Source organism: Ixodes scapularis, unplaced genomic scaffold (assembly GCF_016920785.2).
Source record: "Ixodes scapularis isolate PalLabHiFi unplaced genomic scaffold, ASM1692078v2 PGA_scaffold4__175_contigs__length_147842914, whole genome shotgun sequence".
NCBI classification, from domain to species: Eukaryota; Metazoa; Arthropoda; class Arachnida; order Ixodida; family Ixodidae; genus Ixodes; species Ixodes scapularis.
The window spans coordinates 123,539,933-123,660,540 of NW_024609879.1; the positions used below are offsets into that span (position 1 = coordinate 123,539,933).

Below are 120,608 nucleotides of genomic sequence, written 5' to 3' on the forward strand. Positions count from 1 at the left end.
GCAGGTTTGTGTCTGTCTCTCCTTTTTGCCCCCTCGACGAGCGGTCGTTGGCAAAAATATAAGCGCCTTCTTTTTTTTTCGTAAAAAAAAACCGTCAGCAAAACAAAAAAAACAAAAAAAAGGACAGGCCAGAAGGTTTTGAGGTGGGGTCCCCTCCACAATCACAACGCCGACAACCAGGCGAAGTCTAGGGAGCCTTCATATGCGCTTTGCTAGAGTGATGCCACCCTTTGTAATACCGCTCTCCCACAAACCAGCAGCCATTTTGGTTCTGGGCATCCGTGGGGCTAATAACTCTCCCGGAAACAAGCACCTTATCTCACAAGTTCGGAGCAGGGAAGTCAAGAAGCCGCTCGCTCTCCACAGCATGCGCGCTCGATGAAGAAAGCGCGAAACAAAACGAAAATAAAAGAAACGGGACAACAAAACTAAAACCAGAGGGAACAAGCTAAACAAAGAAAATGACAAGTGCAGGGTGCGTCGCCCGGCCCAGCCCAATAACCCCCCCCCCCCCCCCCCCCACACACACACACACACACACACACACACACTGACACACACATCTGGAGCCGTCAGCGCCGCTGCGAAAGAACTTCGAGGATGGCTGAGAGCCGGAGGCAGTGGCGGTGGCCGCGGCCGCAGGGGCCGACGCCGCTTTCCGTGACCTCGGTGACTCGGTGAATGGCCGTGACTCGGTGAATGACTGTGACTCAGTGAAGGGCCGTGAAGTCGAACCGGTCGAACGACTTCATGAACGGGATCAGTTCACGGACGTGTGGGGAACGACTTGCTGAACTCGATGAGCTCGTGATGGGACGGTGAGCGACTTCGTGAATTCAGAGTTGGCGGTGATGGGATGGGGAATGCTTCATGAACTCTGTCGGATTCGTGATGTGACGGTGAGCGACTTTGTGAATTCAGAGCTGGCGGTGATGGGATGGGGAATGCTTCATGAACTCTATAGGATTCGTGATGTGACGGTGAAGTACTTCGTGAACTTGACGGATTCGTGAAGTGACGGTGAATGACTTTGTGAGTTCAGAGATGGTGGTGACGTGATGGGGATGAGTTTGTTGTCCGTGACTTTTGGACGTCGGTGTACTTTGTGATGTGAAGGGCCGTGAATATTAGACATCGGTGTACTCTGTGATGTGAAGGGCTGTGACGTTTGGACGTCGGTGTACTTTGTGATGTGAAAGGCCGTGACTTTTAGACGTCGGTGTACTCTGTGATGTGAAAGGCTGTGACTCTTGGACGTCGATGTACTTTGTGATGTGAAGGGCTGTGACTTTTGGATGTTGCTGTAATTAGTGATGTGATGGTGAGTGAGTGGGTTCGGAAATGCCGACCTATGTTTTCTATACAGGACGGCATCACACTCCTATGGGAAGTGCACGTCCCAGACGGTTCGAAAGACCCAGAAAGATGGGCAACGATCGCCGACAACTTGCTGCTTTGCGACAAGCAAGCGTTTTCCAGCGAAGGTTCGTTCGGTATATACGGTGTGAAAAGGACAGTACACGAGACCGCTCTAGCCGAGGCGACGCCAGCGGGCACGACCGGTAAACAACTTGCTTGGCATTCTCATATATTAACAAATCTAAAGAGTTACTCGGGCCCAAAACACTCGTTGTTTTTTTTTTTTTTTCTGAAGTTACAGTATTTTGTGCGGGAAATAAACATTTTTACTCTATCTTGGCGGCGTTACAAGCGCAAGATGCTCGGGTTTTTACGTCACGTCAGATAAACGCTACATCTAAACTCCCTCGAGTAGCGTGCGATAACGAAAGTGCTAAATTTAGCGGTAACGTGCTCTAAGATTTCACACGTTATTCTAAGTCTTTTTTGCCGCATACAGCCTCAGAGAGGCAGTGGGGCTTAGCATGCCCACGTTTCTTTCTTCATCATTCGTGCGTCGGCATCTTATTAGCTAAGGCCACAATCTCCTTTGCTTCGGGTAATAGCAGAATGTCCGAGAATCGACCAAGTCTGCTTTTTTAAGCTTCCAGTGACCAGAGTGCCCATGAGAGCTCATTGTTATCACAACAATACTTTTTTTTCATAAAGAGTGCAGGAGCTCGCCGTCTGCACATCTTAAAAGCACTGCAAGCAGCTATGGTTTGTCTGTTCACATGTTAAATAGGATGTTCCGAGTGAACCTTCAGCTGTAGAAGGGGCAGGAAACATCGGCGCCCGCACATAAAAAGCTTAATCTTTCACCAAATGTGCACACATCAAGTCAGTTTTACTGTGTGAAATGTCAGGGAGTATGGTTTTCTTCCTGTAAAACATGAGTAAAAAAAAAAAAAGAAAGAAAAGCTTTCTAAAGTCAAGGCTCTGCGCGTTCGCAGACGACCGAGTTAACGACGCTAGAGAAAGCCTGGATTACGGAACGTTCCCAACTACTCGATCTCGGTCCCGCAGTTTATGGACCGCGTTTGCAACAGGAGCCATGAGGAGGTGCCGAAAACGTGTTGAGCGTCTGCAAGCGTCTCCGCCTGGATGGATAGATCTTAACGGTTATACCCTTCGTAACGGGCGGAAGAATACGCCACCTAGCCTAAGCCTAAAAAAGACTCCCCGCCTGTTTTCCTCCTCGCCACGCGAAAGTGCGGCACATGAGCACCAGAATCAATTTCCGCAAGATGCTTCCGCCATTAAATTGCAAAACGCTCCCCAGAATCTGCGCTGGACACTTTCATTAATACAGGTTCTCTAAGCGATGCTATTTCCTTGTGGCGCCATCTCCCGATAGCCGCAGTGAGCAGAGTGCGTGCCTCTACCGGACTCCACGACACGGGCATTTTGCTTGCGCGTTTCTTCAGCTGCGGTCGCAGTTCTATACGAACATTTATGCGTCATAGTAAACATACCCACCAACAAACTGTTTGCGTTCATTTTTTTACAGGACAGAACTCCGCCCTGATATTCCGCACGCTAAAATTGACCTGCTTAGTGCGCTTTTGGTAAAAGTTCGAGCTTTTTATGTGGAAACGCTGACTTTTCCGGTTCGTTTTACAGCAGATACAGTAGCAACCTTCTCAGTCTAAAAATCTGTCATCTCTTTCTCCTTCGAATGATAGAGACAGTTGTCAATCGTTTTATTCAAAAAGGAACGTCGAGGACACGAAAGAGATGGGTAAGGTTAATATGGTGCACGATCGCATTCCAGACCTGCGTTTGTCGTTTCTTTTAAGCAGTCTCGGGTACAAATATGGGATAAACGTTTCAATTCCGTTGACAGATCTGGAGCTAGTAGTTACCGAGACAAGAAGAGGCATGTCGATCCTGAAGAGATCACCTCCAACCACGTTAATGTCTTGGGGATTGATGGAGTTGTGCAGGTGTTGAATCTGTGATTAAAACATCGGCAGGAGAAGATAAATAGAGCGCTTCTATAAACTCAGTAACAATATCACCTGTTTGTTGTACGCCTCTGTGCCTTCGAAGGTTGGAGCTCCCTTGCACGCATTCTTTATTTTTTTCATCTGGAAGAGTGCGCACGATTAGTAAGAAAACAAATTAGGGCACAAGAAAAATACATATTCAAATGAAACGAAAGATACACGAGCTGGTGTTTCTTCACATATGAACTGAACACCCAAGACTGTTCCAAAAAAAAAAAAAAAAAAGCGGGCGCGGTAACAACGGTTTATATATATATATTCCATTGTCAAATGTAGTGTTCCATATCTCCATTCTTCGGTCTTACCCTTCCGTAATTATTTACACAAATTTGACTTCTTATGTCCTTATATCAGCTTTTTTTTCCCACCTGCCTCCCCTAAAGAGTTTACAGTATGATCACATTTTGTTGCAGTTTTCTTGGTGATGTATTACAGACTTGTGCCTATCTCAAACACTCTACTCAAGGTACTGTATTTCAAATACGTTTTGAAGTATCTTGGTATCTTGTAAATACTTTTGATCGAGAGTGTTTTATACTGTATTATAATTACAATTCTTAGTATCTTGTACTCATTGTCTCAAATACATTCTTGACATTCCGCCATTTTCTGAGTTTTTCGGTATGAAGTGGCGTAGGCGTGACTCGAGCGAACGTGAGCATTCTTTCGAGCAACCAAATCCTGTTTCTAGCTCCGATAAGCTACGGTGACTTAGACTGAGCTCGCGAAAACATCGCTTTTGTGCAATTGGGACTCATATTTCATCCCAAAGCTCGTAGAATGAAGGTTTCCCCTTCGCCTTCCCAAAGGTGGGTACTTCGCAAAGGTTAAAGGGGCGAGTACTAGAAAGGCGGGACGGGAGAGGAGGGCAATGGAGGGCGAAGGGAGAAAGAGCGAACAGTAGGAGCATTACAGAGGCGAGGAGGAATATCTCCCCTACTCTCTAAAACCTGTACTGCACGCAGCTCGTGACCATGGAGTATAATGTGGGCCGCAGTGATGTCACTATAGCTAAAGAGACCTCTTTTTTTCTTTTTTGTCCCAAAAAATGTTTTCTAACATGCATCAAGGATATTCTATTCCTTATAGTTCGAGTGCATAAAATAGCCCTGGAATGTTTTTTTTTTTTTTTTTTTTGCTTTCTGTCTTGTGCCGTTACGTGCTAATAAAGCATTCGGGTAAGCCAGATTTGCACAACTGTTTGTGACAAACTGTTGTGCAAATCTGACGTCGATACAAATTGCGCAATGCGGAAGTATCTTCAAAAGTAATTTAATTACATTTCTATGTATTTGTATTCTACTCAAGATACTTTACAGTGAAAGTAACTCGAGTAGTATTTTAAATATCTCATGAAGCAGGTATTTATTACCTGAGCTTAAATCTTTTTATCGAGTATTCTGTCCAACACTGTGTATATCTGATAACCTAACCATTGACATCAATGTGCACAGCTAACTGACAAATTAAAACGCGCAAGCAAAGTGGCAGATTCTGCTGATTTCGCTTAGAGATGAATATGAATGCCACTCACGCTATTGGATAATGATTGGCTCACAGACGCCAAGTCGACTGTCTCGTAAACGGTGTAGAGAGAATAAATCAGGGCCAGCCACAGTTCCTGGCGTGCGAGTCCACCGGTGCAAATGGTGAAGATGGCGATGCAGACGACTAGGATCTGGCAGGCGCACGACGTCACAATGGAACGGTTCCAGACGTCGTTCAACGTTGTCTTCAGGTTCCCGATGACGCAGAGCCGCACTCGTACTGTCTCGACTTCTTTTGCGGTTTGGTCCATCGAGCCAGTTGGTCGAAGAGATACGCAGACCTCGATGACCTTACACTGGGTCTTTACGTACTTTTCGAGGACGAGGGAGCATACCTTAAGAGACACAAAATGGAGGCTGTCGTACGTGAAGAACAAGATGCCGGCAAAGACAGCGCCAACTCGGTACAGGACGTACTGTTCACTCCCAAGTTCTTGACCTCCGAGGACGTCGATCAGCTGGAAATGCGTGCCAGCCAAGTATATTGCCAGATAGGCTACGAACAGAAGCATCCTTCTCACGTCGGCCCACATAAAGGTCTTGGAAACACAGCACTTGCAAGAGAGAATGTCGATGGTTCCTTCAAACGATTCTGCCTCCCGAAAGAAGTCAAGAATGCTGCGGGATCCGCTTATCATTGAAACATAGTTAACAAGTGACTTGAGCACTACGACGATGTGCATAAGGACATGAAGCGATTGAGTGAAGAGGTGATCGCTTCCATCGATCATCAGCACGTACCGCGTGATTAGGTTGAACTCGTACCATACAAAGAAGATGAAGCAGGCTGCAGAATAGAAGGTGTACCAGCTTTGCCAGGTTACTTTGACTGTGTCCAGTGGATTAGTGAGCAGGCCGGGCAAAAACAGGCATCCACAAACTCGACAAAACCTTGCCTGGAGCTGGAAACTACGCAACATAATGCTTTGCCGCGACCTTTCTTGCTTGCATGTTTGTATTTTCTTTAAGTCTTGAACGCGGCCGGCAAATTGTCGTTTCCAGTTGCCATGGGACTTGCTGGAGTTTGGGACGTGGCCTGTACGCATCATCGCGTAGCTATCGTTACTGCATAAAGAAACAATATTATCGGGAAAATGTATTATTTGTTTTGGCATCCATCATCGATGCACTCAAAATAATGTTTAGGCGAGGGTTGCATTGGACAGCATGTTGGGCGCTGTTCTAATCCCATAAGGTCAAAATCTGCCAAACAATTTTGTTTGTTTGAAAAAAATGTATTTCACATATTAAAGACACCCAGAGACAACCCTCAGTTGTAGCATAAAATTACAACAACGTTTTTTTTTTTATTATTCTTTGCAAAGCGCTTACGTGCGATAAAGAAGAATTTATAGATACTTCTATAGAGGCAAGCTAAGATTGCCTGTAACGCAAGAAATGCTGCACGCAGACAATCACAAATACCTTCGGACCACCTGATTCATTGCTCATTCATCTTGTTGGGTGAAGCTTTAATCTTTTCGGCTTCCCTGCATTACCGGTATGCTCGAAACGGCTACGCCTTACATTCATTAGCATGAAGGCGATAGCACAAGTGCTTACAGGGGGCCCGCAGTAAGCTGCGTGCTACAACAGCTAGAAGAACGCCGGTACACAAGTTGATAAAGACAACAGTGATTACAAAAAGAAAAGGAAAAAGAAGCTTACCTGCAGAGTTAATATAATCTGCCAGAAACACTTCTTTTGGTGTCTTCGTTGCTAAACCCTGGCATATCCATCAAACGCGCACTGTACCGAAGAACTCACGACATGTTCCGAACGGACTTGAATAATGGAGTTTCCGCGACGTCGGTTTCTGCTGCCACGTCCCATAAATGTCGAGCAACAGGAGCTGGACGACAGATGGTATCAATGGCGACAGACTACCATTATTGAGAACGATCGCTCACCAAACAGAGAAATTGCGGGGTATTTGGTACGTGAAATATTTATCGCGGAGGCGGACACATTCAGGCAAACATGGAAACATTGGCGCAGCCGCATCGACCTGCGCGCACCGTGTGCCCGAAGCTGGGTCGCAAAAAGACGAAACTCTCCCCCTAAATTACTGAAGAGCACGTACGTGTTTTTGCCGCCGCGCCCAGGGCCCGACCCTGGCTATTATTACGCGGCATTGGCCAACACTCCAGTACGATTTGGGAACCGCGTTTTGGGCCACGCCCGCAATTGCTGAGCCTCGTCCCCAGCACTAATTGTAACTCTGTCCGCGTGGATACAACGCCGGCGCTGCAACTTGTTTACTCTCTAACGTGCCTATGGTAACAGCCTTAACGGGGCATGTGTGTCCCATTAGATGCGGAATGAAGTAACAAAACAGCGACGCGCTTGCCGGGACACGTTCGATTCGGAATAAAATTATCGTTTAAGTATGAGGGCTCAAAATGGCCAATAAAGGGAACAATGCGTTCTCGAGAGGGTTTGGTAGTTGTGGGCGGGGGAGAGGGGGGTGGGTGGAATCTGTTTGTAGTTCTGTTTATTTGGAGGCTTGTGCTGGGGCCACGACCAGATTGGTAAGCAGGCGGGGTCTCTATTACTTAGGAAAAAAAACCAAAAAAACAAGAGGAACTCGTTTCTTCGGTACCGGCAATAATAATAATAATAATATGAGTACTAATATTATTATTGATCGATTATGATGGGGGAGGCAAGGGAAAAAGCTGAATGCACAGCTTCACAAGCCCTTGCGACCCTACAATGGTTGGAAGCAAGCGGAGAAAGAACTCATAAGAACAACATACACAAAGGCTAGCAAAAAATAAGCATATGCCTGAAAAAAACGTGGAAACCTAAAACAAAATCGCTAACAATGCGAAACTCATGCACCGGATTAGAACCTCAAGTTCTTTAATGTTAGAACGTCAAGCTCCACACTATTTGTTCATAGAATATTTAATAAACGTGGTAACATAAAATTTAAAATTTTAAAGAAAAAATTTATCGCTGAGTCACCATCCGACATTTCTGTGTTACAGATAAGATGGTGAATTTAACCGAATCAATGCTAAGCTTAAAAAAGTTAGGTTTCTTAGTTTTCGTTCTTTTTTTTTACTTTTAAAACTAATACAGAGTCAGTAATGATATAAGCTATAAATATTAATTATATGATAGTTCTTAAATAAGTCACCATGGAAGTTATGTGGTACGTTACACATCCCTTTTAATAGCTTTGTAGAGACACAAGAATTGGCCGACCGACTGGTACGATAAAAACTTCATTTTTAGAATCGCCCATGGTCTCGCAGTCGGTGCTTGTAGCTCGAGCGCGGCTTGCCCGAACTCTTGCTCTGGAATGGTTGTCCCGGCATATAAATCATGAAATGCAATGCCCCCCCCCCCCCCCCCCCCCTTAGAAAACAAAATACTGATGGGAGCACGTTCAGGGAGTGTATATAATGTCTGGGCATGTGGTAGCAGAAAACGTACGCGGGAGCTTCGTGGCTGTGTCCAGGCTTCGCGTGAAGAAGCAAAGTCATGTGAGGATACAAAAATAGCAGCGTTGTCATGAGATTGGGCATGTGCTTTATGTGACGATTCTTGATAGGCTGGTTTCGAGCGGTCAATGGATACAGTTTCTTGTCGGCCATTAATATCAATCGTGAAAAGTTTATCGCCACGAGTTATGACTCAACATCGGTCATCGTAAGGCTGCTGAAGCGGCCTTCGCACAGCATCGCGACGAAGAAAAACGTGTGTGCATGAATGTAGATCTGTTGAGACATAGACGGCTGGCCGTTGTTGGGGGCGGGTAGGGGTAGTTCGGATGCTGCGCATGAGCAGCTTCAATTTTGTCGCGTAGCTCGTAGGATCCGGTGGTGGATCTTCTGGTCCGTTTGAAAAAACTTCTCCTGGAAGTCGTAAGGTCGTGCTGTAGAGCATTTCCTCAGGGCTGCGATCGATGTCAGTCTTCAAGGCTGTGCGGAGCCCTAGAAGCACAATAGGGAGTGCGGAATCCCAGTTCGGTCCCGTATCTTGGGCCCGAAGTGCGGTTTTGAGTGAGCGGTGAAATCGTTCTACCAGTTCATTGGCTGCAGGGTGATATGCTGTTGTACGAATGCGCAAAGTTCCTAAGATGGTCATGAGTTCGCGGAAAAGAGCAGACTCGAACTGGCGACCGCGGTCTATTGCAAAGTATGAAGGCACGCCGAATCCGGACATCCAGCCGTTGATGAAAGCTTAGGCGATCGTTTCTGCACGGATGTACGTCCTGGATTGGAATGGCTTCGACCCAACGTGTAAATCGGTCAATGCAGGTGAGCAAGTAAGTATAACCATTCGATGGTAGCAGCGGTCCAACTAAACCTATATGGATCTATTCAAATCGGAGGTCGGGAGGGGTATAGGAAGAGGAAGGCGAAACTGTGTGTCGACTTATCTTTGAGCGTTGGCACTGGAGGCATGCTATGGTTCACGCCCTGACGTCGCGGTTCATGCTAAATCTAGAAGATAAAAGTCGTCGTGTTGCGCGTATTCTAGGGTGTGACAAGCAGTGGATGAAATTGAAAATTTGTTTCCGGGAACTGGATGGAACGAAAGGGCGGGGAGTGCCTGCCGACATCTCACAAACAACTGTCTCACCTTGTGTTCCTGAATGAATTTGCTCGAAGATGAGGAGATGTAATACGAAGTTTGCTGAGCTCTTGATCATCTGTCTAGGGTTATGCCAAGGCTTGGTAATCAACAGATGGTGGTAGCAAGACTTGCGAAGCCAGGACGATGCGAGAGAGAGCGTCTGGTTCATTGTCGTCTACGCCGCTCACGTGACGAATATCAGTGGTAAATTCGGATATGAAAGCCATATGACGAATCTCGCGAGGGGAGTGGTTGTCATTCGCTGATGATAAAGTAAATGTAAGGTGTGTGTGATCTGTGAGTACGTGGAATTCGCGGCCTTCGATGTAATGACGACATTGTTTTGGGCCAGGTAGATCGCCAGCAATTCTCGGCCAAATGTGCTGTACTTCGTTTCGGACGGTGTGAGCTTCTTTGAGAAAAATGCTAGGGGTTGCCATTTGCTCTTGACATATTGCTGCGACACAGCTCCTGCGGCTTCATTCGACGCGTTAACCATGACGCTAATTGGGGCGTCGGTGTGGAGTTCTTTGTGTTGCCCTGCAGAGTGTCAGTTAAAGGACGAAGGGTGTGAGCACATTTTGGAATAAATCGCCGGTAGAAATTAATTTGACCGAGCAATTCTCGAATTTTGCGAATGTTCGACGGCGAAGGAAAATTGGCGATAGCTTCCACCTTCGTAAGCAAAGGAGAAATTGGTTGACTGTCAACGTGATGCATGAGGAAGTCTAGCTCGCCGACGCCGAAAAAACACTTGCTTTTGTTAATGACGATGCCGTTGTTGAAAAGTCTATCGAAGAGGATGCGAAGATGTTGCTCGTGTTGTTGTTCATTGGCGCTGAATATCAAAATGTCATCAAGGTAAGCGAAGCAATATGTGAGGCCGCGAACCGCCGTGTCGATAAATCATTGGAATGTTTGGGCAGCGTTTCTCAAGCCAACTGGCATGCCAAGGTGTTCGAACAGACCGAATCGGGTTGCCATAGCTGTTTTGGGAATATTTGCGGTGCCACTGGAACCTGATGGTACGCTTTCACGAGGTCCGCTTTTGAAAACATATTGGACCCTTGCAGTGATGCAGTAAAATTCTCAATGCGTAGCGGAGGATACCTTTCAGGAGCGGTCGCATTATTAAGAGCTCGGTAATCTCCACATGGACGCCGTTCAACAAGTTCTTTTTTGGGGACCATGAGTAGTGGAGACGCCCATGGTCTGTTGGAGGGCCGAATAGTACCGAGCTCTAACATATGTGCAAATTCGTCTTTTGCAACCTTATGTTGTACTGGAGGCAAGCGTCTAGGACGAGCATATATTGGCGATCCCGTGGTTACGATGTGGTGTTCAACGTCATGTTTCACCGGCGTGTCAAAGTCGTTTAACGATGTTAGTTGCGTGTAGTCTTTTAGAAGCGTTTCATACCTCGAGGGTGGAAGGAAATTAATAGCGGCTTCGATATGCGGTTTTTGGCATATGATTGCATTAACGGTTAGATTGGTGGTATTATCCAGGAGACGTTTGATGTACGTCTCCACGAGCAGATCGAAACGCCAAAGAAATTCTGCACCTAACATTGGGTATGAAACGTCTGCAACTAGAAATATTCAACGGAATGTTTTTCGAAGGCCGATGTCCAGCGCCAGGGATTGTTCTCCGTAAGTCGCAATCAATGATTTATTAGCAGTTTGGGAAATGTAAGGGGTTTTCTTCCTGCGTTTTGAGAGGTCAAATGATACTGGTAGAACACTCACCTCAGCCCCTGTGTCGATAAGGAAACGTAATCCTGTATTACGTTCGACGATGAAAAACAGGCCACTGGGTTGTAGGTTGCCACCACTGGATGTGACTAGTGATGTACAAGTTCGTTTCCCGACGCCCAGCAAGGTTGGTGACATCGCCGAGCGTCGCCACCGAAAGTCCTTGTGATACCAGCACAAACCTTCGCTGTTCTGGTGTGGACGCCTAGGAGTCGAAGAGTATTGTGGCCGGTAAGTTGAGCAGCTCCGGTGGGGGGCAGGAAGTCGGGAAACGAGAGCTGCTACTTGCGCTGTAAGCTCGGATATCTACCACAGGAGATGCCGGGTAGTCGCTGACTGCGTGTTGTGGTCTCGTCATCGCAGTCGTGTCTGCAGGCATCCTGTCAATCTAACCTACGATGGGAAGTGCGACTTCCATGATTCTGTCGGCTAGCTGAGCCAGATCGTCTCATGCATGGGGTGGAAAGGAGTACCATGCGCACGTTTGATGGTAGCCGTTGAAGAAAAAGCTCTCGCAGCAGGGAGGCAGTGGCGGCGTACACAGGGGGGGGGGGGCGAAGGGGCCGCGCCCCCCTGAAAGTTCCGAGGGGGAGGGAGTCGGCGAGGTTACTGACTCTCGGGTTTATCACTATCAAACTTCGGGAAGTTGTAAAAAAAAAGGAAATAAAAAAGGAAGGGAATGCAATATGCCATTTATGACATAGTAAAAATAATAAAAAATGTGTAGTTTTAACATCTTTTATCTAATATGACTGGAAAATAATCAACTGACAAATATCTTTCTTTACTTCTACTTTTATTGATTCGCGAGTGCCCCATGACCCTCTCGCGGAGCCGCCAGGGCTGGTTTATCGTCGCCACGGAGCGGCCCCCATGTCCCCTCTCTTAATTGTTCCTCGAGGACCCCGCTCTGGGTGCGTACCATCATGAGCTGTGCCTCGCTCGAGCGCAGCGGGGCCCTCGATGTTTTGTAGCCTTTGTTTATTTTGAGATGAAGCGTTGGTACTGCTGTTGCACCCCGACGAGGGGTTTTTCCTTGAAGCGGTGTCCGGCTGACGGTCGACAGTTAGGGCGAAGGTTTTTAAAAGTTTTCGGGGGTCTATGCACGTGTCCTTTCTTAATTGGATATTGTATTGTATGTGTTTGTTTTGTACCGCGTGGCTCCCATTGGTCTAAAAAGAGCGATATCTGATTGGCTCTTCAGATGGCGGGAAAAGTCTTAGAAAAGTGAATATAGGCGCCTAAATGCGCGGGATTTGCGGTTCAAGATTCGAGTACGGAAGTTGTCATCGGCAGTTTGAGAACCGCGCGAGATAGGGGCGCGAGTGTGCGACCTGCTGCCTTAGGACGGGAGCCGACTGCAATATGTGAGCGTGTAAACCATATTACATCGTCCTTTTGTTGCGTTGTGTGACTTCCTTGACTTTCTTTTGTGAGTGGATTTCGGAAACCTTAGAAATCGACACCAACGAACAAATCACGTGAGATTTTTGTTGGTTAGATCAGGTTAAGATAGGGAGTACTTTATGGTGGAGCAGCTTTCCAGTGCTTATCGTCTATCCTATCAAGATGTTCCGCGTTTCTACTCATGCATCATTGTTTTATCAGCCCCGATGACTGGAGGCTTTGTGCATTCGAGTCGTGCTTCATAAAATATTTCTTTTTATGATTCTTGTTTTCTGCTTACTCTGGTGCCTTCTTTTGACGTGACTTGTAAATAAAAAAAGTAAAATGCAAATGCCTTCCGGGTGGGGAATTTCCGGGGCATCATTTTTATGTATCATAATCATACCAAAACCAATATGACAACTTTATTTTAATTACTTAATAGAAGAATGCATAGTTATTAGAAAAAAAATGAACACGCTTTTATTTTCTCTTGGACTTTCTTTTCTTTTTATCTTGTCCCCCTTTACTCTCGTTGGTCCGGCCCCCCGCGAAATGAAATCCTGCGTACGCCACTGAGGGAGGTATCAAAAGTTGGCAAATCTATCCCCCATCAACTGCTGCAGTTGTCGAAAAAGCTGGGAGGGCGTTCGCTCCCCGAGCTCTTTGGATGTTATTAGTTGCTGGAGCCGTCTTTGCTCCGATGCGGATGTTCGTTTGATTAGTTCCGAACGAAGCTTGTCAAGAGGCTGTTTGTCTGGAGGCGACAGGATTAAATCTCGAATTTCCATGGCCACCTCGGGAGGAAGAGACGCCACGACGTGATGGAATTTCGTAGCTTGGCTGGTGATCCGAGCGGTGACGAACTGCGATTCCACTTGCGTGAACCATACCAGAGGATCCGCTGGCCAAAATTTCGGAAGTCGAAACGTGACGGCAGCGACATTTGTGGTAGCGGTGTGCTCGAGAGCCATAGCGGCGTATCACGTCCAGGTCACCAATTGTAGAGACACGAGAATTGGCCGACCGACTGGCACGATCAAAGCTGCATTTATAGAATCGCCCGTGGTCTTGCAGTCGGTGCTCGTAGCTCGAGCGCGGCGAGCCCGTGCTCCTGCGCCAGCCTGGTTGTCTAGGCATATGAATCATAAAATGCACGCTACAGCTTACTTTTGTACCAGGAACAGAATCTCAATATTAGTCATTGTTTAAGTAGTCTAAACCAGGTCTCAAATACTGTAATTAGAGTAATTTAAATTGTTTGCTAGTAATTAGTAATGCAATTTAATACTTTTTCGTTTATGCAATTTAGTAATGTAGTGAAATATTCTAGAGCGGTAAGTTTATTTAAATATAAAAATTACTTGTTCATATCATTTCAGGCAGTTTTCGCGCACATGCAACCCCAAAAGACAAAGCTTCTATTTTTTTTTAATTACAGTGTCGGGTAAAGAGTGAAAAAAAGAGACAAAATCAAAATGCATGGTCATGGTCATGGCGGAACATAATTTGAAGATGAGAAACCTTTTCATAGAAGTGTAAAATAGCTCGAGCGGGTGGACTCGGACGTACATTGGTATTTTTAAACAAAAAGCAGCACAGGAATCAAGTCTAATAAAAAAAAAAAGAAATCGACTTTTTTTTTTCTGCTGAGATTATTATGGTAGGGTGGCTCGTGGCAAGGCTCTGTTGTGTCAGCTTGTGGCATGAGTCTTGTGTCTTTTACAAGCCAGAGATAAAAGCGCCCGTGTGCAGAGTGTTCTTTATCCCAAGCCCACACGTTTTTTCCATGCCAGGGTTTTAATGCCAAAGCATTAACTGTCCCATGGAGCGAACCGGCGTTATCAGCTTTTGAAGCCGCGCCAAACGGCACCTAAATTCCCCTGTCTTATGGAGGAAAGCCTATTGTTTGTAGCGGCGATTTGATGGATACTTTCCCTTTGACTCGCGTCCGGCATAGTTCCAAGGAACGCCACTCCACACTCCATAGCGCTGCGGTCCCCGCCGAGAGGAGCGGAAACAGCCGAGGCGCCGAGAGGATCAGAAGTGATCGCGGCGCGAAGAACGACATTCATGCTTTCGCATTCACAACTCATAACAAGTGCATAGGTGTCCTCGTGCCTCTTTAAAAAAAAAAAAACAAAAAAAAAAACGTTTTTTTGAGGAAACAAGCTGCTTGCCCCTTTGTAAACACAAGTGGCGAACTTGTCAAAAAATACGCATGCATTAACTGACCCAATAAAACTAGCGAGTTCATATGTGACTGTGTAGTAAGGGTGCCATAAAATCGAGGGGATTTAGCAAAGCTGGGCACAATAGCCGTGGAGCGGCTTGTACCCTCGGATACAACGCGTGCTCTGCTACGAACAAACTCTGCATGCTCTTCATTGGTCAGGACGTACCGCTCAAGAAAGGATAGATTAGTTGCAGGATTGTGCTGCTAAAAGGACCCTTACATTTTTAGTCGCAAGAGAAGGATTGAGGTGCAACAGGTGCAACAGAGAATTCTGGTGGCATGCACGTCACTGTTGATACTGTAAATAAAATTATTGGTAGAAAGGAACTATTCTTTCTTTTTTATGGCGAGTAAAAAGTAATTTGAAAGTAATGTCTTTTTTCCAAACTACTTTTAATGGTAAAAATTCCGTTTTCGCCATGGTAATTTATAATGTATTTTAGTTACATTTTAGCCGTTTTAGGCGAATTAGTAATAAAATGTCATTGAAAATAAAAGTAATTTGACCAGCTCTGCCCCATACAAGATTATAATTGTCTTTAACGCCCCCCTTTCGTTTTTGTAATTTAGTCACTAACACGCCCAGCTATCGACTCAATGGCGGTGTTCTCCTACTCCCTTTAACATTTTTTTCTTTCTGTTTACTGTAAGAAAGGTTCAGAACGTGGCAGGAAATAATGGCTGAAGTGGGCACCCCAAACAGCACCTATTCGCATTGTGGAAAAGAAAACCACAAGCATGAGCACTGGAGCAGATTATTATAGCAGATGTACAAATCTATTGCCCCGCCCTAGACTTCAGTTCCGTTCTCGAGCAGTAATTCTCGAGCTTCGCATAAACTCTCCCCGGTCTGAGTGTTATCAGCGGAGAGTTCAGACTTGTGCCTATGTCAAATACTCTACTCAAAATACTGTATTTCAAATACATTTTAAAGTATCTTGGTATCTTGCAAATACTTTTGATCGATTGTATTTGATACTCTATTTTAATTACATTTCTGAGTATCTTGTACTCATTATATCAAATACACTTTTTACATTCCGCCATTTTTCGAGTTTTTCGGTATCAAATAGCGTGGGCGTGGCACGAGAGAACGTGAACATTCTTTCGAGCAACCAAATCCGGTCGCTATCTCCGATTTGCTACGGTGACTGATTGAGCTCGTAGAAAAACATCGCTTTTTTGCCGATTGTGACTCATATTTCAGCCCAAAGTTTGTACAATGAAGGTTTTCCCCTCGCTTCCCCGAATACGCCTTTTGTTTCCTACAGTTTCCCCCACCGAAAAGTCCTGAAACAAAAGGGGTGGTTTCACGGCCATACTGTGAGTGTCAAGAAAATAACAAATGAAAGAAAATGAGAAGTGAACAAAAAAAAATACATTTTTGTTTTGCTTGTTGTATATTTAACCCCGCTACGGCAAAACGTCGAGGTATTCTTTTGTTTACTTTTCCTTTCGTAGTCAGTCCTTCACTATTTGCTCTCGCTAACACTGTCTGTAAGCGAACATTGATAAGCAAAGAACAGGACAGGAAACGAACTAAAAGCTGAGTGACCTCTCAAAATTCCAACAAAGCGTCCCCCAACGTTGAATGCCTTTCTGAACGCAACCTACTTGAAGAAGGTGCGACTACTGCCGTGGCTATTATGTGGGTTCTCTTCGTTATCCAGTCTTTCATATCCGTATCCCAAGTTCGTTTATAGTGAACTTCCCGTATAGGGAATATGAATTGTAGTTGGTCCAAGTTACGCCGCAGGACGTGATGTTCAACGATGTCACTATAGCTGGAATGACCTCCTTATTTCTAACCCAAAAATGTTTTGTATCATGTATCACTGATATTGCCACGCGCGGTGCCAAGCGAGCGCGAGCCCGAACGGTTACCGCTCTTGGTTCTCGCTCGGGTTCAATTCAAGGGAACGGACTCCGGGTTTGTATCCAGGGTGTGGACTCCTCTTTTGTTTATTATTTCAACTTGGCCGTCACGTAAGTTCAAAAACCTTGTCGTGTGATCGAGTTACGAATGTTCTACGCGCCGCCGAATGTTCAACGCCCAGTGTTCCAGAAACTTACGCGGGTACAAAAGGTGCTCCACGTGGCGAGCCATGGTCAGTCTCGTTCCAGTGCTCGATTCTTCTGTTTGGACGACATCGACGCCTACGACGCTAGCCTTTTTCTATCTTGTTTTGGGCACAAGTTCGCCCCATTAAACGTTTTGTTTCTTCAGTTATTCGCCACCTCGTCATCTGTCACTCGTGACAATATCCTGCTCCTTAATATGACTGCATGAAATAGCCCTAAGATGCTTTTTTTTTTTTTCGTTTTTGTGTTGTTACGTGCTAATAAACCATTCTGGGTAAACCAGATTTGAGCAACTGTATAATTGTTGTTATCACTGACGTCGACAGAAATCACGCGATGCTGAAGTATCTTCGAGAGTAACTGAATTACATTTCTAAGTATTTGTACTCTACTCAAGATACTTTACAGTGAAAGTAACTTGAGTAGTATTTTAAATACTTTATGAACCAGGTATTTAGTAACTTAAGTGCTTTTACAGAGCATTCTGTTCAACACTAGCGGAGATGAACTCTAGAAACCCCAAAGCCCTTCTGGAGTTTTAAAAATAAACATACACGGCGTAAAAAAATAGTTACCTTAGTGACAGAGTTTTCTATCGGGGTGGTTAACTTTCTGGATGGTTTGCAGGAACCAAGCGTGTCTGATTCTACTATTCTGCAGTGAATACAAAGCAAAATATTTTTAGTATGGTCCACACTGCGACAGCTCCAACGGAACGAAAACAAAAAGAAACTTCCAGTGCAACTGCCACCAGAGCCCCGTGAAGTTATTCCGTTTTGGTCGTCCATGTTTGCAGGAACTTTGTTGGCTCGTTCTGAGGAAGGATGGCGAGAGAAAGACAAAGCGCTCGAGGAACTATCCTCTCTTCCGGAGGTAGCCCCGCGCACGCGACACGCGCAAGCGTGTAACCCATTATTCAGAGCCTCATCCTGGGGCTGTTAACCCTATTTCTAATTGGACAGCTCGGGCAAACAGCAGGAAAACGCGGTGCTCTCAAGGGCGAAGGCAGGAACGGATGTTGTTAGGTTGTTTTGTTTTTCTTCCTGGTAACGCACTTTCTGCGGGTCACGCATTGCATAAACACGCAGTCCAGGCCTGCGTGTACACCGCGCCTATACCCTCGCACTTTCCCCCGGAAGCGAGTTCCCGTGTCGCTTCCGGTTTTGCTTCCGGCCTACCCGAACGGAAGGATCTCTCGTACAAATGGCGGGGGAAAACAAAAAAAGCTTGAGCTATACAACGCGCCGCTTTAGATTGCGTTTAAAGGGTATGCGTTGGGGTGAAGCGGTTCGTTCAGGAGAAAGCCACATACTGCTGATCCGATACGTCGTCGTATCTTTAACACCGGGTAAGGCGAAATAAAGAAAACAAAAACAGATAGGGCGCTTTCTTACTGTGTCCTTCAAAATAAACAAAAGCCGCGGCCGCAATGCAAGTTCATTTTACAAAAGGCACTCTGTAGATACGGCATGATGAGTGTTTCTTCCCTGTATGGCTGTCCTTTCGCTTTGCTCAGATAACGTCCTGTTACGTCACGTGACGTCAGAATTCTCCCGCCGAATTTAGCGAAGAAGCGCTTCGCGGTGACGTTGAGAGTGTCACGTAGTGTTTAGTGACGTAACGATTCTCCCGAAGTCAGTGTCGCACGGAACTGTGATGCCCGCTACGTTTAGTGGGTCACACCGTACACACACCAGGAGAATCTGCGTATCTGTAAAAATTCATTTTTGTAAACAAATTTATAAAAAAAAAAATAGTGAAAGTCGAAACTGCTCCAGACAATATATATATGGTGTGTGCGTGAGTGCACCAGCACGTTTGGGTGTGCACGTGGGCTTGCGTACGGCCACGCGCTAGTTCAAGACTAGTATTCGCGTCATCTTACATTCTTTGATAAAGCAATGTTAGAATTCCCCCCCCCCCCCCCCCCCTACCCCGGCCCGAGACAGAACTTTAAGATTCCAATTACACTGCTCATACATACGTACATACAAAGGGTACGCGTCCCCTGCAAACAGGATGACAAAACTATCTACAGACAGGCTTGAAGCGATGTCCGAACGATAACCCGACTCATGCAGAAATGTAAGCGAGCTGGACAATAATAACGATAATAATCCCTCGAGAAGGGGAACAAGAAGTTACAAAGGAGAAATGTAGATTTGTGTTTGTCCTTTGTCCCCCTTGTTTCTTTTCTCCAGGGACTAATATTGTTGTGTTCGAAGGATATTTTAATTCTTACTTGTGCGATGTCATTTCTAATCGAGCAGGAAAAACGAGAGTCATGTTTTAATAACGCCTAAAAAAATACCCCGGGTGTTTCAGCAAATACTGGCAAAACCTCCTAAAATTAGTGTATTCCAGGTAAAAAGATAATTTTCTCGGGACCGCAATACTCGTGGTGGCGGACGTCAGAAGATGCGCGATACTCACTAATTAGTCCACTGATTCATTAAAGTGACTAATTAACTTTTTAATAATTAAAATAGACATATGGTTCCGATTGGAAACTTGCTGAGCAATGTAGAAAACCGCTTAACCAGTAATTTTCAGAGAGACTTCGAGCTCGCAATAACCGTTGTAGTGCGCTATAAGTTGCCACCCGTGGAGCAGTGACTATATGAGTTTCGGGACGATACTCATATAGTCACTTCCAGACGATACCCATTTAGGGCTAGCGAATAATTTGCCTATACGAATGGCGCGTTCAAATGTGTGGTCACGTGCCTGGTCGAACGGGAACCGGTATCGAAACGGGTACCAGTATGTTGAAAGTAGTGAAAGCGCACTATAAAGACGAATACGAAGACTACTTTCAACATGCATAACCAACTCGCCTGCATCGCCACATGGGTACCCGTATCCCATAATCACGTTTGATCCAAACGGATCGACAGTTTTGCCATCCATTTGATTCAAATGGGTCGACCAGTTTCCCACCCGTTTGAATTTCAAATGAGTTTTTTTCTTCAGTAGGGTCTTATTAAAAGAGACGGTAAAATCGCGCGGGCGCCTTATCGCAACCGCTAGCCTTGTACCTGCTCCACCAGTGTTAATTTTAGCGCACTACTACGATTCTCACGCGCTCGAAGTCTTTCTGAAAATTACTGACACGGTATTTTTCGGTGACGCTCAGCAAGTTCCTAATCGGTACCATGTCTATTTTCACAAATTGAAAAGTATTTTATTTTTAATTATTAACGAATTAATCAGTAAGCATTGCGCATTTTCTGGTGTCCGCCATCACGAATAATTTGTTCTCGAGAAAATTATGGTTTTAGATCGAATACACGAAGTTTAATTATTTTTCTCGTTCTTCGCTGAAACACCCAGTATATGCCGGGCCAATTCTTCCCTAAGACGAAACTGAAAACCGCTTTTGCGTATGTTTTTAGTTTACAAATTTTTACTTCTAAAGTACAAAAGGCGGATTTTCGGATTTGGGGCGATCGCCACCGATCGAGTATTTAGGGAGCTTCGCGAGACTCATCAGATACCTTTCGCACAACGAAGAAACTTTTTAAGTGAATTTTTAATCTGCACTAAAGGCGGAAATGGGCGCAACATTTGTGTTGACTTTTTTTAAATCCAGAAACTAACCTTTTTGATGATAATTCATTATATTTAGATGATGACCACTTTTGCAATATTCAATTTTATGACAATTTATATATCAAATGAAAGCTTAAAAAAAACTTATTCAGGAAGCACAATATCACTGTAAACCAAATGTCATCTTAGCAAAAAAAAAAAGCTTTTGAATACGAGATGAAACTATAAAAATTTTAATTCCAACACCTTGAAAAGGTCAATTTTAAATATTTTTATTTTGGCACGAAAAAACCTCGGAATGATCTAAAGCATAAACATATTAGATTTAACACATGGTTCGGATATATGAATCCGTACGTTGAAAAAACTATAAATTTAAAATTCCATTTTGGTATGCAATGCTTGGTAGTGAACTCGTTTGTTTCAACCAGACTGTTAATCATTTGTTAGCGCTAAATACGTGTGTTGATTGGCTTTAATTTGACATATAATTAAAAATGTTTTGTATAACATATTCAATTTCTAAAGCACCACGTCGACCTATTTACTTGTAAAATCTAAGGAAGTGCACAAAAAGAAAACATTTTTTCTAAATTGTGTGAGGAAAATTAACAGTTTATAAATCTTACCCTCTGAAAGTCTTATCCGGGATAGTGTGACGTACACCATGGACAAAAACATATTATTACTGATCCGGCGAGAGGCCTAGCGGGAAATTTCACCTTTTTCCAACTACTGCTTCGTCTAGGACGCTAAGCCTGATAAGAAGCCTGGCTCATTTAACATTTCAATCTTCGTTTATTTTTTTTTTTACCACCACAAAAGATGTATTACCACAAAAGGATGCGACGTTATGGGCGACGCATTGCCTAGATTCATTTTGTTTGCCCAATGATTGTCATTTTACCCAAAACAAAGCTTTTCTTACTGAAACAAAGCATTATTTTCCTTAAAATGCACATGCAAGGAAAAAAAAATTATTTTAACAGCCTGGATAGACAAAAATATGTCAATAAACAAATTAAAAAAAAAAAAGAAAACATTTAAAGCCATATTTACGGCGCGGGACGATTTTTGTCAATGAGGAGGACTCTTGCTAGTGGGCTGCGCATGGAGGGGAAGTAAGCCACTCGGATTGGCTTTGCTGCTGGGCTGAAAAAAAACATCGCGAAAAATAGAACATTCGCTTATGCCAATTATGAATGAAAGCTCAAAACTAGGACGGGTTTCTTAATGGTAAGTTAAACAAATAGCTAAGCATCGAAAGTAATGTTGTAATTCACGTCAACGGCGCTTTTTGGTCACATAAATCATTCTGTGAACCTCTGTTGCCAGATATTTCATGTGATTGTACGCACTTTAACACAGTATACGCAATTTTTTTTATTTATAAAAAAAAGGAAACAGTCGAATACAATGGTAATTGTTTGGTATCCTGGTATCCTACTCAGTGTTAGGTAAAGTACATCTAAAAGGTACTTCATGTAAAGTACGAAGTAAATTATACGTGATGTACTTCAAGTAAAGTAGTAAGTACACTGGGTGCAATGTACTTGAAGTAAAGCACAATAAATACAATGTACTTTCAAAGTAAGGTACAAATATTTTAACACACTCGTTCATGATGCCCTTTGATTCCCTTTTTTAACTGGTATGCATTGCCCACGGGTAATCATGGGCGCATAACTTATTTTCAAAAACAGCGGCAATTTCCTAGTGCGATTTCCGCTCAATTTCGTAGTGCGCTGAGTTCTTCACTCTAAAAAAAAGGGAGTAGTACTTCCTCCCTTAAAGGAGGAACTGGCATGTCCCTTATATTGCTCTATAAAGGGAGGAAAGTTCCTCCTACAAAACGGGGAGGAAATTCGTTCCCCTAAGAAGGGAGGAAAATTGCCACCTTTTTTTCTCTCAATGGAGGAAACTTCCTCCCCTCGTGTAAGTGATATAGCTTTCAACAGATGGCGCTCAAAACGGGGGAAAAAAAAAAAGTCGGAGAGGCGTTTTTTTTTCTTCTTTTTTTAGGTTTCGCCGACGTGCGAACGCTGCATAGTTGAGATGCACATACATCACTGAACATACAGAATATACGGAACACACGCAGATCAACCACGCACACAACAGCAACAACGCAGCAACACCGGGCCCCCTCGTCTCTCTACGTACGCCAAGTTCCCACTAGCTCTATATATGGCAGTCTTATTTTTGAATCCGACTTTTTCGGTGACTGCTATCATTTGGCACATAAACACGAAAAGGTGGAGTAAATATTACTCTTACTTAATACATTATTTGAATTGTCTTGTGGAATAGCCCCCATCTCTTAATTAAACACCCCGAGCAAAGCAAATGTAGATCATTAGGCTAATTAACTAAAATTAAATAATTTTCTTCTGAACAAGTTCGATGAATTATCTTGACAATGCAGTGCTGAAATGCTGTGCTAAACATTGCAATCAAGCTATTGCTTGATTGCGGTGTTTAGTGCCAGTGTAATTATTTTCAGTTTTGGTGGGGTAATTAATCATTTAATTGTTGCACAAGTTCAAGGGATTTTCAAACAAACAATATTACTGATTTTAACAAGACTTCTTGAAACAGCAGAGAAGATATCTTGGTTCATGCTTTGTCGCCGGTGTTACAGAAATTTAGAATTGTTTTAATTTACTAATCTGGAGCGTTTTTCCTATAAAAAGTAAGTGCCGGGCGTGATAAAGGCCCACGAACCATGACTTTGGTATCCTCAGCAGACAACTAAAATAAGACTGTCTTTGGTGATATAATGCAACCGCTTGAAAACATCACATTGCCCGAGTCAGAAAGTTAAAAAGCCCGTGTTGAGAGTTTTAATAGATCGTTTAGTCACTCCCGCAACTCCATACGCGATCCGTTATGGCTTCCGCGATATATACCGTAGCGGAGCCGCGTTTTCGTTTCTAGTAGAACGTTTGCAGCCCGGTGCAGAATATAGCGTTCCGAGAGCTAATGCAACGGAATTCTTTCGGACACTAAAACTAAAATAGAGGTTCGTAAAGCAATTGTTAGTAATCTCCTATTCATGTCTCTATCTAAATAGTATTTAAATTTATTATCGAGTGCTTGTGTTCATGTTTGCTTTCTTTATAAGTACGTCCAGTACGTTTGCGACGAGTTTGAGATCCAGGTTGTTGACGCCGGGTTAGCTGCGCTCGTTTCGCGACACAAAAGGAATCGCGTGGTAATAGAATAAGCCAGCCGAATTAAAAAAAATAAAAATAAAAATAAAACGTAAAAAACTTTTTTTTTTTTTTTAGTGCGAGTTTTGACATGTAGCAGGAGATGGGGGCGAAGCGCAAGCTAAAAAGAAGCAGCGGTGAACCGTTGGCTCTGTCGAATCAAGCGTTTCTTCTAGCCCGCGGATCTGCCCTCCGCCCGCACTTTGCCCCGCAAAGAGAATGGAATGTCTGTACTACCCTTTCTTATAAATGGACTCTTCCCGAATGCATAGTTGACCTTGCTTTCCGGATCCGTTGCCTCGTCCCTTCCCCGAATCGTCATTGCAGTGTCGTTTCTTGTGTGGGGATATGGTTTTTGAAAAACGCGTGTTCCCGCAAGCCGGTCGTTTTTCCGATGTGGACGGACTGCAGCGTGTGTCGGACGGAGTCGCTCGCCGCAACGCAGTGCTCGTTCCTATCGACTGGATATGCTGTTCTGTTTTATACAGAACTGAAATATACGCCTCACGGATTACCTTTCGCCGTATGGTACGTACGCTTTATTTCAAGAGTATACGTTTCCCGCGGAGGAACAAGGGCAATTTCCTCCCTTCCGTTGGCGACAGGAAGGAACATCGTTCTTTTCCTCCCTTTCTCCTCCCTTTTTTTTTAGAGTGTTAGGTTTTTTGCTGGTGGTAGTAGTAGCGGTTACTCTTTTCACCCCGTAAGCTGACAATGCGATGTACGTTCTCACCGGACAAACTAGTTGCCTCTCTCCCATCACGTGACCCAATCTCTGTGCGTGGGGTATAGGCGGTGGCGTGGTCACGTGCTGAAGGACAGACATACTACTGGTCCAACGTACACGTAGCTTCCATCGGATCGTCGGCATAGGGGTAGTCCGCGTTTTTTTCGCGATGGATCTCGAGCTGAAGCGTAGACGTCTCGACCGCATCAAGCAGCCATGGTCTTTGCCCGTACGTGGACACGCCTGGAAGACCAGCTTTCCGCCTGGAGGCTTTCCGAGCGGAAAGCTCCGAGGCCATCGATAGGCCTGCGGACAGAGGTGCCGGCGGGTCGCAGCTCTCGCTCGAGCCGTATGGGTACAAACGAAAGGGAAGATTTTCTTATACTTGTTGTTTCTCGAAATTCAAATTAGTTTGTTAAAAAATGAAGTGCGAAAGAAAACATTCATAAGTAACTCTTCGAGCCCATAAGAAGCTTCCCAAAGAGCGCAAACACCACGTGACCTTAGTGGCCCGTCACGTGACTGCTAGTAGCCACTTTACCACGGGCTCTCGCGGGTGCCAACTATAAATTCGTTTCGCGTCGTTCATATAGCTCTAAAAGCTTTCCCGTAATAAGTATATTTTATGACATCCTTTGTCCACCCAGTCTATTAAATAAAAAAAATATTTGTATATGTTTTTTTAAGGGAAAAGGGGAAGTAGTTATCCCCTCTAATCCGCCCCTGCTTTCATTGCATGCGAGGCTGTTGTGAACGGAGGATAGGGTTCATATATCTTTTCTCAAGAGCGTTCCCGATTAATTCATTGTTATCTTTGCGCATTTTGCACTTAAGATCGCTTTTATTTTTCACGAGGGCAAATAATGACCCCTGAGACTATTTCGGTTAACATGTAAAAAGTGATCAGCATTGCTACATCGTCTCAAGAGCGGAGTGGGGAAGCAGAGACAAAATACCACATAATGCAAGTTAACAAAAATAAGAAAGTAACATTTATACATTAGTAATCCGCCACGATGCAAAGGTAAAAGCACAAAAATTAGAAATAAGTTTAAAAGTAAACATACGCTTTCAAAAAACAACTCTTAGGTTGTAGCTTTCACAATGTCACTAAACGCTTTCAATACAACGAAGGGTGAATATGACATTTAAAGACATCTTTCTTGCATTTGTATGAATCGATTTTTTTATTAATATATCTCATATGAGATATATTAACTAATCTCTAGAATATATCTGGTATGGTTGCGAAAAAATAATCTCTAAAAGTTTGAGATGGAAGTATGTCAGCATATGAACTCAGTTGTATCTAGCGCAGGTGAGACTTTCAATTCGGTTATTTCAGCCAGAAAAACGCGTAATAAAAAAATTGTGTCACAAAAAAAGCAAGATGCCCAGTTAAAAAAAAAAACCTGTAAAAAAGATCACTCTAAATATAAAAAAAAGGAGTAAGTAAAAAATGGCATTAACCACAAATTCACGTCACCACGGAATGCCGGGTGTCCTATTCCGTGCCGAGGGAAAAAAAAAAAACTATACAATTAACAGTACCGCATATGTGTTCCAAGTCCTCCCATCGCAAACGCCTTACTCACCGGGTTTTTTTGTTCGTTTTTTTTGTAACAAGGCCCACAACAAAGATACGTTTCACATGTAGGCACCCATTTGCTCCGACAACCGGCAGAGATCCGAAAGCAATCCCAATCCAGATTTTGTGCCACTTCCGGCAGCGCCGCTATCAAACTTCGACCGATGCCGCTTCCGACCACCCCCCTCGTATTTATAAATGGCGGTCAACCGAGCCGACCAATCGGCGGCTTCTTTTTTTGCAGCTGCGAGGAGGAGCCCCTTCCGGAAGTGATGTTGTTGATTGTTTACTTCCGGAGCTTCGCAGGTCACTGGAAGTCTCTCTTTCTCTCTCCTCCCCCTCTCTCTCTCTAGTCCGTTCTCTGGCTTCCCCTGAAGTCGACAACGGACGAGCGTACAATTTTTTTCCCGGTCCGATGCGGGCTTGTTCGCTGGATAGCTCTCGCAGAACTGTTCCGTTTTAAAGTCGCTTATTGCGACGTCGTGCCCAACCTGGACTGCGGCGCGCCCTGTGGTCGGTATGTCCGGCTGGAGGACACGGCGGTGGTCCAGATGGATTCCAGCGACACCTATCGGCAGGAAGGTTGGTGCGCCATCATTGCCCTCATTAAGCTGAAGTCACGGTGATCAGCCTAAGACAGTGTCTCTAGACGGTCTTTCTCTATGATTTATTAGAAGTGTGATGGCGGCTTTAACGTACACAACACGGTAAATTAAAAAAAAAAAGGAAACGAGAAATGTAATTGCAATTAAGTGGCGTCGTTCCAAGACGGTGTCCGGCTCACCACAAAACGACCCCGCGTTCATGTTTGACGCGATGCACTGTGCGAAATCTTTTTTTTTTTCTGCTTTTTTTTCGCGCAAACTTCATTTTTGTTTTTGTATTTTGCTTCAGAAAGGTATATACTGGAGGGCATTCGAATATATCAGTTAGCTTAGTTCGGCGACGGTACGCGTTCCACCACAATCATTGTGTTAATGGCGATCCTTGTGACCTCGCGCAGACATGGGCATTGGTTGCGTTTACGGCTATTGAAACGACTACAATCACAAGGTTGCCGGGACAACTTGTTCCCCGTGTGGAACGTGGCAAGCGCTACAGAGTTTTACCATGGATCGTTCCGATCATTCCGATAACTATAGCCGATACTCAACCGCCGACTTTGCGTCTGCATCGATCATAACGTTAACGGAGGTATCGCAGCGATGTACTAAATCTCTTTAACACAAGAGGTAGCTTCCTGAAGCAGTGGTGAGTTACCACTGTTCCGCTGTTCCGGTCCTTGCTGTCTTTTTGGTCGCCGTGAACGCAATCAACGCAAATATGTGAACAGCCCTTATTACTGAGAGGAAAACCGAAAAGAAAGCGGCTACGATTTGTTCGCGCTAAGAGTGCAGCGCAGTGCACCTTACTGGGGCACCGGTGGGACATAGGATTAGGGACACGCAGCCGTTCAGAGTCTTGATTCGCCCGCTCTAAGGGAAGGAGTGAGATTCCACTAGCATACAATGGGCATCCCAAGAAAACTGGAGGCAACTGTTAAAGGGCAATGACGAAACGGTTAAAGTGCAGGCGAGTTTCCGCTTTTAAATGAGGCGTTGTCTGTTCCTTTTTCTTCCAATTTCACGAGTTTCCGTTTGTCAAACCACAGTCTTAGGTTTCAGTCAGGTTAAAAAACGATTCGGAGTTTCTTTTTCTTTTTTTTTTTTGCTGCATAAATTAAACGCGTTTTTGGAATACCCACGCTTTACTATTCACGCTATTTACTACCCCTTAATTCAGATTAGCTAAGCAAACAGCAATGAAGGCTATACCGAAACCGGCATTCATTTTTTTCTCGCAATATCCAGTGGGGTGACATCGCATACGTTATAGAACTTGCAAGTCGAGCAGACAGCCTAAAATAAAAGTTAAAAAAAAAAAATATTCCGAGAGGTTTCTCATTGTTCGCTTTGCTGGTGTGAGCTTCCTCAGCATTCATTTCACACCGCCAAACTTCTTGTAACTAGTCAGGGATAACCACGTTGTTATGCCCCCCCTATTTACGACATGGGTGGATGCTAACAACTGTACCCTTTATAGCGGGCGGTAGCTTGCGCCCCCAAGCCTAAAAACGAAAATCCATGTTTTCAGTGTTGCCATTAGAGCCTCTCAGCTTCTCAGACCAAACCATAAAATTACATAACTTCGGAAAAAATATATATATATATATTGTGACTTGTAATTTAGGCTACTAGTTCAGGTGTGTCTATTAATGTGATTAACTCATTTAGAGCAAAATCAGTGACTCAACATTTCGCCGGGAGCTCTGGATTCGGGGATCGTCTATTTATTGTCATAACTCAATCTACTGATTCTAAGCATCCTAAAAAACCCGAAATCATACTTAAAGGGGGAGGGGGGGGGGGGGGGTGCGACGATCTTAAGATTGAAATAATTCGTATCTCGCCATTCTTACGTTTTTTATCGTGTCATGGAGGATAGAGAAAACATCTCATTGGTTAAAAAATGTCGCGATTCCGCTGTATAATCGCAAACCAAAAGTCGAGCTTTGTCCCCCACCTGCAGCCGCGAGTGGCAGCCGAAGGAACTATGGCAGAAGCTTACGTGACCTCGCTCGGCTTTAAGCTACAGCAGTGGTTCTCAAATAAGGGCCCGCGGACCCTTTGGGGTCCACGAAGCTCTGCCTCGTCAGTCAAGGCCGGCAATTAAAGTTTTATTTTTTTCATAGTGACATAAAACGTTCCAATTTTCGGGTGAGTTTTCTCGTGACAAAGAGGTCTACTTCACACTAGCCCTTAGTTTTATTCGTTCATTAACTAATTATGATAATTAGCATAAACATTTCCTTCCCCTCACTGGAATCGGGGTCTTCCATGATATCCGCCGATCCACAAGGGGTCCGCGAAACATCAACGGTTGAAAACCACTGAGCTACAGCATAACGCCCGCTAATATACGCAGAGAGGGGAAGAAGAAGCGTCCTCCGAGACAGCACACGGGAGGCTACACGGCACCCCAAATTACGTCACTAGGAGTGGGACCAGGTGCGACCCCGAAGACTGGGAGTGAGTTGAGGGGTGCCAGAAATGCCAATATTTATCATTTTCTTTTACACGACAGCTAGGACACACAGGCGAAATCGGTTTTCAGTTCTTTACCTCAGTGTCGGAGGGAACTTCCACAAATTTTTGACAGCAGTCCGGAAATCGTAACACCCATCCTTTAAGAGCAGCCGATTTTCTTATTAAAAGTCCAATCAAAGATCCCGAAGCGCCCCTCTTTCTGCGCAGTGGCGCAGAACACCAGGGGGCACCACCGGTCGGGAGGGCAGCAGGGGAGGGCATGCGACAGCCAATCACGTGTGGCGGCTTCTCGGCGGACTGATTTTTTGAAGACGCGCATATTCGAAGATTCAGTGATTGACTGTCACGTGCCCTCTGGCTTCCCGCCTGGTGACATCCACTGGTGTTCTGCGCCACAGCGCAGAAAGGGGAGCGTGGCACGATCTTTGATTGGATTTTTAGGAAAATCGGCCGCCCTTAAATGTAATTTTGGTTGTTTTTAGGATGCTGAGCGCCCATAGATTGAGTTATGGCGGGAAATAAACGATTGCGGAATCCACTTATGTATAAAGACACCGGCAAAGATATCAAGGCACGTCGTAGTCCTTCTCAATGGATGGTAAAAACAACCTGGTCTAGGAGACCGTAGGCTGCGGAGGAGATATGACGGTAAACATTGAACGCACAAGGACAAGGTTTGAAGAAAGATTCTGTCCTTGACGATGTCCCTTGTCAGACACCAGGCAAGCCCAGCGTGTTTACACCAATTTCCTAAACGGTGTCTCAGTTAGTGTTTCCGTCCTTCTCCTCCCTGGACGCCGAGATGGTACACACTGGGGCAGCTTGGGTGTCCTTTCTTGCACGGGACTGTTACCTCATAAGGACAGTAGAATAATCTACCTTTATGCACAAACGTCATTGGTAGGGTGATGACAGCTCGACTGAATTCTTATTCAAAAAGGTGCGATTTAGTAGCTGCAACACCTGTCAGATAAGCCCGCCATTTTTCGGGCAGGTACTTTGGGCATACCATATTGGACGCGAGAGCGATGTCAGCGTTCCGCGTGAACTCTGCTCAGCTCGTTGCAGAAACGAGTGCTCAGTCAACGTTAAAGGCTCAAATCCAATCATACGCTTCGTGCACAAGAAATGGCGACAGCTAATTTTTTTTTTTTTTTATTTAAAAAGAGTTTTACACTTTCAATGTGTCTACAATGCTTCTACGCGCGTCTCTCGTAACGAATACGTGCCGTTTTGTGGTACGCGAAATTAAATACCACTGTACCATTCGTTGCTGAATAATTACTTTACTCCGGCAAACGCTATTGGTACTCGATGAATGAAACAGATATACCGCTTCTGTGGGACAAACCAACAGGAAAAAAACATAAATGCAAGTCTAACCCCACTTTAAAACAAGCCTGCATTTACACAGACGACATCCTTCCGGTCTACAAAAGGCACCGGTGATATCCGAACTCACGATCTCCTGTTTATTAGACAGGCGATTTAACCAACTAAGCCACGGCGCCGGAACGGTCAGGTGATATGAAGCACACAATCAAAAACTGCAGCCAAGGACCACTTTTTTAACAAAAGGCTGAAAGTTGCGGTCTGCAAAAAGGCACCGGTGAGATTCGAACTCACGATCTCCTGTTTACTAGACAGGCGCTTTAACCAACTAAGCCACGGCGCCGGAGCGTTCAGAACTATGAATCACACCATCAAAAACTGCAGCTAAGAACCGGTTTTTGAACAAAAGGCTGAAAGTTGCGGTTTGCAAAAAGGCACCAGTGAGATACAAACTCACGATCTCCTGTTTATTAGACAGGCGCTTGCACCAACTAAGCCACGGCGCCGGAACGGCCAGGTGATATGAAGCACACCATCAAAAAAAGTGGAAGCCGCTTACAATTCCCTGTAACGCCGAATTAGAGCACAGCTCTTGAGGAGGAGGAGGGAAGGGCACTGGGGGGGGGGGGGGGTTTAAGTTAACCAGGGGGGGTCACGTGACCCCCACTGCCGATGATGTCATCACTGACGTCACTGATGACGTCATCAGTGACGATGACGATGCGGGTACCGATGACGTCATTAGTGACGTCACTGATGACTTCACCAGTGATGATGACGATCACGATGCGAATGTCGGTGACGTCATCAGTGACGTCGCTGATGACGTCAGCAGTGATGATGACGATGCGGATGCCGTTGACGACATCAGTGACGTCACTGATGACGTCATCAGTGATGATGACGATGACGATGCGGATGCCGGTGACGTCATCAGTGATGATGACGATGTGGATGCCGGTGACGTCATCAGTGACGATGACGTCATCGGGGGTCACGCGACATCGGCGGGGGTCACGTGACCTCGAGGAGGGGGTCACGTGACCTCAGGGAAGTCACGTGACTTCGGGGGGTCACGTGACCCCGGTGGGGGGCTCGCGCGGTGCATTATGGGACATTTCCCATGATGCACCGCGCGGTTACGCCGACGGCGACGGCGACGCCGACGCCGCTCAAGCCGGAAACGGGCCCCTAAGAGCTGCGCTCTAAAACTGCAGCTAAGAACCGGTTTTTGAACAAAAGGCTGAAAGTTGCGGTCTGCAAAAAGGTACCGGTGAGATTCGAACTCACGATCTCCTGTTTACTAGACAGGCGCTTTAACCAACTAAGCCACGGCGCCGGAACGGCAGGTTGAAATGAAGCTCACAATCAAAAACTGGTGCGAAGAACCGGTTTTTGAAGAAAAGGCTGAAAGTTGCGGTCTGCAAAAAGGCACCGGTGAGATTCGAACTCACGATCTCCTGTTTACTAGACAGGCGCTTTAACCAACTAAGCCACGGCGCCTTTTTTTTTTTTTTTTTTTTTTTTTTTTCTTTATTGCTTGATTTTGACAGGGACAATGCAATAACATACACTCAAAATAAGAGGTTAAAAAAACATCAGCTCACCTGGCCGACGCAAAAATGTTAAAATTCTTTGAGGTTAGCAAGCCCCTCAAGAAGTGGCAACCATTCAGGCCAAGGTTGTTGGGCCTTATACACTTCTTTCATAAAGCACATTTGCTCTGCAAAATACTTGTGCACAGGTCGCAGATCGACGTCTGCATGGCGCACGGCCATGCGACACCGCCACAAACTGTGAAGGCCCAGTAGCATGACCATGTCTAGAGGTACGCCCTCTTCCCCTTTAACGGGTAAAAAACGAATTCCATGCGGCGTAAGAGGCAGGTCCTTTTTGAGCGTTCTTTGCAGTACGTCCCAGAAAAACACTGCATCCCAGCAGTCTATAAAAACATGTTCGATTGTTTCCTGCTTTTTGCATAATATGCAGTTATCGGTCCATGCAATAGGCACTCCCTTCTCCACTAGCCATGCTTTGACAGGTAAGGTTTGGCTATGCAACTTGAAAAAAAACGTTTTGGTTGAGGCGGGAATGACCATTCTTTTGACACGTTTTAACACGTCCTGCCCTGGGCCTTCACTGAAAAACATACGATACAAAGGAGTGGGAAAAATTAAATCAATAATGTCTTTTGTCAACCGTTTCCGCGAGACACCGCACAAGTATTCCAAAGAAAAGCGCGTTGTTAAAAACTGATAAGCACCAACGACTTCTTTTAGATAACCGCGTACAGAACCACTGACGTCTATGCCGGACGACACAATGAACTCAGGAAGAGCGCTGCGCAGCCTCGCTTGAATTACCGTGCATAAAAAAGGATCTTTCTGGTCTCGAAGAAATAAAAATCTATTAACCAATTGCCTTACAAACAAATTGGAAAGCCCCAGACCGCCAACACTGACCCTTCGGAAAAGATTCGTTCGGCTCGTCCTCTCCCATACCGAGCTCCAAATGAAGACGGCAAACACACGATGAATGTGGTGAACGTTAATACGTGAACAATGCAACACCTGCAATACGTACCAAATCTTCGCAGCAAGAAATGTGTTACACACAGATGCACGCGCGAAAATTGATAAACCCTGGCCTCCCCACTTGTTCGCTTTCGCGCGCAAAGCCTCAGTCTCATCGCGCCAGTATTCGTCAGTGTTGCGATAGTGATTCAATGGTACCCCAAGGTACCGGGACGGCGAATCCGCCCACGTAATGCGTTCATAAACAGTCGGCGTGGAAGGCCAATCGCCGTGCCAAAGACCCACACACTTTTCAAAGTTAACAGAACTGCACGTATGGTCGCAAAACGTTTCTGTCAACTCTACGGCTTTCTTTACACTGTTTTTGTCGCTACAAAAAATTGCCACGTCATCCGCATATGACAAGATGCGGACTTCAACAGTTTGTAACTTAAAACCTCGAATACAACTACTATGAATAACGCTTAAACAAAACGGTTCGAGAAAAATACAAAAAAGCAAGGGCGAAATCGGACAGCCTTGTCTCACGGAAGAAAGGAGAGGAACGCGTTCAGTCACACATTTGTTCACCACAAGTCGAGTGGCGCAATTTTTGTAAGCCATACGTATACCATCACACAAAACTGCCCCTACATTTACATGATCTAAAATAGCAAAAAGGACTTGATGGGACACCCGGTCAAAGGCCTTTTCCAGGTCGACTTGTAACATTGCCACTCTTTTTTCCATAGTGTCGCAACATTCCAAAATACTTCGTGCAACGTGCACGTTCGTTACAATACTCCTTCCCTTTATACCACACGTCTGGTGCGGGCCGACGATAATGCTAATGACACTTTGTAATCGTTCCGCTAACACTTTCATGAAAATCTTGTAGTCTACATTGGTCAGTGTGATAGGGCGGTAAGAACCAACGGAACGGAGTTTCAAGCGGTCTTCAGTTTTGGGAATAAAAATTGTGTGTGTGCACAAAAACGACGGGGGCAAAACATTAAGAGTATACGCTTCGGTAAACACACAGTGCATAAACGGGGCAAGCTGATCTTTGAAAGCTTTGTAAAATTCTGCTCCTAAACCATCGGGGCCGGGTGACTTTCCCGGTTTTAAGTTGTCGATGGCTTTTTCTACTTCCCACAACATTATAGGTTGTTCTAACTTTTCTTTTAGTTCGTCTGCCAGCTTCGGCATTAACGGCAAATAAGAACTCCGAAACCCGCTCTTTTTAGGCTCACGATAGCTGAACAATTCTTTATAGTACTCAACAAACGCGCGTTGTATGTTCACGTTATCGCTCGTCAGAACCCCCTGATAAGAAATTTCCGTGATTTCATTTTGACTCGCATACTTTCTTTCCGCGCCTATCGCCCTTTTCGTGGGTAGCTCCCCAAGCGATAACCGGTTCCATCGCGCTCGCAGCATAGCCCCCTTGTATTCTTCAGTATCGAGAATTTCGAGGCGCTTTTTGATACTGATAATTTCATCGGAAAAAGAACCTGGCGATAGGCATTCCTCCAGCATCAACCTTTGAAGCAGGCTGTTTAACTCGCGCGTTTCTTTCTTTTCGTTATGCTTCAATAAGCTGGAGCGCTCGATGGAAGTCAATTTTATTTCCTGTTTAAACAATTCCCATTTTACTCCAAATCGTTGCCCTTTTGCGCTCGCTGTATCTTTAAGAATTTTCCGGACTGCTTGTACAAAAAGCTCGTCTTCAAGGAGTTTGGAATTAAATTTCCACAAGTCCCACGTGAACTTTTTAGGCGTGTCTTTGGAGGAACAAGTTAAAAAAGAAACAAGGCAATGATCACTGAACGACACGTGATCAACGGCGTATTGCTTGCACGCTCTTACAAGGTCGAGTGAGACATACGCTCTATCCAAGCGTGCATGACTTGCACCTTGGAAATGCGTGTACTTTAAACCTCTACCGCGGGACGCGCAGTGGGCAATGTCTTCTAAATCGCACCGCTGAAGCATGTCGCAGAAAAACACGGTGCTCGCGTCCCGATACCTCACGCTATTTGACCTATCCTGCGGCGCGCACACACAATTAAAATCGCCCAATAATATAATTAATCGATCAGTTTGAACGTACTTTTCAATAAACTCGAAAAAAAATAAACGTTCCTCCGTCTTAATAGGGGCATAGATGCACACCACACGAAATTTGTAGTTGGAAATAATAAAATCGCACAAGACAAAGCGCCCCGAATCACAACTAACGACTTGTTCGACGGTCCCGATAGATTTCTTTAGAAATAAAAGACAACCCCCCGACGTCCCCCTAGCGTGGCTGACGCACACGTCATACCTCGCTTCAAAAAGCCGTACCATGTTCTCCGTCTGGGCCTCGCCTTCCATTTTTGTCTCTTGAACCGCGACTATATCCAGGTCATTCTCGATAAACAAGCGGTTTACCTGGTATTGGCGACGCCTGGCACAAAAGCCGCGCACGTTTAACGTGCCTACCCGTAAAGATCGCTCAAGGTTCATGAACGGTTGAAAGGGAGGCTAGACGGAGAACAAGGTAGGCTCGCAAAAAAAAAAAAGGCGCTCGCGCAAGAAAAAGCCAATGGAAACAAAAATACGGTTGACACTTGCACTGACGTTTAGGCCCGAAAAGACTCACAGGGAGTCCTTCCTGCGACGATCGTCCGGCGGGACACGCGGCTTCGACACGACACGACACTTCTTGATTCCTGGCACAGGCAACCCGCTGGCGGCCATTCCGGCGAGTGCAGCTGGTGCTGGCGCAGGGTCCCTCGGTCGCTTGAGAGTGGAGTCCATGTCTGTGTCCTGGCACTCTTCCACTCCGGCATCGCTCTTTTGACCACCGGGATGGCCGGGCTTCGTTGCCGATGGACCGCATCCGGAAATTGTTGGCTCACGGGGCAGGCGCTCCTTAGTGTCGTCGCTGGGCGTGACTTGCGCTTCGGATTTCTCCTCGGGGTTGCGCACGAAGGACGCTGCGTCAGGGTTGCCGTCGTCGTTGGGCGGGGGCGTACCACTAGGCTCCGTCGATGGCAGGGTGACGGGCGATGACCCTCCGACGGCTTCCTCTGCCTCCGCGTCGTCCATGACGTAGTCGGTGTTGTCCTCCGACTTGCGGTCACGGGCGATAGACGCGTAGGTTTTGACGCAGTCTTCTGCTGCGTGGCCGTACCGGTGGCAGTCCGTACAGCGAGGGACGCGGCAATCTCGCCGGATGTGGCCCGTACGCCTGCACCTAAGGCACAGTGGGGCCCGTCCTGGCACAACGACGAGGACCTTGCAGCCTTCTAGGCGAATTTCGTGGGGGAGGCTGTCGACGGTACAACCGTCCTTGAGAGTCAGGCGTACCGTTCGGGTGTTTGACTCGACCGCCTCGAAACCCTTTTCCCTGAAGAGGTCTCGCGTTACGTCAGTCACTTTGCCGTACCGTTCCATCTCCTTTTTTACGTGACAGCTCGGCACGTCATAGGGCACCCAGTGCAGCTTGAGCCTGACTTCCACGTCGGCAGGGTCCATTACGAGGCACCGCCCCCCTTTTACGGTTAGTTCTTTAGCGTCCACTAACCTCTGCTTTGCTGCAAGCGAAGCCAGCCGTAGCATCCAGACATGGTTCATCTGGTGCGGTCCCGCCGACACCAGATCTTTCAGCACTTGCAGCCGCAGCAGTTCGTCGCGGAAGTCTTGAATCCGGTATGGCCGGCCCTTTACGTCACAGTGCAGAATCACACAGTTCATGGCGATGTATCCATTCGGCAGGGGAGGCAAAATAATTTTGTACTCGTCAGGGTTTCCAGTGGCAGAATTAGCAGAAGTACCACGGCCAGACGCGGCCGCTGTCACCGCTCCTACGGAGCTCATGATACACACGTCCGTTCGCTTCGGCTGCCGGAAGTGGAATCCGGTGGTACAGATGAGCACCTATCTTTCCTTATTTCTTGCACGAATCGGTTCTGTGAGAGTCGTTTCGCCCTTTTAATTTTAAAATAAACAAAAATCAGCAACTACGTGCTCAAATTAAAAAAAAGAGAAGACTTTCAAGACCAGCATTTAAGTCCGCGACAAAGACGACCAGATTACTTTCGTTTCGTAATTCGGCTGCATACAGAGGAAACAACTTTTCATTGAAGCATGAAAAAGTGCTTGCGTTACAGTAACCTACTAACTTTGTTAAACTTCTTTTTTGACAAATGGGAGCCAGTACGAAAGCTTCCCGCTCAAAAAATTGCTATAAAAAAAAGAAAAAAAAAAAAACGTTCAGCCTTTCCACTCTCGTGAAGAAGGTAAACCAGCGGAGCTGCGCTCGATACGCTGTGTGCTTCTTCTCCGTCGCCGTCTGTTTTTTGCGCGGTTTCCTACGATGAACTCCCACCAACGCGCCCAACTATCCAGTCTTCTATTACAGCTGGGCAGCTACCGCCATCTAAGAGCAACGGCGGAAACCGTAGTGGTTGTGTGCTTGCCGCCGTCGCTTATAGATGGCGGTGTCTGTCCAGGTAGGTTTGTGTCGTCATACCGGACACGATCCTGGGAAACCTAGCCCTCAACAGCTCCGCTGTAATAGATTATCGTCTGCAACTAACAATGTACGCTGAATCTGTGAGACGAGCCAGCATGGGGTGTATGCGTTGCCGCCTCGAAAAGGAGCATTCACTCCAGTATACGCTCTCAGGGGTATGGTCCCGGACCCGCCATTGCTGTAGGCAGCCACGAGTGCGATCAAAAGCATGGCCGTGGTCAGGTTTCCACGATTTGATAATCGCTCGCCGCGTCGTCTTAAAAGGCGATTAATTCTGCATTCACCGACAAAAAAATAAAAGTTCCGTCAGAGCCAGAGGTACGCTACTCCTTATAAGCCATGAAATTTCTTATAATGTATTAGTTTTTTTTAGTAAGCTTATAATTATTTATTACATTTATTAAAAATTGATCATAAAAGTAACCTTATTACTTTTTGAAGCAATGAAGTTACTTGTAACTGTTACTACTTTTCCCGTCCCTTCTTATATTTGGCGCCCTTTGTACAATTTTCCTTCCAAGAAATCCTTTCACCAGGACTTGGAAAGTAGGATGTGGCTTACCGAAATCGGTGGATTAAAAAAATTAGTAACTTACAATCCGATGATTCTAATCCAACAATGGACAGCGCACAAAAAAACCCGCCATCAAACCTGCAGAAAATATGGTAACTTTGAAAATCTGAAGTAACCGAAAAGAGTAACGGTCACTTTCTTTTCAAGTAATGCGTCCTCTTACTTTTTCTTTTTCTGGAGTCATAGAGTATACTTTATTTTTATACTTTTTAATTGAGAGCAATTGGAATTCCAGTCAAATAATTTTTTTTCGAGCAACATGTACAAAACTGCGCTATACTGCCAATGTTGACGGTGTCGGGTTAAGAGTGCGTCAGACTCCGAACGTCCAGAGTGTTCTTTAAAAGTCGCGAACTCACCGTTCGTACCTGATGATCAATAGCCAAGATCACAAGACGGGACGTCACGACGAGACGAGGCAAAATCCTGTACGTGACGTCACGTAGGAGAGGCGCGAGAGTGCTTACCCGAAATATCCCCCCGCGCTAGTATAGGAAGTATTCACTGGCGGCCATAGCTGTGTGCGCGACTGCTCGGCGCGTGCTGATGGCGAGCTTCCAGAGTTATTTTGCAACGTGCATCGCACACCGTCAAGATTGCCGGTCTTAGCAAACCTATTCATGTGAACTTGTTCCGAGCATGCGCTCTAAACAGCACCCACAAATATGGCGTCCAGTGAATACTCTTTATAAAGGGGTCACAGAAAGAAACCTTGCACCTTGCTCCTTTAAGAGCACCAGAAGGTCGCGCTTTTAATAGGCAATGAGTTGTTTTTGCCGCTCCTCAATATACGAGAAAGCATCAAGGAGCACGCGCGACGTGCGGGCGCTCTGAAACCTTATGCCCACACACACACACACACGCACACACATAAAACAAAAAGAACACAGAATCCCAAAAACTCGCACGCTCTCAGCACGAGCGAAATAGGAATAAGAAACGTCCGATTACGCAAGCGAAGTTTTATCACATTCCGAACCGCCCTTTCTGCTTATTCCGGGTTTGAACAGGAAGCTGCGGGCTTCCGTTTAGCCTCCTTTGCTTTCCTTTTCTTTTCTTCGATGACTATCTAAGCAAACAGGCAGATAAAAAAACAAAAAGAAAAAAAACCAGTAAAGTACAATAAAACAGAACGATAATACAACTCAGCAACAGGTGAACCACGATTGTTTCGTAATAAGAGCGATGCATAATTCGTGGCGCGCGGGAAATTCTATAAATACTCGATCTGGCACGATATGCAAACACGCCTATTAAAGAAAACAAAAAACAAAAAAAGAAAACATTAAAGAAAGACGGATGGGAACTTCGAGCAGAAAATAAAAAAAAAAGAAATAAAAAAAAGGTATTTCTGTGGACACAAGTGAGGTGAATAGACTGCCAGTTAGAATTATATGCCAGTAGAAACCGCTTTGTGGAAAATGCCGACGAACTGGAACACTAGAAACACACACACACGCACAAAAAAAAATCTTGGCGCGAAGGTTTATGTTGTATATAGTAACTGAGAGCTTAAGAAACAGAAGTCACGGCTTATAATAATCATGCTTCTGCTTCGTGATTGGTTGACCGTAATTAGCATATGTCGCTATTTTCTTCTCTTTTTTTTTTTTGTTACGAAGTGATAACAGTATGCTCTCGACATTTTCTTAAGCGCACCCTTGCACATTGCACATTACATATAGACAAATTACTTGTAATGGATTACGTTTTGGAGTAATAATCTGATATCACTTAATAGGATGTAATCTCGAGAGTAATTTGATTACTTTTGACAGTACTAAAATTAGTTTTAACCGTTAGAATTACATTTCCCTTCCTAATGGCGTCTTTGTGCAAGCTTCCTACCGAAGAGTCTTCGAACCAAGAAAGGAAGATTTGTTTACCCAAATTGATGGATTAAGAAGAGAAGTAGTTCATAATTCGCTTATTCTAATCCGATAATTTACAGTACAAAGGACCCGTTTTGAAACCGGCAGAAAGAAAGCTGTCGCTTTTAAAATCTGAAGTGGTCGAAGAAGTAACGGTTATTTTATTCGAGTAACGGCCAGTTAATTTTAAACTCGAGTAATCAAATAATCTAATTTAATACTTTTTTAACCGAGAGTAATTGGAATTGATTACCTATTTCGAGTAATGTAAACGAACCTCGATGTTGGTTATTATAACCATGCATATATCCAATGGTGCACCAGCTTGTTCTTGAGAGGGGGGGGGGGGGGGGGGGGTGCAAACCAGACCCAGGGCCGCGGGTGCGGTGCCCTTGATATCCCTTGGGTGCCGCCGGCTAGTGCTTGCCCTGCCCAGTGGCGACTGTTTCAGGGGGCGGGGGGGGGGGGCGGGAGGGGGGGGGCAAAACACATGCCTTGCCCCCCCACTTTGAGAACTGGGGGGGGGGGCAAGGACCCCCTTTGCCCCCCCCCCCCCCCCCCGGTTGGTACGCCCATGCATATATCCTACAGTGTTCCGCATCCCCACACTGCTGACTAGAGTTGATACACAGCCATTTGACCTAAAAATTTCACATGAAAAAATGAGCCAGAAAAATGTTCAGCGAGTTTGAAGGATGGCTAATTGTATATTCTATGCAAATAGCGTCACTGCTTGTTTCAAAACTTAATTTTGTATTTCCCCTACGTAATTACTTTGCCATATTGCTCAGCGTCGTTTAAGGAATCATTTTGAACTAAATTACTGCTTTGAAAAACGGCACAGCAGCAGTTATAGAGCTGGGGTGCTCCCGGAAACGTTTGTTTAAAAGTAATCGGTCTGCAACACGTTCTTTATAAAAATAACAAACCGATGCAAGATATTACTTACCAAGAAAATAAAGGATATTATTTTACTTACTAAGTTACGCCAAACCTAATTTTATGCGATGCCGATTGCCAAAGAAAGGCTGCTAATTGATTGGCCATCTCGCCATCGTCGCATAGGCCTTCGGATTATGGGCCACGTGAGTGACTATAAACGGCGCGTATTTATAACCCGATGTGACTTAAAACGGGTACACCGGTTTGTACTGCTAAGAGAGGCGGCTGTCCTGAATTAGCTCAAACAAAGGCCTTCTGCAAGCAGCCCGAACAACCGCGAGATTGCGGAACGGGGCTGAACGGAATGAGGAAGAATTTGCAGCAATGTCTTACGTAAGAAAAAAACATAAGGATAAAAAAAAAAAAAAAAGAGCACGCGTGTGGGGGTTTTATTTTGTCTGGTCTTGTTTTAGAGGCACGATTTTTGTTTTTGTTTTAATTTTCGAATTTGTCAAACCTTTGCGCATTTTTTTCTGCGTGTACAGATATGAGTATGGTGCCTGGATCGCGTCTCGGACTGGTGAGTTTAGCATCCCGCCCATACATCACAAGTGAACCCGAAGTTGCAGTAAATGACGTCACACACACCGAAGTGTCACGCTGTCGGATATCGCGATCCTGGCGGTTGGTCGTAGAAATGCTGGCGAAAAGCAAAAAGCGAACGCGAGTGTCGCTGTCGTCGCGGCGTCCAAACTTCTGGCTTCTGAAGTTTTCGTGGACTGTCACACTGGAGAGTGACCCGCGGCAAAGCAGGCGTCTGTCACATCCACCACATCTGCTGGGACACCGCCAGAATCGCGACCTGCGACAGAATGACACTTCTATGACGTCACAAGGCGGAAATCGAGAGTCTACTTTCTTTTTGAGGAGGTAAACACAGCAGTCGGACACGCGTTCCAGACACTATGCCAAGAAGTTGGGACTGTAGAGCTATTATAATGTACGCTGGAGTATAAGAGGCTATGGCTAGAGGTTCAACTGGCGCTATATAGTGTGCGGTTGCAAATTGAAGCAGACAGCAACCAGCAGACGGCAATCACGTTTTCCAATTTCAATATGAGAAAAAGTGAGCGAATTTTTGCTTCTTATAATCAAGAATGCGCTTGATTATAAAAAGAAATAGCACGAATAACTCGTACATGCTGGATAGCTTGGAACGTTTCCCAGCCACGTAGACGAAATAATTGATCAGTATTTTAGAGCGCAGCTCTTAGGGGCCCGTTTCCGGCTTGAGCGGCGTCGCCGTCGGCGTCGCCGTCGGCGTCGGCGTAACCGCGCGGTGCATCATGGGAAATGTCCCATAATGCACCGCGCGAGCCCCCCACCGGGGTCACGTGACCTCGTGGGGGGCACGTGACCCCCCCCAAGATCACGTGACCCCGGTGCATCATGGGAAATGTCCCATAATGCACCGCGCGAGCCCCCCCCCGAGGTCACGTGACCCCGGTGCATCATGGGAAATGTCCCATAATGCACCGCGCGAGCCCCCCACCGGGGTCACGTGACCTCGTGGGGGGCACGTGACCCCCCCTGAGGTCACGTGACCCCCCGGTCACGTGACTCCCCTTAGGTCACGTGACCCCCGCCGATGTCGCGTGACCCCCCAATGACGTCATCGTGACTGATGACGTCACCGACATCCACATTGTCATCGTCATCATCACTGATGACGTCACCGGCATCCACATCGTCATCATCATTGATGACGTCACCGGCATCCACATCGCCATCGTCATCATCACTGATGACGTCACAGGCATCCGCATCGTCATCGTCATCATCACTGATGACGTTACCGACATCCGCATCGTCATCGTTATCATCACTGATGACGTCATCAGTGACGTCACTGATGTCGTCACCGGCATCCACATTGTCATCGTCACTGATGACGTCACCGGCATCCGCATCGTCATCGTCATCATCACTGATGACGTCACCGGCATCCGCATCGTCATCGTCATCATCGCTGATGACGTTCCGACATCCGCATCGTCATCGTAATCATCACTGATGACGTCATCAGCGACGTCATCAGCGACGTCTCTGATGACGTCACCGACATTCGCATCGTCATCGTCATCATCACTGGTGAAGTCTTCAGTGACGTCACTAATGACGTCATCGGTACCCGCATCGTCATCGTCACTGATGACGTCAGTGATGACATCATCGGCATTGGGGGTCACGTGACCCCCAAGGTCACGTGACCCCCAAGGTCACGTGACCCCCCCTGGTTAGTTTAACCCCCCCCCCCCCAGTGCCCTTCCCTCCTCCTCCTCAAGAGCTGCGCTCTAATTCGGCGTTACAGGGAGTTGTAAGCAGCTTTCACTTTTTCCCCCCAAATTTACGGCATTAAAAACAGTGCTAAAACAGCTTCAGACATGCATTTATGTGCACTGTGGGACACTGTTAGAGCGGACTCGGCGTCGGCGCTTTGCAGAATGGGGGATATACGTACCAAGCCAACGAAGGACAGCAGGAAAACTGAGAAAGACGACAATGACGCAGTTACCCTGGATCAATAACTGCCTGTTCATCCAGACATAATAGAGTGGGGATACAATCAGACTTGTATCTATCTTGTGTCTATCTGTATTTCAAATAGTTTTGGTAGTATTTTGGTAACTTGTAACTACATTCATTCGAGAGTGTTCGCTACGCTAACTTAATTACAATTCTCAGTATCTTGTACTTCTGCAGTCTTGGAAAAACCTTTTCACGGGAATGATCTACGGAACTGGGGATCGTCAGAGTTCAGGGCAAAGCTGAACCGATTACACAATTTGAACCAAGTGACCGAACACGAAACAGGAAACAGGGTAGAAGCAAAACATAGTCTCCAAAGGCCAACAAAAGTCCAAATGAATAGCCCCAAGTACGCCAGCCTCTATCTGTCCTGTTATTCTCTTGTCTCCTTTTTTTTTTTTTCAAGCTGTTTTTGATTGCTACGTTAAGCTTGGAGAGCAAAGTGCTGTTGACGTCATCCCGATTTTACACTCAGACCCCACCTTTTGTCTGGAGCTGGAGTGGTTCCGTCAGCGCAGGATTATGAAGCCAACGCTAGGTACCATCACAATAAACCATTTTCGAAAATCGCTATACTTCGTTTCAGCTTCGGTCCGAGCGCGGCCGATGTTATAAGCCGAATGGCCAATCAAACAGCGCAAAAAGCGCAGCGTCATGGCGGGCTCTCTGCGCTTGATAGGACTAGCCGGCGGAGGAGCACGCACAGAGAGGCGGCGAATACCGGCTGGTCCTATCAACTGCAGAGAGCACGCCATGACGTTGTTCCTCTTTCGCTATCTGATTGGCCCTTCGGCTCATAACATCGGCCGTGCTCGGACGGAAGCTCCAGTATGAAAACGCGCCGGCTTTCATGTGAGCACAGGCACTCCCTCGGCCAAAGATTCTTGGCTTTATTGAGCTACAGTGGCCTCTATTGTGCTTTTTCAAAGCTCCTTGTGGCTTGACTTTTGCTTAGAAGCTCGTTCAGAAGTGTTTCTTTCATCCCCTTCCCAATGCGGGCATTGTTTCGGATTCTGATTCTGGAATGTTGACCATCTTTACCAGAGTGCGTCAGGAATGGTTCGAACTTCTGGTAAAGAGGGCAGGGCCCTCTTTACCAAAAGCTTCGACAACCCGGAGCTTCGACAACACGGATGCCTCCGTCATGCTATTGAGGAATTCACCACTGCGGCCCAGGATCAGGCATACTATCTCGCCACACAGAACTCGCTCTGAACCTGCGACGACATGAATGGTCGACCCTACATTCCCCGGGCTTGGCAAATCATGCGCACCCTCCTCGGACAAAACAAGCCTCGTAAAACGTTAAGGAAGCTTCAGATGGCGGTGAATTCACCGTCCAACGCGATGTCAAAGCAGATTCGGGACAACTTTTATCATCTAGCTGTTCGCAACATTCAAAATCTCTGTTACACCACGCATCCAACCTGGCGAAGAACCGGACGGCGGCATAAACTCTGCATTTTGCCTGCAAGAACTTACAACAGCCCTCCGCAAACTCAAGCGGAACACGGTACCGGGTCTCTACCGCGTTACCCCCTATGGGATGCTCCATAACCTGTCAAACATGGAGCTGCATTGCTCGCCTTAATAAATGGAGCGTGGGAAACAGGCTCCAGGTTGGAAGGAAGGCCACTCATCACCCTCCCTAAGCCAGGTGAACCCGCCGCCACGGTTCGTCCCATATCCATGGCGTCCTGCCTTAGAAAACTGATGGACAAGATGGCCCTCCAACGTTTCGAGTGGCACCTAGAGCACCGCGGACACTTCGCCCCAACTATGGTAGGTGTTTCCGCCAGCATGTGAAAAAAAAGACGCTGCTCGCCGCATTCGCACGTATGTCTACGACTACAAAAGCGCGGCTCAAGTACGTACAATCGTCGGGGTGGAGATCCACAAGGCCTTTGGCAACGTAGATCATGTTGCTGTCCTCCAGAACCTAGACGAGACTCAGCCAGGTTGCCGCCTCTTCAACTACGTTAAGAATTTCCTCACGCACCGAAAGTTATGTATCATCGACCCAGACCCTGGGGAGTCCATTGCTGCGGCGACAGAATCCCCAGGGTTCCACACTGTTACCCAATATCTTTAATCTTACCCTGAAAAATCTTCCAGCTAGCCCAGGTATCCGCCATCCCAAACCTCAATCACTCCATCTATACGGATGATATCACCTTTAGGTGCTGCATATAGGTTCCCTGGGGAGAGTAAGAGGATCGACACTCTGAAGAAGGGTGTCGACGTAGTTCGCGCCCACGCCCAGACCATCGGCTTCGCTTGCTCGCCCTACAAGAGAGAACACAATGTAGTTTCGAACGACCCGCGCAAAAACTTTCTAGGCCTATAGAAGCCTTATCAACCTTCAGAGTAACTGCTCCCCCATTCCTCGACGCCCCCACATCAAGGTCCTGAGCTTCATCTTTCAACAGGACGGCCGTAGTACGGTGTGGACTTCTCATATCATCAAACAGATCGAGCAAGTGCACCATACGATACGGCGCATCACCCGATAACGCCAAGGCCTCAAGGAACATGAACTACGCAAGGTAATCGAGACCACGCATCTTCTCCTTGCGCGTTATGCATGCACTCCCTCACCAAAACCTCACAACCACGCAACTCCCGCGCCTAGAGGCGGCTCTTCGCAAGTTCATCTGCACCGCAGTCGGAGTTCCTACACCCCCAATTTTAAAATAGAAGAGACGGCCCTTTTCAACTCCCTTGACGAGCAGATAAAAAAACACAACCGCGCCCAGCTTCACCGATTCACAACCTCTGCACATGGCAGAGCCATCCTCCGTCTGCTATGGCACTCTACAGACTATCTGCCCTCCCCATTTCCCCGACTGCACCCCGTTGGGACGGCATCCTTCGTCTCGTCGTTCACCCCATACCCTGCAACATGGATCGAAGTAAACCTTAGGTTACGCCAAAAAAAAAGCTAAATAAATTTAAAAAAATTAATCATCGAGTTGTGCATAGCAAAGACGGTGGCATACTGGCTGTATTCATGAAACTAAGAAATCTGTGTACTGTTGCCTTAAGACAGGCAAAACATTCATACTTTAGTAACTTACTTCAAGGTCAACAAAGGTCGGAAGTTGTATGTAAAAAACGGAACTCTCTATTTCAACATAGGTGCATGAGGAGATAATTACCAATCTAAAAATTGAAAGGACTGATGTAACTGGGGGGGGGGGGGGGGGGGAGCATTAGCTGAAAAATTTAATGACCATTTTGTTAAACCTCAACGAAGTGTGTCCTCAATGAGTTCTTCCAAAAATGTGCTCAGCGTTTCTAACAGCTTGTTTCTTTTCCCAAACGATGACGAAGAAGTACTCGTTGCGAGACGAAGGACAGAGTGGACCATCTCCATGAACCGACGCATAACACCTACTAAACTGACGCTCAGGTCATCGACGACAAGGCCGCGACGGCGACGGTCGGACCCTCCATCAGCCCCACGAGGCTTCACTCCGGGGTTCCTTCAGTAGCGGAGGCGGAGACAAAAGCCATCCTAGACGCCAATCACCTTCCACCAACACACAACGGCAGCCATTACTGTGCGGACGGAGAGTCAGGAAGCTCTCCGGAGCATCGAAGTGCAAGCACTGAAGACAGCCATTCACACTTCCCTCCAAGAATACATGCGGACTCATCCGCAATTTACAGTTCATCCAGAGTGCATCCCCGGCCTCCAAGGCATTCAGGGAAACGAGCGAGCACACGCTCTGGCCCGCGACAGCGAACCTCCGAAACCCTCCGACACCCTGGCCGGCACCATACCATCCCCGCGAAGACCGCTCCCAGCATCACAAGGAGAAAACTGCACACATGGCCAGCTTCAGATTCCAGCGCTGCAAGCTTCCCTCCCCTTCCTGATCCCACTTTATGCAGGAGGTCTCTATTATACAGGAAGCACAAACCTTCTCTCTTCCTTCGGAGCACTATATGCACTTCATCCAGCGCCAATCTGGTCGCCCCACCTATAGTGACTGCGGATGCCATCCCTCCAAAGAGAACAGATACTGGTAGTATTCCAGAGCCTGTCTCTTTCTTCCTTTCTTAGTTCACTGTTCCTGGGCGAGCTGGACCGCTCCCCCAAAAGATCTCCAAGCCACCTTCCTCGTCGCCTACATTGAAAAACTACCTTCCTCCTCGGACGCCAAACCCACTGACTCCACGAGGTAAGAGGATAGCGCATCCTCATCCTCTGATGAAGGTTAAAAACGGCTCGAACTTGAATTGTTTACTAAAGTTTATTCTCTTCTTTCTCTTTCTCTCTCTCATCCTCGCACAGAAACTACAGTGCACAAAAGCGGATACGGGCACAGCTCTGCGACGGAAACCGGGTCATTTCGATAGGTCGGTGTCACTCGTCGAGAACGACGTTGAAAGCAGAGCGCGCCATGTTGAAAAATATAGTTCATCAGTCCCTGACGTCAGTGACGTCAAAGAATGAGTGAGAGCGGTCGACTGGCGGAGTGAATCCAAGGTTGCCAACTGTGATTTGGCTGCCTTCATCAAGCCCTCGGCATTAGGCTCTGGCCTAGGTAATCTGTACTAGTAAGCGTACTTCCCATACAGTGGCGCTGCCGTCGGAGGCCGATGCCGTCACGACATTCCATTGAAGCTTCGTAACCAACAGCCAGGTTGTTTTTGGCTATCGTTTAACTCAGCCTAAAATATGCTTCCGGGCGTTCCACCGAAATTTTGATGTTTGTGAGGATCTACTGCTACCTCCGTCATGTTAAAGAAAAACAATGAGTTCCAGACTTTGGTTTTCGTACTCCTTTAAGCTCTCAATGGCTCCTGCGCAAGTCATCTACTCGCACAGGAGCTGCGGTGGCGTCAGGACGACGTCGAGCTCTGATTGGCTTTGATGGAAAGAATAGCGAGTAGACGTCAATGCTAGATACCTTGAGGCCTACCCACTATTTCTTGTCAATCATTCAATAAGAGCTCGGCGTTCTGACATCGTAGTAACCCCTGTGCAAGAGGCAGATGAACGCTATACGCCGCATATTGAACCGCTGCCTGCTCCGACCTCTTTGACGCCATCGACGTCTCGACCACGTCTTCCCGCGGCAGTGTTTCTCAATCTCCCTCCGGAGTAAACGTTTGGCATTTCGCCCTTCAAAACCTACCGACGTCCAGTGTTCTTTGCATGTGTTTTCAGGGTTCAATCGTGTGTCCCTCACTTGTAAGCGGCAACTGCGGCAACATACCGTCACGTTTTTGTTTCGTTTATTTCCGCCAGAAGATACTTCGATAAAGCGTTCATGTTGGACGGTTTCGGAATAACTGCCGGACGACATTCACCAGTGCAATTAAGCGATAACAGCTTCACGAAAGGTATTTTCAGTCCCCCGTGTTAATCGGATTGATCTTCGCTCACTGGCATGATCAAGCAGACGATACTGGGATCGAGATGATCGCGGCGCTTTTAGCCGGCGCATGAAGGGAATGTGAGTTTTCAATTTAAGGGTCTTGTGTAAAAACGTTGGCACCAATTGCGAGCCCGAACGTTTTGTATTGGCGAGGAGATCGAACTATAGAGGGCGCAGTTTCTTTATCATAATCATCACCAGAAGCATTTTTGTGTGGCAAACACCTCCGACGCAAGCACTCGCCTAGCGTACGATAATCGTTTTCGCGCTTGCTGCATATTTGTTTTCGTTTTTCTAGCGGTACGTTGCGCATTTGCTGTGGACCGCAGTGCTCGAATCATGTGCTTTTGAACAGCGCGGAGGACTGCATCACGTATACGCCACGATGCCGACATTGTCCGCCGTCGGCTCTGGTGCAGCTATGCACTCAATGACGTGATCGCAGTTGAGCACGTCCTCTACTTCAACGAGACACCACTTGCTTTCGCCGACGTCAGCCATGATTATCGCAAGAGGCAGGGTAACTTAAAAGTGAAGGGCGCGTTTTTCGAATCATTCCGAAAAACACAAAAGCCGGTGCCGGCCTCGTGCAATCGAGCGCGCGCGGCCGACACGACGCAGCTGGCCAGGCACGCCCACGCGTGACCACACATGCGCTCGTTTTGCCTTCCAAGAGAACTTTGATGGCATTGAACGCAAGACGGGACTAAATTACTTATTATATATAGTTCCGTTCAGGAGAAAAAAAACTAGTGTTACATATCTTGCGTCGTCGGGTCTTCCACGGCAGTGAATGCACTAATGACTGCGATCGGAGGGTTTGTTTGCCACACAGCGCTAGTTCTCAAGGTGTCCGCTAGGGAGCGCCACTCCTGGATCGTTTCCCCAATAGCTCTGTGCTCAGGTAAGATGACATTTCTTAGAATCTAAGGTTGGCTGCTACACCGGATGTTTATGCCAGTCCAGCCGTGGTCTATGCAATATGTTTCGTCTATAGGAGACGCATCGTGGCGCTACTTTCTTGTCGCACGATTCCATTAAGAGTCAATTAAAACTTGTTGTTGGCCTAGTTGGTTCATGATGCAGTATAGAGGTTTTTTTGCGCGACACAGGGGACAATTACAAGCGAGTAGACACGGACAAGCGCAAACTTTCAACTACTTTATTCGTGCGCAATCGACCACGAACATCCAGAAAGAGCATGCGGAGCACGCTACACAGACGAAAAAAAAAAACGAAAATAGATAGTAAAGTCACCCACCAAGACACATTCCACGATGGTCATTATCGAACCAGCAACCCGGATAAAAACTGCACTTCACTTTCAAACAAAGAAACCGGGGTATCGCTAACACAGTCATGGTTCTTCTTTATATAAAAAGCTTCCATCAATTCTCTGGCTGTGCTGTCTTTGCTTCTACCCAAGATCCTAATCTCCTGAAATCGCGCATCACACCCGCAGTCGGCACAGTGAGTAGGCAAGTGTGCATTGCCTTTATTCCTGATCGACAATTCTTGAAGTCTTCCCCTGCTCGGTCACTACGGCGGTTGCTGAGACGTTGCTCCAGAAGACCAAGGAAAAGCAGAGGACGCGGCCAGAGCTCCACAAAGGAAGTGTAGACCAGAAGTGGTGTCATATATACAAAAAGTGTCCCACAACCTCAAGAAGGTAGCGAATAGGTATAATGTACCTTTCGTATTCTCCGCGCCGGGCTACGGGCCGTTCGTCGAAAGACAATTCGTAACGGGGCAATTCGTAGCAGGGCAATTTGTCGCGTAGGGCAATTCGTCATAGGGCTATTCGTCGCTAGGGCATCTAGTCGAAAACTATGTTTTCTTTTTCTAGTTTTTTTTTTTTTTTTTTTTGAAAGGTTAGGGGAATTGGAAAGGGGGAGGGGGAGGGTATGGAACGTGTATGTATAAATATGAAGTTCAGAAGCCTTCCAAGAAAAGTTCGAACACCGCCTTGTTGTCCGCGTTCTTTTGGATTTTCGGAAAGGTCGGAGGCTGTTCTTCTAAACATGCGTGCTGTTTTGTATCCTGTTTGGATAGTTCACGATCCTTTGTCTGGTTTCGATACTCTATTCACCTTTAAGCCGACAGTGCACGGGAGGCTGTATGTTCGCCGGGCCAACAGTTTGAGTGGTTCAGCAAGCGTGCGACTTTTTTTGTTATTTCTTTGTTATTTAAATTTCGCTTATCTTTTTTTCGGAAAGTCCAGAACGAACTTTCAAGACTTACAAGATAAAGTTTATAAAACGTCTTTGTCATCCACATCCTTTTGGTTCCGAGGGCACGTTCGTACACCAGCCAAATGCTATAAAATAACTGGTCTAAGCGTTTATTTTGGCAGTCGCTATAAAAGTAATCAGGACTGAAAGAGGCGGGGAGATTTACCATGATGGAACTTAACCCGAGACTGGGGTGCAAACACAAACTTAAAAGTAGAAGGGACAGAGACAAGTGAAGAAGAGAACGTCTCAAACGCAGCTAAAAGATTTACTCACAACCACAAGGTCACCCAAACACTCAAAACGCCCCTTTCAAAAACACAACACACCAGAAAAAAAAAAAATCCAAAGACAACAATGCAAAGGGACGCCCCCTCAAGCAATACTACAAACAGGGGCAAACCATCCACTTGGCCGGAAGGAAAAACTTTTCATTTTTCCTTTCCTTCTCTTTTCTCTCTGTGTGTCACTGACACTACACCCACGAACCAACAAGACCCAAAACTTGAGTACAAAGACCAACGATGTCCGCGAACACAAAGAAAACTGGGAAGAATATCTCCAAACCGGAACGACAACCACAACAGACAGATACAGAAGGACTCACTCTAAAAAGCGATGCGACAGATGCTGGCTTGCGAATGATTTTTATATACTGTTAACCGAAGGTCTGAGCACAGCATCTACTGGGTATGTCGAAGAAGAGAGACCTGCAAAGATCATGACTGACGTCTGTAAACTTCGCGTTGTTACAGTCACAAATAACCACAGTCATGCTGGGGTTATTTGTGGCAGTTATTTTAAAGTCACAAATAACCACAGACAACAAGGACATCCTCGAGGTTTGCGCCAGAAGCATAACATTGTAAACGCAGATGTATAGGTGACATTCACTTGACGTCACTCGCTAGGTGCGCTGGCATCGGCCACCACGGTCGCTATCTTCGAGGTCTCTTTCTATCCCACGTACCTGTGAGGTGTCGTCTGGCCGAACCTTTCAGCGTCGGTTAGCAGCCTTTTACAACTCTAAAGGGTCATATTGGCCGAAACTAGCGGTTATTCTCAGACTTTGGTGCTTTTGAAGCGCCGTAGGAATATTTTTTGTGTGTGTTTTAGTTGGGTTTTGTCGCTCTCGGACTTTTCCACCGCGGCCGCGTTGCTCCATGCAGCGCTTCATGTCGCGCGCCGTGCCCACAGCGGTAGCTCTTCTGCAAGAAATGTGATTTTTTCTACTTTGGGGCTTTACTTTGGGGTAGCACGGTGTGATTACTCTGTTTTGTTTTGCTAGTTTCCTTATTGTTTTTTCTCTAGCGGATCGTCTGCGCTACGGCCGTGTAACCGTGTTGCTCCATCGCCTCGGTGTCGTACGTCGTGCCTTCGCTGTTCGCTCCTGTGCAGAAACATACCGTGCGGCTGACCGAGTGCGCAGCTAATGGAAAATGCGCCGCATTTTTTATTAGTTCAAACTATTTAAAAACCGCATGCAAGCGATTTGGCGAGCGACGAGACAAGCGACGGCGACCCGCTTCGCTGTCGCTCGCGCGACGAGGCAAACCGCATGAAAGCGACGGAAGCACCAAGGCGATGAGCGCTAAGTTTTCTAGAAATCCAAAAACCGAGCTACGCGACAGTGAAGGGTGAACCGCATGTAAGCGATTTAGCGAGGACGGCGACAGCGACGGGAGTCGGTGACGAGCGACAGAGATTTCTCACGGTCGCTCGTCGCGTCATTCGGTTTTTAGATTTCTAGAAATCGTCGCTCATCGCCTTGGTCGCCTGCTCCCGTCGCTTTCATGCGGTTAGCCTCATCGCGCAAGTGACTGAGCGACAGCAAAGCGGGTAGTCGTCGCTCGTCTCGTCGCTCGCTAAATTGCTTCAGCCTTTACACACGGTACTCGGCGGCAACAAAAAAATTAAAACGGCCCACCCCCGAGATAAACTGTTTTCTCTTTTCTGTTCAACCAAGCTTCTTCAACGATATGAAATTAGCACACACAACCAACGGACGACCGTGTACCCCAGGCAGTCAAACGTCAAACCGCGACCTCGAAGATGGCGGAACTCCGGTGGCGCTCCCTGGCAAACTCGAACCTGCAGGCTCAGTGAATACCACCTATATGTAGAGTTTCCGATGCAAATGAAACTCTTTTCGTGAACTGAGATTTGTGTGGTTGTCCATCAAGATCACTGAAACATATTTATAACTTTGTTGTGTCGTTTACCCACAGAAGTAGACAGCGTGCGAAAGTAGAGCATTTAAGCCAAATGTTAAACATTATGCCACAAATCAAAACATTAAATGAAAAAGAACCTTCGTTCCTAAATAATAAATATGAAGCAATATACTCGAAAAACTGTGAAAATTAAACACTTAAGAAGCTATTAATAGGGTGACGAATCGTCATCTTTACGAATTACCCTATTACGAATTGCCCCATTACGAGTTGCCCTATGACGAATTGCCCTATGCGACGAACTGCCCTGCTACGAGTTGTCCTGCTACGAATTGTCATTCGACGAATAGTCCTACAGCCCTCTGCGCCACGCAAACTTGCGGGCCTTAGCCCGAGGATTTTCCCGGGAAGAGAAAAGAAGAGTGGCTGCAACAAAAAGCACGCCCGACCGTTTGTGGATTGTGCCACAGCGGTGGTATACGAGATTCCGCTTTCGTGTGGGAAAGTAAATATTGGTAAAACTGGTCGCTGCGTTAATGACCGCGCACGGGAACATGAATTGTCGATCAGGAATAAAGGCAATGCACACTTGCCTACTCATTGTGCCGACTGTGGGTGTGATGCGCAATTTCCGGAGATTAGGATCTTGGGTAGAAGCAAAGACAGCACAGCCAGAGAATTGATGGAAGCTTTTTATATAAAGAAGAACCATGACTGTGTTGGCGATACCTCGGTTTCTTTGTTTGAAAGTGAAGTGCAGTTTTTATCCGGGTTGCTGGTTCGATAATGACTATCGTGGAATATGTCTTGGTGGATGACTTTACTATCTATTTTCGTTTTTTTTTTTTCGTCTGTGTAGCGTGCTGCGCATGCTCTTTCTGGATGTTCGTGGTCGATTGCGCACGAATAAAGTAGTTGAAAGTTTGCGCTTGTCCGTGTCTACTCGCTTGTAATTGTCCCCTGTGTCGCGCAAAAAACCTCTATACTGCATTAAGAGTGTTTTAGCAACCTCTAATGATAAAGATAGGTGAAGCCATTATTTGAGGCTTACGTATCTGTACATTGTTTGGCTTCACTTTTTGGATAATCGCGTTTAATGGCTTGTAGCCGGTCCTTTCTCGCCAGACACCGAAGATTACGAATATTGGTGCTTTGCGGTGCAGAAGAGGAACTGAGGCTATGACCGGTGACACAACAACTGCTTGGGACGGGTGTTTTCTCGAAGGTTCGAACCCGCTTTCCATTTGCGCCCAAGAGACCCTCGAGGAAACACTAGTCCCATGGATGCGATCACCAAACGTACTGCCCGCGTCAACTGGCATTTCAGTTTCCGCTTTGCTCTTCCTTTCCCTGCAACTCTAAAAAGAAAAAAAAACAAAAAAAAAACCCAATGAGGTATTTTAGTACTGTGTGCGAACGGCTAAAGCACTTAAAAAAAAAAAAACTCTATGCTGGTGACATTACATTTCGAATAGATTTCGCTCGAACACCACTCATTTTCATTTTCGCACTTCAGCGATGTCGCCTTGAATCTCTCTAAAGGAAAACCGTCGACAAATATCCACCCGTCAAATAAACAAAAAAAAAAAAATCCTTTTGCGTGATTTTTTTTTTTTTTGTATTTCACTACACATCACTGCTCTTGCATAACGTTTTAACAACCAGCATAAAAAAAAAAAAAAAAAAAAAGCTTTAAGAAGGGAGTTTGGAGGTAGTCATTTGTGCACCCGGACGTTTACCGAAAAATGTGTCTCTTCATGCTCTGGGCAATTTACATGTCCCTCGACGTTCTTTCGTTTTCAAGGATGTGCCACGATCCAAGACGTGGCTCACGGCGCGCATTCATGATCGTCCGTGCGTACGAAAAGTCGCAGTGTAGATAGGCCCGCTTTGCATTTGAATAGAATGAATGCTCGTGATCGTTTCACCCCCGTTTACATCCCAAGGCAAAAAAAAAAAAAAAAACAATATTAGTTTTTTTTTTTTTTTTCTTTGGAGACCGATATTTTGCGTAGCTCGTTGATTATCTTTGTCATGCTCGTGAACCTATGCGGAGATCAAGTCGTCTGCTTCTTGCGAGGAGCGGCGATGACGTCAGAATGTCCCCAAGCTCTTATTGGCTCATTGAAGAAAAAAAATAGTGGATGTACCTCAAAGGCGTAGAGCATTGAGGTCTACCCACTATTGTTTTTTTAGGTGAATTAAAAAAAAAAAAAAAAACATTTATGAATTCGAAAGAATTTCATCTACACAGCTGCTACGATTAGCAGTTAGGTTATCTCGAAGCTACGTATATATGTCTCCGTAAGAAACAACTTGTTTATACCTGGGGTTGCGCGGTGGAGATTACACGATCTGAATTACCTGGATGCACGAGCCGTAGATCCAATGTTGGTGGAAGCTGTCACTGTTATATACCGAATCTTGCGACAAGATACCATATCTGCTTTCAGGGTTCAGGGATGAAGGTCGTACGGAAGAACCATGTCAGTTCCGTATAGGCGCAGCCATTGGTATCCGAATTCAGATGTTTCTTTTTTTTTTTTATCTTGCTGCTACATGCTGTTAAATTCGTTTCTGATGTAGCCTCCCCCTTCCTCCCCCCCCCCCCCCCCTCTTAACCACCCGCAAAATACAAACGCACACAAAAGTTAGAGGCCTTTCAGTTTCCCAAAACTTCAAGCACTGCAAATTAATTTATTAAAAAATCGGCGCCGAATTTATGTTGCCTACGAACCCACACAAATTGCCCCCACCCCCCTCTTGCCCCCCAGAAAAAAAAAAGAAAAAAGAATAAAGTGGACAACTTAGAATTGCAGCACTGCACACATTTTGCGTATCAATATGCCACATATAAGTCACATATCTGGCAGCGTTTGCTTCTGGAGTGCCAAAGACTGCCATGGTCCCACCAGTTTCCGGAACCTAAAAGGTAACATGTGATCATTGAATTCTGACTGTTGACCAGTTGTTCTACCTTTTATATTTTTATTTATTTGTTACTTGACTCACTTTCGCGTGCACATAAGTTAACTCGACCACAAAGTTATTTTTATAAACAACTCAAAGAACAAAAAATAATATAGAACAACTTCATGTGGTACATTGTAGCCAAAGCACCAAGTTAGTATAGCAAAGAAAGCAGACTTCGGGCAACTTGCATTGCGCGGCAGGTATTACGCCTGTTCTTGCTGCTGAAACGCCCGACCTCGTGCAAAATTTACAAAACCAGCAAAAAGAGTATATGTTTTCGTTCGATATAAGTAACTCAGATGAACCATCATCTTCGACAGATGCAAACCACGACTCACAACACGGGCACACGCGGACCGCAAAAAAAACATAGAGCGCGTCTTCCACCGCGACGAAACGCAGATGAAACCGGCAAGTTATCCAACCCCACCCGCGGGCGTTTTAGTCGATGAACGAACAAATCGGGGGAGATGAAGCCAACGACACCGCCGAGTCAAATAGGCCGACGTTCCAGTCGCTTCGCGCGCACGCCGCCGGTTGCCGCGCGTCCTCCTTCGCTTCCGGTCGAGCTCGGCCGTACAAGACCGCCTCGAGACCGGCTGCCTACTCTCGCTTTCGTTCGTCCGGCTTGTCGGCAGCGAAAGACGTCCAGCGGGGACCGCTTCTGCGGAGAAGCGCGCATCGGAAAGTGTGCGTGGTTCCTGGCGAACTTGATGTGCGGCGGAGAGCCACGAGCGATGAACTGCCTGCCCTGGTGTCGTCGCTACATGCGCTCTTCTCTTGGAAGGTAAACGATCTGCCCTCGAGTCATCGGTGGATGGACTCTTCTCCTGAAAGGCGGATTGCCTGCCCTGGACTGTTGAGGAACTGTCTTTTTCTGGACTGCCGTCAAAGTGTCTGTCCTGGAGCTGGACTGTAGTTGACGCGGCCTGGAATCTCGGTACATTGACTCTTTTTCTGGGATGTGAACTGCATGTGCTTGACTGTGGTTGAACTGTTTGTCCTTGGACTGTCTGTTCTAATGTGAACGGTGCATACACTCTCGTTCTCGGAGACGGAACCTGGAGTTAGGGGCTTGAGTGGCTTTTTTTATAAAGTGCTCCGTAAGTTGCGTCTGAAAACAAAATTTGGAAGATGTGTGATGGTTGTGCTCTGAACTGTGGCGTACAGACTTTGGGCATTTGTCCTGAAGAGAAAAAGGTGGTTCTGGATATTGATGTCTAAAAGGTCAGTTGACGTTTTTTTTCTTTCGTGGCTTAACAAGGGGCCATTTCTTCGTCGTACTCGTTAACAACTTTTTTTAACCGTATAGTCAAAGTACGCGGGCGCGTGTTTGAACTCTCATTAATGGCGAATTCGCGTGTTTTTTTCTGCGCGGTCTCAAGAGGTCTTTTCAGAGCGCGCGAGTTCGGGTGGTGGAAAGGGTGTGCGGTGGTCTTATTGGCTGGTTCTTTCCGTGGGCGCCCCTCCCTCTCGGAGCGCTCCCTAGCACTCCGTCTCTAGCCGTCGGAGTCCGGACGGGGCAGGTGTCACGTGGTTTTCTTGAAGATGGCCGGCAGTGGTCTGTGGTGGTCTGCGAGGTCCGGCAGGACGGCGATGAATATCTGGTTCTACAAAGTGCTTGTACACTCGACGGTGCGAGGATTACGATATTCGGGACGACATTTGCTCATTACCGTGACGGGAAACTCGACGTGGGAAGAATTCCCAGTGCTTTTACGATATCGTTCATCTCACGTTGGTGAACACGCTAAGCCTAACCGATGAAGAAACGGCTCCTAGAGCTTGCCGCTGTTTTACCAGGTTTTGTGAGCGCATCGAGGAATTTTCAATGTTTAGTGTTATAAAATAAAGGGAGAGTCGACTATAATTCACCGTGCTTCGTGTCACATGGCTATACGTGCTACGTCCTGTGGGTGATGTTTGCACGATATTCCGCCGTGAAAAAAATGCGTTTTATTATCCATTTCATATTTGCCGGTTCTCCCGTACGCATGACCTGCTGTCGAAACGTAATGAGTATACAACTATTTCCAAGCATTAGATTTCGTTCCGTTCTGCGAAAATCTATTCGCACGCTGCTGTGGGCGTGTATGCGTGTATGCGTGTGTGTGTTTAATAACAACACGCTGAGGCGTAGAACACCTTATAGTCCGTCACAGCCGTTATTTCATAACGTTGCGAGCGTAAATTTTGTTCTATCGTGCATCGTCTGTTGTAAATCTTTTTTTTTTTTTATATATATACATTACCAATGTCAAGAAGTTTTCCCCGTGACTGGTCCGAGAATGTCAGAGAGCTCTAAGCCCAGCTATTGTGATCGGCTGAAAATGATCTCGAGTAGCTTTGGCGGCAGGGATGGGGCGCTCCGGTGAATCGGAATCAGAGGAGAGAGGTGACCACCCGAATTCACCATATGCCTTTGCACGTCCACTCCTCCTACCATCAGAAACGCGACAAAATATTCTCAGAAATAATCCCTGGAGAAGAGGAACAAGGTGGACAGAGGACAAACACAAATCTTCATACACAGCTATATGACTGGTGCTCGACCGAAGAAATCCGCCTGGTCCGGGTATCGAACCCGGGACCTCTCCATTTCCAGGGGAGCGTTCTACCAACTGAGCTAACCCGGGGTTAGGTGTCAGCAGAGCAAACAGGTTTTATCAGCTACCCCCAGTCTAACACCAACAAGGGTGAAAGGCTTGCAATTTAAGGTTATGATTATAATGCAATTAAATGCAAAAGTGCAAGCGAGCTGGGCAAGAATTACAAAATTAATCCCTGGAGAAGGGGAACAAGAGGGACAAAGGACAAACATAAATCTCCAAACACAGCTAGGTGACTGGTGAGCGATTGAAAAAATCCGCCTGGTCCGGGTATCGAACCCGGGACCTCTCCATTACAAGTGGAGCGCTCTACCAACTGAGCTAACCAGGGGTTAGACGTCAATAGAGCAAACGGGTTTTCACCAATAGCGGCGATTAAGTCCCACGATTCGTCCAGCAAGTGGCTGGGCCCGGGCTTATACCTGCGGAAGCTGTACGCGCAAGTTGTATGCGGTTTTCGTCTAGGCAGTGACTCTTGTTCGGAATTTGATGATAAAACTGTGCGTTTTATATATAGCGTTCTTGGTGCTTAATGAGCTGTTCGTAGAACTACGTTATCGCTATTAACCCTGCGTTTTAATGACTGTGCGTGCAGCTTTTTTTCTTTTTACAGTGGCCGGGGGGGGGGGGGGGGGGGGGGCTAAAACAACTGTCTAAGTCAAAACCGCTTTTCAGCGCATTTTTTTTTTTAAATTTAGATGGCGCACCAATTAAAACACACCACCAAACTCAAAATTGAGACTCCTCTTGTAAGTATTTCCTCACTACATTACTTGCCCGAACAAAGTTAACAATGCGAATTATGATTCTTTTTTTTTTACTCTATGACAGTAAGGTAGTATTTTTTCTATTTCGTTTTCTTCTTTTACATTTTTCTTGTTGTCAATCTATTATATCGTGCACTAGGAAAATTGCTGGGGGAAGTACAGTTCCTCAATTAGGGCTATGTATTAAAATGGTTTCCGGCTTCTTGCCTTGAATCAGGCGTGGAGCTTGATAATGACAGTCGATTACTCTTATTAACAAGTCGGTCGCTTGAGAAGGAAATATAATCCTGGTGCTCCCCGACATCGCCATTATTGACATAAAAGAACGGGTCTTATGAAGGCTAAATAGGCTGTTATCGAACACCGTATAATGATAGAGTTAATCGTGTTCCATGTGACGACAGCGTAAGCGCCTCGCTATATTTGTCTCAATTCAAGCAATGCCTTACTTTTACATATGACCCATCATACATTGCGTAGAAAGGGAAAACGGAATTAAAAATGCAGTTATGGTATAATAAGCGACATCGACTGCTTCACGTCCCGGAACAAAAATCGAACAAACAAGCAAACAAACAAACAAACAAAAAAAACAAACCGTTTAGGAAGGAATTTGTTTTATAAATCGTGCAACCAACCAATTATCTAAAGACGAACGCTTTTTAGCCCACGGCTACATTACTAATGCAATGACCTCCTCGGCAATGGTATCTGGGGTGAAATGAAACACAACTCTCCAAACACGAGCATGCTACTTCTGGAAGACGTCGGAAAACCTCGGCAACTTCTTCCTCACGCAAAAAAAAAAAAAAAAAAAAATCCGGAAGCAGAAAGAGCGTTCGCGTGTTACGGGGAGTTTTGCAGTGTCGTTGTTGTTGGTATTGATTGGGGTGTGATTGCATATCTGCCTCGTGTACCCGGAACCCAAGAAGCTCACTTCCTCTTAGCCTTCCGAGGCCATGGTATATATGCGGTGCCCACTCGCATCCGAAACAAAATAATAATACGAATATCAAAAACGTAAAGAGGAAACTGAGTTACGTAACTGCTAATGAAAGGTTCAGTGCTTTCTCGCTTATCCTTGACACTGATGTCCTGTAATTTGGCATTTGATGAAGTATAAGTCGGAACTTGTTGGAACAAAATAGCATAACACTATTCTCACTGACAGAGTGGGACGAGCCCATACTATCTTATCGCCATCGAGGCCCATAAGAATGAGGTATCAACCATTTAAGGATACTGAAGAACGAGCCACCAAGTTATAGCCAGCCGGCAACAGCCAGGCGGCGCAGCCAGAGTGAGAGCCCACGGTTATACACCAACTCATGTTTACAAACAAACCGGAGCGCCCCTAGCGGGCGCCACCGGCGCCGCGCATGCGCGGTGGATGGTGGGCAAGAAGCCCGCCGTCGCCCATAAACAAACCATTGCATTGCGTTGTTGTCGGCGTCGGTGGGAGTCCCCGTGCTTTTTTTCGCGGTGGAATTGTTGATTTTACGTCCTCCTAACAATGTCTGACTACTTGAGCGGCTTCAGCAAAACTAACGAGGCAAAACTTTGCGTGAGTAATGTGACGCGCGGCGATTCATTTCACGTGGACGCCGCAGAATGGGCGCTAAAGCCTGACTCCCACGATGAGATTCTGCTCGCTGTTTTTAGACGCTGCAAAAGTGTGGACCGTATCTGAGATGGTGGACGTCGATACTGAAAACCGCAAGTAGAATCGGGCATTACAAGTCGGTGATGGCCACCGGTAACAATAATGATAAACATCCGATCTTGTATCTGTTTACACTTAGCACTTACCCCAACCAAACTTCAAAAGTGTTTTGAAGCCTGCACTTAGTTCGTATCGCAATTACCGGGTCAACGTTTGGTTTACGGGCCGCTGTCGTTTGAATGAGCTGACAACAAAAAGCAGCCAAGTTTGAAAGAGCAGACGACAGTTCGAACGCATGAGTAATGGAGTACGGGCAAGAAGCACCGCGTCCCGCGTCAACAAACCATTCGAATGTCACGTTGTCGGCGCCTGTGTGAGTCTGCATACTCTTTTTCGCGTTGGAATTATCGATTCTACGTCCTCATCGCAATGTCTTGACACTTTAATCGCCTGAGCGAAATTATCAAGGTTCGTTACGCCGCTAAACATTCCGTAAATAATTTGACGTGCGGCGATTCATTCCCATGAACGCCGCAGAATGGACGCCAAAACCATGATGAGATTCTTCTAGCTATTTTAGGTAGCGACGTCACTTGTGCTGCAAAAGTGTAGAAGGTAGGGCGACGATCGACGTCGATACTGAAAATCAGAAGCGGGAACATACCAAGCGTAACAAGTCGGTGATGGCCACCGGTACCAATGATCAACATCTTGTATCTACTGTTTACACCGAGCCTGCTTAAGTCTTTGGAGGCCTGCAATTACTTCTTATAGCAATCATCGGGTCAAAGTTTGGTCTACGGGCCGCTTTTGTTTGAACGAGCAGACGACAAAAAGCAGACAAGTTTGAAAGAGCAGACGAGAGTTCGAACGATCAGGCGGCCGTGTGAATTTGAAGACGCACTGAACCCGCGGGTGGTTCGGACAACTCGGCGGTTTTCTCTCGTTCATGTTGGAACAAAGCAAATACATCTGGCGACCACAAAGTGTTGCCCGCGCACGCAATCGTAGTTCGACAGAGTCTGGTTTGCCCTTTTCACGGCTACTATCCACGTTCTCGGACGAGCGGAGGGGGCAAAAACACATGAAAATTGATCTTCAAGCCTTTCCAGACTCTTTTGGTACAGCCCCCGTCGCAGTATTTTTACAAAAAGGCAGGTTTTTTGTCTCGTTTCTTCCAAAGGAACACAGGAATGCATGTCTGGCACGGCGACTTCTGCCCACCGCCCTAGACCGGAAGTGCGTCCGGCGCGCCGCCACCGCGGCGTGACGTAGGAGAGTTGAGTTGGTGTATACCCTGTCTCGTTGTAACTTGACAAAGGGTGTACGATATAGGCCCCCCATTGCGTGCCGACGGCTTCGATACGAGCTACGTATAAGAACGCAAACCGTGATACTTCTTCGAAGTAAAAGCGCACTCCTGTGATACGTAGGGACGTTCCGATTGGCCGGCCACGGCCGTAGCCTCCGCCGTACCGGCATGTCATGCGATCACGGCTTCCTGGTCAATCCAATATCTCTTGCTTCAGACACTAGGCTAAGCAGCGCCAATAGCCTACGTTTGAACAATGCAGCCGCCACTCTCAGGCATACCCAATGTTTCTTGCTTCAGTCGCCAGATAGCGCCAAGCCAAATAGCATTGCAGGTTGCCTATACTCGTATTCGCCTCAAGAACCGTACTAAAAGAGTCCGCGTCCTGACTGTACGTTACTACTTTCTGCACAAACCTATCCTCATTAAAGCCCTAAAAAAACAAAAAGAAAACACCTTTATGTGTTGAAATAAGATAGACATAGGTGCACCTTAGGTTGCATTTACGCTATTTTATTATAACGTGCACGTTTCAAACGCCAAAAACATGATTTCTTCCTTCGACAATCAAATCGTGTAAGAACTACTTCGAGCAGCGCACGAATAATGCGAAAAACTTTTTTTTTTTTTTTTTATGTGACAACGGAGACGTTGTCTCAAAAAATGCAGTCGATACGACAGGGCAAGGATAAAGATATGTTTGCATGATGTACCTGAGACAACCAAAATTCCCGCAAAGAACAACAATTAAGCGCTTGTGTCTGCATAATCATTTTCTTTTTTAGTTTTTTTTTTGTTTTTTTTTGTTTTGGATATATAATGGTAGTATGGTGAATCAACTTGGCCTTTATTGAAACCTCCTTCCCTAGAGGTTGGTCCCGATAGACTTCGGCGTTACCGCCTGGTAGGGGTGGCGAAAAAAAGCTTACCGAAGAATAGCTCACCGAAGAAAAGCTCATCGAAGGGAAAGCCCACAGCAAAACCGGCAGATGCGGAAAAAAGCTGACCGGCCTTTGAGCGAATGCGGAAAAAAGCTCGCCAATTTTTTTTTTTTTTTTTAGTTTAGCGGAAATACCGTTACATGAGGCAATTTAAGCACAATTTGAATTCGTTACTTCATTAATTAAGCATAATTGTCCTCTTTTTTAGTACTATTCTTGAAGTTCATTTGGAATATTTACTAATACCTCAAAAATTAGCATTCACCCATTCTGTACATTAATGACGCCGCAAATATAAAATGAGAACATCGGACACCCGTAAAAAAGACAACAATTTATTGACAGCTTCACAGTGCGCCGTCGGTAGCTCTGTCAGATAAAGAGATTTGTTCTTTGCGAGCTAAGAGTGAACCGTTTCAGCTCCAAAGATCGTGTAGTGCCTGATTGATGATAGGTGCCAGTTAATGTAATCAGTGTCGGCTACACTTTTTTTTTTCACTAACGAAACTTTAGTTGCCAGAATAACTTCGTTCTATTGTGTTTGTTGTCTTCACTCCGTCTTCATCGTTGGAGCTGCGGTCGGCCTTTCACGATTGGCCGAATGCTGACTATGACGTCAGCAAAGGATTTCTCACGACAGAAATAAGAGTAATGAAAGAACTTTTTCATTTTTGACGGTGTTGGCAGTGTTGGTTTGAGAACGCAATGATTTAAAGCTTCCACCATGCTCATTACAAACACCATCGAACTTGTTCCTCGCAAGGTAATGACTTCATGAGAGGGAACCAAAGGAGGGTGCCACAATAACATGTCGCCACTAATAACGTTTTCCAACTCGCCCAATTCGCTACCTCACAGAAGACAAGATATTATATAGGCTACGAGTAACAACGGTAACAGTGTGCAGCTCTGAAGGTCATGGGTGGCTCGCCATAGAAGTGCACTGTCACACAAAGACAACGTATGGAAACACCTGCACGAACGGCTAGAAAACGTGCATGTCCGTGGAAGAAAGAAACTTCGATATCCTACTGACCGTTTTATCCTGTTTTGAAAGCTTAACAAAAGCTTCAAATTGAATTTCAGGCACCGCGTCTTGCGCATGTACTTTAGGATTTTCGGCATGTACAGTTTTGCTTTTTATGTTTTAGGCAGACATTATTAAGTTTCCGAACTTGTTCCTGTTATTCAGGTTCATAAAGTTTTCAGTTAGGCTTTCTATGGTTAGAGATTAAACCGCAGAAAACACTGTCCCGCAATTATTAGTTTGGGAGCAATATACCGAAATAAGCTTAAGAAATCTTACAAAAACGGGTATTTTTTATTTTTACCAAGCTGATGAATTTTAATTATAATAAAATGATATATATTACGCATGATTGAAAAGCATCCATATGAAAAGAAAAAAAAGATCGGTGAGGTCTTCTCCAGATACGCTCAATGGCCGGGGAGCTTTTCTCCGTATCCGCCGGTTTTGCGGTGAGATTTTCGAATCCCGGACAAAAGCTCACCGGACAGAAGCTCACCGGACAAAAGCTCAGCGGACAAAAACTCACCCATTGTTTAACAGACCGGTGAACTTTTGTCCGGTTACCGAGATTTTCTCCGGGATTCCCCCGGTAGACCTTCGGTAAAGCGCGAAACACCTGTACGACGAAACCGTCCGATCCGACGTCCGATCAGGCGATACGACGGTCGAAGGCCAGGGTTTTCAACGCTCTCCGGTGCTGCGAAAGCCCTCGCCTCCCAAGGTCACTCCGGCAGTCCGCACGTCAGATCGGACGGTTTCGTCGTACATGTGTTTCGCGCATGAAGCCCGGAATTTAGAACCGTACACGTACTTTCTCCAGTGCTAGATGAAAACCGAGCAAGCTTTAGGGGCAAAGCGTTTTAGTTACCAAGCAAACAAGGAATTTTACCGAACACCTTAAGTAAACTATACTCGTTTTCACCTCAAGAAAAAAGGACGTTTTGCGCATTGTTCATACGCCGGGCGAATTAGTTCGTACAAGATTTGGTTGTCGGAGGAAGAAGCGATCTCTTTGGCGTTTGAAACGTATACGTCTCGATTAGATAACATATATCTAATCTAAAATGCGCCTACATATATATTAATTCTCCTCGTAAAAGGGAAAATCAGTAATGCTCCGCGAGGAGCCGGACTTTTTTTGCTTCGATTCTTGAGGTGAAAACGGGTATAAATGTTTGTTTGTATATTCAACCAACTAAGTAAAAACTCAGCGAGCTGGGGCAAGCGCAACACACACATCGTCTTTAAGATGGTATGTGCGTTTGTGGGCCTGTCCGTTTGTTTATTCGTTTTTTTTTGTTTTCTTCTCAAACTCGGTCTAAAGCTTGAATAAGTATCCAAATGAGTTCGTTTTTCACTCATGCAATGCGGCGTTTTTCCTGAGAGATAACATACGTCGAATTTTAAGTTTGCTTCTGAAAGGGACCTGCAATAGAATGGTAGTGCCTTTATTACACCTCGAAAACACCTCGAAAACAAAACGTTCTAAATCACGAAAAACAAATCTGGCTACTATTTCGGAAAAAAAAAAACAATAACATAAAAAAAAAACTTTTAGTGTTTTTCTTTTTTTTTTTTTTTTAATTTACTTCCAAAATAAAATTTTCTGACGAATTTTACTGTCATGGCGCTTTCGACATCGGGACCTTGAACTTGCACCATCTCACCCCGCAGGCTGATAGAACGAAGTGTATTCGAGACATGCATGCTTCGAACAGACAGTACTACAACAAAAAATAAAAAAAATAAAGATAGAGAAAAAAAAATGAACCGAAGCACAGGCTCTTCGCAAACAATAAGCAGCGTCCGCGTGGCCACCCACATCCATTTCCCGAAGTGACAAATGGAAGCAAGTTCCACCCCCTCCTTGAGTGCGCCTGCACCCATGATGCACACGGGGGGTGTGGAGTGACACACCTAACCTATTGTGTGATCACCCCGGTCTTATCTTGATGATCAATCTCGCTCACAGAGTCCGTTTGAATCTCGGTCCTAGAATTCAAAAACCTTCGGTAAATAATAAAAAAAAAAAAAAAAAGGCAGGGGGACTGAGGAAGAGAAGGCAGTCTTCTGGTTCCGTTTGTGAACTTGCTTTCTTCTGAATTTGGTGCAGCCATTTCGTCGATCGCGTGGTGGCAGGGCAGTTTCGTCCTCCTCACCGTTTTGCCGTGGAACGTGAATCACTCGTTTCTGTGATCCCTTTGCTTGACTCGGGGTTTCGTTGCTGCCGAGCCGACCTTCTTCCCCTGTTTCTAAAGTCTTGCGAGATTTTATCGATAGTTGGTGAAAACACGTGGCCGCCGCCTCGTCGCTCGCATTAGGCCTCGTCGAAGTCGGTCGCGAACTACGGCGATCTTTGGGGATCTATGAAACCGACGGTGTCGGTATCGAGGACATTATCAACTGGTCCAGGGTGAGTGTGCTCCGACCACGGTGTCATTCTTTTTATTATAGGCGTTGAGAGTTGACACCCTTTAAGAGGCGCAGTGCGTGTCTTATTGTGTTGACGCTTCTGGATTTGACCTTGGCGTTCTCGTCAAATATGCCGCGATCTTATCGACCGCCGAGTAGTTCTAATAAGGGGCTCGGGACACGCCCCTCTATGGCCGCCTCGGTGGCTCCGAGGCGAGAGCGCCGGCCTACGGATCCCCAGGTGGCGGGTTCGAATCCCGACCGAGGTGCCCGCAGTATGACGGAGGCTTATTGCGGAGAAGGCGCCGTGTAACCGAGCTTTCGGTTGCACGTCAAAAGATCCCCAGGTGGTCGAAATTAATCCTCAGTCCTCCGCTGGGGCGTGCCAGATGCCCGTCGTAGGTTTGGCACGTAAAACCCCCAAATTTGACTTTTGGGACACGCCCCTCCCTTCATTTCTTAGGTTGTCAGTGCCTACATGCACTGTAAGAAATACCTGCGCATCTACTTATCCGCAAAACAGTCGAAAAGCCAATCTCTGCGATCTACGAAGTTGGCTCAGCGAATGATGAGGCGGAACATCTGTTTAAACCTCGAAATTAAGTCTGCGCTGTGGCATTACGCAATGCAAAGCGTCATGCTTGCATTGCGTAATGCCACAGCGCAGACTTTGTTTTTAGGTCCTAAACGCATGTTCCGCCTCATCATTCGAAGAGCTGATTTCATAGATTGCAGAGATTGGCTCTTTGAGTGTTTTGCGGGTAAGTAGGCGCGCAGGCCTTTCTTCATCTAGGATATGATTGAGCTCGTAGTTGGAATGTTGACATGTGTCTCACCAGGACACGTGTTGAAGTGTTTATTTTTCGCTGTCGCTCGATCGGGGTGTTAATTTGAGTTTCTATTGGGCTCAGTTATCGCCATTAATTTATCGGGTATTTATTCTGTGCTTGTTTATGCATACGCTGTTCAAATTTTCTACGAATGTTGAAAGAAGAACATAGTTATGATTATATTAAAGATGGTGTTGAGAGAAAAAAGAGGCAGAATTCATGACTCAATATTTAATGAGGCATCAATACTCTGGCCGCCCAACATTTTACACTGAATATACCTCTTAAGAAATATGTGGGCGGGTCATTTTAATGTTCATTGCCAGTTTTTTTCTTTTTATTTTTGACGGTAGAATTTTTTTGTTAAATCTACTTTCCTCTTTATGAACTGTTTTGAAACAGCTCGAGTTAAATTATAAAGTAAAATGATAGTTATCATTTAGAAGCCGCCAATGTGATCAACGCTAAACTTTTATCGCATTAGTTGGTGCACCAAATGAGCAATTTCCACTACACTAGCAGTGGTAATAAGAAAAAGACACGGAAATGCTAGAAAGAGAGCACATCGTACGTTTATGTTGACAGTGTCACATAGTTTAAACCACGCTTCAGATAAGTCGCTCTGCTGTAGGCTAACTTTTTTTATTATTTTTTGTTTTAAAGTTAGGTCATTTTTTTTTTAGATCAGACTAATTTTACTGTGGCTGTAAAATATTGGTTCCTTATCACTATACGCATCTTTAAACACCGCACGTTGTTGAATCGATTTTTCCGATTATTGAAAACAACGCGAAAAGAAACATGATTGCCGCAATTTTATCAACTTTTTTGTTAATGAAAACCTGGCCATACTACGACAAAAACAGCGTAATGTTTTTTTTTTTTTTTTTTTTATCGGAAAAGTTGTGTTGGCATTACTTTTGCGCGATCTGATTTTCTTTGCAAAATCTAGGGTTCCGTGGTGCGGCTCGACCGGAAGTTGGATGGATGGATGGATGGATGGATCTGGCTAAACCCTGTGAATCGGGCGGTGGCTTGCGCCACCTAGCCAACATTATAAATCTAATTATATGTTTTGAAAGTTGCTATGTGCTCTATGGCGCCATCCCGTGGACACCTGTCTAACCAGCCGAACAACGGACATGTGGCGGGCGTTTCAAAAATGGACGTTTTCTCAAAAACAAAACACGTGGAAGAATGCTCCGGCTAATGCTTTGCCATGGGCACCTGTCGAATTTATAGTAGTAGGAAGTCTTGCGAGGGAGCGCGGCGCGGTTTGTGAGCGGGAGTACGAAACTAAGCCTAGCCTCGACGAGATTTGTCTCTGGCACATCGCTAGCCGGCCATTCGTAGGCCGCTGGCGATGTGCGGCGATGCGCCATCGCTGGCGATTAATTGGGTATTAAACAAAAATAAACTCTGATAAACTCCTAATTTCCGCGAAAAAATAAAACCCGAAAAACACCCTCCGAATCAGACTAAAAATAAGCTCCGAAAACAGGGAACCTTGATTATACCATTACTTTCCGAGTTTTCGTCTCCATCGTTTGCATTCCGATTTGACTGCAAAAATATGTGACATAACTGACAAATGAACTCAGAGGTAGAAATAAAGCTCACCGCATCGATTTGCTCCGCAGATGACTGCTTTAGGCTCGTGTTCAGTCCCATATTAACATTTCTTGTGTGAGGACCGTCTAAAAACCGGTCTCATTTAAATCACGATTTAAGTTATCTTGATCATGATTCTCCGTCCTCGTTCCACATTTATGTAAATCCAATTCGAGTGAGTGTTATCATATTTAATACTGACGTAACCGTGATAAAAAATAAAATAAAATACGATATACGCACACGATAGCTCGTGTGCGTATCCGCGTTTGAGAAACAGCCCCAGTCGTGTGCTTGGTGAACAACACAGGCTGCAGGAAAATTACGAAAATTAAACAATCGCTTCTTGAGCCAATGAGCATGGTAACTTGCTGGCGCCCCATTAAGCAGCTGATACTCGTATTTCAGTTGAGGTTTTAGTAGCAATTGAGGAGTAATTTTGACGGATATGCGGGTTGTGTCTTATATTATGCACTATGTCCCGCTAAAGCGATATTTGTATATTATTCGGGTTGAAATATGAGTTTAGTTGACTAGCTATTATGTAAACTGCTGAATAAAAGTATATTTGACAGACAGAGAGATACTACTTAAAATCAGTCAAATGGTTCTAGCCAGTAGCATGGAGACGAATGCGGACAAACTGAAGGGAGTCTTCATCGGAGATTCACGCAGAACCTCCCTGGGCATTCAACTTGACGTCGAATTCTGAACGGAGAGAAGCAGTATTTTTTGTGGCCGGTCAACCTGAGGAATGTAGACGTATATTGCTGCTGGCTTGAACGTGGGTATAATATAAATATTGGAGACGTGATAGGTCACAATGCCGTGACAGCTTCCAACTTTGCGAGACGCGTCCCCCACCTTTTGAAAGCAGACAATTTCTTTCATTATTCGTATGCAGCGAGCAGGTTTTCCGGAATCAAGTAATTGTGATATCAGCCCAACTCCTTCGGTGTGGTCCAGAGGCTTTTTCGGCGAAAAGCAGCCAAGATGAATAGCCAACGCACCGACCGGCGTGGGTGGCTCAAACTTGAAGTTAATCGAACGCAACCAAATTCAAGAAAAGCAGCTATCGAACCTTCCCATTCACTTGAGTGCAACATTGGTGTTCCCTCCAGTGAAACACCTCGTCTGTCATCCTCAGTTCACTGTTCTACATGTTTATCAAAAAACCACTTATCAGTTACCAAGTAGTCGTCACTTTGAATTTGATTCGAGACAGACAAGAATTCAAAACGTTTTTCCGTGATTCCTCCCCATCCAAGAAATCGAAAGCACGCGACCGTGTGTTGTGGAGTAAGCGGGCTTTCAAACACGTGATGGAAGTAAACAATCTACTGAGGCTTCAGCACACTAATGAACACTCAGGAAAATTTAAGAAATATTAGAATCTCCATCACATTGTTCGCCACCGCGCCGACAACACGTGTCCGCGAAAGTCGCCGGAGACGCGGAGAGGCGCAAAGCGACCTGTTCCGGCTGGTTCCCGGTTTTCCCACTTGGTGGCGTTCGTTTTGTTGGAGTCGCGAATAGTTCCATTTGTGAATGACCGCCGAATTCTGTTGCTCCGCTGCATTGCCAACCGCGATGACGGGCGTGTAGTTTGGGGGGGGGGGGGGGGGGGGGGCAATGCGCGCTGGAGGCTCTGATGAGAGAACCAGAAACTCGGTGTCCCCAGAGCACCGGACTGCACGTCACTCCGTATGTGGCTCGGAAGAAGGGAGACATTCCCATACTTACGATTACTTGAAAGGATAAAACATCGAGGACGGGAACGGAAACAGGACTTCTTTCAATGAGCAACAACGCAGAATGGCACAAAATATAAAATTGCCTCCAAAGGTTTCAACGTTCACGAAGAAGAAAAGGGAAAAATTGTCGAAATAATGAGAAATTTACTATAAAATGAAAAGTTTAAAAAGCGCTGGGCGTCACGACGAGGTATCAGTAATTTAGTTATCTCGGTGTTAGAAATTTGGCCTCTATCATTGTCACTGATAATGAAGGTGCAGAAATATTGTTGTTGACAGTCCCAAAGAGCAGTGCACTATACAATTAAACGTTTAAAACGCGCTAACGTCGCGACTAGGTATCAGTAGCCTGGTCATCTCTGGTGTTAGGAGTTACACTTTTGTCTTAGTCATTGTAACGAAGGTGTAGCAATGCTGTTGAAAGTGTATACGGCAAATGATTCAATGATTTTTCTCCCGAATCTGTTGTTCTAGTATTCTTGTGTCAGAGAAATAAGGAGTACTAGTCATCGCACGTGCGGCTGTGAACGACAATTGGCTGAAAAGACTCGTTTGATGCCCTTGATCCTTCCAAGTTGTGTTCTGTTTCAGTTCGTCCGATGTACTGACTGCCGAAGTTTTGTAGAATTTAATAAACATTTCTTTTTTCGCACTCTAGGAACATTTTGGAATGTATAACATTGAACTCTCCGAGACTGTCGCTCTCATTTACTTTTTTACAAATCTTCTTAAGGCGCACACAACAGGACAAAAAACACACTGATGTCGAACTTGGACACGTGACAAATCTTAAACGCTGCGCGGAATGTTGCATGTAGGGAATCACAGCGAAACGACCTTTGTTTTTGGCAACCGATAGCGGAAGTTGTGTCTTGAGAATTAATCTCTCAATTATGTAATGAAATAGGTCCGCAGGAAAGACTGTTTTTTTTTTTTTTTTTTTTTTAACCACTCATGCTGAATCTTGAGGCTACATTCGGAAAAATGCGTGCACGCCTTGGAGAATGAGGACTTAAAAAGCGACCTCACTATGGCATGTTTAAATGACTTGGAATGAGAACAGGTGGAAGAAAGAACTGGCTTCTCCGATCCCTGCTGGAAGTCCCAACAGAGACCTGAGGAATGAGGATGCAACCGAAGATTCAGGAATTGTAATACTTGCTTTGAAGTGTTTTCCCGCGTAAAAGTTAGTCCCGCTTCACAGTCTTCGTCAACTTCAAAGACGCTGTGAGCGGATACAACGTCTGTGTAAAAGACTAAGTAATCGTCGACATACCTAAACACTAGGCAACCAAGAAAGAAGTTGTCCAATCGATAGTTGATAGCCCTGTCAACAGAGAGAAGTAATATTTCACCAAGGACAGGTGCAAGGCAAGAGCCTATACACACTCCCTTTTCTTGTCCGTAAATCTTTCCTTCTTATTCTACTAAAGTGGACTGCAAATAAATATTTATGTGGTCGATGAAGCCGTCAACCAAAACACCGGAGAAATTTTGAAAGTAATTTTCCGTCCCCGTGCTCGACGTTTTATCCTTCCAAGTATTCGTTTCTATTCAAGAACACGCTCGTTTTCAGTTATTATTGCTACAATAAGTTAACCAAACCAAAAAAAAGAAAGAAATGTTGCACGGCTCCTTAGTTAATATTCATGTTCATGAACGGAAGTTGCTTCGTTAGTTGTTAAATGAGCAGTGCTATAGGTACATTTTGCAAGGCGGTTATTATGACCACAAAATCGGCGTTTTGTTCGCGTTTTATTTAGATAAAATGGTGGTCACGAACAAGCTTTACGGCTGAAGTTACCGTCTCGAATGCGCAGTTTCGACCCCCCTGAAGTCACCGAAATCTTCAAAGGCGCAGGGTGTGTCACAAGTGCCAAACATATTTCCACTCCGCAATAAAAACTCTAGAAAAGTGATCATAATAAACCTTGCGTTTCTTCCGTTGTCTCTAGCCATAGTAATTTTCACAAGAACCTTTCAGTCCTAAGTGCTTGTTATGTTTTGGCTACAGGTGCCGTGTTCAAACCCAGGTCTGGGTTATCTTGGACCACTACAACAGAAGCGTCGCTGAGGGCCTGCCTTCATGGCTCTTCATCTCCCGTGGACACTCCTTCTGGCCGCCATCGCTTGCACCTCGGCGCACGCCCTGGGACTCCGTGAAGCACGCAAGTGACCCCTGATTGCTTCTCGAGGCGAACGGCTAGACTACACTCCATTCACCTCTAAGTTGACAGTGCGGTGGAAACTACGCTATTGCCAGACCAGTCAACCGCCTTCCTTTGATCACGTGACTTCCGCTCTCTGCATGTAGGTAGGGTTGGGAGCCTGCCAACGTGGCAAAATCTAAACTTATGACTGGTCCAGCTGGCACGTGTCTTCCACGGCACTGCCAGCTAAGTGGCGAACAGAGTATAATACATGCAGCTTATTAAGTTTTGTGAACGAATGAGTGGCCGAGTAGCGGCTGGCAATTTACGGAGTTTGTCATGAGCAAAGCAGTGCTGACTATCATCTATTGGTGAGACGACAACCGAAGCCTGCCGACGTGAGTTAAACTTTAGCCAGACCGCGAATGAATGCAGGTTGAATGAAATATACAAAGTTTTCGGGTTCAATAAAGTGGTGCAGGGCTTATGACGCGCACGGCAGCAATTGCTGAAGCCAATTTCGCCTTTGCCGTTGTGTCCTTTAGGCTTGTTTGTTGTGTAGGATGTGCAGCGATTGTTTTTGCCAAATTCTTCATGCGGAGGTTGATTCGACTTTATGCGTTTCTTCAACTGACATAGCATTATAGACGCTTTGAACACGCGCCCGATTGAGCCGCTATTGCCGACCTTGTCTTACCGAGACGATGCCCAGCCACTGAAGCGCAGCGTTGACGAGCCACCATTAGGCCTACGCTAGGGAGGACACAGTAGCACTTCAAGTGGCAGTAACTTGTTCTGCGGTTGCAATGATGAAGTGAAGCGAACGGAATAAGAAGAAAAAAAACTGAAAATCAATTATGGCGGCCCCCATGCACAGCTGCCTGAAAGCGTCTATACTTAGCATGGAAATCATGTACTGTTTGATACATCATTGAGAAAGAAAAAGACAAGAGTCCTCTCCCACTAAGGAAATTCTGCGTTTATTATCGCCAAAAGTATATTATTGGAGCTTAGGTTACAGGAAAGCAAAATAGTTTAAAATATACCGAGTATTTTTTTGGATATAATGCAGATGACCAGACCCTCACCGGGTAAAGGTTTTTTTCATAGCATTTGCAAGACAAACGTCGTAGTGTCGTATGACCATCGTTGACATACTCAATCAATCAATCAATCGATCAATTTTATTTACATCATACTCAAAATATGCAACCCTGCAATCGCGCATGTGTTTCTTAAAAAAAACTTTCCATGTTCTTTGGTGGTGTCTCACCGAGTTCGAACTGACCGTCGGTCACACAATTATGTAAAAGCCACTCCTTCTCCAAACCTTGCCTGACGCTTTCGTTATGCCCGTTAGCTAATTCCAATTCAAACAAGTCCTTAAAAAAAGGTGAGAGTTAAGTTTTATTACGCATTTATCGCGCTCGGCCGACATCAGACGATAAAAAAATCGTCACGGTCAGTTGGCTAATTTACTCAAATTTGTCGATTAATTTGTTCATTATAGGTACGAGGGGTCAAGTTGGAATCACAGTATTGACGGTAATTACTGTTCGAGGCCAGACCAGTTTTAATAATATGCGAAAATGTAATGTATTTGTATGGATATTAATCGATCAAGCTTCGCGTTGTTTCTCCTGATTTAAAAAATGGCGCTCAGAAAGAGCACCGCAGGCCATGCCCACACTGTCGCCTGGGAGAGTAACATAGTCGCTTTAATAAAGCCGCCACTATCTCGGCAGCATGTCCTTGGTGAATGCGCCGACGACACAAGTGACCACGTGACTGAAACGACTATACTTCACTCTTCTCAGCATCGACTGACTGCGCCAACTGCACTCGGTGCACACTGTAGTTTCCGATTTACCAGTGCTTCCTATATCAAAACACAACTATGAGTACATTGCCCTCCATTTTTCTGCATTGCACTACACTTTTCAGCAACAATGCAGGCTGGTGCATGTAAATCGAGTGAGCAAACTGTAAACAAGACTAGCAGCGCTTTTTTTTGTTGTTTTTTTTTGGAGGGAATTTTAAAATTAGGCAAAATAAGTGCGAATAATAATAAAACACAATATTTGACAAAACCAATGGTGAGATTTTGAAAATTCTCACTATTGAACAGATTTTCTCACCCTTTGCAAATTCATTCAATGAGTCGGGTCTCCAATAGCAAGTGCCTTGTATACTGCAACTGTAACGTGACCCCTGAAACACAGAATTAAAAAGTTAATGAATTGGTTTTAGCTAATTAGACAAATTACAATGACGATTGTCTCGTAATTTTCTCCGAACCTGAGAAATACATTTTGAATATGGCACCTCTTTAACTCCCACAGAATTTTAAAAATTGTAACTAAAATCGAACACTCTGCATAAAGTTTGCTGATGTGATGATAACTCTCTCCAAGTGAATCTGGCTTGCCCGTGAATGAGGTCGCGCCGCCATGTTGCTCTGGGCAGAAGGTACGACGTAAGGCGATGTGCACGGCTCGTTCGTTCGCTTCAGAGGGATACCCGAGCACGTGTAACGCCGTGCAACAGGAATACAACAAGCATAATTGGCTCCTGTTTCGCACACGAATGTAAAAAAAAAAAATTGCAGTAAGGCTGCATCTTTTCCCATTGCTAGATATAGGCCGCCTGCACTTCATCCAGTTTTTATGTGTTTTCCTTAGTCTTGTCCTGAACCACGAATGTGAGGTAGAGATACATACATCCAGACCGTACATTTTCCTATTTTAGTTAACCGAAAAAAAAAAACACCGATAAACAATCCCTCCATGTCAAAAGATACCAAATCGGTTCAACCCAAAACGTCGATAAACAACCGTATGCGTCAAAAATACCGGCTCGGACAATACCGAAAAGCAACGTTTTCTGAAAATGTTTTCTTCAGCTAAAAGTGTTTTTCGAAATACCCTTCCCTCATAACCGTAAACTCTTGGCTTAAAAAAAAAATCACCGATATTCATTGTTTAAAGTGGTCGTCCGAAACAAATAACCAGTATACATCAATATTAAAAAAAAAATTAACTTAAAAAAAAAACATACCTTAATATTTACGGCTTACCTACGCCTCACCAGCACGCAGTCGCTTCTGTCATCGTCCTTTGCTCTTTTAACACAAAATGTATTTGAGTGCAGGAATCTCCGGATAACGTGGGACGAAACGAAACGGAAAGCATTGCGAAATGTGTAACTCCTACTTTAGAGGTCAATCGGTACAAAATCACACCATGATAAGGAAAAGAATAATAATTGATTCGAAATAAATAACAAAATCTAAACTTAACCTGACTGGAATCGAACCCACGACCCCATGATTACAACCCGGCACACACCCCCACTGCGCATTATCTGTCATAACATATTAAAACACCATACATAAGTACTTTCTGGAGCACATTAAAATGCTCCCATTTCGGTGAGCGCTTTGCAAAAGTCGAGCCTCTCGGGTTTAAAAATCCGGCTTAAAAAGACACTTTACACCTGCTTAACCAGGCAGAAAAAAAAAAAAAACGTACTTATTTCGCATTAGGGTGGGCAAAACGGACGGCCATGCGTGACTGTGCCTAATAACATATGTCGTACCGTAGCCTCCTCTATACGGAGAAAGCCTGGCACATCGACGACGGAGCCATAGGGCGCGCGGCCGCAGGAAAAAGGAGAGGAGGAGCGCGCCGAACGGTGACCAAGATGGTAGCGCAGAGCAGAAAGGGCAGACCTAGACAGCGAGCGCTTGGGTCATGAGCGGCCGCTCCCCGAACCACGCTTGTTTTTGTGTTTTCGTCACCGTCGTTTTCGTACTCTGGGAGAAACGGGCGCGGCGATTCGAAAGGGCGCAGGGAGAAACGGGAAAGGGTGGACGTTGAGTTTCTCCTCTCCACAATAGCGACAAGAAAAGAGAGAGAGAAAAAAAAGATTGTTTCTGCGTTTGGCCGCTCGCTTTTTTGTGGCGCTAGCAGGCAAGGTTCTCTCCGCTCCCGTTTCTCCGCCCCTCCTTTCCCATTTACGGCGGCCGTCTTTTCTCGCGACGCGCCAGGCTTTCTCCGTATAGAGGAGGCTATGGTCGTACGGAACACCATCATCACACGCGTTGCGCGCCAGAAGGGGATACTTGCAAAGAGGAAATAACACGTCTGCTCACTGTTTGAACGCGAACACCGGAGGCCGGCGTTTAGTGTTCGCGTTTGAATAGTGAGTAGAGGCTTTGCGTCACTAATCATTCCCAGCACAGCTCCGTGTTCTGACTCCCACGCGAGCTCTCGCCTCCTCCTCGCGCTCAGTTTCTACACGTATAAAAGAAATTACCAAAAAAGTAACTGCAATGTTCACAACAATTCCTAAATAATGCAACGGAAACACATTTTGTGAATACAGATTTTATCTGAAGGATCACTGTCGGAACCGGTTATAACGAAGTCAACAGGAATCGGTTAAAGGCCGCCGTACAGTTCGCGCTTTCCACTTTTTCTGCGTTTCCTCCTCTCCTGCCCTCCTTTCCTTCCTTCACCGCCCTCCCCCGAGGGAACAACACGGAAAATGGATTACAAGACGCCTCCGTTAATCCGGCCTAACCCACCGAAGAGGGGGCCTGCTGCTTGACCAAAAATCATTTCGCTGCTCAAAAAAAAAAAAAAAAAAAAAAAAAAAAAACGCCGCGGGCAGCGACCGAATGCGCTTTGCCGGATGCGCAACGCTCCGTCCGCCTTGCACAAGCTTGTATGCATTGGACTAACATTTTTCGAAGCGCGGCATGTTTAGTGTAGGTCCTATCATATGGTCCTGAAAGACTTCCCTGTCCGCCACAAGCTAGCCAATAATTCAAGAACATAACGACGGCAGCGCATTCAAACAGTGTAAAATAAAATGTATATAATATTTATAAGAACACCGTTGTCTTCACTGCTTGCCTTTCACATTTTTAGCGCTGCAAATAATCGTAATCAAACTATTTTTATGATTGAAGACCCCTCGTCATGCATTGACCCCAAGATTACGCTTACGAGAAACATGATTCTGCGCGGGAGCGGCTCGAGTCACAGTAAACTTTTTTTTTTTTTTTTTCAACGTGGATTTTGCTTTTTAGTTTAGCTGAGGTAAAACTGGCAGAACACGAATCGCATACTTGGAAGGTATATACCGTCTGAAAACTCATATAGCTGGTTGAGTGAATGCAATACTATCGCATTCGTTGAAGCTTGATTAGTTGATTTGAACTTCAACAAATCACACGCAGCCATTCTCCCTATTTCTGTTTACCCAATCATAGTCGTTCCCTCACGATGCAATACGAGTACAAGTAACGGCAGTTTATGCAATGTTGACGTTGCACAGCCGTGATCGCACGGTTTTTAGAAGCGCTATAGAACCAGCACAAGCGTCGAATTTCGGTACACTGATTGATTTCTGTCTCACCGCCATGACGCCACACGAGAAAAGCGATTTCGTTCTGTCTGTGAAATTAGGAACACAGAAATCAAGCTATAATCCCGGTGATAAAACAAAGCGGAATGGATCTCTGCAGCCAATACCCAACCGTTTGCGAGGTGACTAGACGAAAGCATATATTACCTCCGTGCCTTCACCCTCTGCACACCGCCGGAGAGAGTCATATAAACTCCTTGGAGCTATTGTCAACACGATTTCGTTTGCAAGCCGGTAGTTTGACTTGGCTGGGAGTCGTCCCTTTCATAGCTCTCTATGAAACCAGAAAGGTAGATACTTTTCTACATTGGGTGGGTTTGCCCGGGGCCTCCAGTTATTTCCGGCCAAAATCACACTGGAGGCGCTTCAGCAATGTTCACTCTGGTCGACACACGTGCACTCTAAAAATGCCAGTCGTCTGCCTTCCCAAAAGATACTTGAAGAGCCAATCATAGAGACCGACGGATAACGAGGCCGAAATTATGCTTGTACCTCAAAAAAATTATAACACAAATTTGGCCTCGTCATTCTCAAACTGGTAGCCGGACGAAATTCTCTATGCGTATTGCAAGCCAGGATTGGTAATAGTAACATAAGATACGTACGGCAGAATTCCCTGCCATAAATAAAATGATTTGGCTAACGCCAAAGTAACGCGAAATAGGTGCAAAGAGTTTTGCAAAAGGGGAGCGTAAACCGAAAAAAAGGGAAAAAAAAGACAGAAGAAAAGGAGAAATAAGAAGAAAAAAAATCTCTGGTGACGTGGCCAGAAAAAATTCTGTTCATGTGATTTTTATTGTCACGTGACCGAACAAAAGAAATAAACGAAATAGAAAAAGAACACGAGAAAAAAACCATCCCCTGCCCGGTTTCGAAGCTAGGCCCTCTTGATCGTGAAACTAGCGCGCTATTCGTTGCGCTTAGTTGCACCAACGTAACTTTTTTTTTCTTTCTTTATTGCAAGTTGCGCCAACATAACTCTGCCTGTAATGCTCACGCATTCTCACATCATAGGAGAAAGCTTAGGTGCCTTCGTAGTTTTTCATGTATGTGTTATTTTTATTTGTGGCGAGAGTTCACTTTCCAGAATGCTTTTAGAGTTTTGGAGCAAAACGAGTTTTCTTCATCCGAGTCACCTTCTAGAGCCAGTAGACCGCACTGGGTCCTCCGGCTAATCAAGCAGCCATTTCCAAATTCTCTGACGTGCCCGTCCTCGCATCCGAGGTCACCGTTTGACAAGCTTATCTTCCACCTGGTAGCCGGAACCCCCACGGCAGCTTTGTTCCGTCCCCACTCCCTCTCGAGAGGATGGCTCGCCCCGAGGCTAATCCCATTCTTTAGACGCCCTTTCCACCCAACGCTGGCCCTTTCCCTCCCCGTCCCCCAGCTTCGGGAGAGAAGGTTCTTCCCTGCAGAACGTCCCGTTTGTACAGCGGCCTTTAATCACTTCGCTATATCCGCTATTTCGTTATAACCGAGTTGGGTTATAACGAAGTGCAAAAGGGAATGGGAAATAGTGATCGCTTCGCTGTAGCCGCTATCTCGTTTTAACCGATCTCAGCAGTACACACTTTTTTAATGAACTTTCGTACGTTAAAAAAGATTAGCCGCCCCTTACTTTCTCTTTTTTACAAGGTTCCCTGGGCCTGTTTGAGAGGTGCATGCCGGACCTAGGCTGCTTCCGGAATGGCGGACATTGGTTTCATCTCTTGTACCGGCCCCTGTCTCTGCTACCCGACGACCGGTACCTAGTCAACACCAGCTTCTTGCTCTTCACCCGCAACAACCCGGAGGTGCAGGAGTACCTCCACACCTCTAGTCATCGGGACATGGAAGAGACCTTCTTCAGGCCGTATAAGCCGACGAAACTCATCGTGCACGGCTTCATGGACAACATCATCGTGGGAAACTGGATCTTCGTGAGTATCCTCTGGCAGAAACCAGTGCAACACAAAACAAATCTTAAAGGTAATGTCCGGTCAAATCTTGTGTTCGAGAAAATAATTGATTTTTAATTGTTTTTTTTTTTTTGCCTCGAAACGCATCGTCCATGCATTATGAGAAGTTTTTATGCCCCTCTGCGTGAGTAATTGAATTTTAAACTGCTTCATTCACATGCTAGCGTAAATGGTGACTTCGTTGGCAACATTAAAGCTCTGACGTCACATAACGCAAAGCGAACATTTCCGTCTCGTCGTTTAGCCTCCAAGTGAATGGCGCAGCGTACTTCATTTCTGTTATTGCGCTCGACTTATTTCGTGGATGGGTCGAGCTTTTTGTTGGGCATTTGGATGCCACAACTACCGGGCAGAACCTGCGATCCACGAGACGTACTGCGACGAGCAAAATGAATAGTCACCGTAGGGAGCATAGGGTTCCCGTCAAGATTAAGATCCCATTTATGTAGCAATCATTTCGTAGAAGAGAGCTACGAAATTAACTCTAAGCGGACGGGAGGCACCAAAGCTGAGGTGGGGTGCTGTGGCAACGATATTCAACTGCGTCCACCTACTCCTCGTCCAAATCGGATCAATTCGTTTGATTATGCAGCGAAACTGAAACCAACCACTAGGCCATCTTAAAACGATGCCAGAAGTTATATTTAGCACGCGTGCAGCCCAATCCTGCTTGACACGCGTGGGAAAATGGAGCGCGGCTACGATTCACCGAGCTCGTCCGAGTAAAAAAGTGACGATCTAGAAACGTTACGTGCCTTTTGAACGATTCGCCGCTCGCCTTCGGCCCGCGGACATCGCCTCCGAGGAAACAACCCGCAGCCGCATCACTAATCCAGTGGATCCGCCGATCTGTGGACCCAGCTACCGCTTCAGAGGCAAACTTTGTATCTTTCTCTTTGCAGGCTCTCCTTGTCCAATCGGTGGCGGTCTCAGTTGTGTTGACGCGAAACGACAAAAGTTTATCAAAGCTAATTAACGGCTTTTTCCGACTAATATCCTACTAAAAAGCACGACGTTTTATGGACACGCTTGGAAACTACATTACAAGAAATGGAGACTATACTTTGAAACAAAATGCAAGACATCTATCGAGCAACGCTTGTTGTCTTGACCATCCGACGATCCTCTGCGATTTGTAACGTCACGCAGCAGCTATGAATATCAGCCAGTGACATTGGCGAAAATTGGGGTGCAGTTTCATGCACACACTCATGAAAGGTTTAATTATCACGGGGACAATCATATATAAAAATAAAAATGTATTTTTTTCTATATGAAGACTCCCTCGACATGACGAGCTTAAAAACATAAATGCTTCCGGTTTCAATCGGGCATTCCTTTAACAAAAAGTGAAAGGCACGCGATTACATTGCGTTTCTCAAACCTTGCTTTTTTCTCCCTCAAATTTATTAGCAGAGTTACTCCAGTCGTAGCTTCCGTAGGTTCGTTGGGGCACAAGGTTCTTAAGGGCTGTTTATACTCCAACGTCCACGAACGGAACGCTCGCCGGCGCAAACCGACGTTCGTCGGCCACTCCGCCGCGCCAAGAAGCGCCCGAACGATGGTGTTTACAGTACAGCGTAGACCAACGCTGGTCCAGCGCGCCCCAACGAACTGTCCCACTTCGCGCATGCGCGTCTCCGTGGCAACCGGATCGTCTGTACGGGTTATCTATGGGCGGTAGCTTGCGCCACCTAGCCTAGATGCAATCGGTCAGTGTGGTTCGTCCTCGTGTTGTCATGTCGCGCTTTAAAACAACCACTCGGGGTAGCGGTTAGCAGTTCAAAAACAAGCAAACGAGGGTGATAACGAGTGAAAAACTAGCATTTATTTTCTCGTAAGTCACACAGATGCGAACAAAAAACAGAAAAAAAAAAAAGAAGCTTGATATCGCGTTTGTCGAACCTACCTGCTGCGCAGGTTCGCCGGAATCGTGCCAAGCGACTCCGGCGATTCCGCCGGAATGCTTCGATGAAATCGATGCACTCGATATTCCACAGAAACCTCTTTCTGACAGATAGTCGGTGTGCTGTCATCATTGTAGACTTTCACGCTGACTTAAGGGACGGACACCGAAGAGAGCAGACGATGCCTAAATTACGCAATGTACGCGTTCGAAATTGTAACGCACTTCACAAAGCCTCTACAAACAATACAGGATGCAGTCCAATTGTCATAGCATAGCGCTACTATGTTTTACAAGCTGAGATCGTTTACAAGATGAGACAGCCCAATTGAAAATTTCTGGCCGGCTAAATAGTTCAGAGGTCTCACTGTGTCCGCCGTTCGCGTGCATTCCACGACGCTTTTTCGATCGGGAACCACTGCCGGTGAGTTCGACTAGCACATGATTATAAATAGCAGACACATTAGGCCGTCCTTAATTCTAGTTAACTCTACCTTTGGCGCGTCATCGAGCTTCCAGCTTTTGCCGGCACCCAAAAAACACGGCCCACCTGCTCGTTAGGTCGATAGGCCTATCGAGAATCGAGGGTAGCGCATCCTGGGAGCAGTCCACATCCACGCACACACTCGCCCAGTCAAGCGCACGAACGTGAAATGCGCACCCCAACACGGGAACACGACAACAACATACGACACACAGCAAGAACGACAAGTTCAGATCCCAGAAAGTAGCATCTCGCACACTCCGACTGGCCCCAACAACCGGATTCCCGAGTGAGCTCCGCACTTGCGCGAGGGCTTCTGGGATAGCCTCCGTCGTCGCCGTCGACGTCCAACGTTGAACGTAGACCATGTCCAAGTCCGTCGCAAGCTGCGATGGCGCGCGTCGAGCTGCTCAGCGCGGCGCCGCGTTCAACTTGACGTTGGAGTATAGACACCCGTTCGCAGACAGCGTCAGCAAGCGTGAACGAGCGTGCGCGCTCGTTGACGTTACGACGGAGTATAAACAGCCCTTTAGGGATTCTTCGCAGACCCCTCCGCTAAGCTCTCTGCAAAGAGGAAGCCACTAATGCGCCTGCGCGCCGATGGCCTTGACTGTAGAGTTCAGGGTATCCTAGCGGCCTGCGGAGAGCCGTTGCGGGACGGCGTAAAACACCTACGAAAACTACCTTTTGTCACGACGATCCTCGTCTTTGTGCGTTTGGTATTACCGGCTAAACAAAATTTTGCACGATTGGTCCAGAAATAGTCTGAAAGCCGACGTACTGCGACAACCTCGCAATCAATATTTTTTTTTTTTCGTGGCTTGATTTTTTTAAGGAATACGAAGAGCTGCCCTTAATTAAGAACCAAAAGTGAAACCTTCCCGGAGCTACGTGCTTTGACACAGAAACTTATCTTAATTAAATTGAGCATCTTAGAATTACTTTGGTTTGTCGTAAGTTTTGTCATTATTATTCCCACATAATGAGTTGCAAAAAAAAAGTACGGTAGTTGATATCGCCCCAAGTTATGTAATGACCTAGGATTTTCTTCGATGAGACAAATGTTGCTCCAATGACGGCGGACAGGGTTGCATGGGGTCAACGGTGGGTGGTCCGCCATGTCGCTGTGCTCTCAGGAAATGAAGGACCGCTTTTTGGACACCATGGACTGCAACGTAATCGTGGTGGACTGGCGCGGCGGCAACGTACTTCCGTACACCCAGGCCACCGCCAACTGCAGGGTGGTGGGCGCCGAGATTGCACACCTCGTCAAGACCCTAGAGGTGAGGTCATGTTTGATTCCGCATCACATAATGTTCACGTAGTCACGTGTGATTTTATATCGTCACTGACAGCTTAAAAACGACAAGGTCTGGTATAGGTTCTAGGGTTCTGTGCTTTGGGGTAAATAAAAAAAGAATCCAAAAACAATCGCCGGTGATACTTTTTTTTTTCAATTGGGATTTATCCGAATAAAAATTGAAATTTCGAGGTAACAACGGCAAAGAAAAGAGTTGGTGTTTTTCAAATAGTTTTATAAAAGCGAAAAGTCAGAGGTCCCGAGGAAAAGCCAATTCACTTTCCATTGAATACTTTATCTTCAGACAAAGAGGGGTTTGCTCTTTAGCGTCTCAAAGTTCGTTCAAGAGAACATGTCATGGTACCTCTGGGTCTTCACAAAAGCCATTGTTTAGGTTTCCAGTTTGGACCATGTGCTTCTAGAGGAAGGATCGGGGCGAAGTTTTTATAAGAGTGAAAGCTATGAACCTATAGATTTGATCGAAGTGAGAAGGGAGGGCTGTAGCTTCCAAGGTTACCAGCGACTATGTCTCGGAGTTCGGTTATTTCAAAGTATCGACTATTATTGAAGCAGCAGTTCTTTGGAATATTTGTAGTAGGAGAGTTATTATTGCCAACGGCAAAGGCGCTGATTTCAAATGCAGTTGCGGAAATATCATTCGATACAAGCCAGTTCTGATGAATTATTGTTACGTATGTAACCGAACATTATTATTTTTCTCTTAATTTTGAAAAATTAAGAACACAGTGAAATTAAACCTAAAATGTCAAACAATTTCAAATCATACAAAAACGAACTCCGAAAAACACCCTCCAAATCTCACGAAAAGTAAGCTCCGAAAACGCGTAACCCTATCTACAACGGCCTCAGCATCAACGGTCAAGGACAGCAGGCACCAACGGGCAACTGAGGGACGACCGCGCATCTCTTTGTTTTCTCAATAGTCTCATCTCATGTCACTATAGTGCCTGGTACGCGTCTCCGACTAGTGTGTTTACCGCGTCAAAAAAAAAAAAAAAGTGGCCTCTGGATTTCCGCTTTATGACGTCACGGAAGTGTCACGCTTTCGCCAGTCCCGATCAGGGTGTAAGATAGACAGGTGGGGAAACGGCTCGTAGAAACCTACCGCAGCGCCGTGACCGGATTGTGTACTCGTCTGCTTGCGGGTGGCTTGCGGGTACCCCCGATTTGCGACAGATGGCGCTGCGGCGAGAAGAAAAAAATTGGAATCGAATTCGGATGGAACTCTATGGGAGAGTGCGCAAAATAAACTGAGAGCACGACAGTCCTCCATTGAAAATCTACGAGAAACCTTCTCCATCAGTTTAACCGGTCGCCAGCGTTCGCCCACCTGGAGTGAGAGTTCGCGGTGCTCAACATAGATGGCGCCACAGAAAAAGAGAAAACCGAGGGGGACACAATCCGGTCGCTCATTTGGCTCTCGTTTCACCACCTGTCTATCTTCCACCCTGGTCCCGATCCTGGCGGCGTTCCAACAGCTGTGGTGTATCTGGCAGACGCCTGCTCCACTGTAGGTCGACTTCCGGCGTCGCAGTTCACGGAAGTATGCAGCCGGAAGTTGGGACGCCGCGACGACAGCGACACTCGCGTTCGATCCTGCTTTTCGCCAGCATTTCTACAACCAAACGCCTAGATCGCGACATCCGACAGCAGAGCACTCCGGCTTCTGTGACGTCATTTGTTGCAAGACTTCGGGACCACTTTCGATGTATGGGCTGGGCAGGACGCTAAGCACACAAGTCGGAGACGCGCTCCAGGCACCATACTAATACGGACTTTACCCTCTGTACAGGAAAACGCTCTGTTCACAAACAAATCAGCGTTTCACAAACAAACCAGGGTTTGCAGCAAGACGGCACTCCGCGTGCAAAGAAACATGTCCATGCGAGATGAAGCGTCTGCGCATGCGCACTGCAGACAGCAGTGCCACCGCAGTGACTTGACGCCAGAGCGTTGAGTTGGTTTACAGGCGGATAGAAAGAAAAACGCTGATGCGAGGACAGGCATACCGACACCTCGTAGAGGAGGAAGCCTATAGTGTTGAATTTTCCTGCGTCATTAAAAAAAAACCACTGTCGGCCAGAGATTGGACACGACTAATTGGACAAGTCGTGTCCAGTCAGAAAGAACACGGTTCCTAGCCAAACGCTGACGCCGTAGTAGTAGTGGAGCAGAAAAATTCAACACTTCGGCTTTCTTATCTATAGAGGTATTGGGCAAGAGAGCAGATAATAAATACAGCGCTGGAATCAACGAGCATCTCGGAAGGTTCGCAGGAGTTCCTGCACAAAGTCGGATTAACTAGCCATTGACTTTTCACTCCCCATTTGTTTGATATTGATGTAAGTAGAGACGAAGCAGAAACACGTGTTTGATAATATCTTACAAATTTATAAATATATGCGGCTAGATCTTTTTGCAGACATAACGATGGTCTCGTATTTGTGAAACTGTAACGACCCATTGCGTCTTGCAAAGGGCAGCGCGAGAAGATGGTTATATTTTAACTTGCCTGTCGACAGCAAACGTTTGGCGCGAAGCAAGAGTCTTTCCACTGCATCGGGCACAGCTTGGGGGCACAAATTTGTGGCTACGCCGGAGCACGTTTGCAGGGATTGGGTCGCATCTCAGGTAAGCACGATGGAACCGTACAGGTCCGCCAGGCCGATAACAATGTATAAAAAAATAGTAAAAAATTGTTCCCAAGAAATTTGGAAAAAGGTAACGTAACGTACCCCAGAATTCATAATTTTTATTATACCCTATGTTTTGAAAGAATGTTGCGTGTTTAGATGCCTAGTGAAACTATAGCTACAAATAACAAACGTTGTTCGCAGGAACACCAAATACACCTCGTTTTTTCTAAGAGTGTATTACCTTGTGGCGGTACAACCTGGAAGCTTTCTGGCAGCAATCTACGTTTCAGAAACTCAAATAATTTTTTCATTACAAAAACAAAAAAACCCATTGGTCGCGTAGCAAATCTAGGATGGGCCGTGCAGAGCGTAAGTTCGTCTGCTTTCTTTGCAGGGGTTGCTGTGACGTCAGAACGACGCTGAGCTCTGATTGGCTCAATTGGAAGGATAGGGGGTAGACCTCAATGCTAGATGCCTTTTAGTCTACCCACTATTTTTCCGATCGAGCCAATCAGAGCTCGGCGTTCTGAAGTCACCGCAACCCCTGCTCAAGAAGCAGACGAACGTGCGCTAAGCATAAAATTAGACACTGACAATATAAGAAACGCAGGGCGTAGCGAATCCGGAAGGTCCCGTTAGCCCCATAGGAGACGAGATTGCTGCGCTATTTGATAAGAACAACGAAGAATAAATCAAGAAGCAAGAAGCGTGCGCATCATAGTCCCAGCGTTTATTAAGCTGTCACGAATCTTAAAATGAGCTGTGAGGAAACTCACTTTCCTATGTGAGCAAACTGAGGTGTTGCCTTCGTAGATTAGCGTCAAGCTAGCCATTGAGCGATGGTAAAAAAGGCTGTTTTACGTGTTTAGAATTTGGCATGTAGTCGTAGATCGCTAAAAAAGCGGAACTACCAGCACTTAAAGCCCCCTTGTGCACTGATTACTGTTTCATCAATCGATTCTGCGTTTGTAAGCAGACGCGGAAGATGGCTCTACTGTAGTTTTGCATGTACCGCTTGCATACCATAGCACCTCGGGGAACTGCAGACGTTTGCAACACTCCACCTGCTCTGAGGCTTTGAAGACGTTCCTCTTCAAGTTATTTCGACCAGCTTCGAAGTGGAATTGTGGTTTTCTTTAAGAGCCTGATAACGGTAAACGCATTGGTAAAGGTGCAACCCATACACATGAGCCTCTACTTAAATCTCTTTCAGGCTTAGACCCGGCGGGACCTTTCTTCTACAGAATGCCCCCTGAGGTGAGGCTCGATCCGAGTGATGCCAAGTTTGTCGACGTCATTCACTCTGACGCAAGTATGCCCTACATGCTGATCGAAGGTAACCCACATCTTTTTTCCTTCTCTTTCGCCGGGGACCGTGGAGCACACTCTCTCTTCCAAAATCGACTTTGCGGACAAACGGTAAACGTGTGGCTCTTAAAAAAAGAAAACAAAGAACATCTCAAGCCCTTCGGTGTACGAGATTCAAGGGAGCGGCACTTTTCATGCCCTCGGAAAGGCAGACTTATATCGAGATTGGTGACTACGTTCCATCTCAAATTCACACCTAGCATGTTGAATAAAAATAACCACGGTTTGTAGCAGGTGAAGTAGATGTACCAGCTCAAATATCTGGCGTCGCGTCACTACTGTGACGCCATTTTCGTCACGGTGCTCGCACAGACGCTTCACTTTTCGCAAATCTGCTTTCTGCCCTCGTGCGACGCCCACACCTAATGGGGCCCAAACGAGGGTTTGTCTCTAAGCAGCCTGTTGGTGTATAGCAGGACAAACTCCTCCCAAAAAGCCCTCCTCCCTTTCAACTTTAGCACAGCGAACGCTAAAAAAAAGGCAAGTGGGGAGGAGGAAGCCACCAATCATGGCAAGGAGGGAGTTAGTGGGAGAGCCTTGTCCTGCCTCTCTTACCTTGCAACGGAGTACAGATTATAATAAGCCTCACACTATTCATCGCATTTCCGGTGCGAATGCATATCGTCCGATTTGCCAGGAAAAATCACCGCGTACATTTATCGCTTTATTTTCGTTACTATCACGAATTTTCGTGGTACTCGCCAACAATAGGCACGACATAAAATGAGAAGGAATTGTGGTTCTCGTCGGCCACTGCTTGCCCCAAAATGTCGTTAACACCGAGGTAGTAAGAAAAAAAAACAGTATGCTGCCATCCCTTAGGCAGAGTTTACAGTAGGAAAACTGAGCCACGGTTTTGGAGAGGAGAGGGTGGCTGTGCGCTACTCGATGATATGGGGTCAAGTATTTTCGAATGGGCAGAACTTGTTCGCCTAACACGATGTGAACAATATTTCTCATATTTCCCTCTGGGGATGGTTAACCTGAAGACGCTCTCACACTGGTCATCCGTTCAGTAAAGATATGATGACAGATGACATACACGTGCGAAGCAGCGTGCTGCAGCTTAAAAGATAAATCAGAGAGACTAAAGACGCTATAAATATCTGCCGTAAGACACTTAAGAGAGTGAGCCGTCTTTTCAGAAGTTGTTTGATTACTTAGAAGTACTTTGGAGGAGCACCGAAATTATTTTTGAAGCTCTTCCTTCTCAGCTTTTCTCCTCAACTCAAGGTCTAAATGACAAATCTTTGAACGTGACGTGGTATTTTACCGGATGTGATGACTTCAAACATCCACCGTACTTTTTTAAGCCCACCATATAACTTCTATTTAGCCGACGATGATAAGTGCCGTCACGGCACTCATTGGTCACGAACGCGTATCCAAATATTCGTCGACGGATTGATTGTTGACGAGTGCATACGTCGGAGCGACGCAGTGCTCGTGTCCAAAAAGTCAGCTGGGTTCGGCTGACGTGCTCGGACAGTGAGGATGCATCACAGTGAAAATGCGGACAGATTTCGAAGGAAAGGAAGCACGCAATAGTGCGCTGTCTTTTCGAGCTTTCGTACCAAAAAACAGACGTTTTACTTGCTATTCCATTTATTTTGGCGCACTAATTGACATGCGATTAATTAAATTCAAATCTAAAGTTATTTACCCCTGCCCAAAATGAATTTCACGACTTTTCGAATAAACGAGGAACTTGGTCCAGTTTATGAAGTCATTTCACAAGGACTATCAAAGCTGCGGCAGCGCTTGTACAGTAAACGGAGGATGGCTTGTAGTCATCTGCCATACAAGGTTTAATCCTTGGTCGAGGAAAAGGTATTGTCGTACTAAACCAGTTTGTTTTTAGGATTTGGAGTGAACGAAATGGTGGGCCATGTCGACTTCTACCCAAACAATGGAAACAATCAGCCGGGCTGCCAGAAGTACAACTTCAGGAAGTTTGTGGACAAGGGAGGCCTTATCGACGGTAGGACATCCAGACTTTTGCTGTCTTAGCGAAAGAAGACCCTACAGCGAGCAGAGTGGTTTAGTTTGGAAGTAAAGCTTCGATCCATCAGTCGGGAATGCAGCGGTTGCCCAGGTTCCTGTGTCATGTTTCTAGACATGTTCAAGCTTGCTTGAATCCTGTACAACTATAGCCGGTCACAGGTGAAGAGTTCAGGGCGAGGGAAAGGAAAGCTGGGGAGGAAGAAACATGCGGAATGGTGGAGAGAGGTATGCTTCCTTCTCTGCTCTGCAGCAAACCATCTGCTTCCTCCTCCCCAGCCTTATTTTTCCTCGCCTTGAACTCTTAACGTGTCACCGACTATTGTGTTTAGAAGTTTCAAATAAAAAAAAAAGATTAGCATACAGTTCGATTTATATACTTCGGCGTCCACAGGCGAGCTCAGTTCAGAATACTACCTTTTCTAAAATAGTCTTGCGCTTACTCGAATTCGCCACTTGCGCACAATCTTTTTACTAAAGGCATGAACAGGGTCAAGGTAGCTAAATTATCAATGTCCGAAACCCACGCGATTAATTTAGCCTCCAAGCGAACGTCAAACATTTGGCACCGGGTAAGCACTTTTGAGCCGAACGTGTCCACTTCAAGTACATTTTGTTTTAGCTTGGGGCGGTATTCAAATCGACCGGCTGAGAGAGAGAGAGAACTTTTATTAAAACCGCCCATGTCAGGGCAGTAGTTACTAGAGGGTGGGGCCTTCCGGAAAGGCTTGGCGGCTCAGGTCGCAGCTTGTAGGAGTGTTGTTGAAGTCCAGGCGTCTCGCACATGGGAGATGTGCTGCGCTAGGCGAGACCAGGGGGCAGGGCGGAGGTCTAAGGGGGTGTGGCCCAGCTCTCCCAGGTAAAAGGCATGTGGGAAGGGAGGAGATGTGGAAGGACAAAGTAGGGAAATTGTTGGGCGCGTGGACAAGACCAGTAGGTGAGAGAATAGGGAGTTCCCGTAGAACGTTTTCTCACCTCTCCTACGCTCTCCGGAACAAAGACCCCACCTACTACTGCGCATGCGTAGCGCTAGCCTTGCCTGCGGTGTCCCGGATTTCGTAGCGGGTTGCAGAGAACCGTTGCGGGACGGCGGAAACGATCTGCGAAAAGTCCTTAATCAGTGGCCGAAGCGTGTTAACAAAACCGCAGCGCGAAGCATGTGAAACTGAAGCTAGCGCTTCAGAACCCAGGAATCATTCGTTTAATTCCCACCCCTTCCAGTTTCATCAGGATGTGTATCGTACCGACGTGCGGTCGTGTGTCACCACTGTGTGATGCGAGTTAAATACGATAGACTAGCAGTGGTACAACACTGATTAAGTTTCTCATATACAGCGGCGACACCAGGCGCCCATATGGGGCTGACTAATTTCTCACTGTTTAAACAAACACACCACACAACTACCGATCAGCGGAGCATCGAATCTACACGATACTATAGTCACCCATCCGCACACACCTAAACATATTGGCGAAAATTCGGGTGCTCCTATATGGAAGTTGTGCTTGAAAATCGCCCCCAAAATATAGTCAAAAGACGTAAGGCGCTTTTTTTTTCTTTTCTGCTAGTGCGTTTTACAGTGGAGATATTTATGGCTAGGGTTCCGCGGAGTTTCGTGTGCGTGACCAAAACCTGTACGCTCGCACCGCCGCACGCGCGCGCACGCCTTCCCCGTATAAAAGATTCGAAGTAAATAACCAAAATAAATCGTTGACGAACACGCGTGCAAGATGCCATTTGTTTTAGACTTTTGCTTTAGAACGGTTCCTGCTGCAGACGCCGGCACGCGGCGCCTGGAACGCCATTAACTGCATTCTCCTTGATGCTTGGGTAATTTAGGAATAGGTCTATTCAGTAGAATATTTAACAGTAGGCACCATGTTCAAGGTCAGTAGACTCTCAGGTAGATAATAAAGGTTTCTCAAATATTTGCGGCTATTCGACCCGCGTCGTCCATGTATACGCTCACATTGCCCTCTCTTTGTCGTCGTTCCAAGCGCTTGCGTGCCTAGTTTCCTTTCCTTCCGCTCTCCCGGGGTGGCGGTCCCGTCGCGCGTGTCCAGTTTCCTCCGGCTCCTTGGGGCGGCTCTGTGTCGTGTGCTAAACAACTTCGCTGGTCATCCAGCTGGAAAAAGTGGAATGGCTGATGTTTTTTGTTTTTTGTTTTTTAATTGCGCGCAGGAGTTCGTCGTTTTAGTTCCTGCGATCACATCCGCTCACTCGACTTCTACATGGAGTCCATCACGAATGACATGGGTTGTCTGCCGGTGGCCGTGTCCTGTTCGTCCTGGGAGGACTTCGAAGCTGGACGCTGTTCCAAGTGCGGGTCCAGGGGCTCCGACTGCGCTGTCATGGGGTTCTACTCTGACAGGATGAGAACTGGACACACGAACCAGCGAATGGGCAAGAAACTCTACCTCAAAACCAACGACGAGCATCCATTTTGTTGTACGTTGTATTTGACACTTACGTTTTAGTCGAGTCATTTGCAGAGAGTTTCAGTAGATCGTTCCGATGACTTCCATAAGAGTACCCGATACCCCGCTGCGGCCTTCAAACAATCATCGTATCGTTATTGGGGGTATCAGAAGTATCGGAACGACCTACGAAATCTGTTGTAATTAGCTAAATATTTAGCTAATTTTGACTAATTAACGTTTTTACTGGGGAAACTAAACATATGGTTCCTATTAAAAACTTACAGAGCGTCATCGTAGACCCCTAAATTAGTCAATATTAGGAAGCCTGAAAGCACGTGTGATCGTCGAAAGTGCGCCAAAAACTCACCACTGGCGCCACAGGCACAAGGCTGGAAATGCAAAAAACGCCGATTACAACGAAGATCATGCGCGTTGGTGATTTTCCTTGTCATCATATAGTGGGAACTTAAGCGCGCCGTCACGCTTCACACGTGGTTTAATGTCTTCCTAGAATTAAATGATTTAGAGGTTTTTAACGATGCTCAGCAAATTTCGAGTTAAAACCATACGTTTATTTTCGCTACTTAGGTTAAAAAAATACTAACACTCCCCCTCTTTTTGACAGGCGATTTTTTATGGTTTAAAGGGGCACTCAAGTGGTTTTTGAGTTCGTGTTTTGATGATGACAACTGAATCTAGACGCCCTCAGTATCCCTAAAAAACAAAAAAAAAATGTAGTCATGTGGTGATTATTTCTTTAATAAAAATGTAATTGAAGGCTGCCGAACCTCCGAATCCATCCGAAAACGAAACCACTGTCATTGGTCACCGCTCGCATATCAAAACAATCTCGGGCCAATGGCGTTGGACGACGTTTCGTCGCGCAGTGATCCCGAGGGAGCCGCACCGGCCGTACCTCTGTCATTCAAGCTTTGATCATGGCGGAGTTCTCTACGCTCGAGGGCCTGACGCCGTTAGAGGTTGAAAGTTTTCAGCGGACAGCTGACCTGGGGTTGATTTCCTATGACGCCACTCCGACGTGCGATGTGGACGATAGCAGCGCTTCGGAGTCATGTTCGGGTTCCGAGGACAACGAAACGCAGACCTTTTCGGGCGTTCTTCGATTTGCGGTTGGGGCAAGCCGTAACCAAACAAACGTTTGGCATCGCAGCGTTACCTCTGGTACGTGATGTCAAACGATGTCGCCACGTTGACTTTCGCCTCTGGAGGACGGCAGGCTGGTTCAGACATGTGCAACGAGCGCGTTGCCTACGACTGCGTCCGTTGCAACCGGAGTGACCGGAACGACCACTCTGCGCCGCGCGTACACACACCCGCAACCACTGCAACAAGCGCAGCGGGTCGGCAGCATGGCGATTGCTTCTACGCCGCCGTCAGCTGTTTCAGCGGCGCCTCTAAAAAGGGGCGCACTGCCACTCAATGCCATAACAGAATGTAGACAGACAGTTTTCTATAGCCTAAAGCTTTATTTTTTTTTTTCATGATAGGCTTACAGGGTACAGTGGATGAAAGAAAAGAAAAAAAAATATTCAATACGCCATCTTGGACGATCACGACTCTAATACACGACTTTGCCAATAGTACAAATATCGCCACACGCCTTTTCTACGATTATAAATGATTTAACCTTAGCAGCGATACAGCAACTTAGAAATACAATTTCGTGATCAGATAGACGTTGCGAGCGTTCAGGAGTCCTAACACTAATCACTTTTTTCCGGTGATGAAAACGAGTGGAAATTCGCATCCTTTATACGGTAAGCGCCAGTAATACCTTGAACTTGAGCGAACGCATGAAATGCGTCAAATAAGAAATCCGGGCGTTGTTCGAGGAAACACTTGTGCAGCCACGACATCGCCGCACAAGCTGGTGGATTTTCCCTTCTAGTACGTGCTGGGTTATAGCGACACACGACGGAAATTCACAGTCAAGGATAGCGCTTTTACGCGGAACGATGAGGTTTCACCACGCCGTCCACGTCGACGATCACCACCGACGACATGCTTGAATCGCGAGTTCATGATACGTGCGCTTCCGCGCATCCCGAGGGAATGGGAAATTCACCACCCGCGGAGGAAGGCAAGGAGAAAACGTAGTCCCTTGTTTGTGAAACGAGAATTGCGGCATCGCGTATTCTAAACTAGAAATATTCAACGTCTTGTGAAATTATCATGCACAACATATCTAAATGAACTGAAAATTGTTTCTTTAGCAAAACTTTACAAAGGCCGCCAAAATTTTCAAACATACGATAATTTCATTGGTCGGCGCAGGAACAGAAAAGAGTCCGCACGTATTTTATTCCTGCGTGATTAATAGGCGGTTCTTCCTTATAAAACCGAAGATACTCATTCACTGACACTTCCTTAACGCCATCGCACCAAAAAGTAGCTTCCCCAAAACCCCACCTGAGTGCCCCGTTAAGAAGACTGCTGAATTAATATTTTGCTACAGTGTGACGTATATTTAAAAAAACAAGCAAAAAAAAAAGAAAAGAAAAATGGAAGCCGTTTACAACTGCCTGTAACGGCGATTTAGAGCGCAGCCCTTGAGGAGGAGGAGGAGAAGGGTTACGAGGGAAAGGTATATCCTTCCTCCCTCCTCCTCACCTCCTCATCGTGCCTGCTACTGCTCCCTCCGAGCGGCGTCGCCGTCGGCGTAACCGTGAGGTCACGCGACGTCGCGTGACCCTCGTGACCTCGCGGGAGTCACGTGACCTAACGGGGGTCACGTGACCTCGCGGTTACGCCGACCACGACGCCGCTCAAACCGGAAACGGGCGCCTAAGAGCTGCGCTATTAAAAACAACTGCTCGAAACCGGAATTCAAACTGAACTGGAAAGGGAGAAGAAATGTAGAGGAGGAGAGCGTTGCCGGAAATCACGTAACTAAACCCAACCACGTTTCTCTTTTTTTTCTCCTACAGTGCGATGCAGACAAAAAAGGCGCACTTCGCACGTTTTTAAGCTCTTACCAATTCGTGTTTGAAAGGCGAACGATGTCTTCAGCCAGGAGAATGGGCAACGACTGTGTCGAACGGAGTAAATCCTAATTGTTTTGATCGGTAAACGATTTCTCTACTGAAGTTAAGGCCCGTTCACACTCTTGCGACCGAGTACGACTGAGAGAGACGAGATCTCTTACAACTTCTTAAATGTTTCTAGAGTGAGGGAACACACTGACATTGTGGCGCCATCTATGCGGTGACCCTAGAACTGCATTTCACAAAAGCGAAGGTTTTGCGGGATTTTCGAGGTCAAATGTGCGTAATACCCATAGAAAGGCTCGTTTATAACATTGACAAAAGTGTTTCGAGCCAAGAAAGAAAGGATAATGCGCGAGAAATAAAAAAAAAAAATATGCCGGACCGCCGAGTTTACACTGCTTCCCAATAGATGGCGCCAGTGTGTTCTCTGGTTTAAGAAGTTTTAAGGAACCCAGGTTTAAGAGGTCGCAAGCAGTCGCAAGAGTGTGAATGGGCCTTTAGAAAGATTCTCCGGCGCCGCGAACAAACGGTTGTGAAGTAGAGGTCCCACGCCCGTGGTCCACCGCCATCGCTTAGCCCGCTTCGTTCAGTCGTCCAGCCCGCGACTCCAGCTATTTGACGCCACGCTGAGAATTACACAGAGAACACAAAGGGTGCTTCTGGTTCTCTGTGCAATTCGTTTTTAATCAGCGTATTTGCTGCTTTTTAGAAGACACAAAGAAAATGGGTATCATATTTCCTTTCTATTTTTAATACTGAGTGTTCTTTCGATGATCCACGTCTTTAAATACATTTAGTGGTTCTGTCTAAATCGTAGATAACGGCACGTAACTACAAAGAAGAGAGTGAGCGGGACTCAAACCGGCCAGTTTTCGTTCGACGGTTTTCAGACGAAAGAAAACAAATTTCGAGCAGCAAATTGTGTTCTGGGTGGTTGGGCTCTTTTAATTTATTTAAAAAAAAAACAACAAAAAACCTTGGCGAGCCTAAATACTGCGTTAGTGTCCCTTCAAAAGAGGTTAGTTAGTGATTTTGTTTTGTACAAACTAACTGCACTCTAAGAAATGCCTGCACCTCTAATTACCCGCAAAACACTCAAAGAGCCAATCATTGTGATCTAGGAAATCAGCTCAGCGAATGATGAGGCGAAACATCCGTTTAGACCTAAAAATGAAGTCTGCGTTGTGACGTTACGCAACGCAAAGCGCCATGATTGCATCGCATAATGCCACAGCGCAGGCTTAATTTTAAGGTCTAAACAGATGTTCCGCCTCATCGTTCGAAGAGCTGATTTCGTAGATCGCAGAGATTGGCTCTATGAGTGTTTTGCGGGCAAGTAGATTGGCAGGCATTTCTTAGAGTGTAGTGCGCAACGAAGTGTAGCGCAGGTTAGTAACTTCAAACTTGCATCATTGACATTCTACTCTCCAACATGGGGACTTGCACAGCAGTGTCCGTTAAGATTCTCTATTCAAAGAGCAGTTCATTCTTCCGGTGGTTCCTGCGTGATGACGACAGACTCGTCGAATTGCCGTGTTATGCTTCTGGTTTCAAGGGTGAATAAAGTAGTTTGAAAGGTTTCGAAACACCTTGAAATGTCCGTGATGGCTAAAATCAGCCGCACATAAACTTGCTGAACGGTGTGAGCGCACAATATGTTTTCGTTGCAGTGCACCAGTACCACGTTGCCGTACAGATGTCGAAGACACCGAAGCGTGCAGTTTGGGACGCCTTCGGAGAACTGTTCCTTCACTTGAACGGAAAGTTTTATGTCAGGCTTAGCAAGAGGTGGGTGCTCAAATTATGAGGAAACGTTTGCGGCTGTTACTAATTGAGTAAAAATTCACATGAAAAAACGACTTACTGCGAGGTAAAAATCTTTTAAAAAAAAAAACCCAGGTCCTTAACTCGAAGCAATTACTACAGTAACTGATAACCTAAAAAACGTGGGGCGCGGCTTATGTTCACGCTTATTGCTTCGCAATCGACCCAGCGTTCTTTTATTAAGGATATTCTTATTAATATTTATATTCTTATTTTTATTTGATTAATATTTTCATGGCTGATGCCTGAATTTCACTGGCCATAGGGATGTAAGAGTCACGGGACTGATCACGCCTTGTGTTTCTTAAGCTGGGAGTGACTGCACGCAGTTGTTCGATGAGCTGCTCGCATGTAAGCGTGATTTTTTTCTTTTGTTGACCGCCTTAGCGCAACTATTTTCCTCCATATTTATTTTTTTTGAACATGTTTATTAGGTTTACACAGACTGACATTTTCCCCATTCTTCAAGTCATCGCTAAACCTCTTAGAGTAAACCTATAAAAAAAACTAAGTTCTGTCTCGAGAAAATCGCTCCGTAGTTTTTGGGGAGCTTTAAATTCGTTTTCATAAGATTGCGTTATAAATAGGGTTCCGTGTTTTCGGATAAATTCGAAAAAAATCTGAAAAAAAAACAAAAAACTCGTTGGTAAAATGTTTGTCAATTTAAATTTATCAAGAAAACTCCGAACTTTAATGCTACAATAATGAATAATAATAAAACAAAGAAAACACGATGTTCTACAAATGAAATTTGTCAAGGTCAGTAGTCCCCCCTTAGAGGGGCCTCACCAGTTTAATTTCAAATCTCTTGGCAAAAGGGAGTCCACCGTTTCCCTCGCTATGTTTTGTTCAGGACAACGGGTCCTTGTAATTTGGGGTCACGACAGAAACCTCTGTTCTAGTTTTCAGTTTAAACCAGTTTAAACGTCTTTGAGGAAGGCGGGGTAGTGTTTGTTATACCAGTGAAAGCTTTGACCACAGGAGGAAGGGGGGCAGCTAAAGGTTTTATCTCGCCGCTGCGCCCCGCTCAGCCGCATGATGAAGCGTAGGAAGGGACTGCGAAGAAAACGAGCTTTTCTGAGACTACGTGAAGGATTTCAGTGACTTTCCAAATATCGATGATACTTAATTCCACGTTTTGTTGCGGGACACTTAGTACAACTTATGCCAAGGACGACATGCCCAATCTTGCTGAAGAAATATCATTCGACACAGCCGGGTTCCTACGAATTTAGGACAGGTTTGTGCCAAATAGCAGACGTTTCTTATATTGAAGCTTGAAGCAAGCTTGAAGCGGCAAAATTAAATTCCGAATTTCAAAGAATCCAAAATGTAGCATAAACAAACTTCTATCAACTCCGAATTTTCAGCAAAAAAATAACCTCCAAGAAGACCCTCCGAATTTCACGAGAAATAAATTTCGGAAACACGGAATCCTAGTTCTAAACAACGTAGAGGCAAATCACTGCGAAGATGTTTTTTTCAAAAGGGAACGCCAGCGACGCACACTGCAGCAATATCTAGCGAATCACGCGGCGTATTTCTGAGCGACATTACGCTGCAGGCCCCAGGACATACGCGGGGGCCGCATGTACAGCTACTACGTGGCAACCCAAGAAGAGGTCAGCGATGCGAACTCGCTTGGACTGGAGTGGACCAATCGAGACCCAGAAGTGGACAACCGGCTCTTTGTCCACTCCGTCAAGCTCAGACCGTTCGACAGCTTCTTCAAACGGTACATAATGCCTTATACTCAAACTGTGTTTGCTACTCGAGGGCTTGGCGTCTCCGTGCTCGTCATTTATTTGTTATCTTGTTTTTCCGCCAGGGGCAAAGCGCTGAGACACACCTTGTACTGCGCCAACAAGACCCAGGCACTGGCTTCTGGTGAAGAGATATTTCTGCAAGAAACTACGTCCTGCCCAGAGTTTTAGTGACGTGAACAGTCGCGTGGCCACACCGCGTTTATCTAGATACTCTGAGTACTGTACCATAACTTGCGCTCGAAAACTCGATAGTTGAGTTTTATTAGGCTTCTGTACACCGTAGGTCCAGACGTGTAGAGAGGAGTTACAGATTTACAAACACGGAAATGATGCATGGTGGCCAACGAAGACTTACAGCGGTGTATTTCGAAGACTTTACATATCTTTCTTTTGTTTTGGGGAAAAACAGGTAAAACTCAAATGGCGTTCGGTAATGCTTCTTACGGCGTCACCGAATCATTGCATGTGATCTGTTTGATGCGTGTGTTTATGTGTGTGTGTGTGTGTGGCTCCTAAGTGCTGAAAAGCTCTGGCAGGTTGAGGATCATCGAGCATCCAGACAGGAAGGTTATGCGGTATCATACTGATGAACAGTGAATGTTCCGACCATTTTTTTCTCATATATCTGGAGTGTGAAATGTGACCTGTCTCATTATGTCTGTGAGTTTGCTTCCGTTATGGGTATCATTGCCAATGAGGCGTGATTATTGCGGCGCAATTCAGTAGACAATCATTGGTGTTTTTTTTTTATTAATTATTGCCTATGTTTCCGGCGCTATTTAATACTGGAAGGCATGAGGGCGTTTCGTGGCACATTTGTGATACCGACCCTTTCATTAATGTTGCTTGAGGTAACATCTGGTCAACTCTCGTCCGTGCTGGTCCACTAACCATTTTGAGAAAACATGCCGTTTAGCCTATTGTACTGTAACTTTGTTATCTCACTCGTCACCGTTGTTAGTCACTTTCCTTGACGTCCATCCTTAGTGTGTGTTAAATAAACGTTGTACATATGATTTGTTGCTACTCCCTTTACAATAAAATCTGACATGTTTTAACATAGTTTTAAATCAGTATGTAGGAAATAGTGTCTTATGAATTCCTCTACCGATGTTACCTAAACTGTTGGTATCAACTGGTGCCGTAAGTCTTTTGTTTAAAATATTTTGGCATAATATAGTTAGAATGAAAAACTTTAAACCACCGTAAGATAGAATAGCACGTAAGTAGTTTCATTTTGTTTTTAATTTTTGGTTTAGTATAACCATAATTTATATGGTTAAGCGTAGAGAAAACAAGAAGTGGCAGTCAAAACCTCTCGACGAATTTAAAAGGTTAAAAAGCGCAACACAACAAGGACAATAAAGACACAAAGACGACAGGACGGGCGCTAACTCACAACTGATTTTATTAGAAACAACACTGTCACTTTTATACACAAGATCGTATGCCAAACCCACACTGCAACCAATCAACACTCTCACAAGCAGCTATCTAGAAACATTACTTCTTTCTGAAGCAAAAAGAGAGAAAGCGTGCTAACGCATTTGTCATCTTTCTTTTTGATATAAAACGCCTCTATAATCTCTCTCTCAGTCTTATCTTTTTTTATTTCTTTAAAATCTTGTGTATAAAAGTGACAGTGTTGTTTCTAATAAAATCAGTTGTGAGTTAGCGCCCGTCCTGTCGTCTTTGTGTCTCTATTGTCCTTGTTGTGTTGCGCTTTTTAACCTTTTAAATCAGTATGAACCAACTCGTACAAAACACAAGTTTTAACTCTTGACGAAATTCGTGATTCCACCAATTTTTGTTTCTGGGAAACGACACTGGTCCCTTTTTTGTTCTGTTCCCAACTGTAAATGCTAAAACAATCGACAACTAAACTGCAAAGGACCAGATTACTCATCACTCATGCTATTTGTAGTAACAGCTCCGATCATCCTGGTGAAAAATGAAGGACCTTGCACCGCCCATTCTACTAACTGGTTGATGGACTCTAAGAAACAATTTGCCCACCTATCTGGGTCAAAGTTGCCGCTGCGTTTGAGTCTCTTCCCGGTCGTTCGTCCTCCATCTTGAAAGACGTTCAAGGTGACGCGTCCGGGAGCATTACCTTGAGCCTGCTTCGCGAGTCATTTTTAGACTGACAAGTTCAAGTGACCCTTCGGCAGGAGGAGGTATTCTCGTCCCCGGAGCAAAAGAATTGGTTACGCATGAGACCATTGACAAATTGCACACAAAAATGCATTAGAAGAAATCAGAATTAAAAATTTTACTAAAAGTGATTTGCAAAATAAATGTGCGCAAGCAATCGTACTTTTTTTTTTTTTTTTGTTTAGTCTTGTCCGTACGGCGTCCGTGCTCACATCGATCTTGCTGGTGCTCGTGCTCGTGTTCCTGAGCTCACGTGCTCATGTAGGGCAAAAAATAAAACAAAATATAAAAAATGATGGAAAAAAAAATGTTTGCGCAGTTGACAGGATTCAAACCTGCGCGGGGAGACCCCAATGTGTTTCTGGTCCATCGCCTTAACCACTCGGCCACGACTGCGGGACGAGTAGGGGGCTCAGAGATGTGGTAGTAACTCGAGAGCTGGGGATGTCATGGATGAAACGTTACATGTATACCCGCTCAACGTCTATACAGGAGAGGGCGCTGCGGTCAAATGCGTATATGATCGCGTTAAACTTTGCATGCATTGGCTCAACGTTTATAGACGAGATGGCGCTGCGGTCAAATGCTCAAATGAGTATATAACCACATTCCATACCACACATTCTCTTTCTGACATGGATGAAAACGAACGAAAGGCTCGGCATGCTGCGGCTCAGCATCTACGCAGACAAGCACCACCAGAGCTTCGGCCCCATCAACATCGTTCACCATGCGGAGATGCGGTTAATATTTTTATATAGTTAGGAAACACCTTAACCGAGATTTCGTGAAAATACTTTACTTTTTCTAGAGTATAGAGCAGGGGTGAGAAAACGGAGACTCGGGACTCCCTAGTAAACGCGACTTCTTGGCATGCTCATTTGCATCGCTGTTCAAGACGGGATATGCCTTCCTTTATTTGTCATGGCTTCATGAGACTGTCACTAGCTACTGCACCAATGCCATTCCAGCCGAACTTTCAAGGCACTTCACTCCGTCATGGGGACACACATTAAATAAGCATAATTAGTAATCGCTTCATAACTGGAATTCACCAAGGCCGTCAACTGAGATGAAAGTACTAAAAAACACTGCCATGCCCTTTTTCATTGCGGCCCTTCACTTAAAGCGGTTTTTTGTGGCTCTTTGCATATGTTCGTCTGACCACCCCTGGATTAATGAAAAAATATAAATATTTTCTGTTGCTTTATTTACGTCTAAACATACCAAAATTTTTTAATAAAAGCTGAAAGTTTGGAAAGTGTTTGGGTAGTCAACTCCCGGAAGTTTAAGTTAGCTGAGTTAGCCCAACAAGATTTTACGATGAAACAAAACAAAAAACAGTGACGCAATTTGGGATATTGCAACGTCCGCAGGTGTGACTGCAGTTATGCTGAGTTCCATTAAAAAGTATTTTATACGTTTCGTTACATTATATGCGGTTGGAAACAGAGAGAGAAGAGGAGACAAGAGAGCAGAGCTCTGGATTGATTAGTGACTAGGCACAATAAGCTATCGGCTTTTCACTCTACTCGGTGTTCGAACGCGAAGGTTGAACGGTGGACGCCGGCGTTCGGCGTTCGAACGCGTTTGAACAGTGAATAGAGATGACAGCAGCTATGCACCGAGAAACCGAGAAAGGGAGGGAGACAAATTTTCGCCTGCTTCTTTTGCAGGAATTGCGGTGACGTTAGAACGCCAAGTTCTGTTTGGCTCCGATTGGAAGGGCAGTGGGTGTCCCTCGACGCAGCTATTGGGCAGGATATCGAACTATAGGGGGCGCTCTGACCCCTTTGTTGCCCCCACCCTCGGTGTTTACTCAACGCAAGGCCTGCGCACATGCTAACAGGCCTTATGGGCATGTCCATGTCATCTTCTACAATAGAGCGCGGGGCACAGTTTAGTGTAAAAAATACTAACAATCGACGAAGCGACGTTAAGCGCCGGATCTATCCTCAGAGAATGCGAGCTTGACCCGCTTTTGCGCGGAGCTGGGACCCTGCATGCTGCATTGTTCATGCAGGCCAGGGTGGAAACAAAAGAGCCCCTTCCCCCTCACCGGAGAACACGAACTCCAGCCGAACGCTGACGCCGAGTTCGGTTCTGTCGGCCGAGCGCTGAATCATTGCATATGTTGTCCCCATCCCTTTAGTTCTGAAGTTAACCGCTTGGGGGGTCACGGTCGCTCCTCCTCCCCAATAGCATTTATATCTACCCCCTATCTTCCCACCCGATCCAATCAGAGCTCGGCGTCTTTCTGACGACACTGCAATCCCTGCTCAAGCAGCAGACGAACTTGCTCATCTGCTAATAGCGCCCAAGATTTAACAAATTTTTTTAGGCCTACTGGATGTCGCGGAAGAGTTGGAGGTGAGTGCAAGAATGAAATTTTTGGCCTTCTAGATTTAAAAAAAACACCTTTCTATCTAGTGTTGCATAAATACCTGCAAAATCGAGTTCTATGGCGGCAAATGCTTTTAAAAAAATTACTAGGCTGCTGATTTCAGCAGAAGTGCCCTACTACAGATGAGCAGGGTGCAGGATTTTTGGTGTTCGTAAGAAAAAAATAATATATGCAAACATTTTGTTCCATGTTCATTTTTTTTTTCTTCTAAACATTGGTGGATTTTGGTACTGTTTTTCGTATATTTTTTGTACGTAATTAGTAATATTTCTAATTTCTAAACTTTTTTTTAACATTCCGAGCTTAGCACGATGCGGCAGTGCTCGTACTCAAGGACAAGTCCGACTGCACACCAAAGTCCGGGCGATCTTGTGTGACATCTAAAATAGACTTGTCCTCAAGCAAAATGTTTCCGAAACGAGGAAGGCAAGTTGTTCTTGCATTAATTAAACATGAAACGATAACGACTGCTAGCAGAAGCTACATCGTTCAGCTGTTATCTGAACAAAACAAAGACCTTGTGACGCTTTATGGTGAATGACTGATTGACGCAACTCACGACACTGCTCTGAAAAGTTTCTGATTCTAACGATTTACGACTGGCAGAGTGCGTCAGTGTAGGTAAGATTGCGCGCCTGCGAGCGTAAGAGTTTGACAAAATAGCCCTCTTTTGGGGCAAACATTTACAGGAATTATCGTTTTAGTTTTTCTTAGACCAATTTTGTTGTTTTGACAACGGCTGGTGTTTATCCATGTTTTTCGTCTAATCCCGAAAGCATGGAGCCAATAAATGAGCTATAACCATAATTATCTGCCATCAAGAAAGAACTAGGGCGGGGCAATTGATAGATTAATTGTTCGTCGTATCAAAGAATGATTTCAATCGAAATATTTCGAACCGATTAATCGTTGGGTCTTAAAGCTTACAAAAAAATGACGAATTTATTTTGTTTGCGAATATATTTGCATTTTAGAAGCACCGCTGCTGTCTTTCACGGTAAACCACTTTAGCGTTCCATGTAACTATACGGAAGAATTAAAATACGTAACATTAGTCAGTTTTAAAACAGCCTTAACAACACATACATTCCCTCGTTCATGATAATACAACAATAATAAAATTAAAATATGTGTATTTTTTTAGATATTTTAGACTTGGTGGGGATAACAATCGATTATCTGAAATATTACTTGAATAAAAAAATGGTAACCAATCGGGTAGAAATTTTTAAACGACACCCAGCAATAATTAGAGTCGATTATTGTGAAAAAGAACATATATGGTGCAGTATTAACATGACGATTGCCAGTTCAGATACGGATGCTCGAAATTCATAATGTGAGTTTTGAGCAATGCGGATTCTTGGGCGAGTTGGCACTGAAATTTTGAGAACCATTATGTTTTATAAGTTTAGTTTTGAGCATGGTCATGGCAGTATATCAAAACATTCCATGTGTTACGATTGAAGTCGGTTGAAAACGGTGGCAACCGTTCCAAACTACATCATCAATTATCTTCCTCTTTTTTCTTTCAAAATGGCGACATTTTGACGTAAAAAAGGTTTACTCGCAGCAAAAACAAAAACAAAGAAACGATCAAATAGTGATTCATTAGCCGGTTATCTGAAAAGCAGCCGGCATCACCTAGCGCACTACGGTTGTTTGACGGCCTAGTAATCACATGGTGAATTATTATCGACCATGAAGGTAGATTCTGCTTCACGCGTGGCAAATGATCAGGGAAAGAAAGTTGCTTGCGGCTTCATATCGGCTAATATCTTGACCGTTGTCAAAACCAAAAGTAATTTCTTAAAAAAATTAACTGTAATTAAAAAAAAAACATGTAACTTATTACGAGAATCATTGATACTTGACGCTGTTCGACTTGACAGCAGGAAAATTTTCAGGATTCAAAATTTTAGACTAAGATACTAATATTATATACAAATCGCACGACTCTAGAACTCTTCTTTAAAAAGAAACAATAGCAAACCTCCCTTGAAAAAAAAAATACATCTGAATAATAAAAACTAAATTATAAACCCGCTTTTTTTAATGATATGCACACCGTACATAACATGTGCCACCATCAGCATTCGATTCAACTCTCGTATGATGAAAAAAAAAAGAACGCATCTTTTTTTTTCGGTTCTTTCCTGCTTTTTTTTTTTTTTTTTTTTTTTTTTTGCACGCATAAATTGGGGTAAATAAACTCGCGCGAGGTCGCGTGAATTCAAGTGGCATGGCGTTGCTCCTCACGCATATTTGTATATGCGCTTTCTTTTGTATTGTAGCGCGCTCTTATTTTTAGAAAGCGGCGTCCGGATAAAAAATCTGACCTAGAAACTAGTTCTGAGCGCTTTGTTTGCTTTTTGTAACTGCTCGGATGCCTTCCTCGTCCACCGTCCTCTTGCATACCAACCGCTTTATATCAAGCCGGATAGTGTCGGCCCGACTGGCTTGTCACTTGGAGGGTGCGCCCTTCGGCTTCGAACACCTGACAAATCCGAAGACGAGGTGAACTTAGCAACGGCTCCATCTTGAATGTTTCTCGAATGTTTCTCTCGAAGAAAAACAACGTCGGCGAGTATACGGCGACAACGTGAACTTTGCAACGACTCCTCTTAAAAATTTATCAAATGTTTTTGTAAAAAAAAAGAAAAAAAAAAAGTCAACGAGTACGGCGACAGCGCAATACCACATAGCCACTGACAGGATGAAAACAGAAGGGTGTCTGATTTAGATGCCCCATCTTCAGCACACGCTCCTTGCCTTCTGCCGTGCTGCGGCAGCGCTTGCACGCTCGAAGGCTCACCTGACGACGAAGCGTTATCAAAGGCAGGAAGTTAGCGTTGTAGGCGGGGCAACTCCAAAGAGTTCCGTCTCATTCTCCTTCTAACAATATAATGCTATTTGTTTGAAGAGCAACGTTTGCTTTTTTTACTGCCTCCTAATCAAACGTGCGTGTACCTACGAAAAATGGCCCAATTACTCGAAATTGATTACTCCCTGAAATCTTCGAGTGGCGTCGTTGCATTTCATTTTAGTAACCAAGTTAAGTCGTAATATTTTTTTTTCCATACAAATCGTTAGTTTATAATATAGTCATTCAGGCATGAGTCACTATGTATTGAAAGAAAACTGTTAAACTGTGGTAATTGAAAAATAGTTAACGATGAGATGCTATTTCAGCATTTACCATCAATACAAAAGAAACACCATTATAAATAAACAAGAAGAAAGTTACGCAAAGTAAAAAAGCGATTCTAACACATATGATACAACGTCCTCTGATTTATTTTAGATAGTTGTTTACCCAATATAAAAACAAAATCAATTCGTGCCTAAATATTTGAAAGCCCATTCAGCTTTTTTATACAGCGTCCGTATCTCTAGCTTCCGCATTTTCCAGTTTGTTTGGCGCGACGGTGGCGCGGCCTTGCGGGAATCCATCGAAGCTTTTTGGTGACTGTCTCTGCCGGGCTATGCACACCGTTTGTTATTAGGGAGTTTTAGGGAACCGTTTTTGCACACCCGACACGGTATGATGGGCCTTCCGGTGCAAACTTTGTATATGTGAGTCTCCTATGGCTGCGCATGCGCAGTCCGTACCGGAGGGCGCATCGTATCGTGTCGAATGTGCAAAAACGCTCCCCTAAAACTCTGCTATTAAGTTCCTACCGCAGTCGACGGTACAACCCGATCGAGTTGATGATTCTGAGGATCCAGTAAATCTGGATCCTCAGAATATTCATTAGCTCCCTCAATCTTTCGTCTTTTACAAATCTACCACCCTCTGCTGGGACGACTTTAGCACGTTTTCAAAAGACGGCTGCCCTATACTCCGCCTAACCTGGAAACAAAACGTTTTGCAAATGAGGTTATAGATTCGCTCTCTAAACGCATGTTTGCGAGAGGCTGTGGCGTCAAGGTTTCCTTGTCGAACAGGAACCTGATATGTCGCTGTGGGAACAGAAACGTGGTCCCACTCCGATATCCAAGATCAGGAGGTCTGCCAACCGAGTTGTGATATGATGCAAACTGACCGCTGTGGCCTTGGCGAAGGTGCGTGAACTCATTGTTGTCAAAACAGGAGTAAAATAGGCTGTTCTTAATTAGCCCCCCCCCCCCCCCCCCCCCTTCCTCTATATAGGATCCGTGAGGTGCAAGATTTTTCTTTGAACTCGAGAAGTTATTATAGGCGCTGTGGCTCGGCCACCAGGGGCTGAAGCAGCCGTTGTGGATACCTTGAATGTCTTCATGCTTGATTTACGGATACAGCATAAACACGTGGTTGTTGCGGGAGACCTAAACATTCCGGGCGTGGTATGGGATAAAGAGTTACAGGGAGAATGGGAGTAGAAGTCAGCGGCTGCAATAATAGATATATGCTTTGGTCATGGTTTTCATCAAATAGTGAGGGACTATACTCGTACAAGGCATGGCAGCGATTCAGTTCTGAATCTTTGTTTTTTTAAGTGATTGTCTAGTATTAAGACCATGTTGATGTAATACCCAAAATTTCAAATCATTCCACTGTTAGTGCTTCTATCACCTTGAAGCATAATCAACATTACAGGGATTATAATATGGCTGACGAAACAACGATATACTTGATGAGTTAGACATTTTCTTGAGACCGTTTGAGGCTTTAGGTTACCAAGATACACTAAGCGTGAATGGCATGTGGCTAAGGTTTAAAGCAATAGTACAAAAGTGCATAACACAGCATGTTCCTTTGAGGGTAAAAAGAAAAAAGAATATACCGTCCCTGGACTACAAGAACTTTATTCAGCTAAAAAAAAAAATGAAACGACCTAGAGGGAGGATCCTCCGGGAACGAAGTGAAGCTTTAGAAAATGAAATTATGGCTTTGAGCACTGTAATGAAGAGCCATACAAAAGAGTCAAAACACAAGAATTTGATGATCACAATATAAGGGTTTCTCAGGCGATGACCAAAAGAAACTTGTAGGTATTTAACAAAAAAGAGAATATGTGTTTCTGAGTTAAGTACAGAGGTAAGCAAGAAATTGCAAACCGGTTGTATACATTCTTCTCAAGCGTTTTCACGAAGGACGGTAATGAACCAATGGAGTTTCAGTTACCGAAAGACTTTCCAGACGGGGATGACTTGGCACTTTCAGTGGAAGGAGTATTGGCTTTATTACCGAATCTAAAAACTTCGAAGTCCATGGGTTAAGACGGAATTCCCAATGTGTTTCTAAAGAGATACGCAGAATGGATGGCCAAATAACTTTTAGTGTTATTTTAAAAAATCGCTGGCAATGGGAACTTTTCCGGAGGACTGGAAAATGAGTAAAATAATTCCTATACTGAAAGGCAGCGAGACAACCTCTGTCTCCGACTATAACGTGCAGAGGTTTTTGGAGCATATAGTTACCAAAGATGTCAGTCGCTTTATTTCTTGTAACGAGTTTCAAAGCGATAATCAACATGGGTTTCGTGAGGGCCTATCGAGAGTGACCCAGCAAGTAGAAGCTGTACATTATCTTTGTGAAGTGGTTGATGTTAGGGGAGAAGTATATATAATACATTTAGACTTTAAGGAGGCGTTTGATAAGCTCAATCATTCAAAAATACTAATTAAATTGAGATCTGTTTTATGACATACTAACGTTTTAACTGGATTGAGACATTTCTCACTAATCGTAAGCAATTTTTAAGTATCGACAAAAATAGGTCTGAAATACGTCATGTTGAGTCGGGTGTGCCACAACGCACACCAGACTCAACAATGTGTTGAGTTGTCAACATGACGGCTCAACACATTATTGTTTCCGGTATATATTAACAATGTTATTGTTAATCGTATAATCAAGCCAGATTATTTTCAGGTCATTGTATTATTTATACTGATTTTACACCTATATTTATACCGCCCATCATATTATTTCAAATGAGTATTTGTCTAAAATAATTTATTGGGTACAAAACCACAAATGTCGCTAAACGCGCAAGAAACCACATGCGTCACAATAGCACACAAGCATCACACTTTGGCGTTTCACTACACACTGCAAGGAGCCACTTTAACAAATATTCCTGAATCTCAGTTTCTTGGTGTCACTATAATTTCATATCTAAAATAGACAAAGCAAGTTGATAACGTAATAGGGCTGTAAAGTGGACCAGTTGGTTGACGTTTACATGGTGAGTAAAACAGCTCAGCAGGTAGTTCCGCTTTCTAGGCCGTTTTCTCCATCATGTTTAACGTTAATAATGTCACTGGCCAAGCCAACAAAAGATTACGATTTGTCAGACGTACGCTCTAGCTTGCTTCACCGCAAACCAAGCTGATCGCATACAAGATGTTAGTGCGCCCAATACAGAAATACACGTGCGAAGTCTAGGATCCGTACATATAGGAAAAAAACTTGAGTTAAAATTGGAAAGCGAACAACGAAAGGTATTGAGTTTCATATACTCTAAGTATCGAAGACAGGAGACGGTTCCTCTCGTGTACAGCAAAGCAAATTTACCTATGCTCCAATTCCGCAGAAAACAGAAAAAGGTTAAGTCTTTTTTGCAGCGTTATGAACCACTTGGTTGTTTGTTAACCAGCAGCAATATATAAGAGAAAACATGTCGCGAAAAATGAGGAATAAGCACGGAAGGCATTTGGAAGAAGAAAAAAAAGGTATAGTATGCTTTACATGCTCTTTTTTTTTTTTTTTGTTAGAAGACAGCGAGGGATTGGATTTATTTAACAGGAAGTGTTTTAAGTGCACGTAGCCGGAGGAAGTTCGCATGTATTATTTGTTAACGCTTGATAGCGTCAAGGGCTGTGTTTGTTATGTTAATATTGAGGGCATTGCACTTGTTCGATTTAGGTATTGTGCAAGTTTCAGCGCAGGACAGCGCGGACTGTGATTGTTGGGCGGTTGCACACACTGTGTTAACCTTAATGATGTATCATGCTCCTCTCATCTGTCCCGAAAGGGACCATTAGTATGTGGAAATAAAAAATTAACAAATTAAGAGTACTTAAACATTTTTAAAAAAGCTTAAATAAAAAGCTCGCTCTCTGCAAGGTTCTTTTGGTATTTTAAGCTCTATTTTTTTATTTCTAACGTGTTTTTATTTTCAGTGTGTGCGAAAACAGTTGGAAATCTCATGCCGAGCAGATGCACGATCATTAACCGCAGCAGGAGGCTTTGAAGAAGCTGAAACCAGGCACGTGTGACGATATAAATTTATAATATATTTGTACGTCAGTCATGTTGGATTAACTTGAGACTGAGGTCGGAAGAAACGTCGTCCTATCTATTTTTCGTCTCTTCTACGCTTTTATGTTTCTTCTCTACCCCCGTCTCAGGTCAATCCAATATGGCTAGGGCTCCATGTTTTCGGAGTTTATTTTTCGTGAAATTCGGAGGGTGTTTTTCGGAGTTTATTTTACGCAAATCCCTAAATCTTCAAAATTCGGAGATTAATTTCGCAGTGTTTCCTATTAAAAAATAATAAATAATAACCGGATGCAAACATATGCCAGATTATAAAATAAAAAGCGCTTGAGCCAATTAAGATTTCTTTAGTTGAATTTGGCGTTGGTGTCATTGGCAATACTAATTTGTCCCACGACAACAGTCGCACACAGGTGTGGCTTCGATAAACGTCGATACCTTAAAATCAATAAACTGCCGGAGGTAGCCGCAAGAAGCTCGAAGTCATCCCATCAATCTATCCCGCGGCCGCGCGAGGTGGAGGGGTTAAGGATGCAATAGAAAAGTTTCAAGTGTCCCTCTTTCCTATTTTATACAATCTCTATGGTCCATAGCTTTCACTGTTACCCCCAGACACATACCCTCTCCTTTCTCTAAATCCCAAATCCCATGGCCCAAACTGGAAACCAAAAGAGTGACTTTTGTCGTGACACGAATTGTACGATGACCTGTTTCCCTGAACGAACCTTGACGAGACAAGCCGTAAGACTCCCTTTTGACAACGGTCCGAGGCTTGAAAGAAAATTATGGTGTCATTTTATTAATGCTGCGCTGCTCAAATTGTTGAAAAAGATATTAATTTTTGTTTGCCGGGGGGAGGGGGGGGGGGGGTGGCAGGCATGGGCACATAACAATTCGGAGTTTATCGGATAAATTCGAATTGACAGAAACTTTACCGGCGGGTGTTTTTCGGAGTTTTTCGGATTTATCCGAAAACACGGAGCCCTAAATATGGCTAAGATTCACCAGCTCTCCTGCGCCCTTACAATATTTTCCACACGTAAGTCTTTTCCCGCTGCTACAACGTTTTTAATACCTCTTGCGTATTATTACTTTTTACTGCGCCCGTCAAGAGCTCAAACTTTCTGTGGGTTCATGAGATTTTAATAATTGTTTTACTCTTCGATCTTGCAGGTGAAAACGCAGCAGCTGCAGATGCTTACAAACTCCATAACGTAAAAGAAGCTTCTATTAATAAAAAAAAAGAAATATAAAAAAAAAATCCTGTCGTTTTTGTAAGGTCTGCAGTATTTTCATTTTATCTATTGGCTCACCTACTTCCCGTGCCAATAGAGATTGATTTCTTATATATGACGATTACCAGCTTTGAAACGATCGAGTGCTATTCAAAGCCAAGTGAACAGGAAAAGCATCTTGTTTGGTTGGTTGATTGTTTGTTTGTTTGTTTGTTTGCAAAGCAACAGGAAGTCATCTAACTTCCCATTGAACAACAACATACCTCTTACCTAACAATAGTAATTTGAGACCGGTCATGACGCCCATTTTCGTTTTCTTGGTATGGTTATGTGCGTTGCGCGCGTTTTATTTCTGACTTGTTACAGTGCCAGCTTGCCGCTGGCCAAATGACAGCTTTCGGTCTGGGTCGTGTTGACCCCTTTTCACGGACGGAAGGCTGACATAACAGTTACAGTGTATGCTTAGCGCCAGCAGATATATCGTTTCCGCCATCAACAGCGCAAGCAGCGCAATGTGCACCGCCTTCCGCGCTGACACTGCAGTGGAAACTGCCCGCAGGCACGCCGAATCAACGGTTTGGCCTACAAACGCAAATGTGCACTCTTTGTAAGCACATAAAGCATATACCGTCACGTCATGTAGAAACAACGGTTTCATCGGTATACAATCGGGGCGTATAAGGGCTCATTGCAATGTCGGCTTACGGGAGTGCACGGGAACCTATAGCACCCCGCTCGGAGCGGCGGAAGAGAGAAACAACTGATTTCCATATTAACAATGACCCCTCCGAAAGTAGAAACCAAAGGCGGAAGTACGGAACTGTTATTACACACGCAAGAGCTTTAATTGGTCGAGTTCGATCCCGAACGTTTCGGTGTGTGACTATTGTTTTCTGAAGAGGTCCGGAACAAGATGCTTCCTGACTGTGATACAAAATAGACGAGAGAGATGTGTTGTGTGCAAACAATAAAGCCGCAGTAACACTGGTCTTACTTCATAAAAAGACATGCTGAATATAGGATGACAGAAGTCTGTGCAAACACGCCTCGAGCATTTTTGAAAGCTCTTTTACGCAGAGGAAGTTTGTCTGCTCCTTGCGCAGGAGTAGCGGTGACGTCAGAACGACGCCGACTTCTGATTGGCTTTGATTGAACAGATAGTGGGTACACACCTCAATGCTAGATGCCTTGAGGTCTACCCACTATTTGGTTTCAATCAGCCAATAAGAGTTTGGCGTTCTGACGTCATCACAACCTTTATGCAAGAAGCAGACGAACTTGCACTCCGTATATTTATGCTTCAAACGTGTCCACGGCAGACATGTACAAATTACTCAAAAAAGGTAGTTAAGTTAAGTTACTGAGTATCGACGCCGAAAGTAGTTGAAGTAGAGTAGAAATTACGCATTTGTAATAGTAATTGAGTAAACTACTAACTACTGTAAAAAAGTAGCGAATTACTTTGAAGTTACTTTCGAAGTTACTTTTTATGTTTTTGTGGCAGCAAAATGAACAGAAGTTTTGATCAGTGAAAAACCCTGCGAGCCAGAAATAAATGCAGTCATTTTATGACTTCCAAAATAGTTTATTCGCTCGCCGAAGCAATTGTCTTTCAAAGTTGTTATCGGAAAGTTTTCCTCTTTTAGTTCTAATGACGTCCTCGGTCAAGCTAAAAAGACGTTCCACCGTGGCGCTGGATGCAAAGACAGCGTTTAATTTCAGAAGCAGGCTGTGCAGGGTCGGGTAAACGAGTGTCGGCATCTTTGGTGTCCATGACGAAACATGTGAGGCTTGCCTCGGCTAGAGGGTCTTTCATAACAAACTCTCCTCTTTTTGTTTTTCTTTTTTTTTTTCGGAAAGTTGAGATTGTTATGACTGGCCCCTCTTTATTCTCACGACGTTCGTAGATTTCGCCGAGCGAGTGCACCTGACCGTCAAAGGATCAAGTCTCGCGCCACGACGATGAGATCATCCGGACGACTGTGCGTCTCGTTGCAATGTTATAACCACGCCACTTAAAAAAAAAAAATTGTTTTTTGCCGTTGACGTTGGGTTTAACGAAAGGATCTCCCAAGGGTGACTCAAAATCCTCGCCGGCGACAACGGCATCCTGACGCGCCTCACAAGTAAAACGTTTTCAAGAAAGAGGAGGTCTCCCTGGCGTGGAAGGTCGGAAGGACGCGAAGGAGTACGTGAACAAGCATCGGAGCTCGTACAGTTGCAGCTGGAAGCAGGAACGTGCTTTGTGCGCGGGGGAGTCCGCTTTGCAAGGGAGTATGCGCTGACGACAAGGCGACCATCAGAACAGGCGCCCAGCTGCGAGGTCATCCCAGTGGCGCCTACCGTGGAACCTACCACTTGTGTCAGTACTCACTAAAGACACACCATGAAAACAGCAAAAACCCTCGGAGTGTCCCCGTCTTTCACGTTTGCAGCTGGAAACGCGGCGCTTGCGTGCATTACCGGATTAGGTCAACACCCGACCAAGGCTTGTCAAGCATCTCTGTCTACGTTCGTGCGCGCCGGTGTTATGTTTTGGCTGCTCGTCGCCACCTTGGCCCAAGGACGCCTGTGATGCAGTTTCTAAGGCTGCCGAATGTAAGTGCGTGGGAACGGAATGTGAGGGGGCCCCTTGTTCGTGAATACCACTTAATCTGCCAGCGTCTTATTTATTTCTGCACTCAAACTTTTGTGAGGAAAAAAAAAATAGGATTAAATTTCGAAAGTAGTTAGTAATTTGAGTAAAAGTTACCTGAAGAACGTAGTTAAATTAAACTACTAATTACCCAAAAAGAGTTGTAATTGAAAGTTACAAAGTTACTCGGAAAAGTAGTTAAACTACAGTAGTTTGAGTAGAGTAGTTGAACTACGTCCAAGTCTGGTCCACGGGCAGTCTTTTTTTTTTTTTACAGTTCTTGCCCATCCGATACGAAACGGTGGGTCCTCCGGTAGGAACTGTGCATGTGCCATCAACCGTAGAAAGCTCGCGCATGCGCAGTTAATTCAAGAGGGTCCAGCGTACAGTATCGGACGTGCAAAAACGGTTCCCGAAAACCCTTCTGCTATCCTAATACTGTCTTTTTGTATCGTGTATGCGCGGTGTGGTAACGCAGCTTGCGACTCTTATTGTGAGAAGTGCTCCAAAACCTGAAGGGGAGTGAGATATTCATCTCAAACCAGTTCTACAGTGTTAAATCTCCTGTGAACAGCGCGTTTTCGTTTTTTGATTAAGAAATATCGTTTTTGTGAGAATCAGAACAGCTTTCAGAACGTTTACAGGCGCATTTTGTTTCTCCGTGTTTTGGCCAACGGTTAAGCCAAATAAATGTGTATTTGACGTATGTTTTGTAGGCAGTGTTTGTTAAATGTGGTATACACGAGCGGCAGGCACGTATCCAGGGGGTGGGGAGGGGACGCCCTTGGGGCCCAGCTTCCCCCCACCCCCCCTTCCCCGAAATCTTCTATTTTTCTGGAGCTTCCTCTCCCCCCTCCCCCCTCATACAGCATTTTGTCATGGACACCGCCCCCCCCCCTCCCCCCCCCCCCCCCCCCCCTTCCCGAATCAAAATCCTGGCTACGTGCCTGACTAGCAGACACACCTTAACGTCCAGCAAATTATTTTCCTTGCGCTTCCTTGCACAAAGATCAAAACTCGGTCGACATTACTACCCGAAGGGCCTGAGAAACGGCGGCGAATGCTTAACGTCACGGCTTTCGCGCTCTTTCTGAGTTTGCTCAACCGTCGGTCGGCCCATCCAGTCAAGCGGAAGAAGTGAGGGTGTGCCTTCTACGCTTTGACGAAACTCCGACTTAGGGAAAACTAAGTATAGAATCGTGGAAGTCATGATCGGAGCTCTTTTGACGAAGGTTGCGAAGGTAGCTGCGAGCGTGGGCCTTTTGTTTTGGAATATGGCTCGACTGCGCAAGGGGCTCCCCCTTGCGCAGCGGACGGAGGTGCGATCGCGCCTTTGGTTTTGACATTAGATTGCTTATAGTTAGCTCGAAGATAAGACCGCGTAAAAAAAAAAAAAAAACAATTATGGGATATATGATCGGCAATTTATCGTCTGCTTTGACTGCGGCGAGTTTCCTTGTATTGCCGCTGAACAGCAAGTGGCATCGAGCTTCCAAATTATGTTTTATTTATTTCATGGAATGTATTTTTATCGATATTCTCAGCTAAAACTCGCCAATGCCACACGGACGTCTTGAATGTTTTTGAGGTGAAAATTTAAGCAGCTGAAAACTGGCTCGTGAGGAAATGCAGTTTCCTTAACGAGTCCCTGAGCTTAACACGATTATATAATTTATTTATTTATTTATTTATTTATTTATCTTACCCTTAGGGCACATGGTATTACAGAGGGGAGTGGGAATAATAGTAAACGTAATAAACAAATGGAACAAGATATACAATACTTAAAGAACAGGGAACATGAAATTGGCAATAGATGTACAAAAAAGTGCCTGGTCATTAATTGATGTGAGCGATGCAGGTAAGCGATTCCAGTCTTTGGAAGTCCTGGGAATAAAAGAGTCATAATAAACGTTAGAGTGGCAAAATGGGACACCGACTTTGTGACGATGATCAAGGCGTGCTGAAACAAAGTATGGGGGGATGATTAGTTGGGATTTAAGCTGAGGAATATGGTGGTAGATTTTATGAAAAAGACAAATACGAAAGAATGTGCGACGATGTGCGAGGCTTGGGAGTAACAAGTTATCTTTCATTGATGTAACGCTTGCGGTGCGGTTATAATTAGCCATTATGAAACGTGCAGCTCTGTTCTGAATACCTCAAGCGAATAAACGAGGTAAAGAGTAGAGGGATCCCAGATGGAAGCTGCATACTCTAGCTTGGACCTAAGTAGTGTTTTATAAAGAAATAGTTTTAATGATGACGGGGCGAGATAAAAGTTACGTTTGAGGAAACCAAGCATTCGATTGGCGTTGTTAGTCACATAGTTAGTATGAAGTTTCCAGGAAAAGTCAGCACTTAAAATCACACCCAGATACTTGTATGAGTTTACAAGTTCTAGGGGTGTGTTATTAATACTATAAGCAAAATTGAAGTTGGCTTTACGTGTTATGCGCATTATTTTACATTTATTAATATTGAGCTCCATTGACCAGAGTTCCCACCAGTGTAGTATGGAATCTAGGTCATGTTGCAGTTTTTGTGAGCCAGAGTCAGATATTACTTGATAAATAGCACAATTGTCAGCAAAAAGTTTAATTGAAGAAGAAACCACCGCATGCAAGTCATTAATATATGTTAAAAAGAGTAGAGGTCCTAGAACGGACCCCTGAGGTACTCCGGAAGAAACTGGTGCAGAGGAGGAGTTAGTACCATTACACGTTACAAATTGTGACCGATTCGTTAGAAACGATACTAGACAGTTAAACACGTTAGAGTAGATGTTAAGTTTACTTAACTTAAGCAGTAAAAGTCGGTGCGATACCTTGTCAAATGCTTTGGCAAAGTCTAGAAATGTGCAGTCCACCTGAGATCCCTCATCAAGTGCCGAATGAAAGTCGCTAGTGATAGACAAAAGTTGCGTTTCACAAGATAAATATTTTCTAAAGCCATGTTGAGCTGGTGAAATAAATGAATTAGATTCTAGAAAGTTAACGAGCTGCGTATAGATTATATGTTCAAACATATTACAGGGAACGCTGGTTAGTGAGATGGGTCTATAATTGATAGGAACGTGCTTATTACCAGATTTGTGCAAGGGAATAACTTTACCAATTTTCCAGTCGGCTGGTACCAATGAAGTCTCAAGTGATTGCTGAAAAATATGTGCAAGGATTACGGAAGAGTATTGATTTGTAGCTTTAAGAAATTTTGAGTTAATCTCATCTATTTCAGTCGCTGAGGATAGCTTAAGACAATTGATGATGTTCAGAACACCATCGGGAGAGATGATGATAGGATCCATTAATGGGAAGGAATCAACGTGATAGCTTGGGTTAGCACAGATGGAGGTGGTAGAAAAAGATCTAATGAACACTTCCTGGAACATTGTAGCGCATAAAGATTCCTCGATCACAGTTTCGTCTAGTGTTTTAAGTGAAATACATGAGGTTCTATCCCGGTGAAACAATACATTCCAGAATTGACGCGGATTATTTTTTAACATAGACGGTAGCAAATTGTGGAGGAAATTGACCTTAGCACTCTGAACTGCGCTCTTATAACACTGAGCAGCACTGAAGTAATTCTGCCAGCGAAGTGGGCAAGAGGTGAGCCTGGCAGCTCTAAATAAACGTATCTTTTTGTTCGATAACCTCAGAAGCGCCCTGTTGAACCATGGTGAAGTGGAATTTACAATTATGGTTTTCAAAGGTATATACTTTTTAGTGAGCGAAATCACCGCTTCCTTGAAAAGCGTCCAGTTAGTTTTAACAGAGCGCTCCGAGACGTTCTCAAGGAAAGTATCTAAAAACCTGGAAAATTCAACATTAATGGCATCAAAATTGGCTTTGCTATAGTCTCTGATAATTTTCTTTTGATTTTGTTTACTGGGGACCGATGCAACTCACGCTGTGTTCTTCAATATTCCCACTGAACTTCACTCACCAAAACATCTTGCCAATAATTAATGGCCGGAAGAAAGCTAGGGACGCTTCAGCAACCTTCATTTTAGCGTACGAAGAATATCTCTATGTGCGCCTAACATTTATGCTTTAAGGACTTAAAGCGGCAGGTCGACCAACACCACCAACAATAAGAATGGACTGCGACATCCTCCTTTTCGCCATTGGAACGCCGTCCCAGTCGGATGGCACCAACTCGGCACTTGGACCCGAGCCCTACGCCAAGCGCCCTTCGACGCGATTATTGGACACGACGCTCAACCGAACGCTGACGCTGCACTTTTGTCCAATTTGTATCTTCAGTTGATCTTACTATGGTGCAGCTCAATATTTTAGTGCGCAGGTTTTGAGTATTCTAGGTGGTGTTGCGTAGCCAGATACGCTGTTGCTTGTTTGCAAAAGCAGAACTTGTATTATCCTCACTAGACGGGTTCGGCACACGTCCACCAGGTGTCGACACGTAACCCCCATGATTAAAAAAAAAAGAATAAACAAATGGCCACTCGTGGGCACCGTTTTTCAGGAAACCCTCGTGGTGGTCGCGCTGCACGCTCCACACTCGTTGTATGGCCCTATACCAACCGGTCGACGGTGAGATAGGGATCCCTCTCTACCCAAGAGGAGCAGAGCACAGCACCGCAAACCTGGCAGAATTAAATAGCAACAGGCGAGGGGGGCAAGAGGAAAGGCCGCCATCTTCCCGAACGGAGTGACCCCGTGTGTTGCATTTTCTCGGCGACGCTAAACGGAGCGAGGGTCCACGGAAGGCGGCAACGGGTTCCTCAGAGCCGCTCCGCAGACACAACCAGTCCGGGTCAGCCCATGCATGACGATCGTTCGGCGGCAGCGGCGATTTCGACGTTTGACTGAGTCGGCGGGATTGTCGACCAGCGTGCTGCATATGCTGTCTTGTCAAGATGGCACCTCGGGTAAGATTATTTTTTTATTCTTCTTATATAGGCCTTCTTGACAACTTGATGTGGGATTTTTGTATACGGCACCATCGACGTGTTTATGAACCCCGGAAACGTAAGGATAGATTCGTGTACGTTTCTGGTTTCTTATCGATGTTGTCGAGGCAATCGGGTGAGCGCTTTCCGCCACCTCTAAGGCAATTGTGATATATTTATTGTCTAAAAAAGAAAAAAAACCTCGGAAAATGTATACGAAAGAAGACGGACAAACGTGTACCATCCGTGTTGATATGACCGCATTTGTGCTCATATATTTTCTACGCGGTCATTTGCCACAGATAAGCGCGAACTGGCTCCCTGAGGCCTTTGATGAGTTGTTCACCATATATAGGCTCCCTTCCCGAAGCATGTCGCCATAAGTAGCTACACGTATACGCGCCACAAGTACTACCCTCTCTAAATCTTTTTTTAACTCCCTCCTTTTTTTGTTACGTCTCTTTCTGGGTGATCTTTGAACCCTCCAGTGGCACATGAAATGTCTTAATGTGTGAGTCCGCCGAAATATTAAGCTATCCACAGGTTTGCGCTATATGGTGCTTGCAATAAGCTTAGCAATCATTCATGAAAAATATATATTTTTTCGAGACATCGACGATGTCACGCTTATA

At 45.2% G+C, this 120,608-nt stretch overlaps 1 protein-coding gene and 4 non-coding genes across 5 annotated transcripts; 1 reads left to right on the forward strand and 4 right to left on the reverse strand.

Moving 5' to 3' along the window:
* Window positions 1-30,768: 30,768 nt before the first annotated feature.
* Window positions 30,769-30,842, reverse strand: Trnat-agu. Its single transcript has one exon. It is a non-coding gene; the product is annotated as a tRNA-Thr (tRNA).
* An 89-nt stretch (window positions 30,843-30,931) lies between these two features.
* Trnai-aau lies at window positions 30,932-31,005 on the reverse strand. The gene has a single exon. It is a non-coding gene; the product is annotated as a tRNA-Ile (tRNA).
* A 759-nt stretch (window positions 31,006-31,764) lies between these two features.
* On the reverse strand, window positions 31,765-31,838 carry Trnat-agu. Its single transcript has one exon. It is a non-coding gene; the product is annotated as a tRNA-Thr (tRNA).
* Window positions 31,839-31,854: 16 nt separating this feature from the next.
* Window positions 31,855-99,594, forward strand: LOC8050562 (pancreatic triacylglycerol lipase). Its single transcript, XM_002433810.4, has 10 exons — window positions 31,855-31,936; window positions 80,369-80,652; window positions 84,218-84,364; window positions 86,925-87,033; window positions 88,252-88,374; window positions 90,268-90,387; window positions 92,590-92,856; window positions 97,507-97,624; window positions 99,225-99,395; window positions 99,489-99,594. Exons 1-10 carry the CDS (start codon window positions 31,855-31,857, stop codon window positions 99,592-99,594), a joined length of 1,527 nt encoding a protein of 508 aa, XP_002433855.4.
* Window positions 31,929-32,002, reverse strand: Trnat-agu. Its single transcript has one exon. It is a non-coding gene; the product is annotated as a tRNA-Thr (tRNA).
* Window positions 99,595-120,608: the final 21,014 nt, after the last annotated feature.

Excerpts from the sequence above, each read along its gene's own strand:
- LOC8050562 (XM_002433810.4), top strand. The coding sequence starts at position 31,855 with ATGAAGCTCACAATCAAAAACTGGTGCGAAGAACCGGTTTTTGAAGAA. Across the intron at positions 88,375-90,267 it reads GCCCTACATGCTGATCGAAG|GATTTGGAGTGAACGAAATG; the intron begins GTAACCCACATC and ends GTTTGTTTTTAG. Across the intron at positions 90,388-92,589 it reads CAAGGGAGGCCTTATCGACG|GAGTTCGTCGTTTTAGTTCC; the intron begins GTAGGACATCCA and ends AATTGCGCGCAG.